A 144,179-nucleotide genomic window follows, 5' to 3' on the forward strand; every position below is an offset into this window, starting at 1 on the left:
GATGAAGTCTCACTCTGTCGCCCAGGCTGGAGTGCAGTGGCATGATCTTGGCTCACTGCAACCTCTGCCTCCCAGGTTCAGGCAATTCTCCTGCCTCAGCCTCTGGAGTAGCTGGGATTATAGGCGTGTGCTACCACTCCCAGCTAATTTTTGTATTTTTAGTAAAGATGGGGTTTCACCATGTTGGTCAGGCTGGTCTTGAACTCCTGACCTCATGATCCACCTGCCTTGGCCTCCCAAAGTCCTGGGATTACAGGCATGAGTCACCATGCCCAGCCCCCCCCACACTTTTAACAACCAGATCTCCTGGGAACTCTGTCACAAGAATAGCACCAAAGGGAGAAATCTGTCCATAGATCCAATCACTCCACACCAGGCCCCACCTCCAACATTGGGGATTACAATTTGACATGAAATTTGGGTAGGGACACAGATCCAAACCATATCACTCAGTCTATCAAATTAAATGTTAGTCTTATCCAAAAACACTCTCACATCCAAAATAATGTTTGACCATATCTGGGTACCCTGTGGCCCAGTCAGGTTGACACAAAATTAACCATCACACCCAGTACATCAACAATGTTTATACACTATAAAATCATAATAATTTGTGCAGCACATACAAGGAATGTTTATTTCAGAGGCATCCTGGGTTTTGCAAGCTTTATCATTTTATCAGCTAAGTTTTAAAATTGAAAATTCCCCCCACCAAGGGTCAGCATACTAATATGTAAATACATATTTTTATCTACCTGTACTTCCTTCACTAATATTTCAATTATCTTTGATTCTTCCTTTGAAGGATGAAACATTTAAAACTATGTGCTTCATATTTCCTTTGAGCCTTTTATCTTGTGCCTTTCTTGTTTTTGCTGATATTTTTAGAAAAAGATATTAAAAATGGTCATTATCAGTCCTATGGGCTCCTAATGAGGAGGAGGGAGCTAATTGCAACCAATATTGACTTGGAGTGGAGGGGAGAGAGCTGGGGAGAATGGCCGCAGACCCCTCCTCCTCAGGAGGGGGAACTGTGGTCCAAACCACTAAGCGAGGGTAAAGCTGAGTCTGATCCAGCTGGTCTGGTCCGTGGGGATTCTATCTGGGCTGAACATGCAGGGCACAAAATGGGATTTCTAAGGAGAGTTTGAGTGCCTGTTTGTATCCAACATATTTATTCAAGCATCCATCTGTCCTGGGAAAGAGACTAGAACAAACAGAGCCCCAGCCAATGCCACCAGTGTTCATGGAAGGATAGAGAGCTGGAAAGGTAATTGGAACCAGAGGTCATGGCAGAGAACAGGAAGACAGATGGGCCACATGCAGTGGCTTGTGATAGGGAGACACAGGTGCACACTCCTGTAGACAGATTTTTTCTTGCTGGGAACACTGGGCATGGGACTCTTCACCTCCCCCTCAACAGTAGGTGATATGGTTTGTCTGTGTTCCCACCCAAATCTCATCTTGAATTGTAGTTTCCATAATCCCTACATGTGTGAGAGAGACCAGGTGGAGATAACTGAATCATAGGGGCAGTTTTCCCCATTGTGTTCTAGTGATAGTGAGTTAGTTCTCACGAGATCTGATTGTTTTATAAGGGGCTTTCCCCCTTTGCTGGGCACTCGTTCTCCTGCTGCCCTGTGAAGAGGTTTCTTTTGCCATGATTGTAAGTTTCCTGAGGCCTCCCAGCCATGCAGAACTGTGACTCAATTAAACTTTTTCCTTTATAAAGTACCTAGTTACCAGTATTTTTTTTCTTTTTGAGACAGAGTCTTGTTCTGTCGTCTAGGCTGGAGATCAGTGGCGCAACCTCAGCTCACTGCAACCTCCGCCTCGCGACTTCAAAAAATTCTCCTGCCTTAGCCTCCTGAGTAGCTGGGATTACAGGCACCCACCAGCATGCCCCGCTAACTTTTGTATTTTTAATTGAGATGGGGTTTCACCATATTGGCCAGGCTGGTCTTGAACTCCTCACCTTGTGATCCTCCCGCCTTGGCCTCCCAAAGTGCTAGGATTACAGGTGTGAGCCACTGCATCCGGCCTCCTTTCTTTCAATTCTTAAGAGCATTTCTCTTCACTCTCTTTGGTATTTATTTCCACAGATACCATTATCTTACATTTACATTTGTTACTTCACAGTTTACATCAGAGCCTCAATCTGAATCTGACACCAGCCTTGAAAGATGAGTAAAGGAGACATGAGGAAATGAATAGCAAGCAATTTAAGCCACATACAGTTATTTTGCTCCCCACTCAAGTTCAAGGCTGCCACATCCTGAGATCAGTTCCAAGAGTCCACAGAAAGCTGCTGGCTCAGAAAAGCAGTGGTTCTGCTCGGGTTCACATAGCGCATTGGGAGCCTCACTTGGGTGAGTTCCATGGGCCCCAGTCTCTGAATCAGTCTTTCCCAAATTCTTGTAGGCTGATTCTGAAATCTGAAGTTTATCAAGCCTACCTGCTGCTCCCTCCCTTGAAAGATGACCCTGGATTTGTCCTAGATCCTCATAGTTTGCCTGCAAAGCCCATACCTATCTCTTTAATAGAAGCAGATAGAGGATTAGTTATCTCCAGATGCCTCAGGGTAAGAGTCTAGAGAGCAAGCACCTGCCTGAGTAATGAATATTTCCTTCCTGCCTCACATTTTATTCCCTTTCCTGAGGAATTTCTTGTGTGTTCTTTTTGATGATTAAAAAATTATGTCCTGGCCAGGGGCAGTGGCTCACACCTGTAATCTCGGTGCTTTGGGAGGCTGAGCCAAGAGGATTGCTTGAGGCCAGGAGTTCGAAAACAGCTTGGTCAATGTAGCAAGGCTCTGTCTTTATCTTTTTTTTTTTTTTTTTTTGAGATGAAGTCTCACTCTGTTACCCAGGCTAGAGTACAGTGGCGCAATCTCTGCTCACTGCAACCTCTGCCTCCTGGGTTCAAGTGATTCTCCTGCCTCAGCCTCCCAAGTAGCTGGGATTACAGGCATCTGCCACCATGCCTGGCTAGTTTTTATATTTTTAGTAGAGATGGGGTTTCACCATGTTGGTCAAGCTGGTCTTGAACTCCTGACTTCATGATCCATCCACTTCAGCCTCCTAAAGTGCTGGGCTTACAGGCATGAGCCACCATGCCCAGCCTATCTTTTTTAATTTTTAAAAATTATGTCTCTCTTATGGATGGCGGTCTTGCTGTTATGATGATCCTTTTCAGGATCTTTGGTCTTTGTGAGATGTGGAAGTAAATCTCCATGCTTCACATGGGGGTGCTGAAGGGTGATGACTAATTGAAAGTCACAAACTGAGTATGGGGTGAGACACAAGCAGGCTCTAAATCCCTTTACTCCTAAACTCTGTCTTTAAACTGATGGACAACATTGGAGAGCTCTTTGATTCCTCTTCTATTTAGCCAGGACAAATAACTAGCTATAAATCTCATGCAGGTAGAAGGTGCCAAGAGAATGATTAAAAGGGACACGATGCTACTGTTCATTCTTTTCTTATCTTTTGGTGCCCTTCCTAACACCCAAAGCTAAAGATTCTGAGAAGATACTAGGGTGGTTGGTCACAGTGTAGGGTTTTATAAAATAGCTCTTCCTCCTTCAGCCTCTGAAATGTATTATTCCAAAGGTACTGTTTTTTTTTTTTTTTAATTATTTTGTATTTTTGAGATGGAGTCCCTCTGTGTCTCCCAGGCTGAAGTGCAGTGGCATAATCTTGGCTCACTGCAACCTCTGCCTCCTAGGTTCAAGCAATTGAACTCAATTGCCTCAGCCTCCTGAGTAGCTGGGATTACAGGCGCCCACCACTGCACCTGGGTAATTTTTTGGTATTTTTAGTAGAGATGGGGTTTCACTATGTTGGCCAGGCTGGTCTTGAACTCCTGACCTCGTGATCCACCTATCTCAGCCTCCCAACATGCTGGGATTACATGCGTGAGCCCCTACGCCCAGCCCTGAAGGTACTTAAAACTCTTAATTGGTGGACTTTGTTTGGGGCCCAGGATGGATCTCAGACCAAGTTGCTGGTTGCAGAATATATACACCCCCATCTCCACCATAACCTGAGCTGCAAGGGGTTTTTGGAGGCTTGTGGCTCTTTGACTACGTTTGAAAGTGAACTGGACAGTCTTTAACATAGGAAATAAATGGCACTCTTCTTATTCTGTCTCAGCTTGGGTGCCTTAGAAGCTGATCCCCAGGTGAGGCTTCAGGAGCACATCTTAGTGGGGCAGCGCTGTAGGGGAAAGGGGTGAGTGAAACAGAACGAGACATGGAGAGGAACTAAGCAAGAATGTGATCCCAGAAGGAGTCTAGCTTCAATCTAACCCCTAAGGACATGACTTGCCCCACAGAGTTGCTCCACCTTCAAGCAGGGGTGCAGCCTTGCATATAGGGGCTCACTCCCCGTCCATCAGGAATTGGTTGGCTATCCTGGATGGGAGTGGTGGTGCACGCTCCAGGATGAGGGGCTCTTGTGCAGCTGAGAGCGCTTCTCTGGAGAAGAGGCCAGCTGTGAGCCCTTTGCAGCCATCCAGGAGGGGCACCAACAGAGTTCACCTGTGACATGGGGATCCATAATGACCAATACAGGCCACGGGGCAGAGCTGAGGTCATAGAGACGCCTGTTGTATTTTGGCTTCCTAGAATTAGGCTGAGGAGGTATAATATTATTTTATCTAGGTTTTGTGTGGCCTGAAATTGTAATTTGGGGAGCCCTGTTTAAGGACAAGAACACAAAACAACGAATTCAAAATTAGGTTCACAACCTGTGCAAGTGGCAGGCCCTGAATCTGAAGCTTTGTGAGCTTCATCTGTCTCTGGGTGTTTCAGCTTCTCTTGGACAGAAGAGAAATTTGAGGTTGAGAACTTAAGTGAAATTGCGCAAGGACATCAGTTAAAGAGGTGGCTGGAGATAAAGGCTGATTCTTCTGGTTCATAATCCAACACCTGCTCTGTGATAGCACCAGCCATACCCACTGCAGAGGACTGCTGGGAGAGCTAGCTAGGAGATAATAAGCAAGAACATGCTTTGTAAGCTGTCCCTGAAGTGCCACGTGGCTATAAGGCATTATGATTAAATGAGTAATTGATCTGTGAAGTGGGATGTTGCCAACTTGAATAATTTAGTCAAAGGAGATATATTTTTTATCTTCTGAGTTTTCCACACTGGCTTGCTAAGTTTGTACATTTTTTCTTTTTTTTTTTGCTTTTTTTCACATTCCTAGTTTGATTCAAAGTTGCAAGCTTCCAAAATTGGCCTAAGTCACAAAATAATAAATCTCTCAGGCTTGCAGCTACTTGCCTCAGCATGAAAACGGAAAATGGAGGCTTTATCATAGAAAACAAGAGCATTCTTTCTTATCATTCTACCAGAATGGATCCATGATGAGCACGCAACCATTCTTGCCTCTGAAGGCAAGGCTGAGGAGGTGAGAAAGGGTGGTCTCTGGAATGCATGGTGCAGAGCAATGTTAGACTGGGTTCCTAAAAACATTTCTCTCCATCCAAAAACTGTTGCCAGGAGGCACAGCTAACTATAAGTTCCAGATGCTACAGTTTTTACCCAGTAAGTTCTCCCTCACCCAAGTGTTTATTAACAGTGGGTTGGGGAGGTTTCACTCATCTGCTAAAGGTAAGTGGATATCGTTTAGTTGGGATTGAGTTGCCCCTTGCCTTCTTTTCTGTAGACTGGACAGCTCTACTGAATTGTTGGACAGTAGCACACCGGAGGAGCCAAACGGCATTGTTGAAAAATGGCCCTCTTTCAGAGAACTTTCGTTCACTCTGTTGAGATGAAGTCCAGGACTCTGGGACTCCAGCATCTGTGCTGGTAGAGAGTGCTTATGCTAACCTCCTCTCCTATGAGGGAATCCCTTGTGGAATGTGTCTGGCAGGTGGTCAGTTGGCCACCAATGGAACCCTCCCACTGACAGGAACTCACTTCTTCCTGACACCTGTCTCATTGTTGGGAACTCAGGACAGCTTTTCTTACTCTGCCCTGAAATCTGCCTCCCTTTCATTTTTGCCTTATTGATATTTCACCCATAAGAGTCGTTCTGTGTTTGGCCAGGTGCGGTGGCTCACACCTGTAATCCCAGCACTTTGGGAGGCTGAGACGGGTGGATCACCTGAGGTTAGGAGTTCAAGACCAGCCTGGCCAACATGGTGAAACCCCATCTCTACTAAAAATACAAAAATTAACTAGGTGTGGTGGTGTGTGCCTGTAGTCCCAGCTACTCAGGAGGTGAGACAGGAGAACTGATTGAATCCAGGAGGCAGAGGTTGCAGTGAGCCGAGATTGTGCCACTGCACTCCAGCCTGGGTGACAAGAGCGAAATTCTATCTCAAAAAAACAAAAAATTCATTCAGTGTTACTGTACCTCAGGGAGTAGGAACAATGACTTTTTCTTGCCTCCCTTTTATACCTTGCAGAAATCACTACACTTGCAATGCTTTTTTACTTCTGTTTTTCTTGCTATGCTGTGCAGGCACATTTGACTTCTTTCTAGCTGCTCTCCAATGCCTAGCAAGTATCTGGCCCATGTTTGGTGTCTGAGAGATGTGTGAGAAATGAATGAACAAAATCCATTTCTTCTACGTTACAGCTTTTCAAATATTGAGACAGTCGGGTTGTTTCTCCCGTTTCCCATCTTTTTTTTTTTGAGACAGAGTTTCACTCTTGTTGCCCAGGCTAGAGTGCAATGGTGGGATCTCGGCTCACTGCAAACTCCATCTCCTGGGTTCAAGTGATTCTCCTGCCTCAGCCTCTGGAGTAGCTGGGATTACAGGCATGTGCCACCATGATCGGCTAATTTTGTATTTTTAGTAGAGATGGAGTTTCTCCATGTGGGTCAGACTGGTCTCGAACTACTGACCTCGGGTGATCCACCTGCCTTGGCCTCCCAAAGTGCTGGGATTATAGGCATAAGCGACTGTGCCCAGCCTCTTTTTTTTTTCTTTCTAATGAGCTAATTACACTTCAACAGTTCCTTGCATTTTCAGACCCACTTTGTCTTGTCAACTTCCTTTGCCAGGATTCCTATTAAATTGTAGCTTTGGCCGGGCACAGTGGCTCACACCTGTAATCCCAGCACTTTGGGAGGCTGAGGCAGGCAGATCACCTAAGGTCAGGAGTTCGAGACCAGCCTGACCAATATGGTGAAACCCTGTCTTTAAAAATAAATAAATAAATAAAATAAGGATTATGAGGAACAACTGAAGAGTGGATTTTTCTTTTTTAAATAAAAAAAAAGTATAATTTTTTTAAATTAAAAAAGAAATTGTAGCTTTGGCCGGGCATGGTGGCTCATGCCTGTAATCCCAGCATTTGGGAGGCTGAGGTAGGTGAATCACTTGAGGTCAAGAACACTTGAGGTTCAAGAACAGGCTGGCCAACATGGGGAAATCCTGTCTTCACTAAAAATTAAAAAAATTAGCCAGGCATGGTGGCAGGCACCTGTAACCCCAGCTACTAGGAATCCTGGCTGAGACACAAGAATTGCTTGAACCCTGGAAGCAGAGGTTGCAGTGAGCCAAGATCATGCCACTGCATTCCAGCCTGGGTGACAGAGCAAGACTCTGTTAAAGAAAAAAAAAATTGTGGCTTTTACAAGTATTCACAACACCCCAAATAAAGTGTCACTGGTGTGGAGTAGAGTGGAATCATCTTGTGGACACCATGAGCATTTTATTGAAAGAAGGCTCCATGAATTCCTTCCAATGTTTTTATGGAGAAAGTAAAGTAAAAGGAGTTTCCCTCCACTGACTGTTCCTACTCAACAAAGAAGGGTGTCATGTCACTGTATTTGGAGCCAGACACAGCGGAGTGTGCAATCGAGTTCTACCACTTGCACCTGTGTTCTTACGTATGTTATCCTCTTTGCATTTTAGATTGAGCAGCTGTAAACTAAAGCTGCTTCTACAGAGCTATCGTGGTGATGAAACAAAATAACATGTAAAGTCCCTGACACATTTCCTGACCTCTACATAGTAGACACTCAATACTTGGGTGCCGTAACAATTTTTCGTGATCTCTGATTGGGGTAATACCAAGAGAGTCAGTTAGGGCTACATTCACACTTAATTAGAATACACAGTGGTTAAAGTATGCTAATAAAGAGACTCCCAGAGCTTTGGATATGAAAAAAATTCGTACATATTCTGCATTCAAAAAGCAAAGTCTGTAGCAGCTATAAGATCATTTAAGTGCTATTTCTCCATTATCTCCTATCCATTCTTGGTTTTTACAAAGTAAGGCCATTTTTTTAAACCATCTCTCAACTGTAGGGAGGGGCCCATGATAATACTCTTTGAGATTTCCCAGAGTTTTTTTTATAATATAATCTGTTTAGTTCAGGTAAGTCTGGTTTCATCCACAGGAGAATGGAGGCAGAATAAGATGATACACACCTGGTAGGTTTTGCCATTTCATTAGGCTAAAAAGTAGGCCATAGAACCATCTAATGTAATTTCTAGTAGACTGGAAGTACAGGACACAATACTGCTCTCACCAACTTCAGAGCCACCGGAAGAGCAGAAGGTGCTGGAGAATGCAGAGGCCTGTTGCCTGGGACTAGTTTCTCCCCTTCCTTTATACTTGAACACTTAGGCTCAGGTCCATGCTCAGAGATCTCTGCCAAATGCTTACAGAGGTTACCTAGGATTGGCGGCCTGACCTTTGACTTCTAGTACATTGAACTAAAAGGAATTTCTCCAAGCTTTAGACTGCAGCGAGATAGTGAATATGTTTAGCTCCCTGGTACACTGCTCCAAGGTACATGAGCTCAGCTGGCTGAGAGAGGCCATCTTTTGGTTGGCCTGTTTGATAACAGAGGACATGTTATGTGTAGCTCATTTGTGCTCTAAGGCCTATGGAGAATAAGGGCATGAGGGTCTGAAGTTGGGACTCATAGAACCATTCCTTCCTCTTCTGTTTATGACACTGGTCTGATCATCTTAGATGAGCAGAAATTACAGTTCTGCTATTTCTCCATTATCTCCTATCCCTTCTTGGTTTTTACACAGTAAGGCCATTTCCTTTAACCATCTCTCAACTGTAGGGAGGGGCCCAGTTTGGGGCGTGTGGATGTTTGCTCTCACTTACCACTTTGTTTATAGAACTCTCTGTGCTTGGCCTTGGAGAAGGTTCTTCAAGATCATGAATGGTGAGGATAGATGGAGAAATGAGTGTGGGTGTGGGCTAATGGTATGATGAAGTACAGAAGGTGAAGTTTTCAAGATCCTGGGATTTGGGGATCTTCTTGATTTAACATATTCATGGCTTTCATTGCCTGTATTGTACATTCAAGATCAAGATTCAAAATTTTCAAACAGAAGTGGGCCATTCATTGAGGCTGGAATGTGAACCAAAGGAGACCCATGTCCTTGGAACTTTTCTTCTTCCTTCCTCCTCTTGTACATCTCAGAATTCTAGGTCAGTCATTTAGGTGTCACATTTAATGAGGCATCCACCTAGGGACTTTAGTGAGTAATCCCAAAGCTAGTTGCAAGGAACTCCAAGATTAGAACATGTATCATTTAGGTCTTTATTCATGGCATGTGACACTGCTTACCACTGCCAAACATAAAAAGCAAATTGATTTCCCCCTTTCTTCAAAACAAAAACAGAAAAACATGAGATGTGAGTGAGAAGGCCTGGAGTTTCTATTTATGCTAACTCTTGAACAATTGACCAAGATGAAAACTACGCTTATCAGTAAAATGGAAAGGTTAAATGGAAATTACCTTCTAGCCAAAATAGGGGGTGCACATGAGGATTATGATTAGAATTATTGAGATGGAAGGGAAAAAAATAAAGACAGCTTAGGTATGATTCTATTGGAAATACTAGGACTTGGGGTGACATCCATGGGCATGGCCTCTACAGAATGGCAACCCTGCTTCTCCCCACATTCCCCTTTCTGACACCAGGCTGAACAGGTCATGCAAAAGGCCTTTCTCCTCTTGATGCTCCTGGAATAAAAGTAGTGAGAGCCAGTATTTATTGAGCAAGTGATATAAGGAGGCACTGTGTGATGAGCTTAATTCATATTATCTCATGTATTTCTCATTATAAACCTCTGTGGCATCATCATTTTCTAGATTATACTGAGACTAAGAGGTTGTCGTTTGCTCAATATCACACAGCTAATAGGAATATAATTCTTTCACTTTTTCTAAACGTCTTAATCACTCTGACTCATACCTGTGTTGTTTTAGTCATTTTGGTCTTCTAGTCTTTCTCTGAGGTTTCCACTTTAGCTATTTGCTAATGTAATCGCCCAATGGGTTCACCTTGCCTGCTGCCTAGACAGAGCTGATTTATCAAGACAGGGGAATTGCAATAGAGAAAGAGTAATTCATGCAGAGCCAGCTGTGTGGGAGACCAGAGTTTTATTGCTCAAATCAGTCTCCCAAGCATTCAGAGATCAGAGTTTTTAAAGATAATTTGGCGGGTAGGGGCTTGGGAAGTTGAGAGTGCTGACTGGTCAGTTTAGAAATGGATTCATATAGGGTCGAAGTGAGTTTTTCTTGCTGTCTTTTGTTCCTGGTTGACCCAGATTATAATCTGGGTGGTGTCAGTTGATCCATCAAGTGCAGGGTCTGCAAAATATCTCAAGCACTGATCTTAGGTTTTACAATAATGATGTTATTCCCAGGAGCAATTTGGGGGAGGTTCAGACTTTTGCAGCCAGAGGCTGAATGACCCCTAATTCCTAATCTCGAAGCTAATTTGTTAGTCCTGTAAAGGCAGATGGGTCCCAAGGCAAGAAGGGGGTCTTTTCAGAAAGGACTATTATCGATTTTGTTTCGGAGTCAAACCATAAACTAAATTCCTTCCCAAGGTTAGTTTGGCCTGTGCCCAGGAATAAACAAGGGCAATTTAAAGGTTAGAAACAATATGGAGTCAGTTGGCCTGGCACAGTGGCTCACTCCTGTAATCCCAGCACTTTGGGAGGCCAAGGTGGGTGGATCACGAGGTCAAGAGATCAAGACCATCCTGGCCAACATAGTGAAACCTCATCTCTACTAAAATACAAAAATTAGCTGGGTGTGGTGGCAAGTGCCTGTAGTCCCAGCTACTTGGGAGGTTGAGGCAGAAGAATTGTTTGAACCTGGGAGGTGGATGTTGCAGTGAGCTGAGATTGCACCACTGCACTCCAGCCTGGTGCCTGGCAACAGAGCAAGACTCTGTCTCAAAAAAAAAAGAAAAACAAAAAATAAATAAAATTTTAAAAAAAGCAATATGGAGTCAGTTAGGTTGATGTCTTTCACTGTCATGATTTCCTTAGTTATATTTTTTGCAAAGGCAGTTTCACTAATTTCATGAGCATATCTACAAATTCAAGTGTATCCAGCAGAGCAAACCCCACTAGATTGCAAACTCTGTGAAAATAAGGATTTGCCTGTCATGTTCACAACTATATCCCCTGCCACGTAATGGGTACTTTATATATATTTGTCATATGAAAGATTAAGTGAATGGGCTGGGCACAGTGGCTCAATCCTGTAATCCCAGCCCTTTGGGAGGACAAGACAGGAAGATTGCTTGAGGTCAGGTGTCCAAGGCTGCAGTGAACTATGATGATGCCACCACACTCCAGCCTGGGAAACAAAGTAAGACCCTGTCTCAAAAAAAAAAAAGAAAAGATTTATTATTGAATGAATGATATGTCAAAAGAAACTCAGATACAAGGATTTGCTTTTGGACTGGGATCAGGCCTCTTGAAGCTAGGATCTGGGTGGAAATCTATCTACAGTATGTGGCTGGGTTCTGAAGACTGCTTGCACATCTTGTAAAATCCGGAAAGGTAACATAATTGCTCAAGAAAAGTATGTCTATCCTTGGTATCAGGACCAAAACGATGTTTATCTTGAGAACCCTCATAAAGATGATCTTGAATAATGAATACACCAGGTTTTCAACAACATCCATAAGGAAACACCATGGAGATGTGCTATGGTACCTTCCTTTGGCTACACTCAGTAAAGGCAGATGGTGGTTTATAGAAGTGCAATCAGAAGCCCCCAGGCCTGGCTGGGCACGGTGGCTCACAGCTGTAATTCCAGCACTATGGGAGAAATATGGGTGGATTACCTGAGGTCAGAAGTTTGAGACCAGCCTGGCCAATATGCTGAAACTCCATCTCTCCTAAAAATACAAAAATTAGCCAGGCAATAGTGGCAGGCACCTGTAATCCCAGCTACTCAGGAGGCTGAGACAGGAGAATTGCTTGAACCCAGGAGGTGGAGGTTGCAGTGAGATTGTGCCATTGCACGCAAGCCTGGGCGACAGAGTGAGACTCCATCTCAAAAAAAAAAAAAAAAAAAAGGAAAAGAAGTAAGCTACCAGGCCCAAGCTTTGGTTGTCCCTGAAGAGGAGCTTCCCTCTCTGTTTAAAGCATCCCATCTCCCTCTCTGTTTGTGTGTGTTTGCATTCTGAGAGCAGTTGGGCACCCTGGGGAGATTTCATTCTTGAATTGCTCTAAAAACAGCACTAGAAAATTTAAACACATGCTCACACTCACTCTATGTTTTCTCTTGGGCCCATTACTTACCCCAAAAGAGGCTAGATCTAAAAGACCATTCCACTTGGAGGAAGCCCAAAAGAATGAAAAAGGACTCCTTGCTTTCCAAATAAGATGATGGAAAAATGCAAAACAACCCAGCAACAGCCACCCAGTTTGATGCTGGTGCCCTTTATTTCAATGCAAATTTAAGACAATCATGGCTGGAGAAAGAGAAATGGAGCTGCGCAGGAGCTGGCCCCATAGAAACGCAAATTTTCATTCTCTGTGGCATGCTTTGTTGACCTTGCAGAATTTTGGAGAAGTCAGTTATTCACAACTAAGACTTTAAAGTTCTCTAGCCCGTAAAGAGTCTTACAGTTTTCTTCGGAGCAGCAAAATAAATTTTAGACCTATCATTTTGTCATTTAAAATCTCCAAATCTAGAGCCAGAATACTTAGGGATGCTGGCAGAGTTGCAGGAAAAAAAAAAAAAAAACCTCTCTCCCAAGGCTTTGTTCTGTTCCAGTGAGCCTGCCAGTTCTGCCTGTACATCCAGCGAGGGATTGTGTAATCCCAACACTTCTGGGAGCTTAGCAATGCTGGAAGAGCCTGCCTCCAACTTCAACCTGGCCTGGCAGGTCCCCCAAACAAAGGTCTACTTCATTGTCTGTAGAACCGGTTTGGACCACATTCTGCTGGATTTCAATCTATAATCCACCCACCTACCTGGCACAGGTGTCTAAGAAGTAGTTCTTTTCTCATTTGTGTGCCAGAATTTCTGAGCTGTGTCTGGTTTTATCTTTTTCTTCCCCTTCATCTATAACAAGAAGAAATGGGGTATGATAGTGTTGTATATCCCCAAGGAGGACAGCACCAGAGGGTGTGACCTCAGACCACAGCAAGGGAAATGTTCCTGATACTCAAGAGTTTTCGGCCGGGCACAGCGGCTCATGCCTGGAATCCCAGCACTTTGGGAGGTCGAGGCAGGTGGATTACTTGAGGTCAGGTGTTTGAGACCAGCCTGGCCAACATGGTGAAACCCCGTCTCTACTAAAAATACAAAAGTTAGCCTGGCATGGTGGCATGTACCTGTAGTCCCAGCTACTACTTGGGAGGCTGAGGCAGGAGAATTGCTAGAACCTGGGAGGTGGAGGTTGCAGTGAGCCGTGATTGCGCCACTGTACTCCAGCCTGGGTGACAGAGCAAGACTCCATCTCAAAGAAAAAAATATATAGTTCCCCTGCCAGGGCAAGTGATGGACACTAGGAATGGACTCTGCTCACTGATGGTGGTGTAGGGGAGTTGGGCAGTTCCAATTTCCCCTGTGAGCCACCTGAAGTAGACTGGACTGCTCAAAGTTATGATCTAAAGGGGATCAGGAAGGTCCTGTCTCCATGTATTTCTCTTTTTAATATGTCTACTATTAGGACTTTGTGTCTGATTGAAAGTTGTTGAGTCTTAAGGAATACCCTACAAAAATGTGATTATTTTGTGGAGAGTTTTTCCTGAAATAGTTTTTTGGTGAACCATTCATAGAAGGATCACCCTCAAATGCTACAAATGCATTAACACTTCCTTAAAGATTTCTGTTAGTGGAGAGTTGAAGCCCACAACAGCTGTAAAGTTGACTTCCAACAGTCTTTGACTAAGATCAGGAATTTCATGCTGCTTAGCTTCTTGTTCTGGCACTGATTCTCAAGGCTCAGGCTGGAAGAGACAGAGAAGAGGGAGTTGACCTCTTCCAGGAGTTGGCCTGGAGAAAATATTGTGTCCCCAGATCCCAATGTCTTCCAGTGCCACTGGTAAATTAAAACAAGGCTTAGGGTCTCTTTTTGCCACCAGTGGGATGGGGACATAGATGTAGGTCAAAGAAGAAAAGAGGCTGAAGGAAGAGAGGAAGAAAAAAGAAAAGAAAGGAAGGAAGGGAAGGCTTCAGGAAGGAGGGTCAAGTCTAGCACCAACAAATTGGTTGGAGGGGCCATACTCAGTTGCCCTCCCAGCTGTGGGCTGATGGCAGCTGGTCCGTGGATGTGTGTGAAGGTGCAGGCACAGGGGTGGAAGTGGCGCTGGCCTGGACCACAAGGGTTCTAGTCCCTGTTCTGCAGTAAGTAGCTGAATGACCTTTAGTGTTTCTTATCCATAACAGGAGGGGGTTGGCCATATGGTCTCAGAGGTTGCTTCCAACTGGAGCAGTTCCTGGGATGTGAAATGGTGATGATTTTGAAAGCCAGTGACTCCACCTCCAGGGAGCCACACCTTACACAGAGGACATCCTAATTTACCCAAAGGAATGATTAGCTCTGGAGGCTTCTGTCCCCGCCCAGTTCCCAACTACTGAGTCTCATTGTTGGTAGAAAGTTTATAGGAAAGTGTTGCTGGTCTTCCTTCCTTCCTTCCTTTAATCTTGAGATAAGAATGCCTTTGTTTGAGTCTCAAACATGTCTCAAGTTATGTAACTCCCTTCTATTAAAACTCTCACTGACTGTTTTATATTCAGCTTTCTAGCTGCCCTGGTTTACAACTTTAATTGAATAGGTGGCCTTGTATTTATGCTAATTTTTTGTGCTTCTCTTTCAGATCTTGATGGGATAACCTCATTGGTTTGTTTAGTAAACACCGAGACCAACTCCATCATCCAGGGGTCTGACAGACAGATGGTCTGGGACTGCACTGGAAAAGCTTTGCTTCCGGCTGCGGCTTCAGGAAGCGTTTTGCTTTGTTTTTCCAAGGGAACAAGCCCTAACCAGCCCAGGTCTGCCTCTTCTCCAAACCCACACCTCCTAGAGAGCCAGACAATTTTGTTCTTGTTTTTGAGCAACCCCCAGGACAAGATTCATTCATCATTTACTTGTCATAGTGGTCATTCCTTATGTCCCGCCCACAGTAACTGCCTTCCTCTATCCATTGTTTTTTAAAACTGTCTTCATAACTCTTACTATTTGAAGTTATCTAGTTGTTTTGTTTATGATAACTGTTGGATCCTAGCCCCCCCCAGGAGCAGGGGTGCTGTCTAACAGGGCTCACAAGCTTTGCCTGGGGTTGGCACAGGATCATGTAATTAACAGCCACTTATTGAACACTGAGTATGTGCTAGGCATTGGGCTCGCTGGGATGTATCTGTTAAAAAAATAATACATGTATTACATGTTTGGAGGTATGTTGGCAAAATTAGACGTCTCCTCTGTTAAATTAAGTTTAGCCTCAAGCTGCCTCCTTACATTTTTTAGTTAGGCTTAAAGGTTTTTCTGTATGTCGTGAACTGTAGCAAACGGAGGAGTAAAGAGATTACAGCCTACGCTTTTGCCAGTCACCGAGTTTTGGCCAATCAGTAGCAAACTGTTTGAACCTTGTTCAAATAAGGTAAATGCTGAGCTGTAATCAATGCAGCTGTTTCTGTACCTCACTTCCATTTCCTGTATGTCACTTTCCTTTTTCTGCCTATAAACCTTCTTCTACCGTGTGGCTGCACTGCCATCTCTGAGCCTATTCTGACTCAGAAGGCTGCCCGATTCCCGAATTGTTCTTTGCTCAGTTAAACTCCTTTAAATTTAATTCAGCTAAAATTTTTATTTGATCACCTCAAATCCTCCTGTTCTACTGAGTGTTAGTGGGGTCACCATCCATTGATTCACTACTTGGCATTGTGCTAGGTACTGGAGTAGGGACAAGATAATGCAGGACGTGAACAGGGCATGTTTTCAAGGAATTCATAAATCCAGCGTCGGGTGGGCCACAGCGGGAAGACAAACATGTAAGTGAATAACAGAATGGGATCAGTGCCTTAAGAGAGTTATGGGAGCCACAGTCAGAGGAGGAGGATGAGAGATTTCAGCTTTGAAGAGCATGAGGGCCAGGCGCAGTGGCTTATGCCTGTAATCCCACCACTTTGGGAGACCAAGGTGGGTGGATCACCTGAGGTCAGGAATGTGAGACCAGCCTGACCAACATGGTGAAACCCTGTTTTTACTAAAAATAAAAAATTAGCTGGCCATGGTGGCAGGCACCTGCATTCCCAGCTACTCGGGAGGCTGAGAAAGGAGAATTGCTTGAACCTGGGAGGTGTAGATTGCAATGAGCCAAGATCATGTCACTGCACTCCAGCCTGGGCAACGGAGCAAGACTCCATCTCAAAAAAAAGAGCATGCGGGATCAGCAAGAATTTGACAGAAGAAGGGGAAGAGCAGTGAAAACACACAGGACAGCATGTGCAAAAACATGGAGCCATGAGAAGATTCGTGTGTTGCTAGGATGGGGACAAGTTGGTGGGGCTTTGCGCAGGTGCAGGGAAGACAGTAGAGATGGAGAAGGGAAAAGGTGGGTAATGAGACTGGAAAGATTAGCTGGACCTGGATTGTAGAAAGCCTGGGTCCAGGGCCTAGTAAGGAAAAGAGAAGTGAGTAGGGCAGCCCATGGAGATGTCAATGTCAGCCTAGCGTGGTGGAAGGCAGAGAAGGGTGGATCACCTGAGGTCAGGAGTTCCAGACTAGCCTGGCCAACATGGTGAAAACCCATCTCTACTAAAAATACAAAATTAGCCAGGAGTGGTGGCATGCACCTGCAATTCCAGCTACTCAGGAGGCTGAGACAGGAGCATTGCTTGAACCCGGGAAATGAAGGTTGCAGTGAGCTGAGATCATGCCACTGCACTCTAGCCCAGGTGACAGACTGAGACTCAGTCTCAAAAAAAAAAAAAAAAGAAAAAAAGAAATATATGTCAGTGTCAGACTTTCTGTGCTGGATGGAAGGACTCTGAGCTTGCCAAAGGAAGCCTATTTACAAACCTCTAGGTCCTGACTTGTTGCTGGAGCTCTGATGCCAGAAATTTGATGACATTTGGATACATTCAGGGGTGGAGGGACAGGTTTAGGGAAAGTTCTTTTAATGAAGAAAATGCGAATTTGATTACAAGAAGCTGAAGTTCCTCCCAGGGCCTCGGAAGGGGCTTGCACAGTGAGGCACCCTGCAGATAATGCTCCATTAGCTTCATAGTGAAGCCACCTCTGAATCTCTGTGTGGTGTTTGCTCAAAATATTGCAAGTCTGAGGATGAGTAAGTTGAGACCCATTTTTAAAGCAAATTGAGTAAATTGAGATGGGATGACGTATCTAAAATTTTCCAGCCAATAAATATCAGGAGCAGGTCTTCTTCCATCAAGACCAGCTCTTGTCTCATATTTCTAAATCTTGTTATTTCTCCTGGCTCCTAAGAACAAAAGAATTCGTCCATGTAAGGTATGAGAAAGCATCTCTCTCTTAGAGGGAGGGAAAAGAGAGCTTGGCTTCCACGTGAAGGTTTATGACAGAGAGCCCAAACTTCACTGGTTTACCAATCAGCTAATTATGACCTCATGATAATGATTAAAGTGGGACAATAATCACACACTCCCACAGTACAGTAGACTTTGTCACCTGCCATGAAAATGGTGAGGGACTTGAACTGTCATTTTGATTTAGTGTCAAAAGCATTGACTGCTGCACAATTTCACATATTTCACCTTAAAGGCAAATCTAATGATGGTGAATGAAGAATGAGAGCTAACTTCGCTATTTTTAGAAATTGAGGTAATAGGAATAATGTTTTTCTAAAATTGCCTAGAGAATCAGTGACAGAACAGGGAGCTAGGAAGCATGAAATTTCTGGTCCTATTCAAAGACTATTGGAAGTCAAGTTCCACGACTCATCTGAGCTTCAATTCTCCATTAATAGAAATATTTTTGTTTTTTTAAAAGGAATCTCACTGTGTCGCCCAGGCTGGAGTGCAGTGGTATAATCTTGGCTCACTGCTACCTCTGCCTCCTGGGTTCAAGTGATTCTCCCACCTCAGCCTCCTGAGTAGCTGGAACTACAGACATACACCACCATGCCTGGCCAATTTTTGTATTTTTAGTAGAGACAGGGTCTTACCATGTTGGCCAAGCTGGTCTTGAACTCCTGACCTTAGGTAATCCACTGCCTAGGCCTCCCAAAATGCTGGGATTCCAGGTGTGAGCCACTGTGCCCAGTCCATTAACAGAAATATTTAAAGAAATATGAATGTGACCCTTCTATGGATTTTTAATCGATAAATAATATCCATAAAAAAGAGTGCAACTCATTAAGAGTTCTATGTATTTTCTCAGAGTGAACTTGGCCACATAATCAACTCCTAGATCAAGAAACCAGGACCTTAGAGTTCTCCTTTTGCCTCATTTTAATAAATATCATCCCCAAGGAAAGGTAACCCCTATCCTGAGTCCTACTACAATGAATTATTTTATCTGCTTTTGAGCTTTATATACATGGGATTATATAATATGTTGTCAGCTTTTTTTGGTCTGGTTTCTTTTGTTCCATATTATGTTGGTGAGACTCATTTATATTGTTGCTTGTAGCTAAAATTTTGTTTATTCGGACTACCCTGCGTTATCTTATTTTCTGAATTTACTACATATCCATTCTACTATTGATAATCTTTTGGCTTGTTTCTACTTTGGTTCTATTATGACTAGTGCTGCTATGACCATTCTTGTACATGTATTTTGGTGAAAAGATATAAAGATTTCAGTTGGATATAAATCTGGGGTTAGAACCGCTGGATTATAGGTTATACGTATATTCACAGACTGTGCCAAACAGTTTTCCAAAGTTATTTTGCCAATTGATTCTCCCATTGTTGATGTATGAGAGGTCCAGTTGCTCCACAACTTTCTCAACACTTGGCATTGTCTATCTTTTCACTTTAGCCATGCTTGAATGTGACCCATAATGGATTTTAATATATTTAAATTAGGATTAATTTTTTTTTTTTTTTAAGACAGGGTCTCACTCTGTCACCCAGGCTGGAGTGCAGTGTCACCATCTTGGCTCACTGCAACCTCTGCTTTTCAGGCTCAGGTGATTCTCTCACCTCCGCTTCCCAAGTAGCTGGGACTAAGGCACATGCCACCATGCCCAGCTACTTTCTGTATATTTAGTAGAAACAGGATTTGGCCATGTTGCCCAGGCTAGTCTTGAACTCCTGAGCTCAAGCAGTTCATTCACCTTGGCCTCCCAAAGTGCTAGGATTATAGGCATGACCCACTGTGCCTGGATAGATTAAGTCTTATAATTTTGTAAATTTAACTGTGAAATGATACATAAGGAAACTAAGATTAGGTAGAGAATACACCAGTTTTGATTCCCAATTATATTCTTGTCTTGGCTTGCTCTCTAATCCCTTCATGTGTATAGGTTTGACCCACTCAACAAGATGGCAAACTTCCTGAGGTCAAAGACTTTGTCGTAGGCTTCTTTTATCCTTGATACGGCCCTTAGCACAGTATTGGCACAGAGTAGGTGCTAAGGAAGTTCTGATTGAAGTGGGCTGACAGAGGCAAGCCCACCAAGACTGATGGAATATCTCTCCAAGATTGATGAAATAGCTCTCTGTTCACAGTTCTCTGCCTAATCACCCCATTTTCAGGTACTTCTTCTTCTCCTTTCTTTTTTAGTTGAAGGAAGGGTCTTGCTGGAGTGCAGTGGCGTGATCTTAGCTCACTGTGGCCTCCAACTCCCAGGTTCAAGCAGTTCTTCTGCCTCAGCCTTCCCAGTAGCTGGGATTATAGGCATGTCACCATGCCCGGCTAATTTTTGTATTTTTAGTAGAGACGAGGTTTTACCATGTTGACCAGGCTGGTCCTGAACTTCTGACCTCAGGTGATTTACCCACCTCAGCCTCCCAAAGAGCTGGGATTACAGGTATAAGCCACCACACCTGGCTCAGGTACTGCTTAGGATGATGAAAGGACCAGGAGAGAGAAATTCTAGAAATTTCCAAATCCTTTGTGTTCCTCCAGAGCCTACATTCCAAGTGCTGAAAATCTTTAGGTAGGATGAGCCCTTCTATTTTCTGACCATGTTTCTTTTTTTGAGACAGGGTCTCATGCTGTTGCCTAGGCTGGAATGCAGTGACACGATAATAGCTCACTGCAGCCTAACTCCTGGGCTCAAGCGATCCTCCCACCTCAGCCTCCTGAGAAGCTGGTACTATAGGCATGCACCACCATGTCTGACTAATTTTTTTTTTTTCAAGAGACAGGGGTCTTACTATGTTGCCTAGGGCAGTCTCAAACTCCTGCAACCCTTTTCTTTTCTTTTTTTTTTTGAGACAGAGTCTCACTCTGTCACCAGGCTGGAGTGCAGTGGTGCGATCTTGGCTCACTGTCTCTGCCTCTCCGGTTGAAGCAATTCTCCTGCCTCAGCCTCCTGAGTAGCTGGGATTACAGGCACGTGCCACCACGCCAGGCTAATATTTGTATTTTTTAGTAGAGATGGGGTTTTATCATGTTGGCCAGGATGGTCTCCATCTCTTGACCTCAGGTGATCCGCCCACCTCGGCCTCCCAAAGTGCTGGGATTACAGGCATGAGCCACCACCCGGCCATATTTTCAACGGCATTTTCCTGTGACATGTACCTTAGGCTACCAGAAAGCAAAACAGAAGACTATCTTACTCTGGTTTGTTAGGGAAGAGCACTGTGGTGTCCTGCCATGCTTAAAGGGATGTTTTGGACTCAAAATGTCTGATCTTATAACACTAATCCGATTTCTTTATGGCTGAATCCAGTGTGACAGAAATTGCTCCAAAGGCCACAATAATCTCTGGGTTACTCTGTTCCCCTTTTTGTTGATTTTTAAAAAATTCGTACTAATTTTTAAGAACTATTTCTGTCCTCTCATAAGCTAAAGGATTTGTACTCAATTGCCCATTTCAACATGCAGCATTATGTCATGCTATGCATATTTTTATTCATATTGAATACTGACTATTTCTGGATTGAGATCCTGAGATATTAAGCTAGTACATTTTAGTAGCTCTGAGTTTGGCATTGGGCACTGATTGAAAATAATTGGTGGAAATATCCCTCCTAGCCTTTCTTTCAGTTTTGACCCCTGTTATCCAGCAAGAAAGATGGGTTTTAGGACAGATGTGGGGGCTCAGGCCTGTAATCCCAACACTTTGGGAGGCCAAGATAGGCAGATCACTTGAGGTCAGGAATTCGAGACCAGTCTGGCCAACATGGTGAAACTCTACTAAAAATACCCAAATTAGCCAGGCATAGTGGCATGTACCTGTAATCTTGGCTACTCAGGAGGCTGAAGCAGGAGAATCCCTTGAACCTGGGAGGTGGAGGTTGCAGTGGGCAGAGATTGCACCACTGCACTCCAGCCTGGGCAATAGAGTGAGACTCTATCTTAAAAAAAAATAAAATGCCAGGCGAGGTGGCTCACACATGTAATCCAGCAGTTCTGGAGGCTGAGGTGGGTGGATGACCTTAGGTCAGGAGTTCAAAACCAGCCTGGCTAACATGGTGAAACCCCGTCTCTACTAAAAATACAAAAATTAGCCAGGTGTGGTGGTGGGCACCTGTAATCCCAGCTACTTGGAAGGCTGAGACAGGAGAATCACTTGAACCCAGGAGGCAGAGTTTGCAGAGAGCCGAGGTTGTGCCACTGCACTCCATCCTGGGCAACAGAGCAGGACTCCATCTCAAAAAACAAACAAAAAAAACAGATGGTTTTAATGGTCATAATAATAATGTGGGGATTAAAGAAGGAAGAAAATACGGACCTTGCGAAACATATAGAGAGCTAATAAAACAAGTCTATCTGAGCCAGTTTCCAGAATCCATTTGGGCCACCTGCTGACAGGCATATCAAAATAGGATGTGTGGGTGTCTGTGGGCAGGGGATGGTAGAAGAAATAAATTCCTGAAAAGAATATTGTGGTAAGATCCTGTAAGCATGTCAGCTAGTAATTGTATACTGTCAGCTAATGGGAACAGGCTTGTTCTGCAAGCTGAAATCATGATCAGCAGGTAATCAGATCTAGTGCTCTGGGGCTTCCCATGACTCAGTGATTGTTGTACACTAGACCATGAAATAATGTTTTATTCTCTACTCTTCTACTATCAGGGTTGGCCAGCTTCCCAAGATTTGTGGGGAAAGGAAGAAGAGCTGTGAGGTTCAGACTGCCTTTTCTTTGGGGATGGGCGTCCTGTTTCAGATCTCCTGAAATTCCTTCATCAATGTATTTGCTTTTCATTCTCAGAACTGACTATGACTTCTTTTCTTTTTTGAGATGGAGTCTCACTCTGTTGCCTAGGCTAGAGTGCAATGGTGTGATCTCAGCTTACTGCAACCTCTGCCTCCTGGGTTCAAACAATTCTCCTGCCTCCCAAGTAGCCAGGATTACAGGTGTGTGTCACCACACATGGCTAATTTCCATATTTTTAGTACAGACAAGATTTTCACCATGTTGCCTAGGCTGGCCTTGAACTTCTGGCCTCCACTGATCCGCCTTCCTTGACTTTCCAAAGTACTGGGATTACAAGCATGAGCCACTGGACCTGGCCAAATCTCTCTCTCTCTTTTTTTTTTTAACTCTTATTCTAGGTTCAGGACTACATTGAGCAGGTTTGTTATAAAGGTAAATTGCATGTCACCTGGTTTTGGTCTACAGATTATTTCATCATCCAGGTAATAGGCATAGTACCCGATAGATGGTTTTTTGACCCTCACCCTCCTCCTACTATCCATCCTCAAGTAGGCCCCAGTGTCTCTTGTTCCCTTCTTTGTGTGCATGTGAACTTGATGTTTAGCTCCCGTTTATAAGTGAGGACATGCAGGATTTGGTTTTCTGTTTCTTTGTTAGTTTGCTAAAGATAATGGCCTCTGGCTCCATTCATGTCCCTGCGAAGGACATGATCTCATTCTTTTTTATTTTATGTATGTATGTATGTATTTATTTATTTTAAAGATGGGGTTTCACCATGATGCCCAGGCTGGTCTTGAACTCCTGACCTCAGGTGATCCACCCACCTTGGCCTCCCAAAGTGCTAGGATTACAGGCGTGAGCTACCGCGCCTAGCTGATCTCATTCTTTTTTATGGCTGCATGATTTGACTTTTTAATGATAGCCATTGTGACTGGTGTGAGATGGCATCTCATTGTGGTTTCGATTTGTGTTTCTCTAATGATTAGTAATGTTGAGCATTTTTTCATATGCTTGTTGGCCATATGTATGCCTTCTTTTGAAAAGTGTCTGTTCTTGTCCTTTGCTCACTTTTTAATGGGGTTGTTTATTTTTTGCTTGTAAATTTAAGTTCCTTACAGATTCTGGATATTAGACCTTTGTCAGATATATAGTTTGCAAATAGTTTCTCCCATTCTGTAAGCTGTTTACTCTGTTGATAGTTTTCTTTTGCTGTGCAGAAACTTTAGTTTAATTATGTTCCATTTGTGAGTTTCTGTTTTTGTTGTAATTGTTTTTGGCATTTTTGTGATGAAGTATTTGTCCTGTCCTATGTCTAGAATGGTATTTCCTAGGTTAACTTCCAAGGTTTTTATGGTTTTAGGTTTTACATTTAAGTCTTTAATTGGTCTTGAGTTGATTTTTATATGTGGTATAAGGAAGGGGTCCAGTTTCAATCTTCCACATATGGCTAGCCAGTTATCCTAGCACCATTTATTGAATAATGAGTTCTTTCCCCATTGCTTGTTTTTGTCAACTTTGTTGAAGATCAGATGGTTGTAGGTGTGTGGCATTATTTCTGGGATTTCTATCCTGTTCCATTGGTCTGTGTGTCTGTTTTGGTACCAGTACCAGTACCATGCTGTTTTGGTTACTGTACTGGATATGACTCTTGATTTAGGTCCATTAGATAACTCCACAGGTGGTTTTGATTAAGTAGCCAGGGGCCATGAGTTCAAATGCTGGAGATGAGCCAGGCAGGTAGCACAAGTGTGAAATGGAGTCTGTGGCAAGTGGGAGAATCTGTTTATGATCAAAGGGAGATCCACTAGTCAGCTTCAGACAGCGATCACTGTTTAAGTGGACTGGCTCATATGGTCAGATCTTCAGATATTTTTTTAAGCCAGAAATGTACCTTTTTTTTTTTGAAGCAGGGTTTTGCTTTGTTTCCTAGGCTAAAGTGCGGTAGCATGATGATGGCTCACTGCAGCCTTGACATCCCCAGCTTAGCAATCCACCCACATCAGCCTCCCGAGTAGCTGGGACTACAGCCGTGTGCCACCACACCCAGCTAATTTTTAAATTTTCGTAGGGATGGGGCACACTTTAAAAAATATGTGTAATTTTCTGATTTTAAATGTTTGTAATTAATTTAAAATTTTAAAAAATCACTTTGTAAGTCAACTATATGAGTATCAAACAAAACAAAGCTTCAGGTTTCATTCAGTCTCACAATCCTAAGTCTCTTGTCTAAGGGAAAAACCTAACCTTTATTCAAGTCACTTCAAGTTATGGGGGGCTATATTATAAGGATACATGTGACAATAAGATAAACAGAATTTTATTTTTCCTTTCTTTTTTTTTTTTTTTTTTTTTTTGAGATGAAGTCTCCCTCTATTACCCAGGCTGAAGTACAGTGCCACAATCTCCACTCACTGCAACCTCTGCCTCCTGGGTTCAAGCAATTGACTCTCTTGCTTCAGTCTCCTGAGTAGCTGGGATTACAGGCATGCGCCACCAAGCTCAGCTGTTTTTTTTTTTGTATTTTTAGTAGAGATGGGGTTTCACTATGTTAGCCAGGCTGGTCTAGAACTCCTGACCTTGTGATCTGCCAGCCTCGGCCTCCCAAAGTGCTCGGATTATAGGTGTGAGCCACTACACCTGGCCCAGAATTTTCAACCATGCAACAAGGCCTCGTTGAAACCCAGGAACTCTGTACACAACCCAGGTCAAGGGAAGAACAAGAACAGCACATGGCTGATGCTTAGTGATAATTGGAAGGCTCTTTATCACCATCAGTGGTATAACTTAAGCTTCTCAATTGGCAGCATAAACCACATGTAACTCACATTAATTTCTCTGGGAACTGTAGAATTCTTGACTGGTTCTCAAGGCTTCCTCTTGTAGAAAGGCCTTCATTACTTCATTTATACCCAAGTGAAAGGGGCATTTACCTTGTGACAAGTGGATTATAGGAGAAAAAAGAGGAGATGGTAGGTCAGAATGTGCTTGAAGTCATGCCCAGTGTTCTTATCAATGACAGAGCTTATGGGCTGCCCTTCCATCAGCCATTCTACCCTTCTTCCTGCTAACAATATCCCAATTTTGTTCAGATATCAGGCAACTTATATGTTTCAGGGAAAAGTGGTTCCAGCCCAAAGCAGCGTGGACCTTGATTACATCAAACTAATTATGATGAGTCCATTTGCCTTGCCAAAAAAAATTAGTATAGGAGTGGACTTGTATAGCGCTTCTGAGTACATAAGAAGCTCAGGAAAAGTCTAAGGGAGCTTCTGGGAAATTTTCCTTCTAATGAGAAGAGATTCAAGGCAGGAAATAGACACTCATTTGTTCCCCTGTTGTATCTTTATGGGGCACTTACAACTTTGGCAATCAGTTTGATCTATGCAGGATAAATTTGTGGACAAACTCAACCTATAGAGAAAGAAAAAAGTAGTAAATTGGAAAACAAAACAAAGCAGGGGCCTTAATGCTGTAATTGAGCAGTGAGTTAATCCAACCCTGAAACCATCCTGCCTTTGACTTTACTGTGATAGGAGATATTATCTTCTCCTTTTTATTGATGCCTTTTCTGGTTGGGTTTTCTGATACTTTCTCCTAAAGCATCCTAACTGAAAAATGTATTATCAATGCTTATTCCACTTAGAATATTGAAAATGCCCAGCTTTCCCCTCAAGACTACATTGTGTCCACAAAGAATTTATTAGAGGTGGACTATGAATTTTAATGTTGGCCTTTATGTTCAAAGAAAAGGCCTCCACAGGTTACAACTGTCTGTGTGTGGAGGAACCTGCTGAAGGCTTGAGTATGATCAGAGGTCTCACTGGTGGGAGAAGAGAGCTATTTTGGGTATCTGTGGTGGGTTGGGAGCTTGTGTCCCATACCATATCCCTAGGTGTACTATATAGGAAATCAAACGCCATCTTGAAGGGTTTTTTTCTTTTCTTTTTTTTTTTGAGACAGGGTCTCTGTGACCTGGGCTGGAATACAGTGGTGTGGTCATAGCTCTCTGCAGCCTCAAGCAATCCTCTGGCCTCAGCCTCTTGAGTAGCTGAGACTACAGGTGCACACCACCATGCTGGGCTAATTTTTAAATTTTTTGTAGAGACAGTCATACTATGTTGCCTAGCTGGTCTTGAACTCCTGGCCTCAAGCGATTCTCCTACCTCAAGTGATCCTCCTGCCTCAGCCTCCCAAGTTTCTGGGATTGCAGAATGAGCCACTGAGCCCGACCTTGAAGTCTTAGACTTAAATCACCATGCTTAGTGAACTGTAAAGGGTCCAGATTATCAAAGGCTCTCAATCCTACAAAAGCGCCTTTTGGCTGTGATCACTATTTGCAAGCCCGTTGCAGACACTGCTCCCCCAGGCTGGATCTACCAGATCCCTGCCCCTGTAGATCCTACATTTCTCTCTGTTTCCCTAGCAGCACTCCTAAATCTCTCGTCTATTAAAGTATTTGCTGCTGACGCCCTTTCTGTTTCCCTCCCACCTTTGTTGTCTGCATCCTTCTTCTCCCTGCTCCACAAGGGGAGTAAATAGCTGGCTAAATTACTGTTTTGGGGAATTGCTTTAGTGGATGTTGGAGAGGACAGACCAGAAACCAAGATGTTATTCTTCATTCCTTGCTCGTGGGACTTGGGACTTCCATTATTTAGTGATTGAGTTTGGATTCCCCAGAATCATATTGGACTCAAGTACATTCTATTCTTTCTCTCTCTCTCTTTTTTTTAATCCAGAATTTTTGGTGCCTAATTTTCTCTTTCCTCCCTCTGGACACACAATGGACATTCCTTTGTTTCAGTTACGCCTGCATAAATCTAACTTCCTCTTAGTCCCTCTTTCCCATTCTCAACTGCTCACAAGGAGCTCCTTTATCCCATAATATTCCTTTCCCTGACATTTATTTATTTATACCAGGAGAAGCTAGTCTTTCAGGATCATTTCCCTGCCTTTTCATCAGAGGCCTGTTATTTTTCTTCCACTCTTCTTCTTCTTCTTTTTTTTTTTTTTTTTTGAGATGCAGTGTTGCTCTGTTACCAGGCTGGAGTGCAGGGGCACAATCTCAGTTCACTGCAACCACAACCTCAGCCTCCCAGGTTCAAGTGGTTCTCCTGCCCCAGCCTCCCCAGTAGCTGGGACTATAGGCATGCACCACCATGCCCAGCTAATTTTTGTATTTTTAGTAGAGAAGGGGTTTCACTATGTTGGCCAGGATGGTCTTGATCTCTTGACCTTGTGATCCACCCGCCTCAGCCTCCCAAAGTTCTGGGATTACAGGCATGAGCCACCTTGCCCGGCCTCTTCTACCCTTCTGAGAGCGTCTGAGTGTATACCTGGAACTGCAGCGGCCTCCTGTAACTCTACTGATTTACTTGGGGGAAATAGCCACATAGCAGTCTTCTGAATATAGTGCTTAATCTCCACCATTTTCAGCTCCCTGCAGGATGACTACCAGCTCTCCAGTTTTCATATAAGTATTATAATATTAAAACCACTCAATAGTAGTTCTCCTTGTCAAAGAATTAGACTGAAGGAGTCTGTGTTCTTTTACATAATTGCAACTTTTATGATAGAAATAACCTGCTAATCTTGTAAAGAACAAGTATCCAACCTACAGACATGGTGAATCCCCTCTAGCCTTTTGTCATTGACCTGCATGTGATAAATCCTCAGTCACTGTCAATTCGGGATGAACTAAAGGAAAACATGAATGTATATGAGGAGAGAGCCCTAATTTGGGATCAAGGGTGCTGTAGGTCTTGTCCTTCAGATTTAAATATGCCCATAAATTGGAATATAAAAATGCTGTTTTCCCATATAGACCTGCACATTCTTGGTACTCCCTACTTAAAATAAGAACAGGAGGAAAATACTGAATCTATACTGAAATTACTATGATTATTATAAACATCTGTTATGGGGCAACTTTGACCTACCAAGCTGGGGCCAAAATATAACTAGTGAGGACAATATTTCTTTTTCGAGTCCCTTTCAGCTCTTTCCTCCCTCTTCCCAGTGTCAATTTGTACCTATTATTGTCTCCTTGTTCTGTGCTGGGTTGGTCAAACATCCAGGCCCTTGTGGGGAAGACAGGTAGGATGCATTGCAAGCAAGGCCTGAGAGGTGAATGGTGGGGAAGAGGCACAGTCTCTCTTCCCTGGCTGCCCTCTTGGAAGGTGTCAGAGACCCCTGGTTAGAGGTGTGAGGGCAGAAACAGAGGAGTTGGCTTCATGAGACTTTGAGGTGAGAGCAAGAAACTGCAAAACTATTCATGAGAGACTTTGAGAATCTTTAGGCACAAGCAGAATTGGTTAGGAACAAAGCATAGCTGTGCACGGAATTCTTCTGAGCTGTGGTACCCAGTGGATCAGAGACTCTAGGAGCATCAGCAGTCTGCATGCTTGGCACAGACCCTGGCTTTCTTTATGGGCACTGTCAGCAGCTGCAAGACTATGGCTCTATCTTGAGAGTGCTGAGGGAAGCAGATGCTGATGGAGTGGATGTTGGAGGGGATGGCAAGGCTGGGCACAGAATCACATGAACATCAACACTTGCTCAAGAAATAACCAACAAGCCTATAAATAATACAGTATGTTGCACTCCCTTCAGTTTTGTGGTAATGAAGGTACATAAACGTTAAACACATTGTCAAGGGTTCTTACCACAAATTCAGAATTGGAACCTGGAGCCCTGCTGCTCCAGGCTCTGGGTTATTCATAGCAAGTGTGGTTATTTCTTTTTTTGAGTGCAATGGCACACTCTTGGCTCACCACAACCTCCATCTCCCGAGTTCAAGCAATTCTCCTACCTCAGCCTCCCAAGTAGCTGGGATTACAGGTGTGTGCCACCATGTCCAGCTAATTTTTGTATTTTTAAGTAGAGACGGGGTTTCACCATGTTGGTCAGGCTGGTCTCAAACCCCTGACCTCGTGATCCGCCCACCTCAACCTCCCAAAGTGCTGGGATTACAGGTGTCAGCCACCGCAACCTCCTAAGTGTGGTTAATTCTAAAAATATGCACCACATCATTGTGCTGGGAGAGAGTGTACCCTTGAGGTGCTGCAGAGGCCTCTCGATTGAAGCAGAAAATGGGTACAAGGTGGAGGGTGTGGGTTGCTGTTGCCAGCACAACCCTGTTCCCAGGTCTCTCAGCTACCCCAGCAGGGGCTCTTTTTCTGTTCAGCATTGCAAAGCCACTACACAAAACTGAAAGTGAGTGTCAGGCAGTGCAGGCTTTATTTCATGGCCACAGAATGGGAGAAATGGGAGCATAGCTCACAAATCAACTTCTCAGCTTCTGGGAGCTAGGAAGTTACACATATAGGGTATTCTTGAAGGGGCTGGGCATTAAGATCGAGGAGAGGTATATTCCTGCTTTTTCTTGGGAAGGGACAGAGATTTACTTGGAATCAAGGAAATGCCTATTTTTTGTCCTTTTTTGGTTTCCTCCTGTTGTCATGGTAATTGTCAATTGTCATGGCGCCCTGGTAGTATCAATTAGTATGGAAATTGGATTATAATGAAGTTAGAGCTTCTTCAGAGATTGAGTAAGCTGCCCAAGAAGGAACCTCTGACCACAGACATCCTGTTTTCATTTTCTTTCTTTCTTTTTTTTTTTTTAGATGGAGTCTCTCTCTTTCGCCCAGGCTGGAGTGCAGTGGCATGATCTTGGCTCACTGCAACCTCCACTTCCTGGGTTAAAGTGATTCTCCTGTCTCAGCTTCCTGGGTAGCTGGGATTACAGGCATGCGCCACCATGTCTGGCGAATTTTTGTATTTTTAGTAGAGGCGGGGTTTCACCTTGATTGTCAGGCTGGTCTCGAACTCCTGACCTCGTGATCTGCCTGCCTCAGCCTCCCAAAGTGCCAGGACTACAGGCATGTCACCACGCACAGCCCTGTTTTCTAAAAATATGCAGAGTCAAAGCAGAGTGGGAATTTTGCTAAGTCACACAGGCATTGCATTGGGCAACAAAAGCAGGGTAGGGGTCCACCAACATCACATGGGCCTTTCAATGCCCATGTGACTTAATGCAATGGGTAACAGCCCCAGTGTGGTATCGGCAGAGTAGTGATGGTAGACACACAATTCTCCAGTCACAGAACAACTTGCGCTCTGAATCTGAGAAGCAGACTACACTAAATACATTGGGGCAGCACTCATTTTCTCTTCTGCCAACTGCCATTGATGCTACATGGTGATGGTGGTGGCAAAAAACAGAAAAAGAAAAAAAAAAAAGCCCAATGGAAACACTGTAGGTATTCAACATGATCTTTGACTCAACAGCGGAGAGTTGACAGCTCTGAACCCTTGGATGGTTTGTTCATCACCTAAATCCTAATTCAAGGAAGGGACTTGTGGTCAGGGATGGTCAGGCCAACCCCAAGGGCTATTGGTATTATACATCTGGAATTCTTCAAGCTACTACAGGCAACAGAGTTTAGTAGTCTTAGTGTAAACCCCAGGTTTCTATCTGTGGGGTCAAAGCCAACTCTACTACATTTTTTTCAATGGTGTGATCTCAGCTTTCTGCAATCTCTGCCTCCCGAGTTCAAGCAATTCTCCTGCCTCAGCCTCCCGAGTAGCTGGTATTACAGACGAGCGCCACCACACCCAGCTAATTTCTGTATTTTTAGTAGAGATGGGGTTTCACCATGTTGGCCAGGATGGTCTCGATCTCCTGACCTCACGATCCGCCCGCCTCGGCCTCCCAAAGTGGGGGGATTAAGCTGCCGCACCCAGCCCAACTCCACTGTTTTATACGCTGGCTAGTCTTGGGCAAATTATTTAATTTCTCTTGGCTTCAGGTTTTTTAGCATAAAATGTAAAATGTAATAGTGTATCTGTTTTAGAGTTGTTGCGAGGTTTAACTGGAAAAAAAAAGTAATAGATTATTACTGTCATGTAAATTCCTGGCACCTATAAGCACCTGATAAATGTTAGATGTTATTTTAAGTGTTAGCAGATGATTCCAGGGAGTTTCCTCTGTGACTTGAGAATCTGATTCTGGGTGTCTTAAGCTCTGTTGTTTCTTCTCCTTCTTTGAACAATAGTTATAGGAACAAGATTGCAGACAGGGTGGGAAGCTTTCTTGTGTGACCCCCTAGCTGCGGGAGGGGGCCTGGGAGGTGTGTCTGGATCTTAGTGCTCTTGTGTGGGGCCTTGGTGGGCTCTGCTGTGAGGTGAGTTGGCTAGTCTGTTTCCTGGGTGCCTTGCACTCATATCCCTGGAATTGGAGCTGACTCTATGCTTTGTTCGTTGGTTTTTACCCAGGACCTGGTGCTCCTTTTTGTGATTCAGGTCTCCTTGGTGTGTCTGTCTGAATCTCACCTACAGCCTCCATCTGATTCCTGGCACAGACTGAACACCCCTGTACCACTACAATGACCTCTGGTTCTTAACTCAGCTACCTCCTTAATCCTCTACAGTGTGTGTGGTGACTTCTGGGCCCTAGCCAAGGGAAGCTAAGAGGGGATAACTAGGCCCATTTTCACCTAACCACCATGAACCATCATTTTTAATCTGCTGAACTCTTCCTTTCTCTCTCTTTCTTTCTTTCTTTCTTTCTTTCTTTCTTTCTTTCTTTCTTTCTTTCTTTCTTTCTTTCTTTTTCTCTCTCTCTCTTTCTTTCTTTCTCTCTTTCTCTTGCTCTCTCACTCTTTCTTTCTTTTTTTTTTTTCCTTTGAGATAGGGTCTCATTACAACACCCAGGCTGGAGTGCAGTGGCACGATCACAGTTCATAGCAACCTCAACCTCCCTGGCTCAAGCGATTTTGCCACTTCAGCCTTCCTAGTGGCTGGGACTACAGGTGTATGCCATCACACCGGGCTAATTTTTACATTTTTTTGAGAGATGGGGTTTCTCTATGTTGCCCAGGCTGGTCTCGAACTCCTAGGCTCAAGCAATTAGTCTTCCTTGGCCTCCCAAAGTGCTGGGATTACAAGTATGAGCCATCGGGCCCAGACTGAAAGAGACTTTTCTAGGTCACCAATAAATAAAAACTTTATTCATACACTACAGGAAAAACTGAATTGCCTTTCTATTCTGTCTTCGGAAATGATATCCCCAAGTTGGCATAATATGAAGAGTCAAAGACTATATGGTGAAAAAGTCAGAAGAAAATGGTTTAGGCTGGGCGAGTTGGCTCATGCCTGTAATCCCAGCACTTTGGGAGGCCAAGGCAGGTGGATCACTTGAGATCAGGAGTTTGAGACCAGCCTGGCCAACATGGTAAAACCCTGTCTCTACTAAAAATACAAAAATTAGCCATGCATGGTTGTGCATACCTGTAGTCACAGCTACGTGGGAGGCTGAGGCAGGAGAATCTGGGAGGCAGAGATTGCAGTGAGTGATCGCACCAATGTACTCCAGCCTGGGCAACACAGCTGAGAAGACTCTGTCTCAAAAAACAAAAAGAAATAAATAAAGATAGAAAAAAGAAAATATGGTTGAGAAAGGTATGCCATGAAGTTAATAAATAAAAAAAATTTTTCTGTATGTTTATATTATTTGTGGTATGTGTTAGCTTTATAAAATTTGGATTTTGAGGGGATTTCTTTTCCTATTCTAAATAAAAATTTACTTTCATAATTTGTTTTAATTCACAATTTTTTTCCTGTGGCTTTTTAATTTTTGTTTTTGTTTTTGTTTTTTTTGAGACAGGGTCTCACTCCCATTGCCCAGGCTGGAGTGCAGTGGCACAATGTCAGCTCACTGCAGCTTCAACTTCCTGGGCTCAAGTGATCCTCTCACCTCAGCCTCTCAAGTAGCTGGGACTACAGGTGCACACCACCATACCTGGCTAATTTTTTGTAGGGATGGAGCTTTGCCATGTTGCCCGGGTTGGACTGAAACTCCTGGGCTCAAGTGATGCACCTGCCTTGGCCTCCCAAAGTGCTTTACAGGCATAGCCTCATGATTAGTTTTCTTAAAGAAATTTCTCAAATTTGTAGAAGCTTCAAGCTCCCCAAAATACTAAATCTGCTCCTGATGGCAGCTACATGGCCCATAGTCTCATTTACAGTGAACACTGATGGATATCGGGCACACCATGGAACATGTCCTGTTGGTGAATGCCATTTGTCATTTGTATCCCTGAAAAAAAAGCAATATGAAAAAATTAAGAACCACTGCTTTAGACAGCAGGAGCAAACAAGTAACTTTATCAGAGTGATTAGCACCAACTGAATTCAGAGTGCATTATTGCTAGGTATTTGCTTATACATTTACCACATAAATATGTTTATATATTGGTGTGACACCATGAACATGTGCCCTGGTTACCTATTGCTCTGTAACAAATTACAGAGATGAAAGGAAATATTTGGCTTCTCTCCAGTTACAGAACAAAATGTCTTAAAACAGCAATCATTTTATTATGTCTTACTGTATCTCGCTTTCTTAGAGGGTGATCAGGATAAGCTTGAAAGATAAATATTTGCCAGGCTGAACGAGTGGCAGTGGCATTACATGCAATATTTGAGTTTGATCAAAGAACTATTGGGAAAATGAAAAGATGAAATCATATTCTGAGTATTTATAATTGTAGACAGGCCCCAAGAATATTTGGGAAGGGGAGAAATGGTGTGAGACTGGAAGTGTTTGAGGTGAGTACATATTTCACCATAGAAGTATAATGATGAAATGACTCTAGCGGCAGTGAATCCAAGAATTAAATAGGTTACGACAAGGGCAGTGATCCTAAGGACATTGTCAAGGTGCAGTGTTCCTTCCTCCCAACCAGCCAGCCAGTTTTGGGGAGTTAGGAATGAAGCTTAGGTGTGAGATGAAAGGAAAGATTTGGCTGCTCTCCAGTTACAAGTACAGTATGTTGGCTGTAATAAGGCCAATGTAGATATTGTCTTAATCTTGAAAGAGGCCAAGATATGGAGTTTCTTCTATGAAGTCTGGATTTCCCACTGATTTCAAAGGCATTCCTGAGGATGGGCAAGTTATGAGAAACACATTAGGCGTGGTCCAGTGAGGCTGTCTGGGAAGGATACCATTCACTACCTTGTTTTCAGAGGAGCCTAAAGTACATGGCAATGTTTGATTCAAGCTGCAAGCACATTTGCCGTGTCATGGTGTTTACTTCCACTCCTTCATTTTTATTTTTAAAGATGTACTATAGGATATTATATTTTGCCTAGAGTTCCTTCCAGAGTTTTTTTTTTTTTTTTTTTTGTAGGAGAATTGTAATTAAAAAACCAGTATCTATCTGCTTTTCTAAACATAAAAAGTCCAGTTTCTGGATTTGAACTCTTGTTCCTCCTGCTACTAAATTATTTTAGTAACTACACGACACCCATGAACTCTATAGAAGTCAGTCATTCAAGTAGGAGCTACCAAATTCATCTAGGACAATGTGGTCATCTTGATCATGGGTGCCCTAATTCTGGATCTTGTCCATTCCGGCTATTCAAAACAGTCTCCTGGACCTCCAGAAGCTATGCTTCTAGCTATTTAGTTGTCTGTAGAAGGTGATAATAGAGTTTTCAGTGCCTAGCCACAATGCCCGTGTGCTATCTGAAGATACACGGTTAAGAACATGGGCTCTCAAAACAGACAGAACTCGATTGAAATCTCAGCTCTTCAATTTACCAGTCACATGGCCTTGAAGAAATTATGTAACATTTTAAAGCCCGGGTTTCTGTAGGAGGCTGATGGTGAGGATGATGTAAATAATGGACGTATTTTGTAGATTAAATGAAATTATGAACAGGTATTATTACTAATTGCGTTCTTGCTCTTGAATCCCTTCTAGGCTTAAAAGAGCTGCTTTATTAGAGCAGTAATCATAATGGCTATCATTTATTGCCACCTGCCAGCACTGGGCTAAATACTTTATCTACGTGATCTCTAATCATAATGAAAAATACAAGAAAGAGACCTTTACTTTACAGCAGAAGAAACTGAAGGTCAGAGAGGTTAATGATCTTAGTCATAAAACCAAGAGGTAGATAGAGCTGGGGTGTGAACTTCAAAGCTGCTGTTTCTTTACACTAAGCCCTACTGATGCTCATGTATCCCAGTTTAAATCATTGCCCCTGCAGAGGAATACAGGTAAGAACGATCATTATTTCCCTCTTAATTAATAATAAGGGACAGCTGTCTATACCTTGCTCCAGAAAAAAATGGACACCTAATATTAAGCAGTAAGCCCAGGTGGAAACCTATCTACCCCTTATGGGGCTAATATATGCCTTTGAAGATGCCCACAAGTCTCAACACGAATGGCTGTGCCAGAGAGGCATGTGCCCATGTCCAGGCTCCTACAACAAGTATTGGCCCCAGAAACCCTTGATTTTTTTCCCCCCAAGACAGAGTCTTGCTCTATCGCCCAGGCTGGAGTTCAGTGGCACAATCTTGGCTCACTGCAACCTCCGCCTCCTGGGTTCAAACAATTCACCTGCCTCAGCCTCCAGAGTAGCTGGGATTACAGGCATGTGCCACCACACCTGGCTAATTTTTGTATTCTTAGTAGAGATGGGGTTTCACCATGTTGGCCAGGCTGATCTCAAACTCTTTACCTCATGATCTGCCTGCCTTGGCCTCCCAAAGTGCTGGGATTACAGGTGTGAACCACCATGCCTGACAACCCTTCATGTTCTTAATTTGATCTCCTTTAGAAGGCCTTTTCCAATCACCCTGACTCACTAGCTTTGGATATAATAAAATTGTTCTGCCAATCAATAACCCAGGGTCCCTATTCTATTCTCTTCTATTCTACTTACTTACTTTTCAAATACAAAGATAAAGCCAAGACCAGAGTCCGTTTTCTTGTCCACATCTACTCCAGCAGGAACTCCAATTTCCCTCTGTCCCTACAAAATATTTCCTCCCTGTCTACTACCCCAAAGGAAGCCTCACCTGTGGCAAATCAGTTCATTAGCCACCATCACTGTGCAACTTCTGGGACAAATCAATGGTCACTACCCCTCAGGTCGATGGAAGGAGCCTACAGAGTCCACCGTGAGAATATTGGAGACTGGGTCTAACTCATTGCTTTCTGGTGCCTCCAGTGCTTCAGGTCTCCAAGGCCAATTTCCCAGCCCTGTTCTGCTTTTTGCAACCTGGGCCTGAAGCAGCTCTGCCTGTGTCCAGAACTCCACATAGTCACAGAGAAACAACTTTTTCATTTCTGTCAACCATTCTTACACAGCTTCAAGAGCAACAGTTTGCAAGCATGGTGTAGTTTAAACAAAACTTCCAGGAAACACATCACTGAAAATATAACACGGTCTGCAGAGATGCAGTTGGCCCCCAACAGAGACAGGCTTTTTCATTCTCAGAGTGCAATGATCTCATTTCAGCCTCAGCAATATCCAGCACTTCTCCTGATGTCACTGCTTTATATTTGTCCTTGGCCTTTCCCTGCTCTAACCTTGCCCCATCCATCTGATGTTACCCCAGCCAAGAGAGTGGTTTCCACAAATGGATATCTAAATCTGTGCCTCTCACAGGGAGGAACTTTCCTTCTTTTTTTTGTCATCCAGGCTGAAGTGCAGTGGTGTGATCTTGGCTCACTGTAGCCTCAACCTCCCAAGGCTCAACCAATCCTCCTACCTTGGCCTCCTCAGTAGCTGGGATTACAAGTGCATGCCTGCATGCCTGGAAAATTTTTGTGCTTTTTGTGAGGCAGGGTCTCATTATTTTGTCCAGGTTGGTCTCAAACTCCTTAGCTTAAGTGATCCACCTATCTTGGCTTCCCAAAGTGCTGGGATTGCGGGCATGAGCCACCATGCCCGGCCCATTTCTTCTATCTTACACCATCTCCACAAAGGTTAATACAATGTAGGGCAGGTTCTAGTCAGTTCTCATATTCTCAGTACCCTGTGCTTTCCTTTTCTCATAGACTTATAAGAAGGAATGTCTTCCTGAGAAGTGGCAGGGAAAAGTTTTCCTTAGCAATCACTGCCTTTTTTCTGGACAGCTAAAAATTAATTAATTAATGAATGCTTTTTTTTTGAGCTGTGCACCCAGAGTTAACATTTTTTTTAAAAAAATAAGGATTTGACTCCTCTTGATTCAGGTATAGTAACCACAGATAGGGGAGAGAGTGGGTTTGGGAGCCAAGATAGGCAGAACCCCAAAAAGAGGAGAACACAGAGAAGGAAAAGAAAAGAAACGAAAAGAAAAGAAACGAAAAGAAACAAAAAGAAAAGAAAAGAGAAAAGCAAAGCAAAATGCAGAACACACAGGGTAGCAGCCTAGATTAATAGATGGAATTGGATTCCTTAAAACTGAAGGCACAGTGAGGGAAACCATAAGGTCTTTTATTACATATTTCATGTAGGATGTTCAATATCTTCCAAAGGAGTGCCTCCACTAAGCATAGAGGGTGATTTGGCTTAGGTGAACACTACAGGTTGGTAAGGATTTGGGTAGCTTTTTATTGTTGTTGACTGTATCAACCTTAATTTGGCAAATGGCTTACACTGTGCTGTTTGTAAATGGTTTCTTTTTTCTATGTGCCTCAGCAAATGTTATTTAGTGAGTAAATGACAGTGAATAAATATTTGTAGAACAATCCTTGTAAAGATTTTTTGCTCTTCTTTGTCTTCTTCTTTTTCAAATACTATGTTTTTCAGGCCAATGATAAAATAGAAAGTGTCTTGACAAAGTAAATCATTTATCACAAGGACATACGCAAATATACATCTATATGTATGAATATACACTTACATGCATGTATACACTTGCACACACAAACATATACATATTTTAGAAATCTTGAGTCTGTATCAATGCTTCCAATTTAGTTCATTCTATAGGGTTCATCTTGCCTTCCCTCTTTCTTTTTTTTTTTTGAGACGAAGTGTCCCTCTGTTGCCCAGGCTGGAGTGCAGTGGCGCGATTTCCGCTCACTGCAACCTCTACTTCCTGGGCTCAAGCCATTCTTCCACCTCAGCTTCCTGAGTAGCTGGGATTACAGGCATATGCCACCGCCCCTGGCTAATTTTTGTATTTTTAGTAGAGATGGGGTTTCACCACGTTGGTGAGGCTGGTCTCGAATTCCTGACCTCGTGATCCACCCGCCTCGGCCTCCCAAAGTGCTGGAATTACAGGTGTAAGCCACTGCACCCAGCCCTTTCTCTCTCTTTTTTTTTTAACAGCTGCACAGTGCTTCACTGTGAGTATTTATTATAGTTTTGCTTCACTGTAAGTATTTATTATAGTTTATTTAACCAATCACCTAGGCCTGGACATTTAGATAGCTTCTAATATTTTGCAACTGCAAATAATGCTGCAATGAATAACCTTGTGCAAATGTATTATTCTGTATTGTTGAAGGTGCCTCTTCAGAGTACATGCCCAGAAGTGAGACTAGTGGGTTGAAGTGTAAAAGCAAATGAGGTTTGTTGGATATTGTCAAATTCCTTTCCATAAAGTTTATACCATTTTGTATTCTCACTAGCAATGTATGAGAGTACCTGTTTCCTCCAGACCCTTGCTGACAGCATGTAATCATAAACTTAAAAAGTGCTTTTCAGGCCAGGCATCATGGCTCACATCTGTAATCCCAGCACTTTGCGAGGCCGAGGTGGGCTGAGCACCTGAGGTCAGGAGTCTGAGACTAGGCTGGCCAACATGGTGAAATGTTGTTTCTACTAAAAATACAAAATCAGCTGGGTGTGGTAACGGGCACCTGCAGTCACAGCTACTTGGGAGGCTGAGGCAGGAGAAGCACTTGAACCTGGGTGGCAGAAGTTGCAGTGAGCCAAGATCATGCTGTTTGCACTCCAGCCTGGGCAAAAAGAGCAAAACTCCAATGAAAAAGAAAAGCTTGCCAACCTGATGGGTGAGAAATGGTGTCTCAGTGCATTTCTCATTTCTTTTTGAGTGAAAATGAACATTTTTTCATATGTTTAATGTCCATTTCTAGAATACTATTTTGTGAATTGTCTGTAGATATATTTTAATTTTTTTTTTTTTTTAGAGCCAACATCTTGCTGTCTCCATCAGGCTGGAGTGCAGTGGCAGGATCATGGCTCACTGCAGCCTCAAACTTCTGGCCTCAAGCAATCCTCCTGTCTTGGCTTCTCAATGTGCTGGGATAATAGGCATGAGCCATGTGCCTGATGTCTTTTGCCTGTGTGGATGTCTTTTGCCCATTTTTTTTTCTCATAGGATTAAAAAACTTTTTTAAGTTGCTTATTTGGCAGAAATAGCTTTTGATACAGTTTACATTAACTGAAGGCAGAACCCCGGAGTACCTGCTACAGATAAACTATGAATCTGCCTTCTAGAAACTTATAGTCTATAAGCTGAATAATATCACAGTGGGAATGAGCATAAGCTCTATCTTCAAATGCCAATTCTGCCACTTAGGCAGGTTATTTTACCTCTCAGTGCCTGCAACTCCATCTCTATGATGAAAATAGTATTAGCACTTACCTCTTAGGATTGTTGTAAGGATTAAATGACTTAACATACATAAAGGTCTTTGAACAGTGTCTGGAACAGCAAATGTTCCATAAATGGTAGCTATTTACATACAAGAAAATACTCCTTGTACATTATTTGATTTGATCCACTAAGAATCCCATGGTTATAAAAAACAAAGACCTAGAGGTTTAGGAGCATTAAGTGAATCAGTGGTAGAACTGTAAACTCTTCATTCATTTATTTATTTACTCACTCATTCATTCCACAGGTATTTATTGAGGCTCTGCTATGTCACAGGCCTGATCTGGGTTCTGGCGGTATACCCTGGGCAAGGCAGATCTTTGAGCTCCTGGAGCTCACTCTATTGTGGCGGAGAGGTCTGTGTAGGGTGTGGAAAGAAACAAAAACCACAGAAACCCATTTTGTTGGTGTTGTTCACTACTTGGGTCTTCCGCACTCACAACAGAGTCAAGACTCATTTGTTAAATGAAAGAGTGAAGGAATGAATGGCTGAGTGGTGAAAAATGAGGCTCAATATATAGACAAAGCCTAAATTATGAAAGGCCTTATCAAGTATACTAAAGAGTTCAGACTTCATCCTGAGCAGAGAAATCAACATGATCAGATTTGCATCTAAGAAAACTCCAAAAAGAAAAAGAAGACTGCTGGGTGCAGTGGCTCACGCCTGTAATCCCAGCACTTTGGGAGGCCGAGGCGGCAGATCACGAGGTCAAGAGATCGAGGCCATCCTGGCTAATATGGTGAAACCCTGTCTCTACTAAAAATACAAAAATTATCTGGGTGTGGTGGCATGTGCCTGTAGTCCTAGCTACTCAGGAGGCTAAGGCAGGAGAATTGCCTAAACCTGGGAGTCGGAGGTTGCAGTGAGCCAAGATCGCACCATTGCACTCCAGTCTGGGCAACAGGGCAAGACTCCATCTCAAAAAAAAAAAAAGAAAAAAGAAAAAGAAAACTCCAGCTGGTGTCAGTGTGGAGAACCCACAGGAGAAGGAAGAACAGTAGGAAGTTGTTACAATAAGTCTAGTGGGAGAAAGGGAGGGCCTGACTCAAATAGGGGCTAAGGAGATGGACAAAATAGGGGCTAAGATAAGCTGGAGAGAGATTTACAAGTCAGAACTGACTTTACATGGGACTCGCTGGGAGAAGAGGGAAGGGAAGACGGAGAGGTCTGGAGCAACACTGAAGTTTCATGTGTAAGAACTTGAAGAGGAACTGCTGACTGGGGAAAATGGAGGAAGGTTTTTTAAGCATATGGATTTGGGGCAATTGTGGGACCAATGTGCACTCACTGTCTTCGTTGTGCTCGCATTTGGCTTTTCTACCCTCCTTGGAGTCAGGAGCTGTGGGTCTATCCAGGGCATGGTAGTAGCAGTGGTGTATGAGATAAACTGTGTCTAACAGCAGAAAGGACACCAGTTAGGAGGCCACTTGGCCAGTGATGCAGCCTTGGGAATCACCTTCTCTCTCCAGGGGTCCCTAATGGCGGACTGTCAGTGCTAACTTCACTGTTAATTCTAAATGGAAGTTTAGTCTTTGAAGGCAAAAAACCTCATTTTTTTTCCATTTTCTCTGATGTCTAAGATGATACTTGGCATAAAGTAGATCATGGACAATATTAAATAGGTGTTGCATACGGAAATTACGAAAGGAAATCCATTAGCAAGCATGTAGCTGGTTAGGCTGCCCTAGGGACATTGAACCAGGATACAGGGAGTCAGAAAGTCCAGAAGGAGCTCTAAACCCCTTTCCTCAAAGACAGAAAAACGAAGAAACAAACAACCCTCAAATAGTTCAACAAAAATCCCTCCAGAATGGTATTTTTTTGGCGGGGTGTGTGTGTGTGGGGACGGAGTTTCACTCTTGTTGTCCAGGCTGGAGTGCAGTGGCATGATCTTGCCTCACTGCAACCTCTGCCTTCCGGATTCAAGCGATTCTCCTGCCTCAGTCTCCCGAGTAGCTGGGATTATGGGGAATGCGCCACCATGCCCGGCTAATTTTGCAGTTTTAGTAGAGACAGGGTTTCTCCATGTTGGTCAGGCTGGTCTCGAACTCCTGACCTCAGGCAATCCGCCTGCCTCGGCCTCCCAAAGTGCTGGGATTACAGGCGTGAGCCACCGCGCCAGGTCTAGAATGGTATTTTGAAAGCTTCAGTAACACCCGTGCTCTTCTAGAGATCGTGCAGTCTGTGAATTTTAGACTTATGAGAAGACCTGGACAAAACAGGGGTTTGTACACCCGGACATCTGTTTTTACTGAAGAAGAGGAATTTCTAATGCAGCTGGCGCGGTATGGTAAAAATCCAATGGGGATCACGTTTCACAGACGCCTCCACAGGCTGATTTGTATTTTAAAAAGTGACCTGAACTTTCTTCTGGATGTCACTGGATCCCCAGAAGAAGGTTCATCACAGTTAGTAAAGAATCTGCCACGATTCATTTTCCAATTAGAGTGCTTTCTGGCTTGCCTCTGCAAGGTGCTAGGAGCACAGGGTATACACAGTTGAGAAGATGGGGGAAGGTCTTATAAGTAGATGGGGAGAGAATGCAAACAAATCTTAGGATGGCAGGGGGAGGGGAATTCACAGTAGGGACTTGGCATAGGAGAGAAAAGATCAAGAGGAAAAGCTGGGCACTGGTAACAGATTGTGGGGTGGGTGGGGAGAGAGGAGGGGAATGGCTGTGATGAGGAGGGGGCGAGGAAAGAGAAGGGGTGCGAAAGCCACCTCACGTGCAGGACGCACCAATCAATGATTAGAAATGTAAAGCAAATCGGGAGGGAGGGACTTAGTTCTCTGGAGATCCCTTCGGCGTTTGCTCAGCCTGGCACAGCGCTAAGGGGGTGTGGTGCTGAGCTCAGGGAGGTGGGGGTGTGAGACGGCGGCGGCGGGGACACCCCTGCCCCAGTCCGCCCAGAAGCTTGGGGCGGGGGAGAAGGAACTGCAGGCGGGCAGGGCGTGGGCGGAGCGAGCGAGCGCTGGGCGGGGCGTGGGCGGAGGGAGGGAGAGGATATACGTGTGAGGGCGGCGCTAGGACCCGCCGGCGGCCCCGCCAGCTCCCGGGAGGTTGATAAAGCGGCGGCGGCGTTTGACGTCAGTGGGGAGTTAATTTTAAATCGGTACAAGATGGCGGAGGGGGACGAGGCAGCGCGAGGGCAGCAGCCGCACCAAGGGTTGCGGCGCCGGCGGCGGACCAGCGAACCAAGCGCCGCGGTTAACCACGTCTCGTCCACGACCTCCCTAGGTACGGGCCAGCGGGGCAGAGGCCGCGGGACCCTGGTAGGGAGAAGACGCTCGCTGCTCTGGCTCGCGGGCACCCGCCGCAGGCGGCGGGGTCGGAGTCCGCGGCTGTCTCTGGTCTCCTCTTGTCGCCGCGCCTGCCCGCCGGGCCTAGCCTCAGCCGCGCCCCGTGCTCCCGCAGCGCGCGGCCTGAAAGGGCGGCCCACCGGCCCCGGTTCCCGCAGCTGCTGGAGAACCAGCGGCGCGCGCGTCTGCGCCCGGCCCGGCCCCCTGCCCGCCAGCCCGCCGCGTGGCTGCCGCCGCGTCCACCCCGACCTGAGGGGGCGGCCTTGAGCCGTGGCTGCTTGCCCGGAGCGCGGGGAGGTCGGCTGCGGCGCCGCTCCGCCCGGCGATCTCCGGATGCGGCGGGGCGACCCGCTAGCTGGCGAGCGCTCCCTGCCCTCGGTCCCTCGCGCGGACAAGGAGGAATGGATGGCCGGGGCGCGATGGGCCCCGCGGAGGACGAGGTCGCGCGGGCAGCGGACACCTTGTTGCCGGGTCCGAAAGCTCCTTAGACACCGTTCCTGGAGGGAACCGCAGTTCTCAGGCCAGGGTTCTGCCCTGGGCTCGCGTTTCGGGGCTCCTCGGCCCCGAACCCATTCGCGCGGGTTGCGCGTGGCTAAAGTGCAAGTCCAGATTTTCGTGTCAAACTGGGGTTATGAGCCGTTTACGAGTCACTTGGACGGTAGTAAGGTCTGATCACTCTGAAAGTGTCTGTGGTGTGAAGTCATCTGATCCTTGCCTCCCTGGTTTTGCTGAATGTGAGCTCTTACTGTACGTGTACGAGGAGTGCCCCTGCCCCCTCGAAGACGCAGTTGCGTTGGCAGCGCAGTGTTGTGTATCCCTCTCACTCATAGCACCCCTATTTATAGAAGTTTAGCATTTGATCTCTTACTGTGGTGCAAATTGATCGCATGAAATTTTGGTTGAAAATTTGGATGGTACTTAAGGAAGGCATAAAGTTTTTTCAAAGGCTTATAAATAGTAAAAGCCTACGGTTTGGTAAGTACGGCCAAGTTAAGAGTTTATTATTAAATACAGTAAATACGAGTTCGTGTCTTAAGATTTATTTTTTTACAGTCTGTAAAGGTTTTGCTGGATAAGAGGTAAAACATTTTGGTATTATTAACCACAGGACTCACTTTAATCGGAAAGTTTATTTGAAATATACTTCATCATTCCTGGTAGTCCTTGGCACATGCCAGAGGTGATGACAGACTGGAGTTTTGCTAAGAGAAAAAGAAAAGGAAATAAAGCTTATTTTATTATTGTGTGCCAACCAAAACACTTGACAGAACTGTTTGTACAGTGGTAGAACTCTGTAGAATAAAACATTATCAAAGAAGAGAGGCTTCACCTTACATCTCTGCTGGTTGGAGTTCTCAAGTAATTAGTTGCTTTGGAATGCGGATGGATTAATTTCGATCTTTTTGTTGGACCCTAGGGGAGGAAGTGTGTGTTCTTTACTTTCTTTCTTTTTTTTGAGTTAAGCGTTTTAGATACAGTTTCAAAATATTCTGTGTATTTACCTTATTAGAAGAAACAAATTTATACTTTAGTTTTGGTTATGAACGTCGTTTTTGTGCTGTGGTACCTTGAGAAGAGATGATACTCTTCAGACTTGTTAAAATAGGGCCCACCATTTATTATTTAATAAATGCTTTTGTCTGCTACTTATACGTTTTTGTCCTTTTTTTTTTCCTTTGGATGAGACAGGAATAATTCCTAGCAAATGATTGCCTAAAACAGCTCCTGTACCTGCTAATTTGCTCCGAGTCACTCTTTAATGAATTAAAAACTAAATGAACTTGGTAGAATTCGTGTTTAAAATAAGAAGAAACAGGCTGTGAATGAACAGGGACTCATCTATTTTTGACTGTGTAGAAACTCTTTGTCTCCCTCTGCTTCCTGGAGAAATAAACTTCAGAAACCAAGTTGGGGTGAGTCAAGTGTCACTTCAGTAGTTTAGTGTTAGGAAGTTGCTTTGTGTTTATTCTTTTTAGGAATGTTGGATCTTTAGAAAGCAAATAAATTGATAGGATTCTGTAGATATAATTGAATCTATTTGGTAAAATGTTTTGAAATTCTTGGAAATTAGGGAGAAGGAGCTGTTTTACAGTAAAGATATTATAGGGAAAAGAAACCATGAGTGAAAATCAGGTTATGGCCTTAAGTCAAGTACACATAGGTGTATTTCAGGATTCGTTTTTTTGTGGCTGTATTGTGACTTTCAAGTTTGGGAATATTCACAAGTATAAGTAACTTTCTTGAAATTGTTAGACCTTTTCCAAAATTATGCTTTTTCCACAATTGGTATTAGGCAGCAGCAAAGAGTACCAAGAGACTGATTAACTAGTCTGATGATGCTGGAGTTCAACATATATTTTTAAAATTTTGGGACTTTATAGCAATATGTCTTAAAAAATTGTTTATGTTCATTTGGAAGACCTGTTTGACACACAAAATTGTAAGCAAAGCTGTTTGGCAGGCTCTTAAAGTTAAGAGCCAGAAACCTAAGGGATAGGAGTAGAAGTTAAACTTTTTTTGGTAATGGTGGTTTACAGCTTTACAGAACAAGGATTTTCTCCAGATAGGTGCAGGGAAGTAGCCTTTTTCTTTTCTTTCTTTCTTCTTTTTTTTTGGAGATGGAGTCTCGCTCTGTCACCAGGCTGGATGTGCAGTGGCGTGATCTCCACTCACTGAAACCTCCGCCTTCCAGTTTCCAGTGATTTTCGCCTTAGCTTCCTTAGTGTGTGCCACCATGCCCCGCTAATTTTTGTATTTTTAGTAAAGAAGGGGTTTCACCATGTTGGCCAGGATGGTCTCGATCCCTTGAGGTTGTGATCCTTCTGCCTCAGCCTCCCAAAGTGCTGGGATTACAGGTGTGAGCCACTGTACCCACCGAAGTGTAAAATGGTATTCTGATTTTGTAGACATTTTGGGTTTTCAAAGTCCAGGTGTACTGTTTACTTTCTAGAAAATTTGGGTGTTATTTACTTTAAGGGACGGAGATGTGAACATAGAATAACTGAACTTGATCCCACAGTGAATTCATTAGTAGGTTTTTTTTCTGTCCTTTAATTCTTCACACCACACATGATACAGAACACTTGAGGGCTTTCTCTATGGCTTTAAAAATGTATAGCAGGAAGAAAATACCAACCTGAAAGTATGATGGCAATAGGATAATACTTGGAAGATATTTAAGTCGAACAATTAGTAAAGGAAGTAGAACAATTCTGTTAGTTATGGACATAGAGAAGCATGAAGTCTTCAGAAGGGCAAAACCGAAATAACTTTTACAAATGATTTTCCAAGTTATGGTAAACATATCTTTGTATGCTTGGGTTGTATACACATATTGCTAAGCTTGGATACAGTTTCGTGAAAATATGTGTGTTTAAGTAGCCACCTTCACTACCTACTCTGAGACAAATGGCTGTGTGGTATATGGTCTGATGATAGTTACTAGAAACAACTTTTAAGTCATCCAAGACTAGCATCCTCTATTTTCCCAAGAAGATAATATGTACTTTTGACTTACTCTGGATTTGGTCTTCTGACCCGTACAAGTAGAATCTAGGGGATTCCTTTGCTAAGCTACTAGCTTAATAAAAGTTATTCATGTAACTCTTGTTCATACAACTTTATGATTGGCACCCAGACAACCACTTAGTGGCTGGCTGGATATCCTGTTGACCAGTAACTCTAATAACTTGTTGAAGAAGTATGTTACTGGTGAAAAATAACTTTTCTAGGGCCTCTAGTACATTTTATCTTTATTGCAAAGATGCTCTGATTGTGGTGGCAATGCTTCTTTAGTCATAGGGAAGATAATGTAGTAGAAAAAGGACGAGGAATCAAATGAGTGATTTTACTTAAGCTATCTGAACCTTGAGCCCTCATGTTTAGTCATGCTGATAATCCTGTAAGAGGCTGTCATGGGAAACAGATGATAGGGTGCAAGTGTTTTGTCGTACTTTATAGTTTGTAAAACAGTCTTAAGACACAGTAACATGTATGTAAGCGTGTACCAGTGTGGCTACTTGTGTTATTATGCTATTATATATAATGTGTATATTTGAAATAAAAAGTTACGATTTTTTCCCGTAATGTGGACAGAGATTTAGTTTGGCCAAGGGTGGTAGACAAGTTTTAAACTTTATCTGTAAAATGCTGATAATATGTTCATGATAGGCTTATTGTAAGTATCAAATGTGTTAAAAGTGCTTAACCCACTGCCAAGTATTCTGTTGAAGGTAGTTATTACTACGATGGGTGGTTATTTAAGAATAAATAAACTTTGAACTAAAAACAGACTTTGAACTAAAAAATGATTTTCAAAATAGGCAACTTGGAAGGTGTTTGTTCAGTTTTTAACATAAGATGTGATTATGTATTCATGCTTCTTAGCTGTCTTCATTTTAATAAACGTGCATTTTAGATAATCCTGTGGCAAAGTAGTTCTGGAATTATTTCAATTACAGGATTTCATATGAGTTAATTTTGTATTTTAAGGTTATGGCAGCTTCCAAGTACAGTTGTCCCTTGGCATCCATGGGAGGTTAGTTCCAGGACCTCCCTCTGATGACAGAAAGCAAGGGTGCTCCAGTCCCTGGTGTGTAACATGGTGTAGTATTTGCATATAACCTATGTGTATCCTCCCATACACTTTAATCTCTAGATTATAATACCTAATACAATGTAAATCATTGTTATACTGTATGTTTAGGGAATGATGACAAGAAGAAATGTGTTCAGTACAGATGCAATTAAAATTTGTTTCTATTCTTCGTTGGTTGAATTCATGGACGTAGAACTCACAGATATGGATGGCTAACTTGACTGTATAGTGCATTGGCTTTTCAAACAGGAAATCTGCAAAATCTAACTTGGGTCTATTATGCACAGGATTGCCAAAAAAAAAAAACCCCAATTAACTTGAAACCACACTAACATTGAGTCTCATACAAACCTTATTTTCCCCTTCATTTAAGCCTTTACAATAGGGTCATGGACAGCAATTAGAACTACATCCATCTTTAACATTTTAACTTGAGTTCTGTAAACTCCACATGACTTTTGGAGTGGATTTAGAATGGAGACTTGGATTTTAAAACTAGGTCCATAATGTTTTTTTTTTAAAATTTTTATTTTTACTTTTTATAATGTTTTTATTTATTTTTGAGACAAGAGTCTTGCTCTTTTGCCCAGGCTGGAGTGCAGTGGCGTGATCTTGGCTCACTGCAATCTCTACCTTGTGGGTTCGAGCAATTCTCTTGCCTCAGCCTTTTGAGTAGTTGTGACTACAGGTGTGTGCCACCATGCCCAGCTAATATTTGTGTTTTCAGTAGAGATGGGGTTTCACCATATTAGCCAGGCTGGTCTTGAACTCCTGACCTCAGATGATCCACCTGCTTTGGCCTCGCAAAGGTCTGGGATTATAGGCATGAGCCACTGCACCTGGCCTGGGTCTGTAATGTTTTTCTGTAACTTTTTTTTTCCTTCCTGGTGGTTAATATCTACCCTAGCAAACTTACAGTCTTTTTTTTTTAAGATGGAGTCTCACCTTGTCACCCAGGCTGGGGTGAAATGGCTGTCTCGGCTCATTCCAACCTCTGCCTCCCAGGTTCAAGCAATTCTCCTGGCTCAGCCTCCTGAGTAGCTGGGATTATAGGCACCCAGCTAATGCTTTGTATTTTTAGTAGAGACAGGGTTTCTCCATGTTGGTCAGACTGGTCTCGAACTCCCAACCTCAGGCGATCTGTCTGCCTCAGCCTTCCAAACTGCTGGGATTACAGGCGTCAGCCACTGTGCCCGGCAGCTATTGGAGTACTTTTAAAAAGTTGTTTTGGCCGGGCATGGTGGCTCACGCCTGTAATCCCAGCACTTTGGGAGGCTGAGGCAGGCGGATCACAAGGTCAGGAGATTGAAACCTTCCTGCTAACAAGGTGAAACCTCATCTCTACTAAAAGTACAAAAAATTAGCAGGGTGTGGTGGCATACGCCTGTAGTCCCAGCTACTCGGGTGGCTGAGGCAAGGACAATCACTTGAATCCAGGAGGCAGAGGTTGCAGTGAGCTGAGATCACGCCATTGCACTCTGGCCTAGGTGATAGAGTGAGACTCCGTCTCAAAAAAAAAAAAGTTGTTTTAAATTGTTAGTGATATGTTGATTGTTTATTCCTATCTCTCTTTATTGTCAGAGAGTGGGCATCTATTTCAGTGTGTAGTAGAGTGATGGAAGAAAAGCACGCTTTAGGAGCTGGATTCAGATCTCTACAAACAAAGTTTAGTTTCCTGAAGTAAAAAACCTACCTGAAAAGTTTTAAGATTAATAGATAACATCTTGGCTATATGCGGTGTCTTATGCGTCTGATCCCAGCACTTTGGGAGGCTGAGGCTGCAGGATGGAGATGAGCCTGGGAGACATAGTGAGACTCTGTCTCTTAAAAACATAATAGTAATAAAGATGTCTTAAAGCATTTAGTGTGCACTGAGTGCACAAAGTTATCATCTCTTGTTTTGAGGGTAGGACATGAAGGGGCTGGGATTAGTTTTCTTTTAGGAGTAGAGGTGGGAGTAAGACAGGCAAATAGAGGACCATACTTAGACAAAGAATTAGCTTTTTTCCCTTGATATTTTTAGTTGGCATACGGTTTAGCTACCTTATAAAAGGGCTTTTGAGCTGCTTGTAGTGAATACCTGCATAAAATAGCATAGACAGATGCTTGTTGTAAGCTTTCGAATAGATCATACTTTATGCATATTTGTGAGTTAAGTTTATCATTAAGCTTATATGTTCTCAAGTAGAAATTGCCGTGTGCTAGAGAGTTGTTGAGGAACATAGAAGAAGGAAGCTTTGTCACACTTTGAAGAATGAGTAGATATTAGCAAAGTATAGGCTGTGCCACTAGTTTGAAGATAAAAAGATAGGTGATATTTTGGTAACCTTTTTTATGAGATAATTTAAGCATTTGACCCTGATTTCTAAGAATGTTCAATCTAAAAGAGATGCTTAAAAAATGCTTAAAAGCAATTGGATAGAGGCAACTGAAAGACCAAATGATATTATAGCATGTTTAATAAAAAAAGGAATGGGGCTATTTTTCTCTAGCCAAATAAAGCAAAGACTTGGTTTAAATAACTGGATAATTCCTGGAAAAATTGAGGATCTCAAAGTGTGACTTAAAAACGGCTGCTGTCTCCTTTCTTCCCCCTGTTTTTGAGCATGTGTATTTATTTACCACAAGTAATCCTGACATGTACCCTCAAATTGCCAAACTAGAGAGAGAGGACAAAAGGAGGGTAAAGTGCAAAGCTCTGACTTTATCTTTGTTTTTTTCAAATTAGTCACATTTTATCTAGTTGGAAGAGTGTTTATTTGTCTCTTTTTGGCACCATTCCCTTCTTTTCACAGCTGCTGTTGTAGTAGGAATTTTGTCTGTATTGAGCCAAGTCTGGAATTTGAGTGGATACTTCTCTCTCTCTCTTTTTTTTTTTGAGACAGAGTTTTCCTCTTGTTGCGCAGGCTGGAGTGCAGTGGCATGATCTCAGCTCACTGCAACCTCAGCCTCCCAGATTCAAGCCATTCTTCTGCCTCAGCCTCCAGAGTGACTGGCATTTTAGGCACACGCCACCACTCCCAGCTAATTTTTTTGTGTTTTTAGTAGAGACAGGGTTTCACCATGTTGGCAAGGCTGGTCTTGAACTCCTGACCTCAGGTGATCCACCCCGCCTTGGCCTCCCAAAGTGCTGGGATTACAGGCGTGAACCACTGCGCCTTGCCTTCTTTTTTTTTTTTAAAGTGCTGCTATATCAGTCATCTGAGGTAGAGAGATTTGGCACAATGGAACTTAGTGTCTAATTTCCAGAGTATTGGCATAAAGCTTTTAAAATTTGTCATGATGGCCCTATTTGATCTAAATATTCTAAATTTAAATATCTATTCTAAATTTAAATATTCTGAGTTTGAGAGAGAGAGAGAGAGAGAGAGAGAGAGAGAGAGTGTGTGTGTGTGTGTGTGTGTGTGTGTGTATGTATGTGTATATGATTCTCTTGCCAACTGGATATCCCAAATTTCGTAGCTCTTTTATGGGCTTGATTTTTTTTTTTTAATGACAAGTCTTGCTGTGTCACCCAGGCTGGAGTGCAGTGGTGCAATCTCGATTCACTGCAACCTTGCCTACCTGGTTCAAGTGATTCTCTTGCCTCAGCCTTCTGAGTGGCTGGGATTACAGGCATGTGCCACCATACCTGGCTAATGTTTTGTATTTTTAGTAGAGACAGGGTTTCAGTAATTTGGTCAGGCTGGTTTTGAACTCCTGACATAGTGATCCCCCTGCCTCAGCTTCCAAAGTGCTGGGATTATAGGGGTGAGCACCTGCGCCAGGCTTATGGGCTTGATATTTTACAACTTTTACAAAGTTATTTTTTTGGGGCCTAAAAGAGAATACGTAAGCTGTATGCCTGAGTCAAGGAAACCTTCTCTGTTTTTGATGAATTCTTGATCCCTGTATTACAAAATCTTGGAGATCTTGGAGTCATTGTACTAAAAACACTTCCAGAAATAGGAATGTAGTACAGTGTTGCTTTATAAGGCATATAAGAAAAGTGAATGTCCCTTATAACAAATGTGGAATAATGTAGCGTTATCTGTGGCCGTAGGCTAAAGAATGTTTAAGAACTAGCTCTTCCATTTTTACTGTCACCTATTGACTTTGGGCTTCTCACTTTATATCCAGGCTCTTGAGATTCCCTTATATATGATTTGCTCATTACACTTCTTACTCATCATCACTTTGAGTTTATCTCTCCAACACAACTTGATTCTATCTCTCCTGTACTTCAAAATTGTCGGTGGTAATCTTCAGGGATGATGTCCAGCATTCTCAGACTATAGTTTTAAAGTCAGCCTTAATCTCATCCTCAGGGTTTAAGAGATACAGCCATCTCCAGAATGTCTTTATTGATAACCCTAGTTTGGATAATCCAAAAAGGGCTGCTTTTTTGCTCAAATGACCTTTCCTTTAAATTACAGCATCCTTTTATATTTGTTTGTGTTAGAACCGTTAAGCATAAGGACTGTTACTATTGAATTGTACTTCTCTGTCTAGCATAGCGCCTTGCTCTCTGGTTAACAGTATGAAGTAGGTAGGGTGGGATGCCTTCCTCAGTAATTCATGACACATTGGATAGTAGGTATACTGAGAATTGTTGGAGTCAGCAAATAGGAAACAGTGAGTTGCACATTTACTTATATTTAAACATATATACATATCTTGCCAAAGATGGGAAAATATACTTTCATTGCATTTTATATTAAATAAATAAATAAATTAATTAATTAATTTGAGATGGAGTTTCGCTCTTGTTGCCCAAGCTGGGGTGCAGTGGTGCGATCTCAGCTAACTGCAACCTCTGCCTCCTGGGTTCAAGCGATTCTCCTGCCTCGGCCTCCTGAGTAGCTGGGATTACAGGAGCATGTCACAACGCCTGGCTAATTTTTTGTATTATTAGTGGAAACGGGGTTTCACCATGTTGGCCAGGCTGGTCTCGAACTCCTGACCTTGTGATCTGCCCACCTTGGCCTCCCAAAGTGCTGGGATTACAGGCGTGAGCCACCGTGCCTGGCCTGCATCTTATATTTTAAAGGTATGCAGTTTAAAACTTGTCCTTCTAGAAAGTTTGTGAAGAAAAAATTGTTCCCCAAGTATTGGGAGACTGTGTAAAGAATTTGCTGACTATGTAAATAAGTACTAACTAGAAAATTTTTGGAAAAATAGCTGTATGCCAAGATTTGTTATAAAGATGAGAAATAATCCTTCCTTCCCACCTTTTTAATTAACAACTTGTATTTTTGGTAACTTTCAGGTTTCTAGAAAGAAGTGCGCATAAGAATTCAGATCTGAGTTTATTCAACAAACATGCTCATAAGAATTCAGATCTGGCCGGGCGCGGTGGCTCAAGCCTGTAATCCCAGCATTTTGGGAGGCCGAGGCGGGTGGATCACGAGGTCAAGAGATCGAGACCATCCTGGTCAACACGGTGAAACCCCGTCTCTACTAAAAATACAAAAAATTAGCTGGGCATGGTGGCGTGTGCCTGTAGTCCCAGTTACTCAGGAGGCTGAGGCAGGAGAATTGCCTGAACCCAGGAGTCGGAGGTTGCAGTGAGCCGAGATCGCGCCATTGCACTCCAGCCTGGGTAACGAGCGAAACTCCGTCTCCAAAAAAAAAAGAATTCAGATCTGAGTTTATTCAGCAAACATGCTCATTTGATAATAAAGATACAGTTTGGCTTAGTTGGAAGATGATGCATTTTGACAGTTACAAAGACCTGGTTGTGCATCCTGAGTTGATTACTTATAAAATGTGTATCCTTGCAGATTGGTTTATCTGAGCTTCAGTGTCCTCCTTTATGAAAACAAGAAAACTCATAGTACCTCACAAAGTGATTTTGAGGTTTAAAGAGATAATAGGCACATAGTAGGCACTCTGTGTTTTTCACTCTTCTTTAGTAAAAGCTACAACACCTAAAATTATTTCATACAGTAAATTGTTTTGAGGGATGGGAAAGTTGCTAATATTGTTTTCCTCTCTTCCCCCAGATGTCCACTTCTTTCAATTCTTTGCTCTAATGTGTCTTCTTGTAGGAGAAGTTATCTCTGACTATTCTGTTATAAAATGACAACTCCTGCTTCCATTTCCCTTGGCTTTTACTTTTCTCTGTAGCTCTTAACACAAGCTGACGTCATTTCTGTTTTCTGTTGCTCTGTCTTTAGAATGTAAGCTCTTAAGGGCAGGATTTTTGTTGTTGTTAGTTTTGTTTACTACTGAATCTGTAGTTCTCAGAACTGTGTTGTATGTGTTCAGTGACTGTTTATTGAAAGAATAAAGATGTATGCATCTCTAATTCTAGATTTTCACCCCTTGTGTCAGAATTGCCATGGCGCTGGTTAGTGAGGTGCTTGTTAAAAATGTAGATTTCTGGGGCCGGGCGCGGTGGCTCAAACCTGTAATCCCAGCACTTTGGGAGGCCGAGGCGGGTGGATCACGAGGTCAAGAGATCTAGACCATCCCGGTCAACATGGTGAAACCCCGTCTCTACTAAAAATACAAAAAATTAGCTGGGCATGGTGGCGCGTGCCTGTAATCCCGGCTACTCAGGAGGCTGAGGCCGGAGAATTGCCTGAACTCAGGAGGCGGAGGTTGCAGTGAGCCGAGATCGCGCCATTGCACTCCAGCCTGGGTAACAAGCGAAACTCCATCTCAAAAAAAAGAAAAAAAAAATGTAGATATCTGGACTCCATGGATCAGCAGAATCAGACTCTGGAGGTGGGGGTCTAAGAATCTGTATTCTTAGCCAGTTACCCAGGTGGTTTTTTTTTTTTTGAGACAGCGTCTCGCTCTGTCACCCAGGCTGGAGTGCAGTGGCACAATCTCAGCTCACTGCATCCGCCACCTCCTGGGTTCAAGCAGTTCTCTGCCTCAGCCTCCTAAGTAGCTGGGATTACAGGCGCCCACCACCAAGCCTAGCTAATTTTTTGGTATTTTTACTAGGGACGGTATTTCACCATGTTGGGCAGGCTGGCCTTGAACTCCTGACCTCGTGATCCACTCACCTTGGCTCCCAAAGAGCTGGGATTATAGGCGTGAGCCACCCAGATGGTTCTTAAACTCTAATGTGTATGAGATTCACTGTTTTACAGTGTGGCTGTGGCTCATTAAATACTGACAGTATAACGCAGTCATAGGCCCATGATAAATAAATTACAAATGTGTTGATTATTCTTTAGTAAGCGTTTTTTTTTCCCTGTGATATGGTAAGGAAGGGTTATGTGTATTTGTAATTGTGATTATTTTGGTTACTCTAGTTTTTCCCCAAAAATTCAGTTTAATCTGGAACATAAGGGAGCTAGAAATCTCAAATATCAGATGTTAGTGAATCCACCTTTCCCAAGCAAAAACAAGCCCTTTAAACACACTCTTATTCTGTGCTTGTAATTTTTTTACTCGTAAGAATCGATGAGCTAATATTAGGGATTTATTTTAAATGATAAGCATCTTTATATAGACTGATGTGAGTCTCTTTACTTTCTTGGGCTGTATTACTGGGGAACAATGATTGATCTGTTTAAGAATTATTCTATAATATTGAAAAGCAGTTTCCAGTGAAACAGCATGGGCTTAAAAGATAGAAATCTTGATGCATGCAGTACCTTTTAGCTGTAGAATCTTAAAGAATTTTTTAAAAAACTTCTTTGAATTTCCACATTTATTTCCTCTCTCATAATTGTGAATTTCTCTAGGATATAAACAACTTACCTAAAAAATAGTAAAGTAAGAAAGTTTCAATATTGTTTACTCTCATTCTTTAAAAATGAGAAATGGGGCTAATAGCTAAGTTACTGGGTTGTTGAGAGGATTATTTCATTGAGTCATTTCAGTAAATGTAAGTTCTCTTCCCTGTCTGTGGAAGTACATTTTGAGGCACATTAAAATGTTTCGTTAAAAATAATATTAATTTATTTCAAACTTAAAAAATGACAGAGAAGGATATAATAGATGCCCAAGTACCCATTGCATTAATCTAATACGTAATGTTTGCCATATTGGTTTTGAATCCTTTTTAAAAGAAATAAAATGTTACTGTGCAGTTGAATGGTTCTCCCAATAACTTTTCTCCCCTTTCTTTATAGATACATACCTGTCCTGAAAGTGGCATATACTTTCTGGTTTTAAATAGTTCTACAACATTTGTATATTTCATAAATAACATATAGTATCTTGTGTTTAAAAAGTTATGGTAAATGGTTCAGACTATATACTTTTGTAGCTTGATTTAATTTTTCATTCCACATTGGTGTAGAAGCTTATCCGTATATAAATATTTAGATCTTATGCATTAATTTCAATTCTCTGACTTATATTTTTTTTATCCAGGGTATTTAGGTTGTTCCAAAAAATTTTTTTGTAGTTGCAAGCGATACTTTGGTGAATGCAGGAATTTCTCTAGGATATAAACAACTTACCTGAAAAATAGTAAAGTAAGAAAGTTTCAATATTGTGTACTGTCATTCTTTAAAAATCTGGTCCACATAACAAAAGTACGTTCTCCCTCATCTCCCCTGCAAAAAATACTTAAGAGCCAGTCCAAGACCCTTTTCTTTGGTCTTGACTTGAGGTGAGATTTTCTTCAAGACTTCTTTGTAGAAGAAAATGAAGAGCCTTAATTCGAGGACTTGCAGAACCTGAATAGAATGACTGAATTTCTGTCTTGTTGATTATAGAGTTCCCCAAGGTGGGGTGTAGTGTTCCATGCCTGGAATCCCAGCACTATGGGGAGGCTGAGGTAGGAGGATCCCTTGAGTCTAGGAGTTTGAGACCAGCCTGGGCAACATAGTGAGACCTGGTCTCTACAAAAAATTAGCTGACTCTGGTAGTGCATGCCTGTGGTCTCAGCTACTCAGGAAGCTGAGGTGGGAGAATCACTTGAGCCCTTGGGTCAAAGCTGCAGGAAGCTGTGATTGTGCCACTTTTCTCCAGCCTGGGCATCAGAGCAAGAGCCCATTTCAAAACAACACCTCAAATCTTAAAAAAAAAAAAAATCCCTTGAGCCATTGTTTATTCTAGAATCTCCTGACTAGCTAACAAAGTTGACTTCATAAATTGTAACCTCATTTAAAAATGCCAAATTTAAATTAACTTTAGTTGTTTTTTTTTTTTTTTGAGACGGAGCCTTTGTTGCTCAGGCTGGAGTGCAGTGGCATGATCGTGGCTCACTGCAACCTCGGCCTCCTGGTTCCAAGCAATTCTCCTGTTTCAGCCTCCTGAGTAGATGGGATTACAGGCATCTGCCACTATGCCTGGCTGATTTTTTTTGTGTTTGTGGTAGAGACAGGGTCTCACCATATTGGCCAGGCTACTCTCAAACTCCTGATCTCAAGTGATCCACCTGCCTCGGCCTCCCAAAATACTAGGATTATAGACGTGAGCCACCGTGCCCAGCCAACTTGAGTATTTTTTGTTTTCTTTTTGAGATGGCGTTTCACTCAGTTGCCCAGGCTGGAGTGCAGTGGCATGATCTTGGCTCCCTGCAACCTCTGCCTCCCAGGTTCATGTGATTCTTCTGCCTCAGCCTCCCAAGTAGCTGAGACTACAGGAGTATGCCACCACACCTAGCTAATTTTTGTATTTTTAGTAGAGACGGGGTTTCACCATGTTGGTCAGACTGGTCTTGATCTCCTGACCTTGTGATCTGCCCCCCTCAGCCTCCTGAAGTGCTGGGATTATAGGCATGAGCCACTGCGCCTGGCCTGGTATTTTTTTTTAAGTACGCTTATATTAAAGTGTGTGCTTCTAAGAACTGGTTAATATTTGATGATAAACTTTGGGAAAAATACTTTGAATTATACATTTATAAACAGTTTTATACTTTTCTTCATCTGTTTTAATAAATGCATAAAAGCATTTTTATGCCTTAGTGTTCTTTAAGTGGGAACAGCAAAAATTCTGTGACACCAGTGGTAGTTACTATGGAAACGGGGTATATTTCAAGTGGAAAATAATATGTAAATCTTATAGGAAAAACAACTCTTTGTTTCCTGATTTGATGGTAATGAAGGAAGGAGATGAAAACCATTATATGCTCTTTTTTACCTCCCAAAATGGAGTCTCGCTCTGTTGCCCAGGCTGGAGTGCAGTGGCACGACCTTTGGCTCACCACAGTCTCTGCCTCCCGAGTAGCTGGGATTATAGGCATATGCCACCATATTTGGTTAATTTTTGTATTTTTAGTAGAGATGTGGTTTCTCCATATTGGCGGCGCTGGTCTCGAACTCCTGATCTCAGGTGATCTGCCTGCCTCGGCCTCCCAAAGTGCTGGGATTATAGGCATGTACTCCTTAAAGCATTTTGTTTTGGACGGAATCTGCCTCTGTTGCCCAGGCTGGAGTGCAGTGGTGTGATCTTGGCTCACTGCATCCCTGCCTCCCCGGCTCCTGGGTTCAAGCAATTCTCCTGCCTCAGCCTCCAAAGTAGCTGGAATTACAGGCATGTGCCACCATGCTGGCTAATTTTTGTATTTTAAGTGGAGACAGTTTTCACCATGTTGGCCAGGTTGGTCTCGAACTCCTTACCTCAGGTGATCCGCCCAGCTTGGCCTCCCAAAGTGCTGGGATTCCAGGCGTGAGCTACTGCGCCTTGCCTCTTTAAAGCATTTTTAAAAGTCTGTTTTAGGATGGTCTTTTGTTGTTGGCAAGAAAGGGGCAAGGCTAATGGGAGAAAGTATTTGATAACCGACATTGTTAACAGGTCCTTTTCTGGAGTCTTCAAAGTTTTTATTTTTGTAATTCGCATTTTACTAACTTTGTATAAGAGAAATTTGACTTTATAAGTTCTTAGTATTTTATAGGACCAGATTATAAGTTAAAATATTTTCTTGTAGTATCGGTTTGGCTAATAGCTGCTTTTTTTTCTTCAAAAAAAATTTATTGAAGTTTTTGTCAGTACCTGTAATACTTGTATCCCAGGCTGCCTCAGTCTTGTGGGCGAGGCCCAGCACTGCCATAAAAGCTCACCCAGGTGATGGGTGAGCTAGACTAATAATCATTTAATAGAGCTAAACTACCTAATAGTTTTCAATCCTAGCTCTATATGATTTCCATAGCTTTTTTTTTTAAGTAGAGATGGTTTTATGTACCTTGACTTTTTTGAACTTTGGTATATCAAACTATTGATAGCAACACTGCAGTGGTTAGTTGTATTAGAGTACCAGCAGTCTCTCAGGAAAAATACAGCATTATTGTTTGGGTTGAAAACTTTTTCCTTCCTTGAAAATTTTATTTTAACATGGTTAGAAACTACATGAGATAAAATTAAATGAATGGCACTTACATCCTAAACACCTGTGAAATAGAGTGACCCTTGTTAGCCATATGTCCTGAGGACCAGCAATGTTGGCATCATCTTGGATTTAGTAATGCAGTTTGAAACTCAACCCCAGTTTTATTGAATCAGAATATGCTTTAATGTTTTTATTTTTAGTCAAGAATTTTGCTCTTGTTGCCCAGGCTGGAGTACAGTGGCAATACCTCGGCTCACTGCAACCTCTGCCTCCCGGGTTCAAGTGATTCTCCTGCCTCAGCCTTCCGAGTAGCTGGGATTACAGGCATGTGCCACCATGCTCGACTAATTTTGTATTTTTAATAGAGACAGGTCTCTGTCAGGTGATCTGCCCGCCTCGGCCTCCCAAAGTGCTGGGATTACACGCCGGAGCCACTCTACCCAGCCAGAATTAAATGGCACCCAGCCATTTTACTTTATTTTTATGTATTATTTTTGAGGTGGAGTTTCGCTCTTGTTGCCCAGGTTGGAGTGCAATGATGTGATTTTGGCTCACTGCAGCCACCGCCTTCCAGGTTCAAGTGATTCTTCCCTCAGCCTCTCGAGTAGTTGGGACTACAGACATACGCCACCATACCCGGCTAATTTTGTATTTTTAGTAGAGACGGTGTTTCTCCATGTTGGTCAGGCTGGTCTCCAACTCACGACCTTAGGGGATCTTCCCACCTCAGCCTCCCTAAGTGCTGGGATTACAGGTGTAAGCAAGCCACCGTGCCAGCCCAGAATATGTATTTTAACGAGATACTCAGGTGATGTGCATTCATGGTAAGCTTGACAAGCACTGCTGTAGGGGAAATAACACTAAAGAAGACCTGGTCTTGATTTTCCCCCCAAACAGTGGTTTAATTGTATGTTTTTCTTATTTTTAAAATGAGCAGGTTGGTATGCATAATCTATAAAACTGGTGGAAGTGATATATTGGTTTTAATTTTTAAGTATTGAGGCTAATTTTTAAGCATATGTACTAAACTTAAATGTTCTCATGTGTCTTGTCGTGATATATATTCTAGGGTGTGTATGTATATTCTATTAATGCCTAAAACCTTGTAGGTCTTGGAAAATGCTTTTCCTCTTCAATATATAAAAAAAGAATCTCTAGAGTTCTTTAAGAAAATAAATATTTGTAACTTCATAGTAACTTTTTATTTTTTAACTAAAATATCTTGGCATGATTAGGTACTATATTCATAGGAATTCATCCAGAAAGGAGTGAGTTTGTCACCATTGGAAACACTCAAAACTATATTCAAGTTCCTATATCAGGTCATGAGAAAATATTTTAAATTCAAATTGAGCAGTGTCAGAATCAGTGGATAGCTTAGTTTCTCATCACATAGGTATAACCTTTGTAGGCCATCATCTTTGAAGGGGACAATACTAACTAAAACGTTTTTGTTTTGTAAAATGATTAATTGGTTCTATTGCTTCTTTCTGTTTAATAAATTTAAAGTACTAAGAGGGAAGAGTTTGGATCTGATTTTTAAAAATCTGCCTTGCTGAGATATAATTTACATAAAATTTGCTGATTTCAGGGTGCAGTTTGTTGACAAATATGTAGTTTGTAACCACCACTGCAGTGATTATATAGAACATTTTCATTACGTCAAAAAGTTACCTCAGTAGTCAGTTCTCTTCCTTTAACCCTCAGCTCCCCACAATCACTCATCTGCTTTCTGTCAGTGTAATTTGCTTTTTTTTTAGAATTTATTTTAAATGGAATCATACATTATGTATTTTGTCTTTTATTTATCATAATCCTTTTTAGATTTACTTGTGTATTTACATATTAGTAATTTCTTTTCATTTCAGAGTAGTAGTCCATTGTATGTATGTAATACAATTTGGTCTTGTAAGTTTTAGTTATTCTGGTGAATATTAATGGTGTCTCACTAATTGGTGTCATTTTTCTTAAATGTTTGGAAGAATTCACCAGTGAAGCCATCTGGGCCGAGAGGTGTTCTTTTTTTTTTTTTTTTTTTTTTTTTTGGTAGGGTGTTTAATGGATTTGATTTTTTAAAGCTGATTCTTTTTTGTTTTCCCTACTAAAGAGTGAGAACCTTCATTTAGTCAGTCAGTTGATTGATACTGAGTTTATTAGGGAGGGGTTCTTGCTTTCAGATTTTAAGAGGCAGTAATTGGTGTGTATTTGGAACTGTACCTCTGGAGAGTAGGTTACCGGGAATGGTGAGGTAGACACAGAATTTTAGAATCACTTGGCATTGTTTCATATGTCTTGAAAACTTTTTTCTTCCTTCATGGCACCTTCCTGTCCCTCCTAATCATAAAAATCCTTGAAAGTAGAAAAAACGTCGAGAAGCAGTCCTAGAATATTTGAGAGACCTTCTCTTGGCTATTAGAGGTCTATTAGAGGCAAGATAAGGTATAATAATAATAGCACTGGCTTGTACCAGTGTACAGTGTACAAAGATCTGTACCTAGGTCCGCTTCATTGGTGCGTGTTTGGAAGTGAATTTCTGGAGAATAGGTTATGGGGAATGAATGGTGCTCTTGAAAGCTTTAGTTATTCTGGTGGGTATGTGATGTTATCTCACTAATTGGTGTCATTTCTTCCTTAAATGTTTGGTAGAATTCACCAGTGAAGCCATCTGGGCAGAGACGTGTGGTGTATGTATATTCTATTAATGTATACCTATACGTACATACTATACACCCTGTACGTAGAGTGTGTATGTATATTCTATTAATGCCTAAAACCTTGTAGGTCTTGGAAAATGCTTTTCCTCCCCAATATGGGGTGTGTATGTATATAGGTGTATATATATATGTATATAGATATACATACACACTTAAGTGCTGGGATTCCATTTGTGAGCCACTGTGCCTCACCCAAATTTTTTAAATAATTGATTTACATTAACACAGCCCAAATGCTGCATTTTGTTGATAAGTCTTTTAAGTTTCTTTTCTATAGGTTCTTTTTCTCCCTTCTGCTTTCGTAATTATCCAGGTTTTTTTTTTTTTTTTTGTCCAGTGGAATTTTCTATGTTCTGGATTTTTCTGACTCCATCTCTGTGGGGTTGTTTTAACATGTTCTTCTGCTTCTGCATTTCTTTTCTTGTAATTACATCTAAAAGCTTGATCAGAGTTATATTTAAAAAAATTTTCCCACCAGTACATTATAGGGGTGTCATATGCTTGAGCCACATGTGTGATTTATCCCTTAGTTGTGTTAAGATTGATTCAGGGGAGTTCGGAGTTGATCTGTTTGTAATAATATACCCCATCAGCTTTTCACCATGGACCGTAGTCATTGTGCCTTGCTGCCTTTTTGAAGTCCCCGTTTCTAGGGAATGCCTTCCATTTATGGAAGTGCTTTGTTGCTGAGCTTCTTTGAAGGGGATTCTAACAAGACCTTACTATTTAATTGGTTTTTGGGTAGCAGTCTTAAGTCAGATTGTTAGTCATATAAATACATTATTTGTAATTGGAGTTCTTTTAGGAAACCTGTTTTCATTCCATGTCATATTTGATCTTGAAAATAAATGAAAGTTGGAAAAATGTTGTAATCATTTATGAAGAACAAATATTGGATATCTAATATACATATATGGTTATTTAATAATGATTACGTGTTTAATACTAATAGAGCTTTTCAAGGAATTTTTCTCCAGTAACCAGACTGCCAAATTAATTACTTGAGGCTTCTTAGAGGAGGCTCTTCTGAAGGTTTTTTTGTTTTTGTCTTTTTTTTTTTTTTTTTTTTTTTTGAGACGGAGTGTCGCTTTTTCTCTTGGGCTTGAGTGCAGTGGGGTGGTCTCGGATCACTGCAAACTCTGCCTCCCGGGTTCAAGCGATTCTCCTGCCTCAGCCTCTGGAGTAGCTGGGATTCCAGGCACCCACCACTACACCTAGCTATTTTTTGTATTTTTAGTAGAGACAGGATTTCACCTTGTTGGCCAGGCTGGTCTTGAACTCCTGACCTCAGGTGATCTGCCCACCTCAGCCTCCCAAAGTGCTGGGATTACAGGTGTGAGCTACAGTGCCCAACTAAAACTCTTCTTTGAAGAGCAAAATAAGGCTGGCAAGTCAGGATATTCTCTCTCTCTCTTTTTTTTTAAGAGGTTTTGCTTTAGCAACCATAAAAAGTCTAAGTTATTCCAAAGATCTTGTAATGACTTCCGAAATTATTTTTACCTGGTTATTATTTTCCTTGTTGATGCTCTAAAACTAAATGCTAGAGGAGAAGCACTTTTCTTCAATGATTTTTGCTTTTCCTCTTTAAAAGTGCTTTGTTGCTGAGCTTCTTTGAAGGGGATTCTCACAATTCAGTTAAGTTGGCTTTGACACCATGCATTGCTTGCTTTCTTGGCATTGTAGTTTAAGTAATACATTCACCTTATGAAAAATTATGTTTTCTTGATGATCTCAAATAGTAATTCCTTCTTAACTTCCAGGTAATATTACTGGAAAATTCTTCAGTACATCTGTAATGGCCCTTAACACTTACTTCCCACTGAATTTCAGTGCCAATCGATTTTCTTCCTAAACTTCTCACACCATCTTTTGAGCTAAAAACTTATTTCTTGGGTAGCTTACCTATTCAGTTTTTAAGCATTTTGTAGAATGTAGATAGAGCATCTAAGAAAATGATTGTTTTTGTGACCAGTCTGGCCAACATCTCTACTAAAAATACAAAAATTGTCGAGGTGGCACATGTTTGTAATCCTAGCTACTCAGGAGGCTAAGGCAGGAGACTTTCTTGAACCTGGGAGGCGGAGGTTGCAGTGAGCTGCTGAGATCATGCCACTGCACTCCAGCCTAGGTGACCAAGTGAGACTCTGTCTCCTCCCCAGAAACAAAAAGAAAAGAAAATGGTTGCTTTGGTTCAGTTTTATGGATTTCTTGGGTTTGCTGATGAATTTATTCTATCAAGTTTTCTCACATCAGTAATCAACATGTCTCACTTCATAAAAATTACTGGTCATTGCACTGACTTATGGATCTGTTTCCTTGTCCTTCACAACTGTGCTTTGTTGAATATGATAGTTTGAATCTGGAAGATAACTCGTACTCTTTAATTCCTCACTTCTGTAGATGTAAAATGCCATGCTTTATTTCTAGGGTGATTTACAAAAAGTGGAAAGCAGAGTGCATATTTGTGCTAAGCACAACTCCAGATTTTTAGCTGGGCCATCACCTTAGCTGATTACCTAGTGATCCTTAGTTGTGAGGTGGTCATAGTGGTCATAGTGTTTACACTATAAACACTGAATTTTGATTTATAAAATTTAAATTGACAAATTTGAATTTTGATTATTATTGTAGGGTTCTTAATTGTGATAAAGGACATGAGGACAGGTGTGGTGACTCACACCTATAATCCCAGCACTTTGGGAGGCTCAGGTGGGAGGATCACTTAAGTCCAGGAGGTCAAGACAAGCCTGGGTGACATAGGGAAATCCTGGTCCTACCAGAAATTAACAAATTAGCTGGGCATTGTGGCACGTGCCTGTAGTCCCAGCTACTTTGGGAGGCTGAGGTGGGAGGACTGCTTGCACCCAGAGGGTTGAGGCTGTAGTGAGCCATCATTGTGCCACTATACTCCAACCTGGGGAACAGAGTCAGACCCTATTAAAAAAAAAAAAGCCATGAAAGCAGAGTGTAGATTGTTGAAAATAAAACTATTTCAATTTGAGCCTCTGCCTGTTTGTACTTACAGACAGGTAATGATGGTGGCTTGCCAGTTTTGCTGTCTGTAGTCAGTATTTATAGCGAGTTCCAGCTTTTTAACCCTTATTCAATTGAGAGAACCACATTTTCCTATGAGAAAAGCACAATTTGCTTTATAATGTTAAATTGAAAGTTGCATTTTATTTATTGAAAATTATTTTAATTTAAACTTTTTAAAATAATTGATACATAATTGTACATGTGTTGTGGGGTACAGTATACACTGTATAATGATCAAATCAGGATAACATGTTTACCTCAAACCTTTATAATTTCTTTGCGTTGATAACTTTTAAGATTTTTTTTTTGAGCTATCTTGAAAATATACAATACACCGTTACTAGTTACAGTCACCCTATGTTATAGAACACCAGAAAAATCTAGAACACTTCATGAATTTGTATGTCATCCTTGTGCAGGGGCCATTCTAATCTCTGTATTTAGTATATGAGCTCTAGAAACAAGCGCTGAAAGTTGCATCTCTATTTTTTTTCCCCTTAATTTCAAATGTGATAGGAAACATTTCTCATTGAGGGTTCTGTAGGAAGTAAATCATAAATCTATTAAGCATATATATAGCAACTATAAATCTTTAAAATTAATTTCCAGCATTAAATTATATACTATAATATACAAGTATGTAATATAGTATGTGGTATACTATATTATATACTATATATAATATCTATAATCCCACCAGTATATAATATAGTATATAATATACTATATACAAGGTATTCCAGTTTACAGGCAGCACATACAGTTTTTTGAATTAAAAAACCGGTCTGTAAAATACTGTTTAGGCATTTAATTTAGTGTAGAATTAAAGGGACTTCAGGGTAGTAATTTAAACATTTCTTTTTAAAGCTGTCTAGATTGTGAATACCCAGTTCACATGCAGAGAAATGATTGTTAGTCAAAGAAATGAATATTAAAGCAATTTGAATGGTGTGACTGAAGAACCTAATTTTCAGTTTTATTTAATTTTATTTACATTAAAAAACATAGTTTTGTTAGTATGGATGCAGATATGAATGGAAAATGATTAGTTGATTTAATTATGGAAAACTTTTTTGGAACAACTTTTATACAAAGTCTTTTTCGGTTTAAGTTTTATGAAATTAAATGATTATGTATTTCTGATAAACATTCAGTGTCTAAGTTGAAATGTGCTGTAGGTGTAAAATACAGAACAGATGGCTGGGCGCGGTGGCTCAGGCCTGGAGTCCTAGTACTTTGGGAGGCCGAGGTGGGTGAATCACAAGGTTAGGAGTTCAAGACCAGCCAGGCCAATATGGTGAAACCCTGTCTGTACTAAAAATATAAAAAACCAGCCAGCATGGTGGCTGTAGTCCCAGTCACTTGGGAGGCTGAGGCAAGAGAATTGTTTGAACCTGGGAGGTGGAGGTTGCAGTGAGCCAAGATTGAGCTACTTCACTCCAGCCTGGGTGACAGAGCAAGACTCCATCTCAAAAAAAAAAAATATATATATACAGAGCAGATTTAGAAGACCATATGTAATTAATAATCAGCCAGGCATGGTGGCTCACCTCTGTAATCCCAGCATTTTGGGAGGCCGAGCAGAGTTCGAGACCAGCCTGGGCAACACGGCAAAATCCTGTCTCTACAAAAGAATACAGAAAAATTTAGCTGGTGTGGTAGCTTATGCCTGTAGCCCCAGCTGCTTGGTAGGCTGAGACAGAATTGCTTGAGCCCAGGAGGAGGAGGTTGCAGTGAGCCAAGATCACACCATTGCACTGTAGCCTGGGTGACAGGAGTGAAACCCTGTCTCAAAAAGAAAAGTTAAAAATACTGAGTTACGGGGCTGGGCGCGGTGGCTCACGCCTGTAATCCCAGCACTTTGGGAGGCTGAGGTGGACGGATCACCTGAGGTCAGGAGTTTGACTGACCAACATGGAGAAACTCTGTCTCTATTAAAAATAAAAATTAGTCTGGAGTGGTAGTGCCTGCCTATAATCCCAGCTACCTGGGAGGCTGAGGCAGGAGAATCGCTTGAACCCGGGAGGCGGAGGTTGCAGTGAGCCAGGCTGAGATCATGCCATTGCACTCCGGCCTGGGCAACATGAGCAAATAAAAGAAAAAAAATACTAAATGTGGCCAAGCATGGCGGCTCACGCCTGTAATCCCAACACTTTGGTAGGTCAAGGTAGGTGGACCACGTGAGGTCAGAAGTACGAGACCAGCCTGGCTAACACTGGGAAACCCGTGTCTACTAAGAATACAAAAATTAGCCAGGCATGGTGGTGCTTGCCTGAAATCCCAACTACTCAGGAGGCTGAGGCAGGAGAATTGCTTGAACCCTGAAAGCAGAGGTTGCAGTGAACCGAGATCCTGCCACTGCACTCCAGCCTGGGCGACAGAGCAAGACTCTCAAAAAAAAAAAAAAAAAAAAAAATTCAAATGTGACTACAAATTTATCTGTTTTTTCTTTTTAGTTCTCTGAATTTTAATTCATGTATTTTGAGTCTCTTAAGCATTATTATGTCTTTCTGATGATTACACATTTTATATCTGGTAATGCTTTTAGTCTTGAAGCTGGCTTTGATGTTTATGTAGCTACTTTAGCTTTCTTATAATTAATGTCTGCATAGGATACCTGTGCCTTTTTCCCTTTTACTTTCAAACTTTTACTTGAACCAAACTGTCTTTATATTAAAAGGGCACCTGTAGTTTTGCTTTTATTACCCAGTCTGTCAATCTCTATCTTTTCACTGGAGTGTTTAGTGTATTTATGTTTGATGTAATTACTGATTTTAGTTGGGATTAAGGTTGCCATCTTACATGTTTTCCATTTGTCCCTTTTGTCTTTTGTCCTTATTTTTTTACCTTGGGTTCAGTGAAATTTTTTAGTACTTTCTTTTGCTTCCTTATTGGCTTTTTAAGCTGTATCTTTTTTCTTTTTTCATTTGTTTGTTTTAAAGCCAGTGCTCTAAGGCTAAATGATAATTCATTCTTAACATACCTGGCTATTTAGAATCAGTGTTTTACCAATTTCTACTTTAAAAATCATAACCTTAGGGTATAATTTCATTTACGTTGCCTCATAACGTGTCTTTTAAATTTTTCTACTTCTACATACTTCATAAACCCCACATTGATCAATTATCTTTTAGAGAAATTAGTTGGGGGGGATAACTAGACTTGTATATTTGTATCTATTTACTATTTTGGATTCAGATCAGTAGGAAGGAATAAAGAGACTTTCCATTTCATAATGTTTCATTTCAGCCTGAAGAACATTATTTAGCTCTCATGTAATGCACATCTGCTAATGACAGGTACGCTTTGCTTTTGCTGTCTTTATTTTGCTTTCATTTTTGAATTATAGTCTAGGTTGACACTTTTTTAAGCACTGTAGAGCTATCAGTCCCTTGTCTTCTGGCCACCAATGCTTCAGTGATGATGCGATGAGAAGCAGTTATTTGAATTATTCTGCTCTTTATAATATATAATATATAATTATATAACTATATAATAATTATTTGAATTATTCTTCTGTGTCCTGTTCTGTTTTTGTTTTTTTATAATTATTATATGACTATATAATAATTATTTGAATTATTCTTCTGTGTCCTGTTCTGTTTGGTTTTTGTTTTTTTAGCAGCCCAGCTGATGTGATTTTCTTGGTATTAACCTACTGGAGGGTTTGCTGAGGTTTCTGGACCTGTAAATCTCTGTCATCAAATTTTGGTAACTTCTTCAAATATTTTTTTCAGCTCCAACCTCATTTTGTTCTCCTTCTAGGATTCTAACTGCAAGTTGGATAATTTTCCATGGGTTCTTGAGACTCTCTTAGTTTTTCTTCATTCTTTTTTCTCTCTGTACTTCAGATTAGAAAATTTCTTTTGATCTCTTTTCAAGTTCACAAACTTTCTTCTCTTACCTACCCATACATTGTTGTCCATCCAGTATTTCATTTTAATTAATGTATTTGTCAGTTCTAGAATTTTCATTTGTTTTTTAATAGTTTCTATAGTTTTTTGGCCGAGACTCCTCATCTATTTATTTATTAAGACTTTATTTTCCTGTAAGTCCTTGAACATACTTACTGTATCTGGGCCATGGCAGAATTGGTGCTGTTTACTGCTTTTCTTTCTTGATTATGGGCTACATTTCCTTCTTTTTTTGTATGTCTAGTAATTTCTGATTTATATACTGTATATTAAATGTTATGCATTGTAGAGAGTTTGGATTCTCTTTCCTTGTTCCTGTTTTGGCAAGCAGTTCAATTACCGGTGGGTCTTGACCTTGGCTTTGCTTCATATTTCGTTAGTGTGGATCTGTGGAAAGCTTAGAGAAAATCTCCCTAACTTGGTGGGACTAAATTTCCAAACTATGTACCTTGCAGATCTTTTCAAGTTGGCTTTATTTAGCCTTTGATTGGATGGATTGTGAGTAGGCCTTCTCTAGAACCTGACCCTTAATTCTAAGATATGTCCATTCTAGTGTCTCAGCTTGATGCCTTAGGTAGGTATTCATAAGATGTTTCTTTGCACACTGGCTGGGCAAGAACTCCAAAGTGTCTCAGTAATGTTTGACTTCTGTTTCTGTCTCAACCCTGTAGTAGCTTCCTTCTGGTAAGTGTTGCATAGTGCTGTGTTCCCCTGCACCTGTGAAACTTGTTGTCCTTAGCCAAGGACTTCTGGGCTCCATCTCTGTATAGCTCCTTTTTCTCTGGTGTCCTGCCTCACAGGTGCCTACTGCTCTGGCAATCTTGGACTCAGATCTTTGTGCTCTAGTTCCTTACACTATAGTTAGGAAATTTTTCCCAGGCACAGAGTTGGGAGTGATCATGGGGCTCACCTTGTGTGTTTCCTTGTGCTACCTGTTGTCCATTGCTTGAAAAAAGATGCTTCATATGTTTTGTCTAATTTTATAGGTGTTTATGGTGGAGAGCCAGTCTGATACCAGTACTCTAATGACTAGAAGTTTCAAATATCCTCCCTTCCCTTCAAAAAGCAAAATAGAATCGGGGGTGATTTTTACTACTTTGTAGCCTGCCCTTGTCCCACTTAATTTTATGCCTTTCTTTTTTTTTTTTGAGATGGAGTTTCGCTCATGTCGCCCAGACTGGAGGGCAATGCTGTGATCTTGGCTCACTGCAACCTCTGCCTCCTGGGTTCAAGCGATTCTCCTGCCTCAGCCTCCTGAGTAGCTGGGATTACAGGTGCCTGCAACCACGCCCAGCTAATTTTTTTGGTAGAGACAGGGTTTCATCATGTTGATCAGGCTGGTCTCAAACTCCTGACCTCAGGTCTCAAACCCACCTCAGCCTCCCAAAGTGCTAGGATTACAAACGTGAGCCACTGTCCCTGGCCAGTTTTGTGCTATTTAAAAAATATATAATTTTTTAAAAGAGTGTATATGTGTTGGCCAGGCGCAGTGGCTCATGCCTGTAATCCCAGCACTTTGGGAGGCAGAGGAGGATGGATCACTTGAGGTCAGGAGCTCAGACCAGCCTGGCCAATATGGTGAAATCTCTCTGTACAAAAAAATACAAAAATTAACTGGGTGTGGTAGTGCATGCCTGTAGTCCCATACACTAGGGAGCTTGAGGCAGGAGAATTGCCTGAACTCAGGAAGCCAAGGTTGCAGTGAGCCAAGATCACATCACTATTCTGCAGCCTGGGAGACAGAGTGAGACTCCATCTCAAAAAAAAAAAAAATTAAAACGCATATATATGTGTTTTTTAAGCTGGATAAAATGTCGGTATATGGCTAAAGTAACTGTTGGGCCACTTTCTAGTTTTGAGGCACACAACATTAATTTTTACCACCAGAAATAAAATTGGTAAATAAACTTGTACATCTTCATTGTCATCTTTATTTCCTTATAATATATCCCTAGAGATATATTTATCCATATCCATATTTATAACATCTTTAAGGCTCTTAAAAAAATATGTGCTAGAATAAACTTGAATACTTAGATGCTGTTTTCACTTGGGTATAAAATATAAATGTTGAGGTTAAAGTACTAGGCACTAAAACATGACTTAGCTTTTGTGGGATGACCAATTCTATAAGTAGATTCAACCAAGGTTACTTTCCATAAAAATTTGTTCCAAGTTTTTGTTTGAATGTGAATAATAACTTAAAATATACTTTCATTCCTTTTGAAAGGTGAATTCTTTGTTTTTTTTTTTTTTTTATAAGTTTAGTTTTGGGTTGATGTAATCTAACATTAATCCTACATTTTATTGTAGTGCAGATTTGTAGTATTTTTTATTATCTTAGTTTATGATTAAGTTTGAAGTTTGCTGATGAATCTAGATCAGCCCTGAAGAATAAATTTTGCTGTTGGAATACATGCTGAATTTATGAATTTGGCAGATTTAAGATAAAGTGTGATTAGACAACAAAAAGACAGGTGTCTTTTTTTAAATAGACTTTTGGGTTTTTTTTTAGAGCAGCTTTAGGTTCACAGCAAAATTAAGCAAAAGTGTAGTTCACATATACTTCCTGCCCCCACATATACACACTCTCCTCCGACATCAGCATCCCACACACAGTGGTGCTTTTGTTAAAATCGATGAACCTTCACTAACACATCATTATCATCCAAAGTCTATAGTTTGACATTAGGGTTCAGTCCTGTGGTTGTATATTAAATGGGTTTTGCACAGATTTATAATGACAGGTATCAACCAATTTTGTATTATGGAGAATAGTTTCACTGCCCTAAAAAATCTTTTGTGTTATGCTTGTGCATTCCTCCCTATCCCCCTAACCCCTGGCAGTCACGGCTCTTTTTACTAAGATGCCTTTTTTTTGCTACGACTGGCAAATAGATGTTAGGTAGGTACCTTAGTGTTAATGTGTGGAGCGCTTTTGAGAAGCAGGTGATCATCTGTAGGTGTCTTTTAGCTCTGACCTTGGAACACCCATTTGGGGGCTAGAGTAGGGAGAACTGACTTGGAACTGTGAATCACAAAAATCTGTTGGAGGACTGAAATCTGCTTGTCCCAGTAAATTTTTGGCATTAAAGAAGGAAAATAAAATCACTGTTCTATACACAGGATGTAACTTCAGTTTAAAATCTTAAGAGTAGTGCTGAATTTAAAGACTTTTAATTGTAGGTAATCACTAAATGCTAATACAGTATTTATAGGTATCCTAATGAAATTTACATACAATTCTCTTATTCAATTGTTTATTTCAGTGTTTGAAGATAGATAAATCATGTGGGGAGTAGATGCAGGTGAATCACATCATTGTTATGCTCCATTATACCTTTGAAATCTATTTGCTATCCTTCCCTTTATTAGTCTGTAGACTGGAAATGGTGATAAATATGTAGTTCTTTCTGTTTGAAAGGCCCATCTTTGTCCATGCTAATAAACTGGGTCACATAGCGATTATAGCCAACTACTAATATAAATGAGTTTTCAAGTGAATAAAGGTTTTCTGCCCAGTGGGTTTTTTTTTCTTTCCAAAAACCAACTACTGCTTTCTTTAAAATAAGAACCAAAACTATTTGTTGGTTTTAGCAAAGTCACCAACCTCCACATTTGGTCATTGTGATATTTTAGCAGTTATTACTTTTGAGTTATTTTTTAAGTAAAGTGTTTTACTTGGTAGAATGTCATAATTTTTATGCAAGTTTTGTGCTACATATACTTAACTACTCTTGAGTTGCTGGAGGTATTTCCCCAAACTAATTGATTATTACATTTGCTTATGAACTAGGTAAGGGCAGTGCCAGGTGCAGTGGCTCATGCCTGTAATCCTAGTACTTTGGGTGGCTGAGGTGGGTGGATCACCTGAGGTCAGGAGTTCAAGACCAGCCTGGCCAACATGGGGAAACGCCATCTTTACTAAAAATACAAAAGTTAGCCGGGCAAAGTGGCAGGTGCCTGTAGTTCCAGCTACTCAGGAGACTGAGGCAGGATAATCGCTTGAACCCGGGAGGCAGAGGTTGCAGTAAGCTGAGATCATGCCACTGCACTCCAGCCTGGCTGACAGAGGGCTCCACCTAAAAAGAAAAAAAGTAAGGGCAGATTTAAGACTCCTGAGTAAAATGTTTACATTTCATTCATTCAAGAAATATTAAGCACTTGCTAGGCTAGGTGTCAGGCACTATTCTGGGTGCTGGAAGATAGAATGGTCAACAGGATAATTGCAATCCTTACTTTAGTGGTTCACACGTTCTGTGGAGGGGGAGCTATGAGGTGTACACATTTAAACAAATGAAAAAAGGTTGTTTTAGGAATTGAAAAGAACTATGAAAAATCCTGTTTCATTAAAGTGTTAGGGAAGGGGATCTGTGATTTAGATTGGAGGGCCATGTGGAAGAGAACATTTGAGCTGAGACCTCGATGATGCAGATGTAAGCCATGTGAATTTATGGGGACAGAGCATTCCAGATAGGGGAGGATAACTTGGTCAACTTCACATTTAACTATATTATTTAGTTGCTACTCTGTGGAGATTAGATTGGATTGGATAAAAGGACAGGAGTATTATTAATGAAGGGTGATCAGTTGGATGCTGCAGTGTGAGATAAGATGGCAGTGATGAGAGACTCAGAAATGAAAGCAAGGTGATTATTGATTAGATTTAGGGGTAAGTAAAAGACATATAGACATATCCCTCTATGTAAGGGATAGCGACGACAGGTCTTTGCCAGAGCAGATGGGTGGATGGCAACGTCGGTACAGAGCTGCACTGGTTAAGTGAGGATCACCATAGCATTTCAAGGGGAAAATAAAAGCTTATTCTGTTGGATTGGTTATTTTGAAGTTACTGTTAACTTACTCCTATGGTGCTTACTAGGTAGCATGCATATTTCAACTCACTGAATCCTGATGACGACCCTAATGAGGTAGGTACTGCCACTACACCTGTTTTATGCACACCCATTTTCCAGATTAGAAAACAGGCACAGAGAAGTTAAGTGACATGCGTCGAGGCAGTTTTGCTCCCTAGTTCATGGTCTTAACCACTAATTAAGCTTGGAAACTTAATCACACCATTTGCATTCTGTTTTGTCATTTATCTGAACTTACCTCATGAGACATTAATTTAGAATTTAACTATAGTGCTACTTTTCCTGGAAAGTTCACTTCTGTATGCATTCAAATGGCATACATGACTATTGCTGTATACCATTGATACCGGCAGTGATAATGTCCTCTTTAATTAAATACTGATTGCTTTTACTTCCAAAGATTCTCCTTTGAAGTGGCTTCCTCTTTATAATGCATTGTCATTGTTTGCAGCACATTTTGAAATAGCGCTGTTGACTTTGCTGTCTACAGTTAAAGGTGTCTCTTGATGTGGTAAAGGCTCTGATAGTCTTTGCAAATCAGATAAGTGAGATGCTTCTTTTGGTAATAAGATTAAAAATCCACTAACGTAAATATATAATCTTTGCTCTGTGAATATTGGTTACGTGGATAAGGTATTATTGAACTGCTGACTAATAATAATGTACCACACCTCAGTGGACTGGCTTTCTCCTCAGAGTGGAAGGACAGTCATTGATTGCATTGAAAACAGCGTATACCGTATGTGTCGTTAGAGTGTAAACTGATGCTTAGTAGAGAGGCTCAAGGAAGGAGCGTGTCTCTTAGTAATTTTGATGTGGGAGAAGATCCCCAGGAGTAACTGGTTGCTACATGGATCAAGCAGCTGGTAGAGAAGAAAGGCAGACAAGGGTACATGTCCTCTGAAGCTAGGTGTTTTTTAAAGAGCAGAAACCTAGACTTTGGAAGCGTTGATCTCTGCTGTTTACATTTTTTGTTCTTCGTCATCACTATTCAGTAAAGGTTACGTTATTTTAGTGTGTTGTGGTAACCAAAGGAAGGGTTTGTATGGCTGTTTTGGGGAGCTATATAGTCTTAAAGTGGTGGCTGTAGTGTTTGGTAAGAAAGAGCTCCAGTGGGAGATGAAATTCTGAGATAGAAGTGCATCTCACTGACCATCCTTTACTGAAACTTTAATGAGGAGGCTATAGTACTAGGTTACTGTTATTAAATTAGAGATTCATTGTAAGTATCATTTTTGGAAACTTGTTAGAACCTTAATTTTCCTCTTTAAGTCTCAGAATGAAAAATAACATAAACAGTTTTTTTATTTTTTTGAGACCGAGTCTTGCTCTTGCCCAGGCTGGAGTGCAGTGGCGTGATCTCAGCTCACTGCAACCTCTGCCTCCCAGGTTTAAGCGGTTCTCTCTCAGCCTCCCTAGTAGCTGGGACTACAGGTGCCTGCCACCACACCTGGATACTTTTTGTATTTTTAGTAGAGATGGGGTTTCCCCATGTTGGCCTGGCTGGTCTCGGACTCCTGACATCAGGTGATCTGCCTGCCTTGGCCTCCCAAAGTGCTAGGATTACAACCACTGTGCCCAGCCACATGAAAAATTTTAATATGTTTTTAATCTTTGTAGAGTTATTTTCTAGGTGATGGTTACAGGGAAAATTGGGATCTGAAGTACCAGGTGAAATGGATTTTTCTCCTCTTTATCTAGTTTCTGTGTACATACAGTTGCAAAAGTTATTTACAGAATAATGCAGGGCTCAAAAACAGCTGCTGCTCACTTTTAGCTGTTTCATTGAGATAGAGGCCATGTTTAGTATTATGGTTTATGTATAGCGGTGAATTAGTTCATTTCCATGCTGCTAATAAAGACATACTCAAGACTGGGCAATTTGCAAAAGAGGGAGGTTTAATGGACTCACAGTTCCATGTGGCTGGGGAGGTCTCACAATCATAGTGGAAGCTGAAAGTCGTGTCTCATGTGATGGCAGACAAGAGAAGAGAGCATGTGCAGGGAAACCTCTCCTTATAAATTAATCAGATCTTGTGAGACTTATTCACCATCATGAGAACAGCACAGGAGAGACGCTCCCCATGATTCAGTTACCTCCCACTGGATCCCTATCACAACATGGAAATTGTGGGAGCTATAATTCAAGATGAGATTTGGGTGGGGAAATCTTATCAGCATTCTTTGTCCTCTTACAGAGGGAGTAAGAAATCCAAAGAACTTTGTAATGATCTATAATGGGGGAGGGGACAATTACTTATTTGAAATTTTGCTTTAGTTGTGGTCCTTAATGAAAATTTGTAATGTAGGGATTAAAGTAACTGGTTTCTTTCTTTTTAAATTCTAGGTGAGAATTATGAAGATGATGACCTAGTAAATTCTGATGAGGTTATGAAGAAACCATGTCCAGTACAGATTGTTCTTGCTCATGAAGATGACCATAATTTTGAACTTGATGAAGAAGCTTTGGAGCAGATACTGCTACAGGAGCACATACGAGATCTTAACATAGTAGTGGTATCTGTGGCAGGAGCTTTTCGTAAAGGGAAATCATTTCTGCTGGACTTCATGCTTAGATACATGTATAACAAGGTGAATAGTCTTTTAAATTGAACCCAGTTAAAAACAAAAAAAGTCCCAACCTGGCCTGTTAAAAAAATAGAAAAAAACCCAGAACTATATCTTTTTCTGTTTAAGTGGTCTCACTCTGTTGCCCAGGATGAAGTGTAGTGGTGTGATCACGGCTCACTGCAGCCTCAAACTTCAGGCTCAAGCATTCCTCCCATTTCAGCCTCCTGAGACGCTAGGACTACAGGCATATGCCACCACACCCAACTCTTTAAAAAAAAAATTTTTTTTTTTTTTTTTGGTAGAGATGGGAGTCTCACTTTGTTGTCCAGGCTGGCAGAACTGCATTTTTAATTTTATAGAAATATAATTCTTTATAGGAATTCCTGGTCAAGATAGTAATATGAAGTTAGAGCTCTTCTTAATCACCATAATTCCTTTCTGTATATACTCCATATGGAAATATATAATTGAGCATCTATGTTCCAGGCAATGTAGCTCTAACCCAAGTTGTCTGAGTATAACCTAAAAGTCTCTGTAGGACTATTTATCTTCTTTCCCTTTTTGTTATTTCTTCACACTTTCCTTCTTGGCCACCTTTATAGTGAGTAAAGTAGAAGGAAAAAGACCTTTGAAAAAGTGTATCTGTGTTCCTCAAACAAGTCACTTTTAGTGACTATTACTTTGTGAGATAAAGTCCAGTTTCTTAGAGTGGCTTCTGCAGCCATCTGTGATCTCTGAATCTCATTTCTTGCCCTTCGTATGTCAAATAAACTATAGTTTTTGCTGTTCCCTGAGTATGCCATGTTTTTTTCTCAAATATTATGGTATTCTTGACTCATCTTTTGATGGGGGACTTCCCTGACATCTAGAACTATATTATATCCTCTTCCTAACTCTCATGGTACATGTTGTATGTTATATTGATACTATTTTAGTTGGCTGTTTTTTTTCTGGCTGCTTTAATAATCTGTCATGAGTGGGCCCTCAGTTGATTATCAAGCACCTGGCACAACAGTTGGGTCTTAGGTGATACTATTTTAGTTGATGACTCTCCTTTTCTATACGTTTCACTTTGAGCTGGTAGCAGACTTTGACTTTCTTTTCTGAAAAAAAAAGCAAAAAAAAAATTTTCACTTGAATTGGAATGTTTTTCTGATAATTGCAAGTTGGACTGAGGGAGTGGGAGTTTGACAGGGAACAAGGAGAAGGAATTGGAAATTTTGGAGTGGAGCACTTAGAGGGTAGGGAACTTGTGACATTCAGAAGCCAGGTGAATTACTAGAAATACTTGACAGAATTATATAATTGTCTAAACACCTGTGAGGGTGCTTACCTTTATGAATTCTGTGTAAATCTGTAATTGGGTATGCATTCTTCTTGAGATAAGAAATAAACATTCTCAATTGGTTTTCCAGGAAGCTTTTCAGTAAAGTTTTTAAATAGCGATCATTTCACATATTCTCAAATATATCTGGGTATCAGGTTCTATCTCTAGTAGTTTGTATTAAAGAACAAATTTACATGTTTAGGACATGGAGAGAGATATATCGTTTTAAAGTTTTCCCATTGATTGAGACGTGATCTCACTCTGTCACACAGGCTGGAGTGCAGTGGTATGAACATGGCTTACTGCAGCCTCAACCTCCTGTGCTCAAGCGATCCTCCCACCTCAGCCTCCCAAGTAGCTGGCACTATAGGCATGTGCCACAATGCTTGGCTAATTTTTAAATTTTTTGTAAAGATGAGGTTCTCACTATGTTGCCCAGACTGGTCTTGAACTCCTGGCCTCAAATGATCCTCCCACTTCAGCCTCCCAGTATGTTTGGATTACAGGTATGAATAAGTTTGAGCTCTTGATTCTTCATCACCATAATTCCTTTCTGCATATACTATATATGGAAGCATATGATTGAGCATCTTTGTTCCAGGAATGGAACATGCTCAGCTAAAGTTTTCCCATTTAGACTTGATCCAAAATTTTACATTTGAAATAGAGAAATGTATAAGTAGTGGCATACTGTTGTTTTTTTTTTTTTTAAAAACTGTACATTTAAAGATGATAAAGGGTTTCTATTTTTTCAGTTCCACTAAGTCCTTAAGTTAGCTTGTGTATATTGTATCTATCTGTGTCTTAGCTGTTCAGTGCAAATGTATTTTGTTCCAAGTAGGGCACAGACAGAAGAAAGTTAGAAGAAGAGGGAAACTTAGATCACTTATCTAGGAATGACAGATAAGTTTCACCTCAGGTGCCATTTCTGTTTCCATCTCTGATCGTAGTGGCTGTTCAGAGGGGAGTAGCAGCCCCCATTTGTCATGTATTTGCAATCTCTGCACAAACGGAACTCTCTTTTTCCTGGGGGAGTTGCAGAAGCCATGCAAAGGTTATGATGGTAGGAGTGAGGTTATACATCTAGGTAGAGGCTTCTAAGCTGAAATGTCTTTATTAGCTTCATTTATACTTTTTCCCTATAGAATTCCTGATTTAAATCACCTTATTCTGCCAATCAAAAATTGCATTTAACTGGTATCTGATTTTTGGATAATGTGCCTCCACTTACACTGATCATGTGGTGGGTCATGCTTTACCTATGAGATGAAAGTAAAGAAGGAGAAATAATGGGATAGTTGGATTTATTTTATTAACCTGTATCCCTGCAGAGGTGGGATGTTAGCTGAAAGAAGTAGAAGAGTAGTGACATACTGACAGTGTAAGTTTTCAGGGTTGACCTGAGTCAATGTATGTAAGTATGCAGTTGATGAAGGTAGTGAGTAGTTCTACAAGAGGAGATGAAAATCTGTCATCTAAGATAGAATCAGTGGGTTTAGTTGTGGTGTGAGGGATGTTGGCTTTCCCCTCCTAGATAAATGTTATTCTCTCAAGTATTCTATATTCCCCCACCATTTCTGGTTCTTATTTGCTTATTTAGGGTTGTGCTTTAGATAAATATATCTTTTCCTTAAGATGTTTTTCCCTTGAAGTATAATTTACATACAGAAAGGTGCACAAGTCTTAAGTGTACAACCTGATGAAACTTTACATAGGACTATACCCTTACGACCACCATTCAGATGAAAATATAGAACAAACCTGCACTTCATGTTCCTTCTCAGTTAATATCTACCCCCCAAAAGTAACTGCTGTTCTGAACTTCTCACCACGGATTCATTTCACTTGTTTTTGAACTTCACATGAATGAAAATCATACCATAGGTATTTTGTGTTTCGCTTATTTTATTAACATTATAACTTTGAGATGTACCTGTTTTTCTGCATTATTTTTGTTGCCTTAATATTCTACTATATGAGGGCCGGGCATGGTGGCTTACACCTGTTATCTCAGCACTTTGGGAGGCTGAAGCAGGTAGATCACCTGTGGTCAGGGGTTCAAGACCAGCTGGGCCAACGTGTTGAAATCCCATCTCTACTAAACATATAAAAATTAGCTGGGCGTGGTGGCGTGTGCCTGTAATCCTAGCTACCTGGGAGGCTGAGGCAGGGGAACTGCTTGAACCTGGGAGGTGGAGGTTGCAGTGAGCCGAGATTGCACCATTGCACTCTAGCCTGGGCAACAAGAGTGAAACTGTTTCAAAAAATAAAAATACAATAAATGAATAAATATTCTACTGTATGATTATGCCACATTTTACTTACCTATTTAACTGCTGATGGATTTTTTGCTTTGATATTACAATTTGTAGTATTCTGATTTTTCAAAAGTTTTTTTTCTTTTTTAACACAATATTAGAGGTCATATATTTTATAAGTTTTCAAACACATTTTTTATATTGGAATATAACAAAGAGAGCCTGTATACCTGTACCCTTTACCTAGTTTCTTCTAATGTTATCATTATTAGTGTGGTACATTTGCAAAACTAAGAAACCAATATTGGTACATTAGTATTAACTAAATCCCAGACTCATTCAGGCTTTTGCAGTTTTTCCATTGGTGGTTTTTTTTTATGCCGGGATCTAGTACAGAATATGATTCCTAGATATAGCTGTCATGTCTCCTTAGTTTCTTCTGGTCCGTGAGAGTTTCTTAGCCTTTCCTTTTTTTTTTTTTTTTTTTTTTTTTTTTTCATGATCTTGACTATTTTTTATTTTTGAGATGGGGTTTTGCTCTTGTTCCCTAGGCTATAGTGCAATGGCTCAATCTTGGCTCACTGCAACCTCTGCTTCCTGGATTCAAGCAATTATATCACCTCATCCTCCCAAGGGGCTGGGATTATAGGCACCCCCACCACGCCCAGCTGATTTTTAATAGAGATGGGGTTTCACTATGTTGGCCGCGCTGGTCTCAAACTCCTGACCTCTGATCTGCCTGCCTTGGCTTCCTACAGTACTGGGTTTACAGGCATGAGCCACTGTACTTGGCCATCTTGACTATTTTGAGGAGTACTGGTAAAGTATTTTGAAGAATATTCCTCAATTTTAGTTTGTCTTACATTTCTCTCTTGATTAGACTGGGATTGTGGGATTTTGGAAAGAATACTACTGAGGTCAAGTACCCTTCTCAAAACATCATATCTGGGGGTGTGTATAGTCACATGATACTGCTAGTAATGATAGTCTTCACCCCTTGGTTAAGCTTGTGTTTGCCATGTTTCACCCCTGCAGGCTTGTTGGGAAGATTTGTATATTCTCCCCATTTATTTATTTATTTATCCAATCCTTTATTTATGGGCTCATTTATACTTGAGTTATAATCTGAAGTGTTTACTTTTATAAAAATAATTTCATCTTTTAGAATCAGGGACTATATGTGCAGGTTTGTTACTAGGGTATATTTTCTAGTGCTGATGTTTGGGGTATGACTGATCTTGTCACCCAGGTACTGAGCCTAGTAATCAATAGTTTTTTAATTCTTGCCCCCTCCCTCCCTCTCCCCTCTAGTAGTTCCCATTGTCTGTTGTTGCCATCTTATGTCCATGAGTACCCTAGTTTAGCTTCTATTTTTAAGTAAGAACATGTATGTGGTTTTCTGTTCCTGCATTAATTCACTTAGGATAATGGTCTCCAGCTACATCTATGTTGCTGCAAAGGACATGATTTCATTCTTTTTTGTGGCTGCATCATTTTAGTTAAATCCTTTCAAAGTGAAATGATTATCCAGTGTCAGTAGGAACTGTTAGAAAAATGCTGATTAGATTGTCACATCTGGCTATTGTCAAAGTAGTTTGAATTCTAGGAATCAATTTACAATGGTCAAACTTAGTAGAATTATATAATATACATGAAACTAAACACAGTGCTTGGGATATTGATGCTAAGTAATGGTGATAGCTATTATTACTGAATTCTCCTAGATAAGGATTCTTAATTCTCTATAGAGTTGCTTCTACTTTTATACCGTTTCCTGTTTTTTCTTTTTAAAACTTTGTTATGAATAACTTTGTCAATAAAAACATGTAAAAGTAGACAATAATATAAATGCCCATATACTAAACAATTTTTAGCACTTATCAACTCCGTCAATCCCGTTTCATCTGTAATCCAAGTCACTCTGTACTTTATGTATTATTTGGAGGTAAATCCTAGACTTCATATCATTTCATTTGTAAATATTTCAGTATGTGTCTCTTAAAGATAAGGACTTTTTTTGAACAGTACAATAATATAAAAATAATTCCTTAGTATTATAAAATGTCTTGTGTGTTCAGTTTTCTAGTTGTCTCAACTGCCTTTTTTTTTTTTTTAAATAGTTTGAATCCAACCAGATGAGGTCCACATTGTGATTGGTTGTGTTTGAAGTATTTTTAATACGTTTTAGGTTTCCCTCCCTCTCTCCCTCTCTTTTTCTTGGCAATTTATTTGTCGAAGATACTGATTGCTGGTTATAGGGTTTCCCACTCTGGATTTGCCGATTGCATTCCATTAGTTTAGTTTTACATGTTCTGTGTTCTGTGAATCTTCTGTAAGTTGTTAGTTGTTAGGGACTTCATCAGACTCAGGTTTGACACTCTTGGCAAGAGTACTTCATTGACAACTATGTCTTCTTCCATTAGGAAGCCCATACTATTTTATGATATAATGGTTTTTTAATCTTTACTGAATTCTAGGTACTTTGATTACTAAGCATTTAGCAGGCATTATCTTACTTCCTATTCACAGATAACCCTGTGCAGTAATAGTTGTATTTCAACTTGGTAGTTGAAGAAATGAGACTCAAAGTAAGTGGCAAGGCTTAAATTCCAGACCTGGCAATTTGATGCCAAAGTCTTTATTCTAAAAACTATTATGTAAATTATATTTGGTCACTTTCCCATATATTTACAGTATGTAAAGTGTAGGTTACTTTATAGGATATACCCACACTAATTATTTGGTAAATGTGCACTTTTCATTGTTTACTTCAGAGTTTGGACTAGGCTTATGGGAGGATATGTGTGAGTACAAATGTAACTTTTCTTGCTGTCCATTGGTATCTAAGCTTAAATAAAGATCCCTGCTCTATTTGTTGCACAAAAGTTTTGACTCCATCTACAGCATATTTGCTAATGGCATTTTAAAGAAACTGTTCTTTATGTTTTTATTCTTTGCTGTTTAAAGAGCTGCTCCGTAAACTGTTGACAGAGACCAAGAGTAAAAAACTATCTTTAAGAATCATACGCACTGCTGCATATAACTTGCCACAAGCACAGATATCTCAGAAATGAGTCCTATGGGTGAACTTGATTTTACGTTCCTCTTTAAGGGTAACAGTGCCTGAGATTTCATGGGAAATGTATGAATGAATACATGAAGAAGATCTTGGTTTGTTTTATATTCTTTCTCAAGAATGAAATGTATTTGGAGGAGGAGCAGTATTTTAAAATGCTTCTTCTTGGATAATTTTATTTATTTTTCATTGGGTGTAACTTACCTGCTTAAAGTGTATAAACCTTAGTATAGCCAATGCATTTTTATATAAATATGCCATTGTAACCACTGTCTCTCAGATCAAGACAAGAGAGCGTTTCCTGCATTCTAGGAGGTTCTCTCATTCCCCTTCCCAGTTACTGCTATCTCTGGCGCTCAAGGACCACTACCGTTCTGACTTGTATTAATGTAGATTAGTTTTGCCTACCATAAAATTTTACATAAATGTAATTATAGAGTATGTACTCTTGTGTCTGGTTTCCTTCACTAAGCATTAAGGCTGATGTATGCACGTTGTTATATGTATCAAAAATATGTTGTATGTTACTTTTATTGCTAAGCGATATTTCACTGGATAATATATGATTTACCCTTTCTACTGATAGACATACGGGTTTCTAATATTTGTCTGTTACAAATAAAATAGCTAATGAACATTTCTGTACAAGTCTTGTAAGTACTGAATTGTTTTGGGTTTATTCCCAGGAGTAGAATTGCCAGTTCACAGCAGAAAAATACCCATTTAATTTTAGTAGAGATTGCCAACATTTTTTCCAAAGTGGTTTTACTAATTTTATCATTTCTGCCAGCAGTGTGAGAGGCTTACAGTTGCTGTATATCTTGTAAACAGTATTGTCAATCAATCTTTTTCATGTTAGTTATTCTGATAGATATGAATTTTGTTGATTTAAAATTATCTGTATACATCTATATACAAGTTTATTTGCTCATAAAACTTTTTGCCAGATTTAACGTAGAAGTTTAGTGTATTCGTTTAATTATTACTTTAACTGAATTTACTTTTGAATATTTATTATAAGCGAAATTATAGAACTTATGTAACAAACTGCTGGAAGTTTGAATTTTATATTATTATTTTTGTCAACGTGAGAAGCAGGCAGACTTTGACGAGAATTTTAAGACTCAATAAGGAAATAAAAATTGTGGGCTAATTATTATTATTATTATTTTTTTTACCTGAGTATAAGATAAGGGGATTGGATACGGAGGTTATGTGGACTATCTTCCTCTTAGCTTATTGGGGTCCCTGCTGCTGAGACTTTGATTTTGGAATTGAAACTAATTTTTAATTCTTTTCTATGTAGATTTCAAATTAGATTAGATTTCAGTTAGAAAAACTTCATCAAGTGTTGTCAAAGCTAGAGGAATCAGAAATAAATGAGATGTAAGTGTTTGCAATATTGTTTGAAGTCCTTATTGCAGTGTTTTAGGAGAGACTCTTGATTACATTCCTGAACCTGTTGCCTGAAAATACTCTGTCCTGTGTAGCTTTTCCAGTTTTAAGCCAAAAATGTATATACTGCCTCTTTTGCAGTATCATAAAGATATGGCACCCCTGTCATCAAATATTTTGATTTTGGATTTGAGAGAATATAAATTATAGATCTTTTTTTCATTCCGAAGTCTTTGTTCTAGTAGGTTATATTAACTGTTTCTAAAGTAATTGGTTTTATTTAGGCTATTTATTGAAAAATAAGCAACAGACTGTTACACATAAACATTGACTACTCAAACACCAGCTTTAGAACATTTAGGGAATTAAGCTATCTTGTATAATGTAAGTTCCTTTTATGTTAATATTAACTGTTTTTGGAGGAGACTCTTTTCAAGGTAATAACTCCCTACTTCCTTCCCCCACTTTGCCAGGACAGTTTTGCTATTCAGCTTATAAGTTTTTAAAAAAAAATTTTAATTTTCTTTTTTTTTTTTTTTTTTTTTTTTGAGACGGAGTTTCGCTCTTGTTACCCAGGCTGGAGTGCAATGGCGCAATCTCGGCTCACCGCAACCTCCGCCCCCTGGGTTCAGGCAATTCTCCTGCCTCAGCCTCCTGAGTAGCTGGGATTACAGGCACGCGCCACCGTGCCCAGCTAATTTTTTGTAATTTTTAGTAGAGACGGGGTTTCACCATGTTGACCAGGATGGTCTCGATCTGTTGACCTCGTGATCCACCCGCCTCGGCCTCCCAAAGTGCTGGGATTACAGGCTTGAGCCACCGCGCCCGGCCAATTTTCTTTTTTTGAGACAGAGTCTCGCTCTGTCTCCAGGCGCCAGGCTAGAGTGCAATGGCGCAATCTCATCTCACTGCAACCTCTGCCTCCTGGGTCAAGCAATTCTCCTGCCTCAGCCTCCTGAGTAGCTGGGATTACAGGCAAAAAAAATATTTAATTTTTTTAGAGATATGGTTTCACTCTGTTGCCCAGGCTGGAGTGCAGTGGCACAATCACAGCTCACTGCAGCCTGGAACTCCTGGGCTCGGATAATCGACCCCAAAGGGTCTCACTTTTTTGCCCAGCTTGTTCTTGAACTCCTGAGCTCAAGCAGTCCTCCTGCCTCATCCTCCCAAGTAGCTGGGACTATAAGGCATGTGCCATTCAGAATTTTTTTTTCTCACAAATTTCTTTCCTTTAATATGATACATTTTCTGTAGATTGGAGAATGTATACCATAATCTTTTCATCAAGAAGCAATGTCGAGCTGTAAGATTGATGTTACATTGCACTAGTATATAGATAGTTAACAGAAATTTCAGTGGGCCATTCGTTCTTCTGTAGACTCTGGTAGTGTTATATGAGTGGGTTTTGTGTGACTAGGAGTCTTTGTTGGACTTGTGCACTTAGAGTATTTCATTTTTTGTTTTTGCTTTAACAGTGTTATTGAGATATTCACTTACCATGTTAGTAGTTCATTTAAAAGTGTGCAATTCAGTGGTTTTTAGTATATTTACAGAGTTGTGCAACTGTTACCACAATTAATTAAAAAAGGTTTCCATTGGCAGGGCATGGTTGTTCATGCCTGTAATCCCAGCATTCTGGGAGGCCGAGGCGGGAGATTGCTTGAGCCCAGGAGTTTGAAACCAGTCTGGCTGACATAGGGAGACTCCACTTCTACAGAAAGTTAAAAAATTAGCTGAGCGTGGTGGTGTGTATACCTGTAGTTCCAGCTACTCAGGAGGCTAAGGCAGGAGGATAGCTTCAGCCCAGGAGGTTGAGGTTGCAGTGAGCCCTGATTGTGCCACTGCATTCCAGCCTGGGAGAGAACAAGACCCTGTCTCAAAAAGAAAGTTTCCATCATCTCAAAATGAATCCCTGTAACAGCCCTTTAGCTGTTACCCCCACAGCCTTTCTCCAAACTGTCAACCTGAAGGAACCACTATTTTCTGTCTCTATGGATTTGTCTATTCTGGACATTCATGTAAGTGGAATCTTAAAAAAATGTGGTCTTTTGTGACTGGCTTCACTTAGCATAATGTTTTCAGGGTTCATCCATATTATAGCATGTATCTACTTCTTTCTTTTTATGGCTGGATAATATTCTTGTATGGATATACCACATTTTATTTATCCATTCATCAGTTAATGGACAATTGGTTGGTTTGCAACTTTATTACTATTAGGAATAATACTATAATCATATTAATATATAATTATATAAAAATATTTTTATTTGTATATGTTATAATAACGATGTGCAAGAGGCTTCTTCCTTCATTTTTTGGTTACCTGTCCCAACACCAGTTTTAGAAAGGCTGTTCAGCACTTTTACTATTGAATGCTTTTGGTACCTTGTTGAAAATCAGTTGATTATAGACATAAGAATTCATTTCTTGACTCTCAGTTCTGTTCCATTTCTATAATACTTGTTTTCTTTTTTCTTTTAGTTTTTGAGATGGAGTCTCACTCTGTTGTCCAGGCTGGAGAGCAGTGGTGCAATCTTGTCTCACTGCAACAACCTCCGCCTTCTGGGTTCAAGCGATTCTCCTGCCTGAGCCTCCCAAGTTGCTGGGACTGCAGGCACACGCCACCACACCAGCTAATTTTTTTTTTTTTTTTTTAAGAGGGAGGCTCTCTCTGTTGCCAGGCTGGAGTATGGTAGCACCATCTCGGCTCACTGTAACTTCTGCTCTTGGGTTCAAGTGATTCTCCTGCCTCAGCCTCTTGAGTAGTTGGGACTACAGACGTGTGCCACCACACCTAGCTAATGTTTGTATTTGTAGTAGAGATGGGATTTCACCCTGTTGGCCAGGATGGTCTCCATCTCTTGACCTCATGATCTGCCCGCCTCAGCCTCCCAAAGTGCTGGGATTACAGGCACAAGCCACTGTACCCAGCCAATTTTATTTTTGTATGTTAGCAGAGATGGGGCTTCACTGTGTTGCCCGGGCTGGTCTTGAACTCATGACCTTAGATGATCCACCTGCCTCGCCTTCCCACAGTGCTGGAATTACAGACATGAGTCACCATGTCTATCTGCTTGCATGATTTTTAATGGGAAGTTCAGTGTAATTCTTATCTTTGTTCCTCTATAGGTAAAGTGTTTTGTCCCTGGCTTCTTTCAAGATTTTCTTTTTGTGTTACTTTGCAGCTAGGCTGTGATACATCTAGTGGGGATTTTTTGGTATTTATCCTGTTTTGTGTTCTGTCCTCTTCCTGGATCATTTTCCTATCTTATAATTCTAAAATCTACCATATCTGATTCTGGTTCTGATGTGTTTCTTTTCAGTCTATTTTTTCTTGCCTTTTGGCATGGCTTGTAATTTTTTGCTGAAAGCTATACATGAAGTATCAGGTAATGAAGAGTGAAGGTTTAGGCTTTTATTATCAGGTTATATGTTAATCCCGCTTGGAGAGCGGCTGTGTTTAATGTTTTCTGTAGCTGCAGGTCCTAGAGGCTTCAGTTTCTTTCTATTTATGATTTCCCAAGACTCTTCCTAAATTCGAAATCTGTGTCTTGCAGCTTTCTTATTTGTAATCCACTGTAATTATATTGGAGCCCTGTTGATGAGGTGGTAATATGTAGGAGAGTGGAAGCATCGTATGTCACCTTATGGGTAATCTTAGTTTTATTTTTACTCTTTTTGAGACTGAGTCTCCTTATGTTGCCCAGGCTGGGCTTGAACTCCTGAGCTCAGCCTCCTGAATAGCCGAGACTACAGGCACACACCACCGTACCTCTAGCTCCTTAGTTTTTTAGTGGGCTTGAGTCCGGGGCTTCGACCCTTTTTTTTTTTTTAAATCTAAACTCGACAGAAAGCCTAGATGGGACTAGAGTTGGCTAATTGCTCCTGCCTAGGGTCAGATTTTCTCAAGAGGGCAGACTTTTGTTTTGGGGACTGCTGTGTCTGTGTGTCCGTCCATCTCTCCCCTCTCTCTCCCGCGTGTGTGTGTGTATGTGTGTTTATCCCTTTGTCAGTCATGAGGAAAACTTTGTTCCGTTTTTACTTTGAGAACTTTGTGAAGTTCTTTGAGATAAAATTCAGGAAAATGTGGGATTTGCTGAGACTGAGCCTCTAGGGGTTTTTCACTCTTAAACTAGTTCAGCTTTTGACAATTCATTCAACTTGCAGTTTAAGGGTTCCTACCAGTGGCTGCAGCAGTTGCTGGTAAGCCAACCTCAACTCATGATCCTTTGTGTTAGTTTGTCTCTCGTGATTTTGCAGAGGTGATTTGACCTGTGACCTCAGTTCTTTGATCTAAGAAAGAAAGATACTGATTTTTCAGTTTGCTCAGCTTTTTTCTTGTTGTAAAGATGGGTCTGATGACTTCTAAGCTTTTTACATGAGAAAGCTGAAACTGGAAGTCCAATGGAAGACCAAGCCACATCTCAATTTAATTACGAAAGGTATTTGCCCTTTCCGTTTTGTTAGCTTTCAAGGGTACTTTTTTTTCTTAAACGTGGTAACATATGCATAACGTAAAATGCACCTCTTTAGCCATTTGTAAGCGTACAGTTTCAGAGGCATCAAGTCCGTTCACTTCCCTGTGCAGCCATTGCCACCATCCATCTCCAGAACGTCTTCATCTTCTCCAACTGAAGCTCTATGCCCATTAAACACTAACTCTCCATTTCTTCCTTCTCCTGGCGTCTACCATTCTATTTTCTGTCCTTATGAATTTGACTAAGCACCTCGTATGAGTGGAATCATAGTCTTCTTGTGTGTGGCTTATTTCATTTAGCATAGTGTCTTCAAGGTCAAAGACACTTTTTAAGAAGATCCTTTATCAGAACATAAATTCCTCTTCAGCATGTACCTAAGTTGTTAGAGTTATCCTTTTTCTGGGCTCGTGACTTGGGTCAGTCATAATTTCATTGATTTGTCTAGCCCCAGAAGGGAAGAGTTGGACATGGGTGGGGATGGGGTTGGATAAGATGTTAGACAGTTTTAAACTATTTTAAAGTCAAATATTTTATAATTTGTTCCAGGATTTGAAGAGTGTTCTCACATATTCAAATGAAAATAGTAAATACAGTTGGTGGCTAGAATGTGTACAGTATTTATCCTGTCCATCAGTTTGGGTGCTGAGTGTTAATAACCTGTCTCCTGAATAGGTAACTAGTTGTATACAGATGAAGATTTTCATTTGTGGTGGCATGGGGAATGCCATGCCAACTAGGGAGGATCTCGCTTACTATTGTAGCACTATTTAAATCTTAATTTCATCCTTTTTATTTCTTTTAGTTGAGATGATTTATGGCTTCTGTATGAACCTTTATTCTTCCAGCCTGTCCACTATGAAAGGGAGTCAGCCTGCCAGCAATCAGGAGCGGGTATGCTCTGATACATGTAGGCCTGGCAAGACAGCCAGCCCTTTGTTTGATCACTCTAGCCTGGGAGGTGAAGACCACAGTGAGCTATGATCTGTGCCACTGCTCTCTAGCCTGGGTGATAGAGCAAGACCCTGTCTGTCTCTTTTTCTTTTTCTCTGTCTGACTAACTAAATAAATGTATATATAGTTGTTTCACTTTGTTGCTAGAGAATATACTTTTCCTTTGGTGAAATATGAATTTGTTTCTTACTGTTTAGAATAGGTAAGTTTTCTTTATTGCTGATAATTATATTATGTAGAATGTCTTCTTGGCAAGGCTGTATTTATTCACTACCTGATTATACTTATACTTCAGGCCGGGCATCATGGCTCACGCTTGTAATCCCAGCACTTTGAGAGGCTGAGGTGCCCGAGGTAGGAGGATTGCTTGAGCTCAAGAGTTAAACACCAGCCTGGGCAACACAGTAAGTGAGACCCCAGCTCAGAAAAAGAACTTCTGGTGATTTCAGATTGCCTTTTGCAAAATGAGATTTATTCTCTAAGTACTTCTTTTTTTCCTATTTACTTTATATTCCTAGTGGAATAGGATTACTTTTGTATTTCCGAGTTTTGAGGCTTTTGTCTCCATGGCAGTAAGTAGTATCAGATTAGTGTTTTTTGAGTTTTTAGGTTTGCTTTTAGTAAATTAACACAGCAGATAGGGTCTTTTATCAACAAGGCTGCCTCTAGCTCCTACTAAAATTCTCCTTGAGGGCAGGAATGTTTATTCTTACTGCTGCATCCCTAGAAAAATGGTTGGCACATGGTAGAGGTTCAATAAATATTTAATGAAAGAATGACTCTATTTTATGAAAACTATCAGAGTTCATTATGTTAGGGAAATTGTAGACTTGTATAAGTTTTGAAGACACTAATTAGGTTCTCTGATTTATTTTTCCCCTTTGTTGTTGTTGGTTAAATAGAGACAGGGTCTCACTCTGTCACTGAGGCTGGAGTGTGATGGCATCATCATAGTTCACTGCAGCCTTGAACTTTTGGGCTTCAAGTGATCCTCCTGCCTTTGCCCCCCAAAGTACTGGGATTACAGGTGTAGCCACCACGCTCAGCTTCTTTGATCCTTTTGTGGACTAATCAGTTTAGTATTTTTAAAAACATTTCTATTACAAGGTAACCTAAGAAAAGATGATACACAGATTTTTATGAGACACCAATTCTTTTTAAAGTTTCTTTAGACGAGAGGGTTAGCAAACATATAAGCCTATGATTTCAGTCATCTATACTTTAAAACATTTATTTTTACTGTCGTCTTCATGTAATTGTATTGTTTCTAGGAATGATAACATCATATTTCTTCTGTATTTATTACTCATGCGCAAAAGGGAGTACATTGAAGTTTATGAATGTAAAATTTTTTATTTATTTAAGAAATACTTAGAGTGCCTACTGCAAGCCAAGCGCACTATTCTCTGTGCTGGGAATACTTGTAAGAATGAAACAAAACTTTCATGTAACTTACCTTCTTGTAGAGGAGATAGAAATTAGTAAAACATAGATTAAAACCAGAGTTCTCTTAGAGGATAGATTCTTTTATTTGTGTAGGCTGTAACTTTTACAAATAATAAATTCATTAAGTTCCAGACTTTTTTTTTTGACATTGTGTGGGAATGAGATTCTGCATGTGAGAACTTACAACAGTGCAGGGCACTTTAATAGGAGCAGTTTGGTGAACAAAGATGATTCTTTGCAGCCTTTGCTCTCAAGAGACTCACACAAGAACTGCAAAACCATATAAACGTAACTCCATGCTGTATCAATAATACACTTTAAGAGTACAGAAAAGTTGAATCAATAATACACTTTAAGAGTACAGAAAAGTTGAAGTTTCTTGACTGCTGGCTGAGTCTAGGCAGATAATAGAACAGAGGTATAGCTAAGCTAAACTACATATACATTTGGGGAATGGTAACTTTTTTGGTAGGGTAGAATCAGGAAGATGTGTGTTGAGATCTATGGGGAATATCAGGAGCATAGATAAGAGTAAATTAAAGATGGATTGTTATCAGCCTGGGCAACGTGGCGAAACCCTGTCTCTACAAAAAAAAAATACAAAAAGCCAGGTGTGGTGGTGTGCACCTGTATTCTCAGCTACTCGGAAGACCAAGGTGGGAGGATTGCTTGAGCTTGGGAGGATGAGGCTGCAGTGAGTGCTGATTGTGCTACTGCACTCCAGCCTGGGTGACAGAGTGAGACCCTGTCTCAAAAAATGAAAAGAAAAAATGGATTGTTATGCAGCAGATCTCAAGATAGTCTTATTGGTAGTGGGGAGCCATAGATGACTTTTTATCAGGACAGTGGCACGATTACATTTCTTGTGAACATTCAGTGGGAAAAATGGGTTAGTGGATAGAGCAGGAGGTGTGTAGAGACCAATACAGAGTATCCACATATGTAGTCAAGGGGCAGGATCGCCAGTTTTGCTTGGCTGGGAAGGGTCAGTAATCTTCTGATTCCTGTCAAGGGCGCCTCCTGAAACACAAGTCCATTATGTATACTGTGAATGAAATTGTCTCAGGTAACAGCCTTATAACCAGCAGAGATGAGATACTTAAGTTGAAGGTATTGAAAACTGAAGAAAAAGAAATGAATCCAAGAGAAGTTTCTAATTGATAGGATTGGTGGCTTACCGGGGATGGGAGTTTTGTGGAATAATAAAGATAATTTGAAGTTTAAGGCTATGTCAGGTGATGGTCTGGATGACACTGTCTTTTTTTCGTTTTGTTTTGTTCGAGACAGTCTCTCTCTCTTGCCCAGGCTGGAGTGCAGTGGTGTGATCTCAGCTCACTGCAACCTCCGCCTCCTGCAACCTGCCTGAAGTCCGGATTCAAGCTATTTCTTGTGCCACAGCTTTCCAAGTAACTGGGATTACAGGCATGTGCTGCCACGCCTGGCTAAGTTTTTTTTTTTGTCTTTTTAGTAGAGATGGAGTTTCACCATGGTGGCCAGGCTGGTCTTGAACTCCTAGCTTCAAGTGATTTGCCTGCCTCGGCCTCCCAAAGTGCTGGGATTGATTATAGGTGTGAGCCACTGTGCCTGGCTGACACTGTTTTGTTTTTATTTTTGTCGCTGTGTATCTGCTTTTCATCAGTTGCTTCATCCCTCATTGATCCTATCTTAAACATCTCTCCACTCCTAATTCAGGCTTTGGAATTCGTTTTAGACTAGATATCTAAGCTTATTAGAAGTATTTCTGAAACAAGGGAATTTTACCTGGGGTACATTGAATAAAGGTTATATGGGCTTTAAGTATCCTAAAGTATAGGGATCTTGATGTCTGTCAAAGATACTCATTTATTATAGCCCAGATTTAATTTTCTAGATAAATTACCTTATATATTAAGTTTTGTATTATTTCATAATAACAATTTAGCCCTGTGGTTATAGTTAAAACCTTTTATTATGGAAAATTTTAAGCATACCCTAAAATAAAGAGAATTGTATAATGAACCCCAAAGTACCTGTCAACATTTTTCTGGGCTTATCTGTTCTCTTTTCCCCACACCTCTTGGAATATTTTAAGGCAAATGCCAGGCATATCCTTTCACTACAGATACTTGATTATCTAACAGATAAGGACTCTATTATTTTTTTTTCTTAACCACAGTGTCATTAGCACACTAAACAATCTTTACCCTAATTTAACATGATCTAATGAGATAACCAGTCTGGGTTCATATTTTCCTGCTGGTTTCAAAAAAGGCATTTGAAATAGTTGGATTGGTTAAACCAGGTTTCAGACAAGTGTTGGGGTTATTTTTAAAATTGATACATATATTTTTAAGACAGAATTTTGCTCTGTGCACAGACTGGAGTGTAGTGGCACGATCTCAGCTCGCTGCAACCTCCGCTCGAGGGTTTAAGGGATTCCCCTGCCTCAGCCTCCTGAGTAGCTGGGATTATAGGCGTGTACCACCATGCCAGCTAATTTTTGTGTTTTTAATAGAGATGGGGTTTTGCCATGTTGGCCAGGCTGGTCTCAAACTCCTGACCTCAGGTGATCCACCTACCTTGGCCTCCCAAAGTGCTAGGATTACTTACAGTCATGAGCCACTGCACCCAGCCTAAAATTGATTATTTTTTTTAAAGAGAAAATGAAGGCAGTGTGAAAACTTCTTAGTATAAGCTATTCTAAAGCAGTGTTGTTTTGACAGTCATTCTACCTGGAACATAGTTTTGCCTCTCTGTGTAAGAAGATATTAAAATAATTGCGTTGATTTTTCTGTGATTTTAAACATTTTAGGGAATCTTTCTCTCTTGTCTCTCTCTCTCTCTTATTTTTTGAGACAGGGTCTCACTCTGTCACCCAGGCTGGAGTATAGTGGTGCAGTCTCAGCTCATTGCAGCCTCAACTTCCCAGGTTCAGGTGATCCTTGAGCCTGAACTACTCAGCCTCCTGAGTAGCTGGGACTACAGGAGTGCGCCACCACACCTAGCTAAGTTTTGTATTCTTTCTGTAAAGATGAGGTTTGCCACGTTGGCCAGGCTTGTCTCAAACTCCTGGCCTGAAGTGGTCTGCCTGCTTCAGCCTCCCAGAGCGCTGGGATTACAGGCATGAGCTGTCATGCCTGGCCAGGAAATCTTTCTAAAAAGGAGGAAAGTGAGTATGACCCCACTTATTTGGAAGCCTAGAGAGTAGTAGTGTGATCTGATTTGAGAAGATTCATGTTTAGAGGAGACTACATCTCTATAAGAGAAAGAACCCCACCTGGGATTTAAGGACTGCTTTGTCTGTTACACAGTGTTTTTTATCTTTCAGGGTTTAGCTTCCCCATCTGTAAAATAAATAATGGGTGATTTTTTTTTGGTTTCTTTTATTTCTTAATTGTGTTTTATTTTACATTTATCTTTGACTTTAACAGGATTCTCAAAGTTGGATTGGTGGAAACAATGAACCATTGACAGGCTTTACATGGCGAGGTGGCTGCGAAAGAGAAACAACAGGCATACAAGTTTGGAATGAAGTATTTGTGATTGACAGACCTAATGGAACTAAAGTAAAATTTTCTTCATACTTTTCTACCCTATATTCTTTCTTGGGCTATTTTCTGGTGTTAAAAATCAAAACAACACACAACTATTATTATTTGATAACTTTAACATATGGATTATTATGTCAAATGTATGAGATATAACTATTTTCCTTGATTTAATTACTGATTTTCAGATTTATCACTTGATTTTTTTAATAGTTTTTTTTGGCAACTGTTTTACTAAGTATTTTAAACTCTCAAATTCCTAGGTTGCTGTGCTGCTTATGGATACCCAGGGTGCCTTTGATAGCCAGTCAACTATCAAAGACTGTGCAACGGTGTTTGCCTTGAGCACTATGACTAGCTCTGTCCAGGTGAGACACAAGATTAAGTGATTTGATCAATTCACATAATCGTTTGGCCCCTCTTTTTTTTTTTCCTTTTTTCTTTTTTGAGGCGGAGCTTCACTCTTATTGCCCAGGTTGGAATGCAATGGCACGATCTCAGCTTACTGCAACTTCTACCTCTGGGTTCAAACAATTCTCCTGCCTCAGCCTCCCAAGTAGCTGGGATTGCAGACACCTGACACCACACCCAGCAAAGTTTTTGTATTTTTAGTAGAGACGGGGTTTTACCCTGTTGGCCAAGCTGGTCTCAAACTCCTGACCTCAGGTGATCCACCTGCCTCGGCCTCCCAAAATGCTAGGATTACAGGCGTTGAGCCACCACTCTTGGCATTTGGCCTGTCTTGAAAATGCCTTTTTAATTTTTTTTTTGAGATGGATTCTTACTATGTTGCCCATGTTGGAGTGCAGTGGCTGTTCATGGGTGTGATCATGCACACTCTAGCCTTGACCTCCTGGGCTGAAGTGATCCTCCTGCCTCAGCCTTGTGAGTACCTGGGACTATCAGGATGTGTCACCTTGTCCTGGAAAAATGCCTTTTGATTGAAGGGGAAGAAAAGAAAGAGAGCTATTTACATTTCCATGCATGGTGTTCTGGCTTAGGATGCAAAATTTTGGGATAGTTACAAAGGATACAGTAAACCAACAACCAGTCTCTTTGGTTTTTCATTATGGAATATATACTTTTTTTTTTATAGAGGAAAAGATATCACATGTTATCTGTAATTGAAATAAGTCAGATGGCTACCAGACACTGTAATGTGGAGAGTACATTTTTGGTTTTTTGTCAAACAAAAAACCCAAGTAATTAAGTTTAGAATTCTAGTTTTCTATTCCATATCTATGATAACTGGTGCTCAGTTATTTGAACTAAAGGCTATAAAAACAGAAGAATTAATTAATGTTGAATTTAATGTAATAATAAACAGGCTTTTTAGCACCTGCTTCATTTAGAAAGGGATAAAACCCCTTCTCTTTTTCACTTACATTCAAATTGTGTTGGTATTCTGGTAGGTTCTAGTTTCTTTAGGCCAGGCCATTTCTTTTCTGTATAATTTAGATGGATTAGACAGTTAAACCACCACATGTCATTTGGTATTTCTTTACTGAGATCAGCTGTGGCTGATACATCTCTGAAAAATGAATTACTGAACTATGGCGGTTAGGTCCAGCTGGTGATAGTGTATCAAGAAATATATTTTTTAAAAATGGGTATGTGATCCTCCCAAGATAAGAAATTGTCCTTATCAATGGTAGATCATAGGTGATCCTGTCACAGTGTCTTGGATATTTTTTTATGCTTTCCAGTAATGTCTGGAACATATGACTTGTCTCTCTAAGCCCCCATTTCCCTCCTTCCTCAGTTTGAAGTACCTAGCCATCAGAGTGGGAAGGAGGTTGGCTATTAACATGAGCTAAAAGAAGAATACTCTTTAGCTTAACTTCAGTTTATTATGGGTTGGGACATTTGTCATTACCCACTAAATGATGCTGTTGGGGACCCTCTGAGTCTCTTTTTTTCTCTGATCATGCAAGATGGCACAACTACAGTTTCCTTGAAGCAAGCAGAAGCCCCTCAGGTTAGCTGGCTGTCTAGGGAGTTCTCTGTCCTAAAACTTATCCGTTGGTCCTTTCTTGTTTGTTTATTCAACTTTTTGATAGTAAGAGACCTGGTTTTGGACAGCCACTTAAAGCTGTGCAGCCACTTTGTTGTCTGTAAAATGAGTTTTTCTCATCTTGCCTATCTCCCATATGGTTGTTGTGTGCAGTCAGAAATGAGATTTAAATGAGATAATGCATATGAAAGTGCTTTGTAAAGTAAAAATACCAAGAAGATTAAGATTATTGTTTTCTTTCTTGCCTTTGAGGGAAGGTAGTTTTCTTTCCTTATATAAGGTATCTGACTGATAGATCAGTGATAATTTGCTCTTCTTGTTATTTATTTCTTCAACAAATACATACTGAGCACCTGTTACATACAGGACAGTATGCTGAGTACTAATGATCGAAGTTAAATGAATCCCCTTCTCTGCTGTTTGCACCCTGGCCCTGACAGTGAAAGCAAAGGCACACATGGGTTGCTCATAGTGTCATTGTGTTAAATCTAAAGTTTAATCACCTCAGTCATTAATTACTTTTTAAATTTTGTTTAGAACTAGTAGCTAAGAATATCATTTTAGGATTGCTGGCCTAAATTGACTATATTCTTGACCTCAAAGAAGTTTAGCCAGAGTATCACTTATTTGCTGTTAGACTGTTCTGTCTTTGGAGTCACCCTTGTTCCTAAGATGTAAGTTATTTCTTAGCAGAGGTGATATCTGTTGATGGCCACTTTTCTCCTGTGGCAGTGTAGATTACCTTCTAAAGATCTGTCTTAGAATTAGTGGATGAAAATCTCCCTTTCCTGAAGATACTTAGTGCCTCCTTTATCAGCTCTAGTTGCCTCCTAAAAATTCTGGAAAGAGCAAGAGTGCCACCTACTGTTATTTCTGTTAGCTTCCACAGGCCAGTAAAATCGTCATGTTGAGTGTAAGTGAAAACTGATGAGTAAGTAAACTGATGAGTGTGAATAAAAAGGGAACCACATTAGAATTGATGGTAGTCAAGGCACCCGCTGAGTAACTCTGATTGTACCAGGGAGGAATTATCTTTGTAAACTATTGCCCCTTACATTCACTAATTTCAAAAAATGATGGTGGAAATAACCTATACTTTTTTAAAAAAAGATCATAAGATAAAGAGCTTTGAGAAGGAGTAAAAGAAACCTACTAGATGGTGCACTTGTTTTTCTCCCACTTTTAGACCATGAGTATGCACATATTCATGATTTTTACATATTTTACTACCACTGCTTCTTCCTTAATATTCTGTCTTGACTATTGTTAGGAAAAAAGAGAAAATCCTTTTCACATGTCACTTATCAAGATAGTGGTTAAATGATTCCTTTGCACTGAGGTACAAAATAACCTGTGTTTCCACAACTAAAGTTATACACAAGCTGGGTATTCAGAACAAAACACTAATAAAAAAACAATAAATTTTGTTTTAACAGGTATATAATCTGTCTCAGAATATTCAAGAAGATGATCTTCAACATTTGCAGGTACATATTTTTTATTTTTCGAGACAGAGTTTTGCTCTTGTTGCCCAGGCTGGAGAGCAATGACACAATTTCAGCTCACTAAAATCTCCCCCTCCCAAGTTCAAGGGATTCTCTTGTCTCAGACTCCCAAATAGGTGGGGTTATAGGCATGTGCCACCACGCCTGGCTAATTTTGTATTTTTAGTGAAGACTGGCTAATTCTGTATTTTTAGTGGAGATGGGGTTTCATCATGTTGGTCAGACTGGTCTTGAACTTCTAATCTCAGGTGATCCGCCTGCTTCAGCCTCCCAAAGTGCTGGGATTACCAGGCATGAGCCACTGTGCGCAGCTGCAAGTACATGTTTCTTAGAGAAAATGTGCCAAGTGTTGTAAATTTAATCCTCACTTTATTGTGAATTTACATTTGGAAGCCTATAATACTGGTAACACGATTGAATGTTACATGGGTTTAAACTGATGTATGACTTCTTAACTGGAAGAAATTTTTTATATACTTAGTGTGTTAGAAAATTAAATGTTTGGCTTTCAAATGATTTTAAAGGTTCTGGCACCTGGAGCCTTGATGTAGAACAGGTTAACACATGTCTTCTTTCAATCTCTTCAGTGGCATTATTTTAACTAACTCGATTTAATAGTTATTTACAGAGTATGGAAGACTCGCAATGGAAGAAATCTACCAGAAACCATTTCAGGTAAATAAGTATTTTAACATTTTAAAGATTTGCCTGTGAGAAGTTGTGAAGCCACCTCAGTTTGTAATTTTGGAGACACCAGGATATTACAGCAGACTCATCGCTAGCAACAGATTGAGTGCAGTTGAAACTAACTTATGGTAATGTCATCATCAGCTTACTTACCAGTGATAGGCTAACAGGATAAATAGAATAAATGAATCTAGGCTAATTCTGAATACTTTCACTTAGATTAAGGGGAATAATGTTTCCCTTAATAGATGTTATTCTGAAACTTAAGACAATAGGAAATACAAGACAGTCATGCCAATTTTTAAAATATGTGATAACTTCAGATTGGTACAGGTTTCTTTTTTGTGGTTTACTACAAGTTGTAGTTAGTTCTGTTACTCTTTATTTTGGTTTTATATAGAAAAGTTCCAGGTAGTTTATTTTTTGAAGCAAGTGTTGTGTTGTGTTTTTTTTTGAGACAGAGTCTTGCTCTGTCGCCCAGCCTAGAGTGCAGTGGCATGATCTTGGCTCATTGCAACCTCCACCTCCCGTGTTCAAGTGATTCTCCTGCCTCAGCCTCCCGAGTAGCTGGGATTACAGGCACCTGCCACTGTACCTGGCTATTTTTTTTTTTTTTTGTATTTATAGTAGAGATGGGGTTTCACTATCTTGGCCAGGCTGGTCTTGAACTGCTGACCTCATTTCACCATCTTGGCCAGGCTGGTCTTGAACTGCTGACCTCATGATCCACCTGCCTGGCCTCCCAAAGTGCTGGGATTACAGGCGTGAGCCACTGCGCCCGCCTGAAAGTGTAATTTATAAGTTGCCATTAATATTATTTGTTGAGCTGCAGTTATTGTAGGAGAGCATGACTGTACCATGTTTGCTCCTAAGTGTGTGAAGCCCTTCCTGTATGACAGCATTGCTACTGATTGCTACTTAATGGGTTTACATTGATTCTCTCTCACCCTTGTCTGCCTAGAATGGTCACTTTTATTGAGTAGGTGAGCAGAATATGCCTTCATTTTTGGATATATGGGTGAAATATACCCTATTTGGCCTATCTCAGTTTTTTCTGAACTGGGGCAATTTTGCCACCCAGGGGACATTTGCTAATGTCTGGAGACATTTTTGGTTGTCACAGTTTTGTGGGGGAGCTTAGTGCTACTTGGCATCTAGCACATAGAGGCCAGAAATGAGGTTCAGCTTTCTTCAGTACACAGGACAGCCACACACAACTAAGAATTAACTGACCCAAAATGTCAGCAGTGCTGAGGTTGAGAAACCTAACCCTCTTTGAGTAAAAACATCCTGTGAAAATGTCCTTATTGACACTAGATCTATAATCAGTCTAGATAGCCATCTAGAATTAGTTGATCTTGTAGTTACATAACCATCATTTAAAATTATGATCTGTGTGTCCTAATATACCTGTTTTTCATTTTTAAAAATCCCGTATTATTGCTTGTGGTGACTCTTTCTTTATATTTAACGAAGTTATCCAATGGTGGCGATTGCTTGGTATAAGAATGTTGTTTAAGTGGGTCCTTGATATAATAACCATGAGCAGTACTGACCATTTGGTTACTATAACTTTTGATCAGGAATGTTTAGGAGAGTAAAGTAGGCTTCAATTGCTAGAATTGTGATTTTTTTTTTGGTAAACTTTATTGTAAAATAAACAATTTATATTTTTTCTGTGTATAGACATTAATGTTTTTGATTCGAGATTGGAGCTATCCTTACGAACATTCATATGGTTTGGAAGGTGGAAAGCAATTTCTTGAAAAAAGATTACAGGTAAGACCCTGTTTTTTTAAGAGGAGAGCATAACCACCAAGCCAGGCGAAGAGGTAGGCTGTTTGGACTGCTGTTCACATTAGCAGTATCTACATGTTGTTGGAATAAAGTATTCCAGGGTAGCCCAAGTGACTCTGTTTGTAATTGATGAAAAGTAAAGTGGTTGCATTCCTACCAAAGAAGACAGTGCCCTTGAATCAAAATTAAGGATCATGATTTTTTATTCCTAAAGGTACCCCGCCCCCTCCCACGGAAGTACTTATGTATTAGTCTTTTATCACACAACTTGAGACTGGGTAATTTATGAAGAAAAGAGGTTTAATTGACTCACAGTTCCACAGGCTTAACAGGAAGCATGACTGGGAGGCCTCAGGAAACTTAAAATCATGGTGGAAGGTGAAGGGGTAAGCAAGCACCTTCTTCACAAAGCAGCAAGACAGAGAGAGAATGAAGGGGGAAGTGCTATATACTTTTTAACAACCAGATCCTGTGAGAAATCACTGTCACAAGAACAGCAGGGGGAAGTCTGCCCCCATTATTTAATCACCTCCAACCAGGCCCCTCCCCTGACACATGGGCATTACAATTTGAGATGAGATTTCAGTGGGGACACAGAGCCAAACCATATCAATTTGGGTAACCTGCAGGTCAGATACTTAAAGATTATCCCATCTACTCACATACGCAATGGACACATAAAGACCCCTTTATTCATAAGTAGGCGGGTGCTCTCTTTGGTTAATAAGGTTTTATTTGTCTATGGGAATGATGCATTTGGGTTTTCAACCACGTTAAAGACTTGGGGTATGATACAATTTTTAAAATTTTAAGTTTTTTTTAATTAAAAAAAATTTTTAATTTTAAAATGAGACTAAAACCAATTCAGCATTCTCAGGTTATTTGAAAGGCATTTCCAGACACCACTTTTGGAAATAATTTGAGTCATCAGCATTTTCTGTCTCTGGTTTGTTCAGAAGAAATTAACACAAAGTACAATAGACATACTAAATTATAATTACATAACAGAATTAGTAACTCAAAGACAAGAAGGTTTTTAAACTTCTCATTGAAATATGTTACATGTATTCAAAAAATTGCTCAAATCATAAGTGTATAGCTTAATGAATTTGTACAAAATGAACATAGCCATTTAGCCAGGACCTAGAAGTACCCACCTCCATACACCAACCCTCCCCCAAAACCCTCTACCACTATCCTGACTTCTCACAGCCGTTGTTTTTGTACTTTGTATGGATGGAGTCACATATAGAATATATTTGTTTGAGTCTAGCTTTTTTGCCCAATATTATGTTTCTGAGGTTAATCCATGTTGTTGCATATAGTTTAGTTAATTTATTCTCATTGCTATATAGTATCCATTGAATGAATAGACAACAGTTTTTCCATTCTGTTGTTGATGGAGATTTAGGTAGTCTCCAGGTTTTTATTATAAATAGCACATACTTTGTTAAAATTCTTTTTCAGAAGAGTGTTTAGGAGACCATGTGAGTTATATTGGGATACATGAGTAATTATTTAAAATGTTTCTAAGTTTAAGATTTTTCCTCCCCAATACATGGCAGTTTTCCTTGTCAAAATTCTCATAACTAGCATAAATCATAAATAATCATGTTGAAAGAGACCTGAAATCCTAACAAATTTCTAAGGTTCTTTGTACTGGACTGTAATTTTTCATCTTTGCTTTTACTTTGCTCAGGGGCTAAAGTCTTTATTTGTAGGCAAATTTATACTTTTTTTGTTTTGTTCTGTTTTGTTGCTCTTGTAAGTACTTTAAAAGTAAATTCTTAATTTATTTACTGGTGTGTAAGGCACAGCCATAACTTGTTATTAGGTTGTTAGATACTACGATTAACTGTATTATTTGTAGTTTGTGCTATTCCAGGCAGCTTACTTTAAAACATCTTTTTTGGTTTAAGAAAATATGGGGTCAGCTGGGCGCAGTGGCTTATGCCTGTAATCCCAGCACTTTGGGAGGCCGAGGTGGGTGGATCACCTGAGGTTGGGAGTTTGAAGACCAGCCTGGCCAACATGGAGAAACCCCATCTCTACTAAAAATACAAAATTAGCTGGGTGTGGTGTCGCATGCCTGTAATCCCAGCTACTCAGCAGGCTGAAGCAGGCGAATCGCTTGAACCCAGGAGGCGGAGGTTGCTGTGAGCTGAGATTGTGCCATTGCACTCCAGCCTGGGCAACAAGAGTGAAAATCCGTCTCAAAAAAAAAAAAGAAAGAAAAGAAAAGAAAATGTGGGAGTCTTAACAAAGTGGTCAGAAGTGGGTCTTCGTAATTGTAAAAATAGACTCCTCTGGAGTAGCATCTGAGTTAAGTGTGCATGCATGTGAGTGTGTGTGTGTTTTTTGTTAAAACATTTTCTTTCTGCTGTTTACAACTTCACCTGTCTCCCTCTGCCCTCAGGTAAAACAAAATCAACATGAAGAGCTTCAGAATGTAAGGAAGCACATACACAATTGTTTCTCAAATCTTGGTTGCTTCCTTTTGCCACATCCTGGTCTTAAAGTTGCCACTAATCCTAGTTTTGATGGGAGATTGAAAGGTGGGAATTCCCATTCTTGCTGAAATCTGAACTTACTTATTAGAGGCTGAACGTTTTTAAAGAAAATACATGACGCCTTAAATTTCCTGTCTGTTATTGGAGAATGTTTGTATGCATTGCTCATGTTGTGATTGTAATGCTCTGTGGTTTCTCTAGCAATCTATTGATTTATTTGCAGCTGTCTAGCCTATTGATTAACCTATTTTATAATGTCTGTTGCTCAGCACTGATGTCCTGAAAATTCTGAAGACTGAGAGCATTTCTTTTCAACTGATGGCAGTTTGCTAAAACACTTTGTCATTTTATTATATTGATGAAATCAGATAGATATAAATAAGTCTGTTTCAGGAGTGATAGTATAGTTCATTTATATTGTGAGATTATTTTGAGTGTGATGGCAGAATGCCTGGTGATTGACAAAACTTTTACAATATGGCTGGTGTAACAAAATCTGGTAGTAAAACTTAATACAATTTTGTGAATTGTTTGCCTCTTTTGAAAAGGACATTTTCATTAATACTAAATGTGAAATTTGCCTTGGTAATCCACACATTTATGTTTTATTTATTACTTGAACGGCATTGTTACTAGGGGTTGGGGAAAATGAGCTAGTAGAGTAGGGGAATTATATTTTTTCCTGTGAGATAGGGCATGTTGGATGAGCTTTTTTTTTTAATGAATCCACTTCAGTAATACATACTATGTATTCTTATTTCATAAAACAGAATGTTATGAAATCTTACCAGTGGGGACTTACTTAATTTTTTTGGACTAATATGTTGCTCAATTTTGTGTTCTCTAGATATTGATGAAGACTTTAAACGAGAGCTTCGAAATCTGGTTCCTTTGCTGCTTGCCCCTGAAAATTTGGTAGAAAAAGAGATAAGTGGATCTAAAGTCACTTGTAGAGATCTTGTAGAATATTTTAAGGTAGGTGAGCTCTTAAATTAAATGACTTTGTCTAAGATAGAAATGTAGTTGATTTAAAACTCATCTGTATGTATGAGAAATTGCTTGCCTTTATTTTAAAGCAAAGAAGAGGAAGATTTGTAATTTATTTTTCTGCCTTGAATTAGATGTATTTGTATTTAAGGATATTTCAAAGATTATAGCAGTTTCTGTCTCCTAGATGGTGATTTAATTTATCTTACTTTTTCTCCATCTCAGATATGGAGAGAACAAGCCATTCATTGTGCTATAATGCTACTCTGTCATTTGTAAATGATGATAGGAATGGAAAGCATAATTTTACATCTTAAGTTCTCATGAAAACACTCCCTCAGAGTTCTGAGGACTTGATAAGAACAGCTGAAAGTATTTATATTAGTTTCTGAGTTCAAGTAAAGTGTTCATAGGTTTTTTTCCCCTCTGTTCTTCTCTAGTCTTTATAGCTTGCCTGTCAGAACAAGACCATTGTGGAAGGTTGTATTATTTGTAGTTTTAACTAAGAGTATATTTTTGTTCACTTATTGGATACTTGATAGTCATTCTCATATTATCTTTATTTAGTTATGAATGAATTTTTTAAAATTTATTTTTATTTCTTTTTTTTTTGAGACGATGTCTTGCTCTGTCGCCCAGGCTTGGAGTGCAGTGGCACAGTCTCAGCTCACTGCAACCTCCTTCTCCTGAGTTCAAGAGATTCTCCTGCTTCAGCCTCCCGAGTCACTGGGACTACAGGGACGTGCCACCAGGCCCAGCAAATTTTTTATATTTTTAATAGAGACGGGGTTTCACCATGTTAGCCAGGATATTCTTGACCTTCTGACCTCGTGATCCACCCATCTCGGCCTCTCAAAGTGCTGGGATTACAGGCATGAGCCACCGTGCCTGGCTACTTTTAATTTTTAATTTTTGTGGGTACATAGTATATATACTTATGGGGAACATGAGATATTTTTGATACAAGCATACAATGTGTAATAATATCAGAGTAAATAGGCTGTCCACCTCAAGGATGTATCCCTTCCTTATGTTACAGACAATCCAGTTATACTCTTTTAGTTGTTTTTAAATGTACAGTAAGTTATTATTGACTGTAATTACCCTGTTATGCTATCAAATGCTAGATCTTAGTCTCTCTAACTATATTGTTGTACCCATTAACCATCTCTGCCTCCCCTCCACCCTCTGACTACCCTTCCTAGACTCTAGTAACCATCGTTCTAGTACTCTGTATTTACATGAGTTCAGTTGTTTTAATTGTTAGCTCTCACATATAAGTGAGAACATATGAAGTTCATTTTTTTCTGTGCCTGGCTTATTTCACTTAACGTAATATCCTCCAGTTCCAGAATGTTGTTGCAAGTGACAGGATTTCATTCCTTTTTTTTTTTTTTGAGATGGAGTCTTGCCCTGTTGCCTGGGCTGGAATGCAGTGGTGCGATTTTGGCTCACTGCAACCTCTGCCTCCCAGGTTCAAGTGATTCTTCTGCCTCAGCCTCTCAAGTAGCTGGCACTAGAGGTGCCTGCCACCACGCTTGGCTAATTTTTTATGTTTTTAGTAGACATGGGGTTGCACTTCGTTGGCCAGGTTGGGCTCGAATGCCTGACCTTGTGATCCATCTGTCTCGGCCTCCCAAAGTGCTGGGATTACAGGCATGAGCCACTGTGCCTGGCCCAGGATTTCATTCTTTTATATGGCTGCATAGTACTTCATTGTATATATGTACCACATTTCTTTATCCATTTGTACATTGATGGATACTTAGGTTGCTTCCAAATCATAGCTATAGTGAATAGTGCTGCAGCACACATGGAAGTACAGATGTGTCTTCTATATACTGATTTTTTTCTTTTGGGTATATACCTAGCTGTGGGATTGCTGGATCATATGGTTGTTTTATTTTTAGTCTTTTGAGGAGCCTCAATTTTTTTTTTTTTTTTTTTGAGGCTGAGTCTCACTCTGTCATGCAGGCTGGAACGCAGTGACATGATCTCAACTTACTGCAACCTCTGTCTCCCAGGTTCAAACAATTCTCTTGTCTCAACTTCCCAAGTAGCTGGGATTACAGGCGTATGCCACTATGACTGGCTAATTTGTGTGTGTGTGTGTGTGTGTGTGTGTGTGTGTGTTTATTTTTGGTAGAGACAGGGTTTCACCATGTTGGCCAGGCTGGTCTCGAACTCTTGACCTCAAGTGGTCCACCTGCTTTGGCCTCCTAAAGTGCTGGGATTACAGTGTGAGCCACCATGCTTGGCACTCTTTCTTTAGTTTCTGGTAATACTTGCTTTATATATCTGGGTGCTGCAGTGTTGGGTGCATATATATTTACAATTGTTATATCCTCTTGCTGAATTGATTCCTTTATCATTATATAATGACCTTCTTTGTCTGATGTAAGTGTAGCTACTTCTCTTTTTTTTTGTTCCATTTGCATGGAACATCTTTTTCCATACCTTTATTTTCAGTCTCTGCATGTTTTTTTGGATGGAGTGTGTATCACCATTTTATAAAATCCATTTAGCCACTCTGTGTCTTTTAATTGAAGAGTTCAGCTCATTTACACTTAATGTTACTGAAAAGTAAGAACTTAACCTCTGCCATTTTGTTGTTTTTTGATGTTTTGTGGTCTTCCCACCTTCCTGTCTTCCTTTTAGTGAAGGTGATTTTCTCTGGTGGTGTGTTTTAATTTATTTTTATTTTTTGTGTATCTGTTGTATGTCTTTTGAAGTTACCATGAAGCTTGCAAATATAATATATTTTAAACTGGTAACACTGATTGCATAAACAAACTAAATAACAAACAAGGAAACAGAAAACTAATAAAAATTCTACACTTTAACTTCATCCCCTCACCTTTTAAACATCTGTTGTTTCTCTTGATATCTTAGTATACTGTCTATGTCTTGAAAAGTTGCAGTAGTTAATATTTTTTATAGGTTTGTCTTTTAGTCTTTCTACTCAGGATATGAAAGTTTACACACCACAATTAGTGTTATAATATTCTGTTTTTTTGTGTATTTACTATTACCAGTGAGTTTTGTACCTTCAAATCATTTCTTATTATTCATTAAAATCTTTTTCTTTCAGATTGAAGAACTCTCTTTAACATTTATTGTAGGACAGGTCTGATGTTGATAAAATCCCTCAGCTGTTGTTTGTCTGAGAAAGTCTTTATTTCTCCCTCATGTTTGAAGTATTTTCACTGAATGTACTATTCTAGCAAAAAAATTTTTTTCTTCAGGACTCTATGTCATGCCACTGTCTCCTGGCCTATAAGGTTTCCACTGCGAAGTCTGCTCCCAGATGTATTGGCGCTCTTTTGTATGTTGTTTGTTTCTTTTCTCTTGATGCATTTAGGATCCATTCATGCTTGTTGTTGTTTAATAGAAATGGGGTCTTGCTATGTTGACCAGGCTGGTCTCAAACTCCTGGTCTCAAGTGATCCTCCCATCTCAGCTTCCCACGGTGCTGAGATTACAGGTGTGAGCCACTGTGCCTGGCCTGTTGCTATTGTTTTAATAGAGATGTTGTCTCTTTACATTGTCCAAGCTGATCTTGAACTCCAGGGTCAAGCAATCCCCCCACCTTCACCTCCCAAAGTGCTGGGATTGCAGTCATGAGCCACCACGCCCAGCCAGGATCCATTCTTTACCCTTGACCTTTGGGAGTTTGATTATTAAGTGTCTTGAGGTAGTCTTATCTGGGTTACGTCTGCTTGGTGTTCTATAATCTTTTGTTCTTAAATATTAGTATCTAGGTTTGAGTAGTTCTCTGTTATTGCTTGTATAAACTTTCTATCCCTATCTCTGTCTACCCCTTTTTAAGGCTATGAACTCTTAGATTTGCACTTTTGAGGCTATTTTATAGATCTTGTAGGCATGCTTCATTTTTTCTCATTGTTTTTTCTTTTGTCTCAGCTGTGTATTTTCAAATAGCCTGTCTCCAAGCTCAGTGATTCTTCTGCTTGATCAGTTCTTCTGCTAAGAAGCTGAGGCCGGGTGAGGTGGCTCATGCCTTTAATCCCTGCACTTTGTGAGAGGCTGAGGTGGGCAGATCACTTGAGACAGTCTGGGCAATATGGTGAAAACCCCTGTCTCTACAAAAAAAATACAAAAAATTAGCCACACTTGGTGTCGCATGCCTGTAGTCCCAGCTGCTTGGGACACTGAGATAGGAAAATTGTTTGAGCCTGGGATGCAGAGGTTGCAGTGAGCCAGGATTATGCCATTGCACTCTAGGCTGGGAGACAGAGAAAGAAAGACCCTGCCTCAAAAAAAAAAAAAAAAAAAAAGAGGCTTGGATGCATTTCTTCAGTATGTCAGTTGCATTTTTCAGATCCAGGATTTCTGCTTGATTCTTTGTGATTATTTCAGTCTCTTTGTTAACTTTATCTGATAGGATTCTGAATTCCTTTTCTGTGTTATCTTGTATTTCTTTTAGTTTCCTCAAAACTGCTATTTTGAATTCTCTGTCTGAAAGGTCACTTGTCTCTGTCTCTCTGGGATTGGTCAGTCACTGGTGCTTTATTTTAGTTTGTTGGGTGCAGTCATTTTTGTCTTGGATGGCCTTGATGTTTGTGAATATTTGTTGGTGTCTGGACGTTGAAGAGTTAGGTATTTGTTATAGTCTTTGCAGTCTGGGCTTGTTTGTACCTGTCATCCTTGGGAAGCCTTTCAAAGTATTTGAAGGGACTTGGGTGTTGTGATCTTTGGTCACTGCAGCTGTATTTGCATTAGGGACATATCAAGCCCATAATGCCGTGTGGCTCTTGCAGATTTGTAGAGGTACTGCCTTGATGCTCTTGGGTAAGATCCAGGAGAATTCCATGGATTACCAGGCAGAGACTCTTGTTCTCTTCCCTTACTTTCTCTCAAACAAATGGAGTCTGTCTCTGTGCTGAACTGCCTGGAGCTGGGGGAGCGGTGACACAAGCACTGTTGTGGCCGCCATCCCTGGGAATTTACTGGGTCAAACTGGAAGCCAGCACAGCACTGGGTCTTGCCCAAGGCCAATGGTGACTACTGCATGGCTACTGCCTGTGTTCATTTTAGGCCCAAAGGTTCTACAATCAGCAGGTGGTGAATCTAGCCAGGCTTGTATCCTTCCCTTCTGGGCAGCAAGTTCCCTCTAGCCTTGGGTGGTTCCAGAGATGCCCTCTGGGAGCCAGGGCCTAGAGTTGGGAACCTTAGGGATCTACCTGGTGTTGTAATCTGCTGTGGCTGAGCTGGCATGCAAGCTGCAAGACAAAGTCCTTTCCACTCTTCCCTCCCTTTTCCTTAGGTGGAGGAGTCTCCCCCACTGCCTTAGGCCTATGACAAGTACTGCCTGGCTACTGCCAATTTTCACTCAAAGCCCAGGGGCTCTTGAGTCAGCTGTGGTGAATACTGCCATGCCTGATGCTCCTCCTTTAAGGCAGTGGGCTCCCCTCTGGCCCAGGGCAGGTTCAGAAATGCCATCCAGGAGCCAAGGCCTGGAATCAGGGACCCAGCCTGCTTGGTGTTCCACCTAACTGTGGCCAAGCTGCAAGACAAAGTCCCCTTTGTTTTTCCTCTCCTTTACTCAGGCAGAAGGAGACTGTCCTCATAGCCACAACATCTGGGAATGTGCTGGGTCACCCCTGAAGCCGGCACATCTCTGAATCTCACCCAAGACCCATAGTGAGTACTGTTTGGCTACCACTGCTGCTTATTCAGAGCCCAAAAGCTCTTGAGTCAGCAGGTGATGAATCCTGCCACGACTTGGTCCTACCCTTCAAGATGGTGGGTTCCCTTCCGGCCCAGGGTGTGTTTAGAAATCCTGCCTGGAAACTGGGGACTGGAATTGGGGCCTTAGGACTCTGTCTGATACTTCACTCTATGTGGCTGAGCTGGTATCCAAATTGCAAGACAAAGTCCTCTTTACTCTCCCCTCTCCCCTCCTCAAGCAGAAGGAAGGAGTCTTCCTCAGAGCTGTGAACTATACTGCCTGGGGTTGGGGGAGGGGTGACAGAAGTACTCTCTTGGCTGTCCCAGCTGGTGTCTTACTGTGCACCCCAAGTCCACTGGCTCAGCCCAGCACAGCACCAGGACTTGCCCAGGAATTGCAGGCCTTGTGGCCTAGACTGCCTTTCATGTTTATTTGGGACCTCAGAGCAGCTGTTTCTACAGGTATCAGTATACTATGTCTTGAAAAGTTGTGGTAATTAATGTTTTATATAGGTTTGTCTTTTAGTCTTTCTACTCAGGATGTGAGTAGTTTACACAGAGTCCTAAGTAGAATAAGGCATCAGGCAGAGTCCTTAGCCTGTGGTGGCGGGGCTGGCAGCCCGAGGCTGGTCTGAATGCTCCCTCCATGGGTGCTAGCTGAGTTCTGCCCGGTTTTCCTTTCCACAGTGGCAGGGTAGCACTGAGTTTCAGTGCAAAAATCCCGCAATCACTGCACTCTCCCTTCCCCAAGCACATAGATTCTCTCTCCACACCATGTGGTTGCTGCTGGGAGGGTGGGGGATGGGTGGTGTAGGCGATTCTAGACTGTTTTTTCTATCCTCTTCAGTGCCTGTTTCAGTGATTTGAAGTTAAAACTAGGTACTGTGATTGCTCACCTGATTTTTGGTTCTTATGAAAGTGCTTTTTTATGTAGATAGTTGTTCAATTTGATGTTCCTGTGAGGTGGTAGGGATCACTGGAGGCTTCTATCTGGCCATTTTGCTCTGCCTCCTTCCCTGTGATGAATGAATTTTGTCAATAGAAAGTTGAGATGAAAGACTTCTATATGGACTTCTAAAAAACTCTCATCTTTTCCTTTTTACTCTTAAACCACGAATTAACAAATTAAGACTTTTTTTCCTTGAGCTGAAATACAATTTAAGCTGGTCAAAGTAAAATACTAGGTTAAATTGTTTCCGAAGCTGGATATGGTGGCACACATCTTGTAGTTACAGCCACTTGGGAAACTAAGGCAGGAGGATCACTTGAGCCAAGGAATTTGAGGTTGCAGTGAGCTCTGATTGTACCACTGCACTCTAGTCTTGGTGTCAGAGTGAGACCCCTATCTCTAAAGAAAGAGATAAAAATAGTTTTTTTATTTAACATTAAAACATTGGCAATGGGGGTAATTACGAATTTCTTTTCATACAGTAGATGGCATTTATCTAACTTTATGAGTTACAACTTTATATTTGTTATAGAAATATCTAGGATATTATCTAGCAACATAGAATTTAATAATATTGAGAATGGGGTTAACTTTGTTGGAATATGATCGATTTTTAAAGCCTAGAATTTTGTGAATTATATTTAATGAGTTTTTTCCTCTGGAGATGTGGAGCCTTACATAACCCATCAGTCTAACACATCTTCTCCCTTTTTAGGCTTACATCAAAATTTATCAAGGAGAGGAACTTCCACATCCAAAGTCCATGCTTCAGGTAGAGAGGGTGTGAGAGTGATATGTGTTGTACATATACTTATTTATGAGGGAGAATAAAAATCTTTGCTTTAGAGAGAAATGCTGAAAATGGTGAGGGGGTCCTTTTATGCATGCAAATAAGTTTTACGTATTTAAGGCCATATGTGTCATGGGTCCTAAGGTTTCATACAATTTTTTTTTTCTTTTGTAACTGCAGATTTTAGGCCTTGCATGTTCTAGGCCACCAGAAATGAGAGTCCACAATACCTACTCTCAGTTGCTCAACGTCTAGGAAAATTTCTGTTTTATAAGTTGGCTTAATGTGGTCCTCTCTGAACTAAGCTGCTTCTATTCTGAGCCTTTGACAATGAAGGTTGTTTGAAATAAGTCTTATTTTTATTTGGTGTTAATGATTTAGAACTACTTCTAGTGAATATAGTCACAGTTTTTTTTTTTTCTTTTTCCAATGGTGTTCAAATGGACAATATTTTTTCAACTGGACAATGTCATTTTAATGCATTCATATTTTAAAAAATTTACTACCTTGGGCTATTATTCCATTTTATAGTAAATAAAACAGTTTTTTCTAATAAAACTTCATGCAGAAAGTTTTGTGGGTTTGAAAATGTCTTGTATAATACTGATTATGAGAGAGAGAGAAAACCATATGGGTAATTCTCGATTCCTAATACCTGGAGATCCACATATTTTAGGGTTATATCTATTTATCTTTATCCATTTTCTGAGCATATGTGGTGTTTTCTACAGACCCACTTTAATATCAACCTAAGCCAAACAAAATTAGGCAGGTAGTCTTATTAGAACCACTTGCCATTATATACTTTATACCAATGTTCCCTTTTACAGGAAAGAAAAACTGGAAGTTACTTTCTCTGATTTGCTTTCAAACTTAACTTATTGTACATAATGTGTCTATCAGAATTTTTAGAGTCATGGGTTTTTCTGCATAATAATGGTACATGTAATTTTATTTTTTAGGCAACAGCTGAAGCTAATAATCTTGCTGCAGTAGCAGGAGCAAGAGATATCTATTGTAAAAGTATGGAACAGGTTTGTAACTAAAATTTAAATTTGATACTGGAGTGAGAAGAGTTTTCTGTTTAAAATAATTGAACTCAATTCCCCTTTATGATCTCTGCTGGAAATAAACTATAAGAAAATAATTCTCATGATTAGAGAGCAGAATTTGGGCAGTAAGTTATTATATAAACTGTACTAAAATACCTTTTGACATTTATGATTCAGAGGGCTGTTATTAGTGACTTCTGATGTTAGTAGCGTGAGTTTAAGGCCAATAGCAGTTTCTGTTCTTGCTTTGCTCAAACATTAAAATATCTTTTTGGGGCATTATCTTTTACCCACTCTCTTGTCAGCAATCTTGTGTACTATTATGATGCTTAGGTGATCAAGTGAAGGCAGGTACCGAGCGCAGTGTAAAATTACTTTGTCTTCTGTTTAAGTTAGTCACATTTAGAAAATTATTTTGCTTGAGCAGGTTCAACACAGAAGAAATAACTAGATTATGATAACCTGTGAGGTATTATAAGTGAGTTTAAAACTGAATTGTAAAAGTGGTTTAACTCTCTGAGACTAAAAACTATGAACAGGAACTTCTTTCAAGTGTTCATTATTTCTAGCATGTAATACTATCATTCTGTCTGTCCAGGTATGTGGAGGGGACAAGCCTTACATTGCACCTTCAGATCTGGAGCGAAAACACTTGGATCTCAAGGAAGTGGCGATAAAACAATTTCGTTCTGTAAAAAAGATGGGTGGAGATGAGTTCTGCCGTCGTTATCAGGACCAGCTTGAAGCTGAAATTGAAGAAACCTATGCAAATTTTATAAAGCACAATGATGGCAAAAATATCTTCTATGCTGCTCGTACCCCAGCCACACTGTTTGCGGTCATGTTTGCTATGTATATAATCTCAGGACTGACTGGCTTCATTGGCCTAAACTCTATAGCTGTCTTGTGTAACCTTGTCATGGGGTTAGCACTGACATTTCTTTGTACTTGGGCGTATGTTAAATACTCTGGGGAGTTCAGAGAAATTGGAACAATGATTGATCAGATTGCTGAAACACTATGGGAACAGGTTTGTATCTATCTTTTGGTTTTTCAGTGACTAATCTCATTTTCCTATGATTTTTCCCCCTTTGCAGTATTTGTATTCCTACTTTTCCTTTATACGAGGAATGTCAAAAGGATGTTTTCTGTTTTGTTTGGATGTAGAATCTTTACAAATTGAAGATTTTTTCTTTAAAGTTATAATTTTAATGTACTTTGGTTAGCCTAAATCTGTACTGTCCCCTGGATAGATTCTTAGTTGTAGGCCTGATTATGGTGGGCAGGGCCAGAGTTTCTAATGATATTGAATGATTTTGAAGGTAAGGAAAAGAAGTTTGGAAGTGGTGCTTTCGGAAAGCAGAAGAAGTTTCTTCCTAATACTGGCAAGCAATGCAGGAGAAATACTGGATGGCAGACAGATCTTCATTGCCTTCCGTGAAGATAGTAGGGATTTCCTGATGTACTATGAGTAACAATCCTGTAGGGATTTCTTAACTTGGAAACTTTGACCTTTGTATTATGGAAATACTAATTAGTAAAGCAGAGTGCCATGAGCAGAGAACCATGTTCCATCATAATCTTTTATCTTAAACCGGAATTGAAGTCCAGGCTGTGAACTCTTGCCCAGCAAGTATCTACTAAGGAAAGCCATTTTGTATATTTATCTACCTCCTGTGTGCTGGAATTAACTGTGGACAGAAAATTCCACTTATGGATGTCATGAAAATGATCTTCGTGAAATACTTGAACATCATGTCAAGGACCAGAATAAAAGCTACAGTTATTAATGTACTTAACATGAACACTATAATAGGCATTTCAGATGTCATTTCTGGGCTCATGAAATATTGAGCTTATTTGAAGATTGAGGATATCCAGGTCCGTGTTTGTTTTGGCTATAAATTGGAAGATTGAAGAAGCAATTTTTTTTCTTTTGAAGAAAGTTGATTGGATGTTGACTTTTTTTTATAATAATGTTATTTATAAAGTGACCCACTATATTAACTTGGATTTTGTATTTACTCTTCAGAGAAAATGATCTATTCAGATCTGATTGGGAAGTTTATGTTTGGATATTTATTTAAATTTTTATCTCAATCTCACTATTTCATGTTTCTTTGAATAGAAGATGGATGCAAAGCTGTTACAATGTCACTTAAAAAATGAGCTACTTAAAAATTTTGGATCATTATTTTCTGCAACATAATTTTCAATAATTGTAACAATATCTTCTTTTGAGAAATACTCATCTCTTAAATACAGCATTAATTCTAGGATTTTAGAGGTACCATTATTACAAAATGATTAAATAGAAGAATCTAAAGTGTATAAAATCATTTTCAGTATAGTTGAGGTAAGGTGATCAGCTAGTCAGAGATCTTTGCTCTATCAACAAACCTTGTCTAAATTTCTTTGCATTTCTCTTTTCTTTTGCTTCAGAGGAGTCCCAGGAAGGTGAGAAACCTACAGTCTCAAATTCTTGTAGTCTTAAACTCTTTAGCTTCGAGGCACTCTGAGTCATTCTCCTAACAAATCACTTCATGTTTTAGGTGTTTTCCAAACTGTTTGAAGTTACTAGACGTCGAATGGTTCATCGTGCTCTTTCATCAGCACAGCGACAGAGACTGTCATCCAACAATAACAAGAAGAAAAATTAGACAGTATTTTTAACCTTTTTCTCTATCTGAAGTGTTCACACTTATACATGTAGGACAATAAGCAGGACCGTCTGGGCCGGTCTGCATAAATGCTGTATACATACCAGATTTGATGCTGCATATAGGGTATGGAATTGCACATTCATCTCATAGGAATTGTAAATGGTTTGAATAAGAGGAAAGTAATTTTTGTTGCATTATATAATGTCTAGTAGCATCATAACTTTTTTTGAGAGAAGCATCTTTTTATTTCCCATATTCCTGGTTATTTTCATCATTGCTTTGAATTGAATTTTTATATCTATTTTTATATGTAACTCTTTTTTTACCTCATGTTTTTGTTTGTTTTGCACATTTCTCATACCACAGGTATTGAAGCCCCTGGGTGATAATTTGATGGAGGAAAACATAAGGCAGTCTGTAACAAACTCTATCAAAGCAGGCCTGACTGACCAGGTGTCTCATCATGCCAGATTAAAGACAGACTGACAGTTCATCTTCTCACGGACTCCACTCTCTTTTTTTTCATGCTTGCTGTACAATGAGAACTCAAATAAAAATAAACCAAAGTTTACAATCAACTGTAGAAGTAGTTTAGTGTAACTGGCTTCACAGATGGCTGCCACAGAGTGTGAAAATTGTTTGTTAGTTTTAAGCATTCTTTTAATGGCTCCTAAGACATGCAGATTGGCTGGGGAGCATTGGTTAATCATGCACACTTGTGCCATGTTTAATTCTTTTCTTTCTTTTTACTTAATCTAATGTTAGTGAAATTTGTCTTATGTAAAAGGATATTTCAGGGAAATATTTTAAGAAATCTATTTAGAGTCTCTTTAACACAGTGTCCCATTGAAATTTTAATTTTTAGAGAATTTATGAATCACTGTTTCAAGAACCAGATTGGAATGACAATGAAGCCTTTATTGAGCCACTACAAAAAAGTATATATTGCTTTACTGCCTTCAGTACCAGTATTACATAGATGCATGTATCAGAAACTTCACAGAAATTACATGGCAACTCTTGTAGCTAAGAAAGTAATTCTGAGGTGTACATTTGTCTTGCCTTTTTAAATTTATAAACCTGCCCTGAAAGGAGATGCATATCTGGGAAACTGAACTGTCTTTTTGCAGTTTAGCCTTCATGTACATAAAATATGCCATTAATTTTATTGGGGGAGAAATTCCATCCAAAAATGTTGCCTACAGCTATGAGTTAAGAGTGTCTGTACAGTGTGTAGCTTTTATTTTCTAAAATCACGGATAGGGCATGTATATGAATTATAAATATATAAATACAATTTTGTATTAAAAGTTTTGTAGTTTATGGCAAAATCTGGTCCTGTGGTAGGCTAAATAAGTACAGTCCCTGTGAAAGGAATGTTTGTGGCTCATGTCAGTGTGTGAATGCATAGACAATTTGAAGTTTTTGATATATTTGTGATATTTATCTTGAGCACTGCAATCTCACTCCCCCTTCCAAGGGAATTCAATGGGAATGTTTATTGTGACTTTGTCCTCTGTTGCATTTTAAAATTATTTCCTGTAATTTATTTTCAGTACATTATTAAAAATTTGTTGTATATATAAAATGAAACTTGTGATTCTTTTCTAAGGAATTTTTCAAGTATTATTCCACTGCATAAACGACATTTGTTTATAGTGAAAAGAGCATGAGCAGGAAACACCCCAGTTGAGAGCTCTAAGGTGTTGTACCTCAAAGCTAACCTTGTAAAAAGTTTCTGTGTCGGTCTGTATAAGGGAAACCCCATGATTAGCCTAGTTGTAGTTGGGGATTATTAATTTTTTTCTCTTTTTTTTTGTTTTGGTGATATATGTAAGGCTAACATTTTTTCAGTACATTTATGGTCTTCTTTATGAACATCTATTAAAGTACCTAGTTTGGTTTTTAAGCAAAGAAAATGCAGGTGTTGAGGTGCATGTGTGAACACTCTCAATTTGCTTTGGTTGATATGTTTCCTCCCACTCCCTTTCAGATTCTGTTTTTATATGGATTGTATTTGTTTCCATCTGTATTAAATTGCTACCTAACTCATCTGTTCTTAAACAAAGAATCCTTCTGAAAAGTCTTTTTATTTCTTCTGCCATCCTGTTTTATGAATGCTGTGGACTGTTTTTTATGAATGAAAAAATAATTGGTTGTATACTTGCAGACTTTCTGAAATTGAAGACTTAGCTTACCTTTAAAAAAAAGTTGTAAAATCTAGACCATTGGATTTTTTTAAAACCATTTCTTATTGGAAAAGAGTGTTTTCTTCAAAGAAGACATTTCTTTGCAGGATTCCAAGAAAGCACTTTGGTGGTTCTTTTGGAAGATTCTGAACATCGTTAAGCAGGAAGCAATTAGAGGATGAAAGACAAAACTGAAAACTATTGATTGAAACATTCCCTTTGGTGTTAGCATGTTCTCTGTGGTACAGTTTTTAGGAATCTATATTACCAGTGAGGTTTTTAAAAAGATGAAGATTTTGTCAATGACAAATCATTTATCTTCCTAATTATGAGAAGAAAAATTTGCTGTTGTGAAAAGGGCAACATGTGTGACCCTGCTATTGAATATTCCTTACATACTTCTCATGAAGATAGCTAGTCATGCTTACACAATGAAAATATTATGCTTGTAGACCTGAATAGCAGTAGTTCCGTTTTGAGGGCTGTATTTCTGGAGAACTTTGGGCTGGGCTTACTGTATTTATTTTACTTCCAGAATTAAGCTGGGAGGGGTAGAGACCACTTTTGTTGTAGGTATGAGTGCTGTTAGTCTTAGTTACATCGTTTTGTTGTTACGGGTTTTTTCTTTTTTTAAAGTTTTGGTCTTAATGTGGTTAAGAACCTATTCAAATATGCCACGTAATTTGGAAAGCACTGTGGTAATGGCTGTTAATGGTCTGTTGCGTATATAATCCAAATGGCTTTTTGGAAAGCATGTGCTTAGGCTTTTAGCCAGTTAAGTAATAGGCTTTTTGATTAGCTGCTTATTTGCTAGTGTGAGTTAAAAGTCTGTTTCACAGTTGTAGGCTTTAGCTTAAACACTCCTGTTCTGAATTCCCTTTAACTTGACCAGAATGGATCTGCATATCTTAGTTTTTTTCCGTTTGTGTCATAGTTGTGGAGTGCAGCTTGAGTTGCTGTGCCTCTGGTAGCCATCTTCTCACTTGGCCAGAGTTTACTCATCAAATGACTGTTGTATTTGGATTCTGTTTGGAGCCTCTGCCATAGAGAGAATGTGACTTTGGGGAGTCTTCCAGTTATTGGTTCCTGTCAAAGCGATATTGGGGGTTTCCCAAGCAGCACAGAGAATTGCTCCCTTTTCTACTTAAGTCTTATATTAAATCCTAGGAACTTCTCTCTTTCAGGTTTGCATTTTGTTGGAAGTTAGATCAGGAATTGAGCTGCCCTTAATGTACTCCATGAAATACAACTTTTATGTCCTTTAGGATTGTGACACTTGTGGCTTTTCAGAGCCAAATATGTCAGTTGAATAGGTGCAAAGTGCCTAGAGATATACATGAAAGGACTTAGGGGAGGGAAGTCACAGCCTCTGCATAGCTCAATAAAGTACCTCCATATATATGTTAATACTCTCCATACTCTCGGCAGTCCTGTGTGATAGATAGGAAACCACTTCATCAAAAAGAAGCATGGGCATCTCATGCTTGCAACTTTGGACTCAACTATACACCTTCAGAGGTTTGAATCAGTTTGAAGCTTCAGACACTGACAAATAAAATTCCCAACTCAAGATGCAAGGACTGTCTTGGCTGGATTCCTAAAGGCACAAAGTGGAGAAAGTAACAACTAATACTGAACAAGGTGAAAATTGCTCATAATACACTACCATTCTAAAATATGAATTAATACAAGAAATGAAAATATTCCTGTCCATTTAATTGTACTCCTGAGAACCATTACATTGTATGCTGTGTACTATTGAAAGCTTCCCTCTGCTTATTGACACATCTTTATGCATAAAATATGATCTTATTTTTTTGTTTTACACAAAATAGAATCATCCTGCACATGATATATATATTTTCATAGGTCATCATGTAATTCTTTAATGGTTAATTTGATTCTTAGGGTAGTTTTAAGCAGAGAACCCTCGACCTGGGATCATTGGTGAGATGGCTTGGCTCTGTGTCCCCACCCAAAGCTCATCTTGAATTGTAATCCCCATAATCACCAGCTGGAACCTGGTGGGAGATGATTGGATCATGGGGGCCATTTCCCTTATCCTGTTCTCATGGTAGTGAGTTTTCACGAGATCTATTTGATGGTTTTATAAGGGGCTCTTTCCCCTTCACCTCATTGAGTGTCTCACCTGCTGCCACGTAAGATGGGCCTCTTCCCTTTCCATCATGATTGTAAGTTTCCTGAGGCCTCCGCAGTCATGTGGAACTGTGAGTCAATTAAGCCTTTTATAAATTACCCAGTTTCAGGTATATCTTTATAGCAGCATGAAAATGGACTAAAACAACTAAGAGTTTAGCTGCTTTTTATGCAGTTTTCCTCTTACAATAGGATTGTTGAGAGAATCAAATAAAATGTGAAGGAAGTGTGCTTGGGAAGCAGTACAAGCATAGAATCTTGTTCCCTTGTTTGCTTGTTTTAAGGCTGCATCTGCTGACTGTTTGGCCACCTGTACTTGAAGCTTGTCCATAACTTACTTCCCCACCCCCCCCCCCCCCCCCCCGGCATTTGGGCTGTTACTTAAAAGTTCTTTAACTTTCTGGCAAGTTTATATGGTAATTAGTAAACAATATATTCATTCTGGAGCCAAATGGATCTGCAGCCACTGACAGTAAGAGGGGTCATCTAAAATGGCATGGTTTAGACTTCTCGGTTACAAAACATGAAAACTGCCTAAAAACTCTAACCTAGATCTGGAGAAGTACTTAAATTCCAATTCTAAGAAAAGGAGATAACCTTATAGTTAAAACTGAGCTCTGTTCCTAGCACCACCATCTAAGCTTCATGAATTTGTGTTAATATAGCAGTTGAGCCTCAGCTTCATCTATAAAATGGGAATACTACTACCCCTCACAGATGTTAGGAGGATGTGATGAGAATTTCCATATCCTGGCAATCTTTTAAATTTTTTTTTATTGAGTTGATATTTGTAAACAAATACCTATTTTCCAACTTGTATTTATTAACTTCCTCTGTTTCCCGAAGAGGATAAGATGAATTTTGGAGGGTGATGGTTATTGATACTTTTGTGTATGGAAGAAAGCATTTGTCAGTACTTTTCCTCAACTGGATTGAGCTCCTTAGAAGAAATCATATTTTATGGACTTGTTTTACATTATCAAATATTTTTGTGCATACTAAATGCTCTGAATGTTTTGACGTGGGCTGGATTAGTCAACTTCACTTCCATCTGCCTTTCATACTTAGGCATATGCCACCTACTGTAGGTAAGCTTGGTGGTTATTTGGCAACTGTGGGATCCTAAATATTGGCAGTTTCTTTTTCTTCCCTTGGCATCAAAATATCAAAATATGAAGGAATATGATTATTAAAAAAAGTCTGGTAAAATAACGGGGGGATGATGAGGGTAGGCTGCCTTATGGATTTGGGTTATATTAACTTTTTTTTTTTCCCCCCCCGAGACAGAGCCTTGCTCTCTCACCTAGGCTAGAGTGAAGTGGTGCAATCTTGGCTCACTGCAACCTCTGCCTCCCAGGTTTGAGTGATTCTACTGCCTCAGCTTCCTGAGTAGATGGGATTACAGGCACCCACCACCATGCCCAGCTAATTTTTGTATTTTTAGTAAGAGATGGGATTTCACCATGTTGACAAAGCTGGTCTTGAACTCCTGACCTCAGGTGATCCACCTGCCTCGACCTCCCAAAGTGCTAGGATTACAGACATGAGCCAACGCACCTGGCCCGTGTTATCTTTAAAACTTCAGTATACTGATTTGATCTAATGCAGCTTCCTAAGTCTCTGCTTATGAGTCTTGGCAGAATTGGGTTTACAGGCCTGCCCTGTGAGGAGGTGAAGTTTTAATTATATTTATATGATATATTTATATATATTTAGGGATCAGACACACACACACACATATATATATATATATATATATATATATTTAGGGATCAAATAAATTCCATGTGTAAACAGTAGAAATTGATACTATATTATAAACTCCTTTCTGTAAGCAACCCCCCTCAAACAAACACCCTTTTTAATTCATTCTAAAATATGCACATGGAATTTTGAAAGTATAGACATTCACCCTTAAGACTTTGATGTATTCATCAAAGATAAACACTGATACTGTTTTCCTCCTCGTCTGTTATTTGTGTTAGTGTGTACAAGTAAGTGATCCTCTATTTGTGGGTTCTGCATCCATGGATTCAGCCAGCCTTGGACGGAAAATTGAAGAGTGGATGGTTGCATCTGTACTGAACATGTACAGTACAGACTTGTTTTTCTTATCATTATCCCCTAAACAGCTATTTTCATAGCAATGGCATTGTATTAGGTATTATTAAGTAATCTAGGGATGATTTGAAGCATATGGGAGGATGTACAGAGCCTCTATGCAAGTATCAGGCCATTTTATGTAGGGGTGGTGGGAAAAATTGTAAAATAGATGCAAACCTTCTTGGATGGCCAGAAGGTTTTTGCAAAAGCTTTGGAAAGAATGAGCCAAAGGTGGCAGTTCTTACCCAGGGGCAATTAGGCACGAGTAGATATATAGGAATGGGGGGAGTTTATCTAAAGAGCTTGTTTACTCATGTGGTCCTAAGACCGACCTTTGAACATCCACGGGTGCATGTCTGCTCTCTACTCAGGGGGTCAACAATGTTATTATCCACAAATGGTGTTTGCTTTAGGCCTTGGAACCTGGCCTTTAATCATTATTTACAAGTGTGTTGACTCAAAGCCTCTGTCATTACATCTATACTGAATAAATGCCTGGAGTCTAGCTGGTCAGGGCTGCAGCTGCTGACTCTTTATAGTACCCTCCTTGGGGTCTGTAAGCTGCCTGGACCCCCAGCCCACTCTTTCACTTGAGTATCTGTGTCTCAGTACATTTGTTCATCTGTCACTGGCTCAGAGTCTGCCAGTTGGACCTGACAATTTTATATGAGGGACTTGAGCATCATGGATTTTGGTATCCACAGGGATCCTGGAACTGATCACCCATGGATACTGGGGGATGAATGTATTTAAAAGTTTGGTTACTGTTGTACATACCCTGACCTTACTCCTTTAAGATTCTAATTCAGTTGATCTGGGTGTAGGCATTAGCATTTTCAAAAGTTCCCTAGATAATTCTGTTGTGCAGCTAGGACTGAGAACCATTACCTAATCTAATCCCACCTTCAACTTTTTCCTGCCCTCCCACACCTGTCTTCTGTGCTATAATCCACTGTCTGTTATTAGCAATTTGCCTAAACACTTTCTCTCTCTGTGTGTGTTCTCTTTGTATTTTGGTTTAACTGAAACCCTGTGTCTTCCATTCCCCCAGTAGAGTGTCTCCCCTGCAGCCCCCTCAAGACTGGCTTTCTCCCTCCCGAGTTACTGCTGGTCCTAACAGAGGTGATGTTCCTGTGCTCCATTGCTCCCTTTCAAGTCTTTTTTCTATTAAACAACAAATAAACAAAACAGCTTCTTTAAAGTTGTCATACTTTTCCACTCATCATCTCAACTTACTGACCTCCCTACCATGTCCCCCTCCTTCACTGATAACTCTAGCACCTGGCTTCCAGCAATTTTTTCTTGTTCCTTCTGTGGTCATTCTTGGTTCCTTAATGCCACATGAATGACCCATCCCGTTCCTTGATTTCTTCAGCCCCCAAAAGACCACCTTTCCTGCATGTCTACTCACTTATAAGTCATACCCTTCTACTATGTCACTACTGCCTCCCAAATCTAGATTTGATGGCTTCCTATCAGTTCATTGACTGAACAGTTCATTGACTGCAGTATTCCCTTTCAAGCAATCCTCTAATCTCATTGAAGCCTCATCTTTTCATCCTACTGCTTGTTCATACATGTCGCCCTCATCTCCTTGCCTTCTTACTCAGCGGAGATACAGTGGTCCATCACTACAACCATTCCTTTAGAAATATCCTTAGCTACTCTGTGTACCCACTTGATGAAACTTCAACTCTGTTTATAAGCCCAAGTCTCTACCTGTACCTATACCTAGCTGAATATTGTTGGAGAAAAATAATGGAATCCTGCTGACTAGAGTATCTTTTTTATTTTTTTTGAGACAGAGTTTCACTCTTGTTACCCAGGCTGGAGTGCAATGGCGCGATCTCAGCTCACCGCAACCTCCGCCTCCTGGGTTCAGGCAATTCTCCTGCCTCAGCCTCCTGAGTAGCTGGGATTACAGGCACATGCCACCATGCCCAGCTAATTTTTTGTATTTTTAGTAGAGATGGGGTTTCACCATGTTGACCAGGATGGTCTTGATCTCTTGACCTCATGATCCACCTGCCTTGGCCTCCCAAAGTGCTGGGATTACAGGCTTGAGCCACCGCGCCTGGCCTAGAGTATCTTTTTTATTTTGACTGAGCACAGAGGACTCTATCGATGGTACCTGACAAGGTGGAGCTCCCTAGGCCCCTCCCTCTTCAGGGGGGTCTGCATAGAAACTGTGAGGAGGGGAGATTCTCAGTGTGGTGGGAGACCGATTTTGACAGGGGATCCCTAGCAGCTGAGGGTCTGAGGCTGGTGGTCTGGTGGACTAACTTCTTGGAGGTCACATGGGCCATGAGGTCCACTACCCTGTTGTTGTAGCCAAATTCATTGTCATACGAGGAAATGAGCTTGGCAAAGTGGTAGTTGAGGGCAATACCAGTCCCATCATTGAAGGTGGAAGAGTGAGTGTCTCTGTTAAAGTTGGAGGAGACAACCTGGTACTCAGTGTAGTCCAGGATGCCCTTGAGGGGGCCCTCTGATGCCTGCTTCACCACCTTCTTGATGCCATCATATTTGGCAGATTTTTCCAGATGGTAGGTCAGATGCATGACTGACACATTAGTGGTGGAAGGCCATGCCAGCAAACTTCCTGTTCAGCTCAGGGAGGACCTTGCCTACAACTTTGGCAGCTCCAGTAGATGCAGGGATGATATTATGGAGAGCCCCGCAGCGGTCACACCACAGTTTCCCAGAGGGGCCATTCACAGTCTTCTGGGTGGCAGTGATGGTATGCATTGTGGTCATAAGCCCTTCTACAATGCCAAGGTTGTCATGGATGAGCTTGGCCGGGGGGCTAAGAAGTTGGTGGTACAGGAGCCACTGTTAATTATCTTTTTTCATATTTCTCATGGTTTATGCTCATCATGAACATGGAGGCATCAGCAGAGCGGGCATAGATGATGAATGTTTTGGCTCCCCACTGGAAGTGAGCCCCAGCCTTCTCTATGGTGGTGAAGACTCTGGTGGACACCATGATGTACTCAGTATCAGCATCCCCCCATTTGATTTTGGTGGGATCTCACACCTGGAAGATGGGGATGAGATTTTTGTTGATCACAACCATCCCTTTGTCAGCCTTGACAGTGCCATCGAATTTGCCATGGGTGGAATCATACTGGAAGATGTAGATCATGTAGTTGAGGCCAATGAAGGGGCCATGATGGGAAGTAGGGGTTGGATATGCTTCATTGAAACTCTCAGGCATCAACATCCACACAGACTTTAAGTCTGATAAGAAACATTTTATAGCCTATTCTCTCTGAAGCCTGCTACATAAAGACTTCCTCTGCAAATAAGAGCTTTGGTCTCCACAATCTTTTATCTTATCCCACACATTTTCTTTCTATTTATCTCAGGTCTTCAGATAAACTCAACCAATTGTCAACCAGAAAAATTTTAAATCACCTATAGCCTGGTATATTTAAAAGGATGTTTAAAGACATTACTATGAAGATTTTCAAACACAAAAGTAGAGAGAATAGTGTAACGAAGTTTGATGTACCCATCACCCAGCTTAAATGATTATCAGTACGTCTGGTTTTATCTACACAGTCCCATTCCCCCCACCTGAGACTTGACTATTTCGAGGGAAATCCCAGATATTATATCATTTCTATCATAAATACTTCAGCATATATATCTAAGACAGGACTCATTTTTAGCAACCAAAATACCTTTATCCTAAAACAATAGATCATTACTTAATAGCAGATATCCAGTCAGCATTCAAATTTTCCCAGTTATCTCATCAATATCTTTGTTATCACCAGTGTCCCTGGCCATTAACTACAAGAGGTTGAACTATTCATGTGCATTGCCCTGTTGGGTGGCATGAGCTCTATGCATCACTGATTTTCTCAAAATTTCAGGGGGATCCATCTACCTTACCCCTTAATTCTTTGCCGGTTGCACATCTAGCATGAATCACTCTAGGTTTCATTGTTTGGGGCATGTTTTAGTACAAACGAAGGAAAACACTCAGTACCTTCCTTCTACTTTCTCTTTCTCCTATCCCTCAAACAAAATTGCATTTCAGAACTAAAAGCTTTGTGTTCTTGAGATAATTATCCTTACAGTTGTAGGAGACTGAGGAAAGATTATGCTGTTGGTACAGGGTCACCTGGGGTGAGGGATGGCGATGGCCCGGGAACTCTGCATGATCGCTACAAGTTCTGCCATCTTGGAGACAATTTCATGGTTTTTTACCTTATGGCTTTCAGATTCTAAGCTCTCAAAAAATTATTTACTGACAGTCACATTTAGAAAATTTATCTATATACAGCCGGGCACAGTGGCTCACAAACTAAATGAGCACGATTGAATTGCTGACAATGCCTGCCCAATGAGCACCAAGTTATTTTCAAAAACGTATGAACAGAACGTTGCAAAACATTTGTATTTCTTTTCCTTGGGCCTGTAAACCTTGGTATGTTGCCTAGTCAGTGTGTAAGCATACTTTTCTTACCTTTATCCTCATTTGTTCAATACATTTATTGAGTGCCTACTATATTCCAGGTACTATGCTACATGGAACTGTGGTGAACCACGTGCTCAGTCTTTTTTGCCCTCGTCCTTACGTTTTAGCGCTCTTGTCCACCAAGGCTAAATTAGGAAGTCCTGTTATTTACCTAGAGTACAGCAGGGGGCAGACAAAGCCCATCTTTCAAAATCATTTGCGGTGGCTCAGCATATCTGATGTAGCAAATTATAACTGCTGCTAGATCCAGCTTTCAAAGGAAACTAGAATCTGGTTTTGCATTTAATGTAATACTTTACATAAATAAATCTAAATTTCTAGTTTGCTTAAGTTGAACTGCAGCCACATTTTTATCGTTGCTAAGAGGATGGATAAAGAAACCATCATTCTCATTAGCGAATCTTGCGTCTATTTCAGCAATAGGAGCCCCCTCCTACATTCTCAGGCTTTGAGAGTGAATAAGGGGAAATTTTCAGAAACATAGAGAAAATAAATGCATGTGTGTGTGTGTGTGTTTTATATATTGTTATGCTCACAAGAATGGTGTCCAAATGATGTTTGAAGGGGCAGGAGAGAGGAAGGTCCTGGGGATGCTGGTCTTGCATTTTGGGCAGAGACCTCAAAAAAAATTTCTAATTTTGGACTTTTTAATGCTATGTTATATTTGCTGGGTGCTTTATAGCAGTAAGTATTTATTTGAGATATGAAGCTAGATATTTGATTTTTTTTTTTTTTTTTTTTTTTTGTGAAGGAAAATCTGAGCGAGCGAGATAGAGAGAGGTTACCTAAGCAGACACCTTTTGTTAACCAGTATCCTGTTGGGTCTTTTTATAATTAAGGTTTCCCTGGCATTGCTGTTCTGTTACTCTCTTGGGGCATGTTTTAGAACAAAAACATGATCACAAGAAAACTGTACTTATTCTCTCTGATTATGACTTTCTAGGGAGCTAGTGGTTGAGTACATGTGGAAGATGAAGTTAAATCAATTTCTAGGGGATCTGAAATCCAATCACATCTTATTATTCTATCGAATTATTTATCTTCCCCACTACACAGTCAGTTATGTGGAACAGGGTCATTTTTCTCTTGCTCACCATTGACTTTCCTACGTCCATTATGTTTTCCGCATACCAGTGCTTTAAGATCATAAATAACAGCCCTCCCATTGACCTCATTTTAAAAAGTCTAAAGGGATTAAGAAACATGGATAATCCCAGGCATGATTTATTTGGTAATTGTGTTTGTGTAGTGTGTATGTGTGTGTGTGTGTGTGTGTGTGTGTGTGTGTGAGAGAGAGAGAGAGAGAGAGAGAGAGAGAGAGAGAGAGAGAGATTTCCAATCACCTGTTTCTGGTCCATCTATGAAGGTGATGAAACGAGGAGGTACCAGATAGGCATAACTAAGGGACTCTGAAATGCCTTCCAATTTGACCATCCAACATTGTAGATTAGTTGAATTAAAAGGCCCCTAACTTGCCCCACCCATCAAATTCAATATTTCTGAAGGGAAGTCACCCGTATTTTATTGGAACAGTCACAAAATCTTGCGGCAACTATTCCATTATTAGACAAGTCTCGTTTTCTTTTTGGGGACAAGGGGGAGATTTAAAAAATGTTTCGGAGACTAGTGTGATGACATTCAAATGGCCCCTGCCTAAGAATTAACAAGTACTAGCGTTTTGTCCTTTCAACCTCAGCTACACATGGCTGGGAAATAATTCTTTGTGGATCTCTTATGTTTTGTGCATCTGTGAACGAAGTACTGACTGCCTCTTCCTATCTTTTCAAGGTTGTTAGTATAGTAAATAACTTTGAAAGATGGAGACAGAGTGAAGGGTAGGTTTGCTTACAACCTTGGAAGACACAGAGTCTCTTTCTGGAGCAAAGAGCAGTTATGCTTCATGCTCATCATAAAACAGATTCCTAAACTCAGGATGCCTCTCCTATAATCCAACATACTGTGTGTGCAGGTGTCAGCTGTCTCTCTTCACATCGCCCTGGGGGAGACAGGGCTTAGGAAATTGGTGCAAAAATGCTGATATCTGACTCCTGTTATTGTTGTGAGTATTAAATCATTTTTTGTCTCCTAGGAGTGTTACTAGGAGTATCTATGTAACCGTAGCTGGCTATTATTTAAACTATCTTAGGTCATAGAAAAATATTAAAATAACTCCAAATTTAGTTTAAAAGCTAAAATAATGAATACAAAAGCATGATAAAGATAAAAAAACTTGGCAACTTCATCTACAAATATAAAAGCAAAAATTCTAAGCAAAAATTAGTCAATAAACTCCTGCAGACAATTGTAAAAATAATATATAGAAATCGAATCAAGTTTATTTTAGGTGTTTAAAGATAGTTTAAAATTAGGGTATTTATCAACCAAATCTAATCACTATATTAACAAATGAAAAGAGAAAATAACTGTATTATAACAGTAGATGGTAAATGGCATTTCATAAAATTTAAACATTACTAATAAAAATTCCATGTATAATAGAATAAAACTTTTAAAACATAATTATAGCAAGCTATGCCATATCAAAGACATTTTAAAATCAGGAACAAGAGATTGCCTGCTATTACCATTATTATTATTTTTTGGAGACAAAGTCTTGCTCTGTTGCTTAGGCTGGAGTGCAGTGGCAGAATCTTGGGCTTTCTGCAACCTCCACATCCCAGGTTCAAGCAATTCTTCTGCTCCTGCCTCAGCCTCCTGAGTTGCTGGGACTACAGGTATGCACCACCATGCTCAGCTAATTTTTGTATTTTTAGTAGAGACGGTTTTGCCGTGTTGGCCAGGCTGATCTTGAACTCTCGATCTCAGGTGATCCAACTGCCTTAGTCTCCCAAAGTGCTGGGATTATTGGCGTGAGCCACTGTGCCCAACCTTATTACTATTATTTAGTATTGTTTTGGAAGTTTTCAATAATGCAATAGTATAATGTGTAAAACATTGGAGAAAAACAAAATAAATTATCTCCCTTTTTTGCCGAAAATATAAATATAATTTAGTTACTTAGAAAACCTGTTAGAATTTAGTGACTTAAATAACCTACCAGGATGAAGAGAATTAAGGTGACTGAATATGAGAAACATAAAAAAAACCAATAACTTTTCTCTAAATGAGCACATCCAGTTAGAAATAAAAATAAGAATAAATTTTATTCTTGATAGAAACAAAAACTATAAAATATTTAGGAATGAATCCAGTAAGATGGGTAAAAGACATACTTAACATGAAATTGTGTTAAAAGACATGGGACAAAATTGAATACCAATTTTGTAATGCAATATTTAATTTACAACATCAATTCTTATTTATAATCTATATGAATATACAAACATAGTTAAATTTAATTGGAATCAAAATGATGACTTTCAGTGAGTGGAGAGGAATAGATAAGAAGATGTTAAAGATAATAAGGAAGAATAAGTGTCTGAGAAGAGTTAAGAGTGGCCACTTGCTTTACCAGGTAGTAAAATTTAAAACAAAGCTTTAGGATTCAGACAGTAAGGAATTGGTGCTGAAATAGACCAATGGAGAGAAGAAGAGAGTCTGGGAGTAGAGTGAATGAATATAAAAACAATGAATGCCGAAAGTGACATATTCAATTCAATGGGAAAATAATACTTTAAAAAACAAATTGTACTACCATACGTGGGTCGGCCTTAAGACAAAAATAAACCCTCCTAATTCATATCTCATTCAAAAATAAATTCCAGGTGGATTAAAAATATGAATCTAAGGCATGGTGCCTCACGTCTGTAATCCCAGCACTTTGGGAGGCTGGTGGATCGCTTGAGGCCAGGAGTTCAAGTCCAGCCTGGCCAACATGGTAAAAACCCTGTCTCTACTAAAAATACAAAAATTAGCTGGGTGTGGTGGCCTTGTAGTCTTTTGAGGCAGGAGAATCCCTTGAACCCACCCGGGAGGTAGAGGTTGCAGTGAGCTGAGATGGTGCCACTGCACTCCAGCCTGGGTAACAGAGTGAGACTCTGTCTCAAAAAAAAAAAAAAAAAAAAAAGAATTTAAAAATAGCATCTTAGAAAAAGGATATTAATAAAAGGAGTTTCCATGCTTCCCATCCTTTCTGCCCCAAGACCTTCACATTAAACTGTAAATAAAGAATGAGCGTCATGCCCAGCAGCCTGAATGTTTTCCTCTATGGGTTCTTTGGGTTCCTAAGGCCCTTGGAAAGCCGGTCATAGAGAGGCAGTATGATGACACATAATAATTAGGGACTTGAAACAGACAGTCATGGGTCAGAATCTCAGTCTGGCTCCATAATAGCTGTGGGGGATTGGGCAAGCTATTTAGTTTCAGTTTTCTCTTCAGTGAAATAGTACAATAATGCTTGGAGGTCTTGCAAAGATCAAATTCACTGCTGTCTTGAGAAAGGCCCCAGCTCACTGCCTGACACATGTCAGGTATTCAATAAATGCTCATTTTCTTCCATCATTTTCAATTTCTGAGGATTTGCAGAAGAATTGAATTTTGGTTGTTTGTGAAAGCTTTCATTATAGCAATATTCACTCTCTGTGACTAGGAAGAAAACTGATACAGAGATACTCATTTTAATTCTTTTGGTCCATGCTTCTTCCAGAAACCTGAGAACTTTCAACACTGGCAAACCAAATGGATGACTCTGCCTTGTACAGAAGAAAATCAATAAACATTAGCTCTTGTGAGGCAGACAAATGACAGGAACCGCAAATCCCACAGTGTTTCATAATCTTACGACAAACACCATCTGAATTACTTACAGCTCTGGATGAAGAATCTGCTCTCACCAGGATCCCATTAACCATGCCCAAAGTTGGCCCTGGCTCCTTCTCTTAGTTATGTTACTTTGTGCATATGATTCGTTTGCATTTGGGCCTACTGCACACTTGGCCATCTCTTGGTTTGGTGGGTTTCCCAGCCCTTCTAGTCAGCCAGTCTCCGTAGAGGGTCCTGGGAGGCTGCCTGCACTGGCCACTGACTGTTGGCCCTCAGCTCCAGCAATCACAGTCCAGGCTGACGCTTTCTTTCTTTGGAACTTTTTCCTGGTTTCTGGCTCAACTTCCTCTGCTCATTCAAGAGGTATCTTTGAACATCTTCAGAGAATGACCACTCCCGCCATCAGCCTTGGGATTCAGTTTGCCCTTGGCCAGAGGAGGGCCCTCACATTTACTTCAGTGAATACATGTGCCTCAGCCCTTGTGGGTGTCTTTTTCTCCTCCTTGTAGATAAGTTTGTGCCTGATAATAAGAGATTGTGTCTTGTTTGCCCAGTGTTTTAATGAAAGATTATTTGACTGTACGAAACAGATATTCCAATCCCCATTCCAACCCCAGTCTAAGCAAAGGATTTTTTCTACAATGTCAAGGGAAAAGTCTCTCAGATTCCCAAAGACAAGACACAAAGTACAGCCAGACTGAAAATGCAACGGGAATCTTGGGAACTGAGCTGTCCTCTCCAGTTCTAAGGCCCAGATGGTCTCTCATCTGTGTCTCTTTATCTCCTCTCTCTTTGCTTGCTTGTAGTGTAATGGACCAATATGACTGTCCCAGGCATGACCCTACGTCATGTTTCTGTTCAATCACCCACTTTCATCTCACAACTTATTATTTCTGTGACCATTCAGATACTGGAAGAGTCTGACTGGCAGTTTGTCAGCCAATAGATGAACAGATTTGAGTCAGGTGTCAACCTCATATGCAATCGGTTTTGGCCGGATGGCAGGGCAAGTAATTGGCATTGGCTGTGGGCGAGGGCAGGTCAGCTACCCAGGGACTAGTTAAGTTCATCCCTGGTCCTTCATCTTTAGGTCAAGCCTGATAGTTGAAAAGACACTTTCACACACACTATTTTATTTACATGCTTGCTGAATTCATTTGTTCACTTAACATTTCTTGAGCACTTCCTATATCAAGTCCCGGAACAGGTATCACTGCACTCGTCACATGTCTAAATATGTGTATGCTGTCCCCAAGGCAATTCTGTTAATAGCAGGAGTGCAGGTTTAACAAATAAGCAGGAACTGTGATGTAAGTGCAGTGAAAAAGAAAATTGGGCTTCTATGAATAGACTGACGAGGATATAACTCGGGCTTCAGAGTAAAGGGAGCAGGTCAGGTTTGATCATCTTTACATATCCCAGAAGTCAGGAGGTTGGCAAGGCAGGTAAAAATGTCACCTGATTGGAGAGTTGAGGTAATGCAGGCTCAGAGGGGTTAAGTGATTTGCCTAGAGCCACATAGCACTGGAGCAAGGGCTGGGGTCCAGATCCTCAGACTCCTGGTCCAGTGCTCACTCCTTTCACTTGAGGCATGGTCCCCACACCCCCGCCCCTGCCCCACCATAGGTATGCTCTTGTGATGTACTGGGTAGGCCTTATCATATGAGTGGGTGCTGGGAAACTTGGTTTGGTCACTGCCCGGGCACCTGCTGTGGTCATATTCTATGCAGATCCTAAAGCTTTCAAGGCTAGGGTGTTGGGGAAGGATGGGGAAGGGGAGGAAGATGAGGAAGAAGAGAAGTTGGGGATTTTGTCACCATTTTTCCTTGGAAGGGGAAACTGGGACTCAGAATTCTAGCTTCTGTGACAGGGTATGTCTCATTCACAAACAGCATGGGCGGGAGAGTAGGGGAGACCTCAGGCAGACCCTCACCATGCCTCTAACAGCTTCTGAGTTGGAACTGGCCACACTGGAAATTCCTGCCCAGAGGATCCTGCTGCATAGCTGTGTCTGGCAGGCCACAGGGAAATCCCTAGGAGGTGATGTGGATTTGGCCTAGGGAAAGGTCTTGGGAGGAAGTCAGGTAAGGTGGAGCTTTCACCATTTTTTCCCTTCATCCATCTACTTCCTTTAAAGTTGGCTTCCCTCTTGTCCCATGTCCCTCTTTTCTATTGCCAAATAAGAGGTGAGGACCATGTCACATGGACAGTGGTCACAGAGTCACATGAAGGTTTTAGAGTGTGCTTCCACACCACTTCCTGTTAAATGCACTTTCCTTAGACTTAGATCCCCACATTTCTTGCTTTTGCCTTATTTCTCTTGAAGGGGGAGACTATCTGGGTTTGATAGTCTGTGTCCCCACCTAAATCTCACCTTGAGCTGTAATAATCCCCATGGATCAAGGATGGGGGCAGGTGGAGATAATTGAATCATGGGGGTGGTTTCCCCTATACTGTTCCTGTGGTAGTAAGTCTCATGAGATCTGATGGCTATATAAATGGGAGTTTCTCTGCACAAGCTCTCTTGCTTGTCTCCGTGTAAGACATGACTTTGCTCCTCCTTCGCTGTCTACCATATTGTGAGGCCTCCCCACTCATGGGAACTGTGAGCCAATTAAACCTCTTTTCTTTATAAATTACCCAGTCTTGGGTATGTCTTTATTGGCAGCATGAGAACCAACAATACAGAGTCTGTTTTTGTTATGATAGAAATATAGAGAATTCTTTTTTACTATAAGAAAACCAACACTATGGACATGATCAATGGCAGCTGATCCTGGGCCTCCACACTGGATAGGCCACAGGGCTGGTGTGACCCAAAGAAGACACAGTCCTGGAGGGGACAGCATTTCTCAGTGCCCACCTCTGACTACCTTGGAGGCCTGGAGTCCCTTAAGAAATAGTTCTTGCTATTTCTTAAGAGACACTGGAAATATGAATTGGAAAAATTCAGTATAAAATTAATGTAATATTTCTAAGAAACATAGGATGGGACAAACAAAGCAGGATTTGGCTTGAAGGTAAGTCAGTTTGTAACTTCTTATCCACTTGTTCTTCTTTTAAAAAATCCCTTCCAGGCACTTCACCTTTGGCTTTTCTTCCTCAAACCCTGTAACCCTAGTCTAACCAGGAGACAACATGAGACAAACCCAGATTGAGAGACATTCTACAAAATATCTGACTAGTATCCTTCAAAATTGTGAAGGTCATGATAAGTGAGAAAAAAACCGAAAACATTGTCACAGATCAGAGGAAATGAAAGAGACATGTTGACTAAATTCAGTATGGGATCCTGGAACATGAGTGGGAAAACTGATGAAATCTGAATCATGTCTGAAGCTTAGTTGATGGTACTGTACCAGTGTTCATTTCTTAGTTTTGACAAATGTAGCCTAGTAATGAAAGATGTTAACACTAGTGGGAATTGGGTCAAAGGCATATGGGAACTCTCTGTACTATATTTGCAACTTTTCTGTACTTCTCAAAGTATTCCAAAACAGAAAGTTTATTGAGAAGAAAAAGTCCCTTCCCTGCCTGAGATAACCTCTGGTTGTTATGGTTCTGAAAATGAAGCTAGATTTCCAATGTCAAAACAAGTGTGATCTCATTGGTGTCTTTCTTTTAACCTGTGAAGCATCCATAACAGTGATCTATCAACTCTTTTGATACCAAAGACTCCTACTATGGGCCCTGGGCCCTCAGGTTCAGGCAGCTTTGGTCTCTCCCTTCCTATTACTGAAGGATGGTCAATTTCCTGGCCTCACATACTTCTGCCCTCCCACTCTGACCACCCTACAGTGGCTGGAGTGAGTTTGAAATTCAAAGACATAGCTTAGGTGCTGACATTTTGCCTAAGGATGTGGTGGTTGGAACTGTTAGGCTGTGCAGCTGGATCATTTTCTAAGTGGCCTCAGGCTTTGTGTGGCAGGATCCGAGAAGAACCTCCTCTTTTCTAGGAAAGCATTCCCAGTGTTGGGAAAACTGATGAGGCAGAAAGGACTGAAGTGAGCTGTCAGAGGAAAGGAAGGGCCAGCATGGGAGTGAGGAAGCTTCGCATATATTGTCATCTCTCCAGAGGAGTTAAGTTTCTCCAAATCTGTGATTTCTCCAATTGTACAGGAATTAAATTACTCTGCAGGATTCCCAGGCAATTATCCCTCCTTGCAAAGCAGAGCCTCTCTTTTCAGGACCCAATCAAGCGACCACAAATCAAAGATAGCTTGGACTTGTTCCACTAATAGCATGGAAAGCCATTAGCTGAAGTTGTTTGAAAAGGGAAGTGGCTCAGATATCTCTGGTCTCACAAGAAAAGCTTCTGTAATGTCAGATTATGGTTACCAAATGGCTAAATGGAGAGAGGCATTGCGTTTCTCATAATGAGAGGTTATTTACTGCACCACAGAACCAACACTCTCCCCCTTGCTCACTTGCACAAGACGAAGAGTCCTTTCAAGTTGAATCAAGTCTCAAAAGAAAAGCAACACACGCATTCCCAGCTAATGTTTGGTTTGTAATTCTGGCGTGCAGGGAAGGAGTGCAGGTGGCTCCATCTGCGGGTGGTCTGAGGAGCTCTGCAAGGTGGTCTTGCCCCAGCCTCTAATGCTTGGACTCACGGTTCCTGAGTTACAGTTTAGCGGAGGAGGCAAACATTAGATGAGATACTATGTTAGAATGTAGGCACTGCTCAAATGCTCCAGAACAGGCCTCAGAAGAAGGACAAGGGCCTTGAGGGGTTGCATTTGAGCTGGTTCCTGCAAGAGCAGTAGAGAGAACTGGACGGGAGGACTGAATTCTTAGTTATGGAATTCAGTTACAGTTACTTTGAGTCTGAAATGAAAGGTACAATCTTTTTGGTTAAGGCATCTTTTCAGTTATAGGAGTTTCCAAGAGAGTCTCTGTCAAAATGTTAAGAACCTGTGCTGTTCACCGTCAACCTAACAGAAGCCCCTTTTTCTTTAGGGAACTACTACTTCCTGGTCTCCTTGCTGGTGGCTGGGAGGGAGCTGCCAATCCCAGAGCTCTGCACCCTGGCCATGGGCAGAACATGTGCCCATCCATCTGGCTACAGTGATTGATTCAGGGATGGGCACATGGCAGAATCTGGACCAATCAGAGGCCTTTCCTAGGATGGTTCTTAAAAGAGTTGGTGGTGGCCGGGCGCGGTGGCTCACGCCTATAATCCCAGCACTTTGGAAGGCCGAGGTGGGTGGATCACGAGGTCAAGAGATCGACACCATCCTGGTCAATGTGGTGAAACCCCGTCTCTATTAAAAAAATACAAAATATTATCTGGGCATGGTGGCACATGCCTGTAAACCCAGCTACTCAGGAGGCTGAGGCAGGAGAATTGCCTGAACCCAGGAGGCGGAGGTTGTGGTGAGCCGAGATCGTGCCATTGCACTCCAACCTGGGTAACAACAGTGAAACTCTGTCTCAAAAAAAAAAAAAAAAGAGTTGGTGGTGAGGGCATTTTGGCTCAGGGAGTCCGGAGGGATGGTAATCTAGAGCTCCCAGGGGCTATGTCTGTGGTCACAGAGAAAACCCATCTTTACTGGAGAGAATGAGAGAGGAGAGACAGAGAAAGAGGGGTCCTCATGGCACTGAGGCCAGTTTCTAGGTACAGGGATCCCAGGTATGCATGTGGATGTTCCAGTACCCTTCCAATAAAGCCCCATTTTAATTAAACTTATTTGTATTGGGCTTGGATATGGTTTGGCTCTGTGTCCTCACTAAGTCTCATGTTAAGCTGTAATCCCCATGTTGGAGGTGGGGCCTGGTGGGGGGTAATTGGATCATGGGGGCAGATGTCTCATGAATGGTTTGTCACCATCCCCTGGGTGCTGTTCTCAGAATAGTGACTTCTCATGAGATCTGGCTGTTTAAAAGTGTGTGGCACCTTCCCCATGTCTCTCTCTTGCTCCTGCTCCTGTCACATGAGATACTACTCCCCTTTCACCTTCTGCCTTGATTAGAAACTTCCTGACACCTCCCCAGAAGCACATGCTACCATGCTTCCTGTACAGCCTGCGGAACCATGAGCTCATTAAACCTCTTTCTTTCTTTTTTTTTTTTTTGAGGTAGAGTCTCACTGTGTTGCCCCAGCTGGAGTGCAGAGGTGCGATCTTGGCTCACTGCAACCTCCGCTTCCCGAGTTCAAGGGATTCTCCTGTCTCAGCCTCCCAAGTAGCTGGGATTACAGGTGCCCGCCACTATGTCCAGCTAATTTTCTGTATTTTTAGTAGAGATGGGGTTTCACCATGTTGCCCAGGCTGGTCTCAAACTCCTGACCTTGTGATTCACTGGCCTCAGCCTCCCAAAGTGCTGGGATTACAGGAGTGAGCCACTGCGCCTGACCTTCACCTCTTTTCTTTATAAATTACCCAGTCTCAGATATTTCTTTACAGCAATGTGAGAATAAACTAATACAGGTTTCAGCCACTCTCAAGAAAGAATATTCTGACCGATGCACTCATCAGTGTGCCTGTCTTCTCTGGTGTTCTGTAAACACCATTCCTGGAGGGGCAAGCGAAGCCCTGCTGCTGGCCTGGCGCTGCTGGGTGTAGAGGCACTGCTATCCGTATTCGGGTTCAGAGATGTCAGAGGCCTCTGCTTGTCAGGAATGAAAGGGAACTAAGGCAGAAGAGTAAAATGATGAAAACATCATGGCCTGATAGAAGCAAAACCAGCAAGCAGAAGTGTGGATTGTTCTTTCTGGGTTTTTATAGGCTCTGCCTGTTTGACTTTCCAATAAGGTTCTTTTTGAAGAAAGGGTTGGACAGCTAAAAGAGTTTTTTATTCATTGGCTTAGAAGATCATTAGTTGCCCCTCCCTGCCCCCCAACCACCAGTATAAAATCCTTTATTATTCCACTTCCTTGGTCCCCTAGCCTTTGCTGTGTTCATGGGAGGGAGTGGCTCAGGCCAAGAATGTGGGGTGGGGGGAGGGGCAGGGAGGTGATCCTGTGGATTGGAAATGGGACTAAGCTTACACCAAAAACTCACAGTGGCCTCAATTCCCTGTCCCGACTCCTGTAGGCCCCTGCTGAGTTAAGCCTGGGAATAAGTCAGCCCTGCCAGAGTTTCCGCCTCAGCTGGCCATCCGGTCCTCGCTCTCATTCTTTGATGCTCCATTGCAGTCAGAAGGGTATGTGTGGGCGTGCAGGTGGTCTGCGGGTTTCACTCCAGCAGGAAGGTGGCTGTTTGCCAAGCACAGGTGCTCTGAGGCCTGGGGGATCTGGAGAACCTGCTGTGAGTGTGGTCCCGTGTCAGGTCAGAGGGGGAGGTGGGAAACAGAGGAGAAGCACGTGGGGAAAGAGAATAATAAATTCCTTCATGACTCTAAAGGCTCTTGGAGTCTGATTTTCGATTATAAATAATCCCAGGATCAGTTCAGAGCTCAACAACGGCCCCTAGTGCCTCCTGTAGCTGGGCAGAGCAGTCCACGTGGCTTTTTTGGATCTTACCTGTGTGACAACCTCCTGGTTCACAGCTTTTTGAAGTTGTTGGAGGAGGGGTTCTGGAAACACAACTGAAAGACATTTATCAAACTGAAATCAAAGCCACAGCCACATTTATTTACTGAGTTTTTGTACAGGTATGTTAACAAGTAATGTTGTGCTCACAGTGGAGAATGTCTGCGTTACACAGCAATTATTTATTGAGCATCTACTGTGTGCCGGCATACCAGCCCAGCACCAGGCATCTGGGTGGATGGGGAGGTCTGGAGAAGGAAGTCACTGTTCCTGATTTATAGTTTAGTGGGGGAGGCAAGCACTATGATACTATGCTAGAATACAGGCCCGGTTCAAGTGCTCCAGAACCAGCCTCAGAGCAATGAGGAAGGATTTGACGTCTTGGATGTGAGTTGGCTCTCGCAAGAGCAAAACTTGACAAGAGGACTGAATTCTGAGTCTTGGAGAGAAAGTTCAGGAAGGAAATGAGAATTGTGAAGTCCAGCACATAGGAGTCAGTGGAAGGGAAGAATCCAGCCAAAGCAGAGGTCTGTAGGGAGGACCGTGCATGAGCGGGTGAGTCTAGCAAGGCTCCCATATCAGCAAGAAAGCCAGAGAGAAGGGCCTTTTCTGGTAAAACCTGTTGCTGGTGATGGCCTGGAAAGATGTTTTCTGAGAAAGCTTGGGCAGCTTGAAAGCCGGGAGAGGGTGAGGTGGTCCCTGGGGCAGGAGACCCTTCTTCCTGACTCTGTAACCATGCCTCAATCAGCTTCAGCACTCCATGGGGAGTGATGGTCTATGCCCCAAACGCTGTGATTTTAAAGGAGATAATTTGCAGGCAACATGAAGAAGTCCCAGAAAATGTTATCATTAGAAGACAATGTCCTTCAAGAGTTTCAATGTAGGTGGAAAGAAGGCAGAATAGAGTTCAAAATCAAGTTTTGAAGGGACGTGGTGTCCTTTCAAAGCTACAAGCATTGCTTCGCTGTGCTCTGGGCATGACTTGGGCTGGATGGGAAGAGAAATGAAAATAAAGTGTGTGTGCATACATGCATGTGTACGTGTGTGTGTGTGTGGTTTCTAAAATATCAGAGGACTGCATGTCTGACAAAAGACTCTTGTTAATGTATTATTCAATCAAGTTGCCTTAGAAAGAATTTTTAAAAAATCTTTCAAAATCAACACTTCTCAGTTTCCCAGCAAGCATTTTGCCAGAGCAATAGAAAAAGACATTACATTGTTTTCGATTCAGTTCTAGCATTCTTTTTCCCTCGAATACTGTCTTCATAGGAAGGAAAACGTCGTCAAAGGGAGGAAGATTTAGGACGTTGCATCTGGACTCCCTGTTCTCCTCTAAATTCCACCTCTTACATTCTTTTCAACTGTTTTTCCAAACTTTCAAAGGCTGTGTGGATTTCTTAGAAACAGAATGTTCCCAAGAATAGAACACATGTCCACTGGAAGTCCCCGAAGGTGCCCAGGGCTGGCGGGACTCTGTCGGTGGTGTAGGATCTTGCTTGGATGTTGAATGTGTGGGAAGGATGCCCACTGGGGGAAACCCAGGTTGGTGGACACGGGGCCAAAATATGAGCAGCTGCAAAGGATGCTGGGTACTTGGCTCTACTGCCCTCTAATGTGAGAGAAGCCCAGATAAGCATGGGAGGGAGTGGGTGTTAGAGAACCCAGAAAGAGACAGATCGGAGACATGCAGCTCCCCACGGACTTAGTGTCTTTCAGTGAAATCCCCGTTTGCTCCTCAAGATCTGAAGATGGAGGAAGTTTTTCCCATCCTACTCTCCCTTTTCAATTTCCTAAGCAAAATACCATTTCATCTTTCTCAGTCCATCTTTCATGTCCAGTGAAAGGACTGAACTAGATAATCTCTAAGGTCTTTCTAGCACTAACCTCCTATGCAAGGTTGGCTGCATCATTTGCAGGGCCTGAAAATGCAGGGCCCGTCTTCAAAAATCAATGAAAAAGTGCCTTGAAAAGTACTAAGATATAAAACTCCTTCCTTTCCTCTGTACTTTCTTTCTCGACTTGTCATGAAGTTTTTCTTTTTAAATTGTTCTAAGTAAAGAAAAATCAAAATTTAATAACATAAGCATAAAATGGCAATTTTAATGTAAATACAAGAACATTTAAATTTTATGCAGATTCACCAAAATTACACAATTTATATTTCTCAGTTTGTATATTCCTATGTATTTTGTTTTTATCAGAACAATGGGAATGCTATACAAAATGAATTCAGATTGTTTTCATTTCACTTTTTGATACACAGACTTTCTACCAATAGTCTGTACGCTGGACTTACTAATGAGTAAAGAAAAACTGAGCTGGGTGTATTGGTTCACACCTGTAATCCCAGTGCTTTGGGAGGCTGAGGCAGGAGGATCCCTTGAGGCCAGGAATTTGAGACCAGCCTGGGCAGCATAATGAGACCCGGTCTCCACAAAAAAAAAATGAAAAATTAACTGGGTGTGGTGGCGCAGGCCTGTAGTTTTAGCTACCCTGGAGGCTGAGGTGGGAGGGTCGCTTGAGCTAAGGAGTTCAAGGCTGCAGTGAGCCATGATTGCACCACTGCACTCCAGCCTGGGCAACAGAGCAAGACCCTGTCTCTTAAAAAAAAAAAAAAGAAAGAAAAAAGTAAAAGGAAAAAGAAAAACTGAAGAGAAAAGGAACTATGAGTTGTTGCCCCACTTCCCCTGTCCTTCTATGTCACTATTTTCAGCATAATTCATTGGCTAATACAGGAAAATCATATGAGTAAGAAAGCAAAAAGCTGATACAGGAGAAAAAAATCACCTGTTTCTATAAAAAGTAATAAAAAAAGGAACCATCACTGGATCTTGTAATATACAAAGAAGTTACAAGAAGAGAGAAGGAAAGTAGCAGGAAACACAGATATCAAATGAAGTTCAGACTCCAGAAGAATGTTGCAGCCCGGCTTATAAAACTATGACATTAAAAAAAGAATGAGGCTGGGTGTGGTGGCTCATGCCTGTAATCCCAGCACTTCGGGAGGCCGAGGTGGGTGGATTGCTTGAGGTCAGGAGTTCAAGACTAGCCTGGCCAACATGGTGAAACTCTATCTTTACTAAAAACACAAAAAATTAGCCAGACATGGTGGCAGGCACCTGTAATCCTAGCTATTCAGGAGGCTGAGGCATGAGAATAGCTTGGATCTGGGAGGTGGAGGTTGCAGTGAGCCAAGATTGTGCCACTGCACTCCAGCCTGGATGACAGAGTAAGACTCCATCTCAAAAAAAAAAAAAAAAAAAAGGAGATACCACTACATACCTGTTAAAATTGCCAAAATCCAAAACACTGCCAGCACCAAATACTGGCAAGGATATGGAGCAATAGGAACTCTCATTCATTGCCAGTGGGGATGCAAAATGGTACAGCTCTTTGCAAGGCAATTTGCTAGTTTCTTACAAAACTAAAGCTACTCTTACTATGTGATCTAGCAATCATGCTCCTTGGTATTTACCTAAATGAACAAAAACCTGCACACAAATGTTTATAGCATATTTATTTATAACTGTAAAACATGAAGCAACGAAGATATGCTTCAGTAGGTAAATGGATAAATAAACTGTGGTACATCCAGACAATGGAATATTACTCAGTGCTAAAAAGAAATGAATGATCAAGTCATGGAAAGACATGGAGGAACCTTAAATGAATATTACTAAGTGAAGGAAGACGATCTGAAAAGGCTATATACCATATGATACCAACTATATGACATTTTAGAAAAGACAAAACTATGGAGACAGTAATAAGATCTGTGGTTGTCAGGGATTTGGGGGTGGGATGGCTGAATTGACAGAGCACAGGGCATTTTTAGGGCAGTGAATCTACTCTTTATGGTAGTGTAATGGTAGATACATGTCATTATACATCTGTTCAAATCCATAGAATGTACAGCTCCAAAAGTGAAGCCTAATGTAAACTGTGGCTTTGGGTGATAGTGATTTGTTAATATAGGCTCATCAGTTATAACACCTGTACCCCTCTGGTGGGGGATGTTGATAGTGGGGTGGGGTCTGTATGCACACACAGTCAGGGAGTATATATGAATACTGTATCTTCTGCTCAATTTTGTTGTGGACCTAAAACTGCTCTAAAAAATAAAGTCTGTTTAAAAAAATTGTGGTTAGGCACAGTGGCTCCCACCACTTTGGGAGACCGAGGTGGGTGGATCATTTAAGCCTAGGAGTTCAAGACCAACCTGGGTAACATGGTTAGACCGTGTCTGTACTAAAAACACACAAAAAATTAGCTGGGTGCAGAGGCGTGTTCCTGTAGTCCCAGCTACTTGGGAGGCTGTGGCAGGAGGATCTCTCTCTTTTTTCTTTTTTTTTTTTAAAGGAAGAATCTCACTCTGTCACCCAGGCTGGAGTGTAGTGGCAGATTTCAGCTCGCTGCAACCTCTGCCTCCCGGGTTCAAGTGATTCTCCTGCCTCAGCTTCCTGAGTAGCTGGGACTACAGGTGCGTGCCACCATGCCCAGCTAATGTTTGTATTTTTAGTAGAGATGGGGTTTTGCTGTGTTGGCCAGGCTGGTCTTGAACTCCTGACCTCAAGTGGTCCACCAGCTTCAGCCTCCCAAAGTACTGGGATTATAGGCGCGAGCCACTGCACTTGGTGGATCTCTTGAGTCCAGGAGGTGAAGGTTGCAGTCAACCATGATCACACTACTGCACTCTGGCCTGGGCCAAGGAGTGAGACCCTGTCTAAAAAAAAAAAAGACAAAATATTTTAGAATTTATTTGAAAAGTAATTAAACCGTGGACCTGAAGCAAAAAGATACAAAAAAATCAGGGGGACATTGTTGAATTAAAAGTTGCTGATATATAAATAGGGATAATATAATTTACCAAATAAGTTTCAAGCGATGATAACATATCTGTATAGATCAATTATATTAGAGGAAAGAGAAAGCTGTCAAACATCTATCATCCTCAACAGGCCCAGAGCCTAGAATTAAAACCAAAACAAACCCTGCAATTGAATTTAGGGCTCTATTGGAAGAAACATGAAGGAAAACAGACACTATTGATTGATTGTAGAGGATATACATGAGAAATCTGAGCAGAACGAAAAACAAATAAGGATTTCAAAGCCTAGGAGACACTACTACCTGTGTACTCTTAGAACAAACTCACACATTTTACCTTCCATAAAATGAGTTTCCTCCTTCTACAAATTGATGTGTGGATTTTAAAAAATAGTTTCATTTATAGTACTATATTATCTTAAGCACTTGAAGTATAAAAAGTAAAGGCATGCTATGTGAAAAAGGCAAAACTTTTAAAAAGTAAAAAGCAAATAATTTAAAAATAACAAAAAAAACCTTTTTAAACAAATTTGAGAATGAAAAAGAAAAAGGTTGAAAGAAAGTGATGGAATAGGAGGACAGGGAAAAGAAATATGAATAATTGAAGGACCAAGAGAAAAATTATCAAATTAATGGGACAGAACACAAATTTATTGATATAATTCAAGAAAACTTCCTGCAATAAGTGACTTGAATGTGCTTAATGGAAGAGTAAACAGAGACGGGGAGAAAATTGACCAAGAATGATCCACCTGGAGACAGATCTTAATAAATATACTGGAATTCAACTCTGTTTAAAGACTTCTTGGAGTATTGTCTGGATTCATAATTATAACCTCTAAGTTCTTTCTGTTTAACATTTTGTCATTCTTTTATAGTCAATCTTCTTGAGTTTTTAAACATTTTAGTTATTTTCTTATAAACAAAATATACAGTAGATGGAATTATATTTTGTTTTGTGAGCTCATCTA

General features: G+C 40.6%; 1 protein-coding gene and 2 pseudogenes across 9 annotated transcripts; 1 reads left to right on the top strand and 2 right to left on the bottom strand.

Moving 5' to 3' along the window:
* The first annotated feature begins 43,007 nt into the window (after positions 1-43,007).
* On the top strand, positions 43,008-116,838 carry ATL2 (atlastin GTPase 2). 9 transcript variants are annotated; one of them, XR_004733664.3, is made up of 15 exons: positions 43,008-43,155; positions 75,924-76,168; positions 94,492-94,626; positions 94,872-94,976; positions 98,059-98,109; positions 98,746-98,802; positions 100,501-100,593; positions 103,028-103,166; positions 103,969-104,096; positions 111,461-111,517; positions 112,498-112,569; positions 113,186-113,617; positions 115,030-115,044; positions 115,140-115,373; positions 115,617-116,838. XR_004733664.3 is itself a non-coding variant. In XM_008980840.5 (14 exons), exons 1-14 carry the CDS (start codon positions 43,038-43,040, stop codon positions 115,245-115,247), a joined length of 1,755 nt encoding a protein of 584 aa, XP_008979088.1. In that variant the 5' UTR covers positions 43,008-43,037; the 3' UTR covers positions 115,248-116,838. The 9 variants fall into 9 exon arrangements, 8 of the variants coding, with proteins under 8 accessions (XP_008979088.1, XP_002757891.1, XP_035128659.1 ...); XM_008980840.5 differs by having other exon boundaries at positions 115,140-116,838; XM_054245031.2 differs by lacking the exon at positions 43,008-43,155 and adding an exon at positions 43,539-43,883 and having other exon boundaries at positions 115,140-116,838.
* Positions 65,160-65,253, bottom strand: LOC118147566 (U6 spliceosomal RNA; annotated as a pseudogene).
* A 7,026-nt stretch (positions 116,839-123,864) lies between the features above and the next one.
* Positions 123,865-124,844, bottom strand: LOC144579131 (glyceraldehyde-3-phosphate dehydrogenase pseudogene; annotated as a pseudogene).
* Between the last annotated feature and the right edge of the window lie 19,335 nt (positions 124,845-144,179).

Source organism: Callithrix jacchus, chromosome 14 (genome assembly GCF_049354715.1).
Source record: "Callithrix jacchus isolate 240 chromosome 14, calJac240_pri, whole genome shotgun sequence".
Classification (NCBI taxonomy): domain Eukaryota; kingdom Metazoa; phylum Chordata; class Mammalia; order Primates; family Cebidae; genus Callithrix; species Callithrix jacchus.

What these genes read in the sequence shown, in the direction of transcription:
- ATL2 (XM_008980840.5), top strand. Translation starts at nt 43,038, where the DNA reads ATGGCGGAGGGGGACGAGGCAGCGCGAGGGCAGCAGCCGCACCAAGGG. An exon ending in TTCTTGAAAAAAGATTACAG is followed by an intron (nt 100,594 to 103,027) that starts GTAAGACCCTGT and finishes CTCTGCCCTCAG; the next exon opens with GTAAAACAAAATCAACATGA. An exon ending in ATCTTGTAGAATATTTTAAG is followed by an intron (nt 104,097 to 111,460) that starts GTAGGTGAGCTC and finishes CTCCCTTTTTAG; the next exon opens with GCTTACATCAAAATTTATCA.